The sequence below is a fragment of the Scyliorhinus torazame genome, chromosome 14 (genome assembly GCF_047496885.1).
Source record: "Scyliorhinus torazame isolate Kashiwa2021f chromosome 14, sScyTor2.1, whole genome shotgun sequence".
Classification (NCBI taxonomy): Eukaryota; Metazoa; Chordata; class Chondrichthyes; order Carcharhiniformes; family Scyliorhinidae; genus Scyliorhinus; species Scyliorhinus torazame.
Window position 1 is genome coordinate 190,579,741 of NC_092720.1, and position 144,179 is coordinate 190,723,919.

Consider the following 144,179-nt stretch of genomic DNA (forward strand, 5'->3'; position numbering starts at 1 on the left):
GATGGTCGATGGGGGAGGTGTAGGGTTGCGGGCGTGATCGCGATGAGGATGAGGTAAATCCGGCGGTGCCTGGCTGTGACGCCGCTTCCTTCCCATTCCCAGCTTCGCCCAGCGGCTGCCATTGACCGCTGGATCCTCAGCCGGCTCCTCCGCACCATCGCGGCCTGTGATCGGGGCTTCCAGGAATACAACCTCCAAGCTGCAACCTCTGCCATCCACCAATTCTGGCTCCACGACCTGTGTGACGTTTACCTGGTGAGTGAGAAGCAGACACGGAGTCTCACTGTGCTCACAGAGACCTGCATCTGGGTCACACGCACATCCCCTTACCATCAGTCTCTCTGTGACCCTATAACACAGTGCATTCCTCTGTGTCAGGGTGTGTCTCTCACTGTGTCAGGGTGTGTCTCTCTGTGTCAGGGTGTGTCTCTCATTGTGTCTCTGTCAGGGTGCGTGTCTCACTGTGTCTCTGCGTCAGGTTGTGTGTCTCACTGTGTCTCTGCGTCAGGGTGTGTGTCTCACTGTGTCTGTTTCAGGGTGTGTCTCTCACTGTGTCTCTGTCAGGGGGTGTGTCTCACTGTGTCTCTGTCAGGGTGTGTCTCTCACTGTGTCTCTGTGTCAGGGTGTGTGTCTCTGTTAGGGTGTGTGTCTCTGTCAGGGTGTGTCTCTCACTGTGTCTCTGTCAGGGTGTGTGTCTCACTGTGTCTCTGTCAGGGTGTGTCTCTCACTGTCTCTGTGTCAGGGTGTGTGTCTCACTGTGTCTCTGTTTCAGGTTGTGTGTCTCACTGTGTCTCTGTGTCAGGGTGTGTGTCTCACTGTGTCTCTGAAATGAAAAATGAAAATGAAATGAAAATCGCTTATTGTCACAAGTAGACTTCAATGAAGTTGAAAAGCCCCTAGTCGCCACATTCCGGCGCCTGTTCGGGGAGGCTGGTACGGGAATCGAACCGTGCTGCTGGCCAGCCTCGGTCTGCTTTCAAAGCCAGCGCTTTAGCCCTGTCCTAAACAGCCCCGGTGTGTAGGGTGTGTGTCTCACTGTGTCTCTCTGTCAGGGTGTGTGTCTCACTGTGTCTCTGTCAGGGTGTGTGTCTCACTGTGTCCCTGTGTCAGGGTGTGTGTCTCTGTGTCAGGGTGTGTCTCACTGTGTCTCTCTGTCAGGGTGTGTGTCTCACTGTGTCTCTGTCAGGGTGTGTGTCTCACTGTGTCCCTGTGTCAGGGTGTGTGTCTCTGTGTCAGGGTGTGTCTCTCACTGTGTCTCTGTGTCAGGGTGTGTGTCTCTCTGTGTCAGTGGGTGTGTCTCACTGTGTCCCTGTGTCAGGGGGTGTGTCTCACTGTGTCCCTGTGTCAGGGTGTGTGTCTCTGTGTCAGGGTGTGTCTCTCACTGTGTCCCTGTGTCAGGGTGTGTCTCTCACTGTGTCTCTGTGTTAGGGTGTGAGTCTCACTGTCTGTGTTAGGGTGTTTGTCTCACTGTCTGTGTTAGGGGGTGTGTCTCACTGTCTCTGTCAGGGTGTGCGTCTCACTGTTTCTCTGTTTCAGGGTGTGCGTCTCACTGTGTCTCTGTGTTAGGGTGTGTATCTCACTGTGTCCCAAGTCAGGGTGTGTGTCTCACTGTGTCCCTGTGTCAGGGTGTGTGTCTGACTGTGTCCCTATGTAAGGGTGCGTGTTTCACTGTGTCCCTGTGTTAGGGTGTGTCTCTCACTGTGTCTCTGTGTAAGGGTGTGTGTCTCACTGTGTCTCTGTGTCAGGGTGTGTGTCTCACTGTGTCTCTGTCAGGGTGTGTGTCTCACTGTGTCCCTGTGTTAGACTGTGAGTCTCACTGTCTGTGTTAGGGTGTGTGTCTCATGGTCTCTGTCAGGGTGTGTGTCTCACTGCGTCCCAGGTCAGGGTGTGTGTCTCACTGTGTCCCTATATTAGGGTGCGTGTCTCACTGTGTCTCTTTGTTAGGGTGCGTGTCTCACTGAGTCTCTGTCAGGGTGTGTGTCTCACTGTCTCTGTCAGGGTGTGTCTCTCACTGTGTCTCTGTGTTAAGGTGTGTCTCTCACTGTGTCTCTGTGTAAGGGCGTGTGTCTCACTGTGTCCCTGTGTTAGGGTGTGTGTCTCACTGAGTCTCTGTCAGGGTGTGTGTCTCACTGTGTCTCTGTGTCAGGGTGTGTGCCTCACTGTCTCTGTGTCAGGGTGTGTGTCTCACTGTCTGTTTCAGGGTGTGTCTCTCACTGTGTCTGTTTCAGGGTGTGTCTCTCACTGTGTCTGTTTCAGGGTGTGTGTCTCACTGTCTCTGTGTCAGGGTGTGTCTCTCACTGTGTCTCTGTATCAGGGTGTGTGTCTCACTGTCTGTTTCAGGGTGTGTCTCTCACTGTCTGTTTCAGGGTGTGTCTCACTGTCTCTGTTTCAGGGTGTGTCTCTCACTGTGTCTCTGTGTCAGGGTGTGTGTCTCACTGTCTCTGTCAGGGTGTGTGTCTCACTCTGTCTCTGTGTCAGGGTGTGTGCCTCACTGTCTCTGTGTCAGGGTGTGTCTCTCACTGTGTCTCTGTATCAGGGTGTGTGTCTCACTGTCTGTTTCAGGGTGTGTGTCTCACTGTCTCTGTCAGGGTGTGTCTCTCACTGTCTGTTTCAGGGTGTGTCTCACTGTGTCTCTGTGTCAGGGTGTGTGTCTCACTGTCTGTTTCAGGGTGTGTCTCTCACTGTGTCTGTTTCAGGGTGTGTGTCTCACTGTCTCTGTTTCAGGGTGTGTCTCTCACTGTGTCTCTGTGTCAGGGTGTGTGTCTCACTGTGTCTGTTTCAGGGTGTGTCTCACTGTCTCTGTTTCAGGGTGTGTCTCTCACTGTCTCTGTGTCAGGGTGTGTCTCACTGTCTCTGTTTCAGGGTGTGTCTCTCACTGTGTCTCTGTGTCAGGGTGTGTCTCACTGTGTCTGTTTCAGGGTGTGTCTCACTGTCTCTGTTTCAGGGTGTGTCTCACTGTGTCTCTGTGTCAGGGTGTGTGCCTCACTGTCTCTGTTTCAGGGTGTGTGTCTCACTGTCTGTTTCAGGGTGTGTCTCTCACTGTGTCTGTTTCAGGGTGTGTGTCTCACTGTCTCTGTTTCAGGGTGTGTCTCTCACTGTCTCTGTGTCAGGGTGTGTGTCTCACTGTCTCTGTTTCAGGGTGTGTCTCTCACTGTGTCTCTGTGTCAGGGTGTGTGTCTCACTGTGTCTGTTTCAGGGTGTGTCTCACTGTGTCTGTTTCAGGGTGTGTCTCTCACTGTGTCTCTGTTTCAGGGTGTGTCTCACTGTCTCTGTGTCAGGGTGTGTGTCTCACTGTCTCTGTGTCAGGGTGTGTGTCTCACTGTGTCTGTTTCAGGGTGTGTGTCTCACTGTCTCTGTTTCAGGGTGTCTCTCACTGTCTCTGTTTCAGGGTGTGTCTCACTGTGTCTCTGTCAGGGTGTGTCTCTCACTGTCTGTTTCAGGGTGTGTCTCTCACTGTGTCTCTGTTTCAGGGTGTGTGTCTCACTGTGTCTCTGTTTCAGGGTGTGTCTCTCACTGTCTGTTTCAGGGTGTGTCTCTCACTGTCTCTGTTTCAGGGTGTGTCTCTCACTGTGTCTCTCTCTGTGTCTGTTTCAGGGTGTGTCTCACTGTCTCTGTTTCAGGGTGTGTCTCACTGTGTCTCTGTTTCAGGGTGTGTGTCTCACTGTCTGTTTCAGGGTATGTCTCTCACTGTGTCTCTGTTTCAGGGTGTGTGTCTCACTATGTCTGTTTCAGGGTGTGTCTCTCACTGTGTCTGTTTCAGGGTGTGTGTCTCACTATGTCTCTCACTGTGTCTCTGTTTCAGGGTGTGTCTCTCACTGTGTCTCTGTTTCAGGGTGTGTGTCTCACTATGTCTGTTTCAGGGTGTGTCTCTCACTGTGTCTGTTTCAGGGTGTGTGTCTCACTGTGTCTCTGTTTCAGAGTGTGTCTCTCACTGTCTGTTTCAGGGTGTGTCTCTCACTGTCTGTTTCAGGGTGTGTCTCTCACTGTCTCTGTTTCAGGGTGTGTCTCTCACTGTGTCTCTCTCTGTGTCTGTTTCAGGGTGTGTCTCACTGTCTCTGTTTCAGGGTGTGTCTCACTGTGTCTCTGTTTCAGGGTGTGTGTCTCACTGTCTGTTTCAGGGTATGTCTCTCACTATGTCTCTGTGTCTCTGTTTCAGGGTGTGTGTCTCACTGTCTGTTTCAGGGTATGTCTCTCACTGTGTCTCTGTTTCAGGGTGTGTGTCTCACTATGTCTGTTTCAGGGTGTGTGTCTCACTGTCTCTGTGTCAGGGTGTGTCTCACTGTGTCTCTGTTTCAGGGTGTGTGTCTCACTGTCTGTTTCAGGGTGTGTGTCTCACTGTGTCTCTGTTTCAGGGTGTGTGTCTCACTGTGTCTGTTTCAGGGTGTGTCTCTCACTGTGTCTCTGCGTCTCAGTTTCAGGGTGTGTGTCTCACTGTGTCTGTTTCAGGGTGTGTCTCTCACTGTGTCTCTGTGTCTCTGTTTCAGGGTGTGTGTCTCACTGTGTCTCTGTTTCAGGGTGTGTCTCTCACTGTCTGTTTCAGGGTGTGTCTCTCACTGTGTCTCTGTGTCTCTGTTTCAGGGTGTGTGTCTCACTGTCTGTTTCAGGGTGTGTCTCTCACTGTGTCTCTGTGTCTCTGTTTCAGGGTGTGTGTCTCACTGTCTCTGTTTCTGGGTGTGTGTCTCACTGTCTGTTTCAGGGTGTGTCTCTCACTGTCTGTTTCAGGGTGTGTCTCTCACTGTCTCTGTTTTAGGGTGTGTCTCTCACTGTGTCTCTCACTGTCTCTGTTTCTGGGTGTGTGTCTCACTGTCTCTGTTTCAGGGTGTGTCTCTCTCTGTGTCTGTTTCAGGGTGTGTCTCACTGTGTGTCTGTTTCAGGGTGTGTGTCTCACTGTGTCTGTTTCTGGGTGTGTGTCTCACTGTCTCTGTTTCAGGGTGTGTCTCTCACTGTCTCTGTTTCTGGGTGTGTGTCTCACTGTCTGTTTCAGGGTGTGTCTCTCACTGTCTGTTTCAGGGTGTGTGTCTCACTGTCTCTGTTTCTGGGTGTGTGTCTCACTGTCTGTTTCAGGGTGTGTCTCTCACTGTCTCTGTTTCAGGGTGTGTCTCTCACTGTCTCTGTTTCAGGGTGTGTCTCTCTCTGTGTCTGTTTCAGGGTGTGTCTCACTGTGTGGCTGTTTCAGGGTGTGTCTCTCACTGTGTCTGTATCAGGGTGTGTCTCTCACTGTGTCTGTTTCAGGGTGTGTGTCTCACTGTCTCTGTTTCAGGGTGTGTGTCTCACTGTGTCTGTTTCAGGGTGTGTGTCTCACTGTCTCTGTTTCAGGGTGTGTGTCTCACTGTGTCTCTGTTTCAGGGTGTGTGTCTCACTGTCTGTTTCAGGGTGTGTGTCTCACTGTCTCTGTTTCTGGGTGTGTGTCTCACTGTCTGTTTCAGGGTGTGTGTCTCACTGTCTCTGTTTCAGGGTGTGTGTCTCAGTGTGTCTCTGTTTCAGGGTGTGTGTCTCACTGTGTCTGTTTCAGGGTGTGTGTCTCACTGTGTCTCTGTTTCAGGGTGTGTCTCAGTGTCTCTGTTTCAGGGTGTGTGTCTCACTCTGTGTCAGGGTGTGTCTCTCGCTTTCTGTGTCAGGGTGTGTCTCTCACTGTGTCTCTGTTTCAGGGTGTGTATCTCACTGTGTCTCTGTTTCAGGGTGTGTCTCATTGTGTCTGTTTCTGGGTGTGTCTCTCACTGTCTGTTTCAGGGTGTGTGTCTCACTGTCTCTGTTTCAGGGTGTCTCTCACTGTCTGTGTCAGGGTGTGTCTCTCACTGTGTCTCTGTTTCAGGGTGTGTCTCTCACTGTGTCTGTTTCAGGGTGTGTCTCTCACTGTCTCTGTTTCAGGGTGTCTCTCACTGTCTGTGTCAGGGTGTGTCTCTCACTGTGTCTCTGTTTCAGGGTGTGTCTCACTCTGTGTCAGGGTGTGTCTCTCGCTTTCTGTGTCAGGGTGTGTCTCTCACTGTGTCTCTGTTTCAGGGTGTGTCTCTCACTGTGACTGTTTCAGGGTGTGTCTCTCACTGTCTCTGTTTCAGGGTGTGTGTCTCACTGTGTCTGTTTCAGGGTGTGTGTCTCACTGTCTCTGTTTCAGGGTGTGTCTCTCACTGTCTCTGTTTCAGGGTGTTTGTCTCACTGTCTCTGTTTCAGGGTGTGTGTCTCACTGCCTCTGTTTCAGGGTGTGTGTCTCACTGTGTCTGTTTCAGGGTGTGTCTCACTGTGTCTGTTTCAGGGTGTGTCTCTCACTGTCTCTGTTTCAGGGTGTGTCTCACTGTGTCTCTGTTTCAGGGTGTGTCTCACTGTGTCTGTTTCAGGGTGTGTCTCTCACTGTCTCTGTTTCTGGGTGTGTCTCTCACTGTGTCTGTTTCAGGGTGTGTGTCTCACTGTCTCTGTTTCAGGGTGTGTCTCACTGTCTGTTTCAGGGTGTGTCTCTCACTGTGTCTCTGTTTCAGGGTGTGTCTCTCACTGTGTCTCTGTTTCAGGGTGTGTGTCTCACTGTCTGTTTCAGGGTGTGTCTCTCACTGTCTGTTTCAGGGTGTGTCTCTCACTGTGTCTCTGTTTCAGGGTGTGTGTCTCACTGTGTCTCTGTTTCAGGGTGTGTGTCTCACTGTCTGTTTCAGGGTGTGTCTCACTGTCTGTTTCAGGGTGTGTCTCTCACTGTGTCTCTGTTTCAGGGTGTGTCTCTCACTGTGTCTCTGTTTCAGGGTGTGTGTCTCTCACTGTGTCTCTGTTTCAGGGTGTGTGTCTCACTGTCTGTTTCAGGGTGTGTCTCACTGTCTGTTTCAGGGTGTGTCTCACTGTGTCTCTGTTTCAGGGTGTGTGTCTCACTGTCTCTGTTTCTGGGTGTGTGTCTCACTGTCTGTTTCAGGGTGTGTGTGTCTCACAGTGTCTCTCTTTCAGGGTGTGTCTCTCACTGTCTGTTTCAGGGTGTGTCTCACTGTGTCTGTTTCAGGGTGTGTCACACTGTGTCTCTGTTTCAGGGTGTGTGTCTCACTGTCTGTTTCAGGGTGTGTCTCTCACTGTGTCTCTGTTTCAGGGTGTGTCTCTCACTGTCTCTGTTTCAGGGTGTGTCTCACTGTCTGTTTCAGGGTGTGTCTCACTGTGTCTCTGTTTCAGGGTGTGTGTCTCACTGTCTGTTTCAGGGTGTGTGTGTCTCACAGTGTCTCTCTTTCAGGGTGTGTCTCTCACTGTCTCTGTTTCAGGGTGTGTCTCACTGTCTGTTTCAGGGTGTGTCTCACTGTGTCTCTGTTTCAGGGTGTGTGTCTCACTGTCTCTGTTTCTGGGTGTGTGTCTCACTGTCTGTTTCAGGGTGTGTCTCTCACTGTGTCTCTGTTTCAGGGTGTGTGTCTCACTGTCTCTGTTTCTGGGTGTGTGTCTCACTGTCTGTTTCAGTGTGTGTCTCTCTGTGTCTGTTTCAGGGTGTGTCTCTCACTGTCTCTGTTTCAGGGTGTGTCTCACTGTCTGTTTCAGGGTGTGTCTCACTGTGTCTCTCTTTCAGGGTGTGTCTCTCACTGTGTCTCTGTTTCAGGGTGTGTGTCTCACTGTCTGTTTCAGGGTGTCTCTCACTGTCTCTGTTTCAGGGTGTGTGTCTCACTGTCTGTTTCAGGGTGTGTGTCTCACTGTGTCTGTTTCAGGGTGTGTGTCTCACTGTGTCTGTTTCAGGGTGTGTCTCACGGTGTCTGTTTCAGGGTGTGTCTCTCACTGTGTCTCTGTTTCAGGGTGTGTCTCTCACTGTGTCTCTGTTTCAGGGTGTGTCTCTCACTGTGTCTCTGTTTCAGGGTGTGTGTCTCACTGTCTCTGTTTCAGGGTGTGTCTCTCACTGTCTGTTTCAGGGTGTGTCTCACTGTGTCTCTGTTTCAGGGTGTGTGTCTCTCACTGTCTCTGTTTCAGGGTGTGTCTCTCACTGTCTCTGTTTCAGGGTGTGTCTCTCACTGTCTGTTTCAGGGTGTGTCTCTCACTGTCTCTGTTTCAGGGTGTGTCTCTCACTGTGTCTCTGTTTCAGGGTGTGTGTCTCACTGTCTGTTTCAGGGTGTGTGTCTCACTGTGTCTGTTTCAGGGTGTGTCTCACTGTCTGTTTCAGGGTGTGTCTCTCACTGTGTCTCTGTTTCAGGGTGTGTCTCTCACTGTGTCTCTGTTTCAGGGCGTGTCTCTCTGTGTCTCTGTTTCAGGGTGTGTCTCTCACTGTGTCTTTGTTTCAGGGTGTGTCTCTCACTGTGTCTCTGTTTCAGGGTGTGTGTCTCACTGTCTCTGTTTCAGGGTGTGTCTCTCACTGTCTCTGTTTCAGGGTGTGTCTCTCACTGTCTCTGTTTCAGGGTGTGTCTCACTGTGTCTGTTTCAGGGTGTGTCTCTCACTGTCTGTTTCAGGGTGTGTCTCACTGTCTCTGTTTCAGGGTGTGTCTCTCACTGTCTCTGTTTCAGGGTATGTCTCACTGTCTCTGTTTCAGGGTGTGTCTCACTGTCTCTGTTTCTGGGTGTGTGTCTCACTGTCTCTGTTTCTGGGTGTGTGTCTCACTGTCTGTTTCAGGGTGTGTCTCTCACTGTCTCTGTTTCAGGGTGTGTGTCTCACTGTCTGTTTCAGGGTGTGTGTCTCACTGTGTCTCTGTTTCAGGGTGTGTCTCTCGCTGTGTCTCTGTTTCAGGGTGTGTCTCTCACTGTGTCTCTGTTTCAGGGTGTGTGTCTCACTGTGTCTGTTTCAGGGTGTGTCTCACTGTGTCTGTTTCAGGGTGTGTCTCTCACTGTCTCTGTTTCAGGGTGTGTGTCTCACTGTCTCTGTTTCAGGGTGTGTCTCACTGTCTGTTTCAGGGTGTGTGTCTCACTGTGTCTCTGTTTCAGGGTGTGTCACTCACTGTGTCTCTGTTTCAGGGTGTGTCTCTCACTGTCTCTGTTTCAGGGTGTGTCTCACTGTGTCTGTTTCAGGGTGTGTCTCTCACTGTCTGTTTCAGGGTGTGTCTCTCACTGTGTCTCTGTTTCAGGGTGTGTCTCTCACTGTCTCTGTTTCTGGGTGTGTGTCTCACTGTCTGTTTCAGGGTATGTCTCTCACTGTGTCTCTGTGTCTCTGTTTCAGGGTGTGTGTCTCACTATGTCTGTTTCAGGGTGTGTGTCTCACTGTCTCTGTGTCAGGGTGTGTGTCTCACTGTCTCTGTTTCAGGCTGTGTCTCACTGTGTCTCTGTTTCAGGGTGTGTGTCTCACTGTGTCTGTTTCAGGGTGTGTCTCTCACTGTGTCTCTGTGTCTCTGTTTCAGGGTGTGTGTCTCACTGTCTGTTTCAGGGTGTGTCTCTCACTGTGTCTCTGTGTCTCTGTTTCAGGGTGTGTGTCTCACTGTCTGTTTCAGGGTGTGTCTCTCACTGTGTCTCTGTGTCTCTGTTTCAGGGTGTGTGTCTCACTGTGTCTGTTTCAGGGTGTGTCTCTCACTGTGTCTCTGTTTCAGGGTGTGTGTCTCACTGTCTCTGTTTCTGGTTGTGTGTCTCACTGTCTGTTTCAGGGTGTGTCTCTCACTGTCTGTTTCAGGGTGTGTCTCTCACTGTCTCTGTTTCAGGGTGTGTCTCTCACTGTGTCCCTCACTGTGTCTCTGTTTCAGGGTGTGTCTCTCACTGTGTCTCTGTTTCAGGGTGTGTGTCTCACTGTCTCTGTTTCAGGGTGTGTCTCTCTCTGTGTCTGTTTCAGGGTGTGTGTCTCACTGTCTCTGTTTCAGGGTGTGTGTCTCACTGTCTCTGTTTCAGGGTGTGTGTCTCACTGTGTCTCTGTTTCAGGGTGTGTGTCTCACTGTCTGTTTCAGGGTGTGTCTCTCACTGTCTGTTTCAGGGTGTGTCTCTCACTGTGTCTCTCACTGTGTCTCTGTTTCAGGGTGTGTGTCTCACTGTGTCTCTGTTTCAGGGTGTGTGTCTCACTGTGTCTGTATCAGGGTGTGTCTCTCACTGTGTCTCTGTTTCAGGGTGTGTGTCTCACTGTGTCTCTGTTTCAGGGTGTGTGTCTCACTGTCTGTTTCAGGGTGTGTGACTCACTGTCTCTGTTTCAGGGTGTGTGTCTCACTGTGTCTCTGTTTCAGGGTGTGTCTCAGTGTCTCTGTTTCAGGGTGTGTCACACTGTGTCTCTGTTTCAGGGTGTGTCTCTCACTGTGTCTGTTTCAGGGTGTGTCTCTCACTGTGTCTCTGTTTCAGGGTGTGTGTCTCACTGTGTCTCTGTTTCAGGGTGTGTCTCACTCTGTGTCAGGGTGTGTCTCTCGCTTTCTGTGTCAGGGTGTGTCTCTCACTGTGTCTCTGTTTCAGGGTGTGTCTCATTGTGTCTGTTTCTGGGTGTGTCTCTCACTGTTTCAGGGTGTGTGTCTCTCACTGTGTCTCTGTTTCAGGGTGGGTCTCTCACTGTGTCTGTTTCAGGGTGTGTCTCTCACTGTCTCTGTTTCAGGGTGTCTCTCACTGTCTGTGTCAGGGTGTGTCTCTCACTGTGTCTCTGTTTCAGGGTGTGTCTCTCACTGTCTGTTTCAGGGTGTGTCTCTCACTGTCTCTGTTTCAGGGTGTCTCTCACTGTGTCTCTGTTTCAGGGTGTGTCTCATTCTGTGTCAGGGTGTGTCTCTCGCTTTCTGTGTCAGGGTGTGTCTCTCACTGTGTCTCTGTTTCAGGGTGTGTCTCTCACTGTGTCTGTTTCAGGGTGTGTGTCTCACTGTGTCTCTGTTTCAGGGTGTGTCTCACTGTGTCTGTTTCAGGGTGTGTCTCACTGTGTCTGTTTCAGGGTGTGTCTCTCACTGTCTGTTTCAGGGTGTGTCTCACTGTCTCTGTTTCAGGGTGTGTCTCTCACTGTCTCTGTTTCAGGGTATGTCTCACTGTCTCTGTTTCTGGGTGTGTGTCTCACTGTCTCTGTTTCTGGGTGTGTGTCTCACTGTCTGTTTCAGGGTGTGTCTCTCACTGTCTCTGTTTCAGGGTGTGTGTCTCACTGTCTGTTTCAGGGTGTGTGTCTCACTGTGTCTCTGTTTCAGGGTGTGTCTCTCACTGTGTCTCTGTTTCAGGGTGTGTCTCTCACTGTGTCTCTGTTTCAGGGTGTGTGTCTCACTGTGTCTGTTTCAGGGTGTGTCTCACTGTGTCTGTTTCAGGGTGTGTCTCTCACTGTCTCTGTTTCAGGGTGTGTGTCTCACTGTCTCTGTTTCAGGGTGTGTCTCACTGTCTGTTTCAGGGTGTGTGTCTCACTGTGTCTCTGTTTCAGGGTGTGTCACTCACTGTGTCTCTGTTTCAGGGTGTGTCTCTCACTGTCTCTGTTTCAGGGTGTGTCTCACTGTGTCTGTTTCAGGGTGTGTCTCTCACTGTCTGTTTCAGGGTGTGTCTCTCACTGTGTCTCTGTTTCAGGGTGTGTCTCTCACTGTCTCTGTTTCTGGGTGTGTGTCTCACTGTCTGTTTCAGGGTATGTCTCTCACTGTGTCTCTGTGTCTCTGTTTCAGGGTGTGTGTCTCACTATGTCTGTTTCAGGGTGTGTGTCTCACTGTCTCTGTGTCAGGGTGTGTGTCTCACTGTCTCTGTTTCAGGCTGTGTCTCACTGTGTCTCTGTTTCAGGGTGTGTGTCTCACTGTGTCTGTTTCAGGGTGTGTCTCTCACTGTGTCTCTGTGTCTCTGTTTCAGGGTGTGTGTCTCACTGTCTGTTTCAGGGTGTGTCTCTCACTGTGTCTCTGTGTCTCTGTTTCAGGGTGTGTGTCTCACTGTGTCTGTTTCAGGGTGTGTCTCTCACTGTGTCTCTGTTTCAGGGTGTGTGTCTCACTGTCTCTGTTTCTGGTTGTGTGTCTCACTGTCTGTTTCAGGGTGTGTCTCTCACTGTCTGTTTCAGGGTGTGTCTCTCACTGTCTCTGTTTCAGGGTGTGTCTCTCACTGTGTCCCTCACTGTGTCTCTGTTTCAGGGTGTGTCTCTCACTGTGTCTCTGTTTCAGGGTGTGTGTCTCACTGTCTCTGTTTCAGGGTGTGTCTCTCTCTGTCTCTGTTTCAGGGTGTGTGTCTCACTGTCTCTGTTTCAGGGTGTGTGTCTCACTGTCTCTGTTTCAGGGTGTGTGTCTCACTGTGTCTCTGTTTCAGGGTGTGTGTCTCACTGTCTGTTTCAGGGTGTGTCTCTCACTGTGTCTCTCACTGTGTCTCTGTTTCAGGGTGTGTGTCTCACTGTGTCTCTGTTTCAGGGTGTGTGTCTCACTGTGTCTGTATCAGGGTGTGTCTCTCACTGTGTCTCTGTTTCAGGGTGTGTGTCTCACTGTGTCTCTGTTTCAGGGTGTGTGTCTCACTGTCTGTTTCAGGGTGTGTGACTCACTGTCTCTGTTTCAGGGTGTGTGTCTCACTGTGTCTCTGTTTCAGGGTGTGTCTCAGTGTCTCTGTTTCAGGGTGTGTCACACTGTGTCTCTGTTTCAGGGTATGTCTCTCACTGTGTCTGTTTCAGGGTGTGTCTCTCACTGTGTCTCTGTTTCAGGGTGTGTGTCTCACTGTGTCTCTGTTTCAGGGTGTGTCTCACTCTGTGTCAGGGTGTGTCTCTCGCTTTCTGTGTCAGGGTGTGTCTCTCACTGTGTCTCTGTTTCAGGGTGTGTCTCATTGTGTCTGTTTCTGGGTGTGTCTCTCACTGTTTCAGGGTGTGTGTCTCTCACTGTGTCTCTGTTTCAGGGTGGGTCTCTCACTGTGTCTGTTTCAGGGTGTGTCTCTCACTGTCTCTGTTTCAGGGTGTCTCTCACTGTCTGTGTCAGGGTGTGTCTCTCACTGTGTCTCTGTTTCAGGGTGTGTCTCTCACTGTCTCTGTTTCAGGGTGTGTCTCTCACTGTCTCTGTTTCAGGGTGTCTCTCACTGTGTCTCTGTTTCAGGGTGTGTCTCATTCTGTGTCAGGGTGTGTCTCTCGCTTTCTGTGTCAGGGTGTGTCTCTCACTGTGTCTCTGTTTCAGGGTGTGTCTCTCACTGTCTCTGTTTCAGGGTGTGTCTCACTGTGTCTCTGTTTCAGGGTGTGTCTCACTGTGTCTGTTTCAGGGTGTGTCTCTCACTGTCTCTGTTTCTGGGTGTGTCTCTCACTGTGTCTGTTTCAGGGTGTGTGTCTCACTGTCTCTGTTTCAGGGTGTGTCTCACTGTCTGTTTCAGGGTGTGTCTCACTGTCTGTTTCAGGGTGTGTCTCTCACTGTGTCTCTGTTTCAGGGTGTGTCTCACTGTCTGTTTCAGGGTGTGTGTCTCACTGTGTCTCTGTTTCAGGGTGTGTGTCTCACTGTCTGTTTCAGGGTGTGTGTCTCACTGTCTGTTTCAGGGTGTGTGTCTCACTGTGTCTCTGTTTCAGGGTGTGTCTCTCACTGTGTCTCTGTTTCAGGGTGTGTGTCTCACTGTGTCTGTTTCAGGGTGTGTGTCTCACTGTGTCTCTGTTTCAGGGTGTCTCTCTCACTGTGTCTCTGTTTCAGGGTGTGTCTCTCACTGTGTCTCTGTTTCAGGGTGTGTGTCTCACTGTCTGTTTCAGGGTGTGTGTCTCACTGTCTGTTTCAGGGTGTGTGTCTCACTGTCTGTTTCAGGGTGTGTGTCTCACTGTGTCTGTTTCAGGGTGTGTCTCTCACTGTGTCTCTGTTTCAGGGTGTGTGTCTCACTGTCTGTTTCAGGGTGTGTGTCTCACTGTCTGTTTCAGGGTGTGTCTCTCACTGTGTCTCTGTTTCAGGGTGTGTGTCTCACTGTCTCTGTTTCTGGGTGTGTGTCTCACTGTCTGTTTCAGGGTGTGTGTGTCTCACTGTGTCTCTCTTTCAGGGTGTGTCTCTTACTGTCTGTTTCAGGGTGTGTGTCTCACTGTCTGTTTCAGGGTGTGTCTCTCACTGTGTCTCTGTTTCAGGGTGTGTGTCTCACTGTCTGTTTCAGGGTGTGTGTCTCACTGTCTGTTTCAGGGTGTGTGTCTCACTGTGTCTGTTTAAGGGTGTGTGTCTCACTGTGTCTGTTTCAGGGTGTGTCTCACTGTGTCTCTGTTCAGGGTGTGTGTCTCACTGTCTGTTTCAGGGTGTGTCTCTCACTGTGTCTCTGTTTCAGGGTGTGTGTCTCACTGTCTCTGTTTCTGGGTGTGTGTCTCACTGTGTCTGTTTCAGGGTGTGTCTCACTGTGTCTCTCTTTCAGGGTGTGTGTCTCACTGTCTGTTTCAGGGTGTGTGTCTCACTGTCTGTTTCAGGGTGTGTCTCTCACTGTGTCTCTGTTTCAGGGTGTGTGTCTCACTGTCTCTGTTTCTGGGTGTGTGTCTCACTGTGTCTGTTTCAGGGTGTGTCTCACTGTGTCTCTGTTTCAGGGTGTGTGTCTCACTGTCTGTTTCAGGGTGTGTGTCTCACTGTCTGTTTCAGGGTGTGTCTCTCACTGTGTCTCTGTTTCAGGGTGTGTGTCTCACTGTCTCTGTTTCTGGGTGTGTGTCTCACTGTCTGTTTCAGGGTGTGTGTCTCACTGTCTGTTTCAGGGTGTCTCTCACTGTCTCTGTTTCAGGGTGTGTGTCTCACTGTCTGTTTCAGGGTGTCTCTCACTGTCTCTGTTTCAGGGTGTGTGTCTCACTGTGTCTCTGTTTCAGGGTGTGTCTCTCACTGTCTCTCTGTTTCAGGGTGTGTCTCTCACTGTGTCTCTGTTTCAGGGTGTGTGTCTCACTGTCTGTTTCAGGGTGTGTCTCTCACTGTCTCTGTTTCAGGGTGCGTCTCACTGTGTCTGTTTCAGGGTGTGTCTCTCACTGTCTCTGTTTCAGGGTGTGTCTCTCACTGTCTCTGTTTCAGGGTGTGTCTCTCACTGTGTCTGTTTCAGGGTGTGTCTCACTGTGTCTGTTTCAGGGTGTGTCTCTCACTGTCTCTGTTTCAGGGTGTGGCTCACTGTGTCTGTTTCAGGGTGTTTCTCACTGTGTCTGTTTCAGGGTGTGTGTCTCTCACTGTGTCTCTGTTTCAGGGTGTGTCTCTCACTGTCTCTGTTTCAGGGTGTGTCTCACTGTGTCTGTTTCAGGGTGTGTGTCTCTCACTGTGTCTGTTTCAGGGTGTGTGTCTCTCACTGTGTCTCTGTTTCAGGGTGTGTCTCTCACTGTCTCTGTTTCAGGGTGTGTCTCACTGTGTCTGTTTCAGGGTGTGTGTCTCTCACTGTGTCTGTTTCAGGGTGTGTCTCTCACTGTCTGTTTGAGGGTGTGTCTCTCACTGTGTCTCTGTTTCAGGGTGTGTCTCACTGTGTCTCTGTTTCAGGGTGTGTCTCTCACTGTCTCTGTTTCAGGGTGTGTGTCTCACTGTGTCTGTTTCTGGGTGTGTGTCTCACTGTGTCTGTTTCAGGGTGTGTGCCTCACTGTCTGTGTCAGGGTGTGTGTCTCACTGTGTGCGTTCTCCCGGTCTGCCGACTGCGCAGCTGCCTCTCATCCTTCCCCTTTCTCCGGATGTTTGCACTTCCTGTTGTCCCCCCACTTCAGCCCATTCTCTCTGCCTCCCATTCCGCACAACCCCCCCTCCTCCATTGTCCCTCCCCATTGTCCCACCCCCTCCCCATTGTCCCACCCCCTCCCCATTGTCCCACCCCCTCCCCATTGTCCCACCCCCTCCCCCATTGTCCCACCCCCTTCCCCCATTGACCCAACCCTCCTCCACCTCAGCTCCCAGCTCTCTGCCCCCCCTCCCCCAGCTCTCTGGCCCCCCCTCCCCCAGCTCTCTGCCCCCCCCTCCCCCGGCTCTCTGGCCCCCCCTCCCCCGGCTCTCTTGCCCCCCCTCCCCCAGCTCTCTGGCCCCCCCTGCCCCAGCTCTCCGGCCCCCTGCCCCAGCTCTCTGGCCCCCTCCCCCAGCTCTCCGGCCCCCTCCCCCAGCTCTCCGGCCCCCTCCCCCAGCTCTCCGGCCCCCTCCCCCAGCTCTCCGGCCCCCTCCCCCAGCTCTCCGGCCCCCTCCCCCAGCTCTCCGGCCCCCTCCCCCAGCTCTCCGGCCCCCTCCCCCAGCTCTCTGGCCCCCTCCCCCAGCTCTCCGGCCCCCTCCCCCAGCTCTCCGGCCCCCTCCCCCAGCTCTCCGGCCCCCTCCCCCAGCTCTCCGGCCCCCTCCCCCAGCTCTCCGGCCCCCTCCCCCAGCTCTCCGGCCCCCTCCCCCAGCTCTCCGGCCCCCTCCCCCAGCTCTCCGGCCCCCTCCCCCAGCTCTCCGGCCCCCTCCCCCAGCTCTCCGGCCCCCTCCCCCAGCTCTCCGGCCCCCTCCCCCAGCTCTCCGGCCCCCTCCCCCAGCTCTCCGGCCCCCTCCCCCAGCTCTCCGGCCCCCTCCCCCAGCTCTCCGGCCCCCTCCCCCAGCTCTCCGGCCCCCTCCCCCAGCTCTCCGGCCCCCTCCCCCAGCTCTCCGGCCCCCTCCCCCAGCTCTCCGGCCCCCTCCCCCAGCTCTCCGGCCCCCTCCCCCAGCTCTCCGGCCCCCTCCCCCAGCTCTCCGGCCCCCTCCCCCAGCTCTCCGGCCCCCTCCCCCAGCTCTCCGGCCCCCTCCCCCTCCCCCCCCCCCCCCCCCCGGTCTCTGCCCGCCTCCCCTCCTCCCAGCTCCCTGCCCCCCCCCCCCCCCACTCCCTGTATCCCCCCTTCCCCCAGCTCTCTGTCCCGCTCCCTTCCTCCCCTCCCGCCCAGCTCTTCTCCTCCTCCCCCCCACTCCTCTATCACGCACTATGTCTTACCTTGCTGCCCCGCTCTGTCTCCCCCCGCCCCCCCCCCCAGCTCGCTGACTATCTGACTGCCCCACGCTGTCTCTCTGGGATTCTGGCTGATCGCTGCTCTCTGTTCTCCCTCCCCGTGTGTTTAGGAGTGTGTGAAGCCAGTGCTGCGGAACGGGGAGTATTCACTGCGGGAGACAGTGCAGCAGATTCTGTACCTGAGCACGGAGCAGGCGCTGTGTCTGCTCTCGCCGTTCATGCCCTATCTAACCGAGGAACTGTGGCAGCGGTTACCAAGTCGTCACCAGCACGGCCAGCCCAGTATCTGCATCGCCCGCTATCCATCTGTCAGTGAGCTGGTACGCTGGGCAGACAGGGGGGCGGGGGGACAGAGAGCTCGGGGGGCAAACAGTGGATGGGGGGGGACAGAGAGGGGGACGGGGGGGGGCAGAGAGGGGGACGGGGGGGGGGGGGACACAGAGAGGGGGACGGGGGGGGACGGGACAGAGGGGGGGACGGGGGGATGGGGGGGGACAGAGAGGGGGACGGGGGGGGGACAGAGAGGGGGACGGGGGGGGGACAGAGAGGGGGAGGGGGGGGACAGAGAGGGGGACGGGGGGGGGACAGTGAGGTGGACGGGAAGGGGGGACAGAGATGGAGGGGGGCGGACAGAGAGGTGGAGGGGGAGAGACAGAGAGCTGGGGGGAACAGAGAGGGGGATGGGGGGGACACAGAGATGGAGGGGGGACAGAGAGGGGGACGGGGGGACAGAGCTGGGGGGGGGTACAGAGAGGGGGATGGGGAGGGACAGAGAGGGAGACAGGGGGGACAGTGAGGTGGACGGGGGGGGGTGGGGGACAATGAGGTGGGGGGGACAGAGAGACGGAGGGGGGGGACAGAGACGGAGGGGGGGGGGACAGAGACGGAGGGGGGGGACAGAGACGGAGGGGGGGGGAGACAGAGACGGAGGGGGGGGGAGACAGAGACGGAGGGGGGGGGGGACAGAGACGGAGGGGGGGGGGGACAGAGACGGAGGGGGGGGGGGAGACAGAGACGGAGGGGGGGGGGACAGAGAGCTGGAGGGGGTGGGGGACAGAGAGCTGGAGGGGGTGGGAGACAGAGAGCTGGAGGGGGTGGGAGACAGAGAGCTGGAGGGGGTGGGAGACAGAGAGCTGGAGGGGGTGGGAGACAGAGAGCTGGAGGGGGGGGGGGAACAGAGAGCTGGAGGGGGGGGGGGAACAGAGAGCTGGAGGGGGGGGGGGGGACAGAGAGCTGGAGGGGGGGGGGGGGACCGAGAGCTGGAGGGGGGGGGGGGAAAACAGAGAGGTGGAGGGGATGCTGGGTCGGAGATGTGGAGGGGGACTGGGGTGAGTTTGGGCTTGATGGGACACCGGCCTTTGTGTCTCAGTAACACGCCTGGTGCTGCCGATTGGGAGCCAGCAGAGATTGAGTGCCGGGGGAGAGTGTTTGTGGTTACACCAGTGAGTGGCTGATGGAAAGCCCGTCCCTTGCGGACGGGTGGCGTTTAGCAGCCCCGGGTGTGAAGTCCCTGCCGATATTGTCCTCTCTCTCTTCCAGCCGGACTGGAATTGTCCCCAGGAAGAGTCGGACTTCCTGTTGGTGCAGGAAGTGGTCCGTGTGGTGCGAGCAATGCGTGCCGATTATCAGCTGACCAAAGTGCGACCGGAACGTGAGTTTCCTGCTGGGAAAATTGATCCGTCAGTTGTGTACACAAGACCGGTAAACGCCGGGGGACTGGGTGTAATATCAGGAGAAACCCCCAAGCAATGGGGTACAGTGCGCGGATAAAACGCATGAGGTTTGTTTCATTTGTAATGGGGATGTGGGCGTCGCTGGGCTCTGTCCGCATTTATTGCCCAACAACTGAGTGTTTGTTTGGCCATTTCAGAGGGCATTTCAGAATTGACCACATTGCTGTAGGTAGAGTCACAGGTTGGCCAGACCAGGCAAGGACGGCAGATTTCCTTCAGTAAAGGGGACGACAGTGAACCAGATGGGTTTTTACCACAATCGGCAATGGTTTCACGGTCATTCCAATTCAGATTTCACTATCTGCCCTGGAGGGATTCGAACGCGGGTCCCCAGAGCATCACCCTGGGGTCTCTGGTTTATTAGCCCAGTGACAATACCACTCTGCCGCTGCCTCTCCTTGGGGAGAGAAACACTGAGCCCTATTGTCACTGGCCCGGATGTAGCTACTTGCCCCCCCTCCCCCCGGAGACCCTTCACAAGCAGCAGTGATGGGCTTAAAGAGGACGAGCTGGAACTGAGCACGGGGAATGGGAGGGGCCCCGTGGAATGGTGGTTAGAATAGTGTATCCGGGAGATGGGAAACCGGGCTAGGATTTGGACTGGAGGTTGGAATGGGAGACGTGTCTCTGTGGAGGGGCGGGCGGGCGGGGTTGGGGGTTGGAGGGATGCTACTGTCTGGCGGGGGGGGGGGTCTCCCTTTGATTCCTGATCCCTTTCCCCTCCCTCCCCACACCTCGGTTAACTGGCTGGTCTGCGTTTCTCTGCAGTGTACGTCTCCTGCGATGAGGACGCGGCAGGCAGGCTGAGGTCCTTCCTCGGCCCCCTCCAGACGCTGTCTCGCTCCGGCTCGGTGCAGCTGCTGACCCCCGGGGAACGGGCGCCTGTGGGCTGCGCCATCGCCATCATCAACCAGCACTGTCAGGCCCACCTGCTGCTGAAGGTGGGCACAAACATCACTGCCAGTTTATGGCTCTTTTCGTGAATTGTGCATTAATTAGAGACACTAATTGTATTTAGTTGGGAGGTATTAGTTGGTGACTCGCCTGTGCTGATGTGGGAAGGTTATGGTACAAAAGGCGAGCCCGTATTTGTCCTTGTCCTGTGCAGCAGCAGCTCACCTGGTCCCACTCCCCCACCCTCTCCCTGCCACCTTGCAGACTTTGTCTCCTCTGCTCGTGCTCCAATTCTCCTTTGCAAGTTAGGGTTAACCCTGCCTCCACCATCTCGGGCACTGCTTTCCAGATCCTCTCCACTCACTGACAAACGGGAAGATGTTTTAAACCAGGTCGGCTCTGCCTCCTTTCTCAATCGCCTTGAACCGATGTCCTTTGGATTTCGACCCCTCCACCAATGGGAACAGTTTCTACTCCGTCCAGAGACAGCTTGTGGTAGAGGTGCTGAAAATTTCCCCTCTACCTTCTGCAAAGAGAAGGTTCATTGGCCAATTCCAGGTTAATTTTCCTATTGGGTTAGTGAATGGAGTAACGTTGAAGGAAGCCATTCTACCAAGTGTGTCAGCGCCAGTACCCTCGCAGACAGGCTGTGAACCAGGGGAGGGTGAGGTGTCTCCCTCCGTCCCCCGCTCCCTCCGCCTCCCCCCCCGTCCCCCGCCTCCCCCCCCGTCCCCCGCCTCCCCCCCCGTCCCCCGCCTCCCCCCCCCGTCCCCCGCCTCTCCCCCCGTCCCCCGCCTCTCCCCCCGTCCCCCGCCTCTCCCCCCGTCCCCCGCCTCTCCCCCGTCCCCCGCCTCTCCCCCCGTCCCCCGCCTCTCCCCCCGTCCCCCGCCTCCCTCCCGTCCCCCGCCTCCCTCCCGTCCCCCGCCTCCCTCCCGTCCCCCGCCTCCCTCCCGTCCCCCGCCTCCCTCCCGTCCCCCGCCTCCCTCCCGTCCCCCGCCTCCCTCCCGTCCCCCGCCTCCCTCCCGTCCCCCGCCTCCCTCCCGTCCCCCGCCTCCCTCCCGTCCCCCGCCTCCCTCCCGTCCCCCGCCTCCCTCCCGTCCCCCGCCTCCCTCCCGTCCCCCGCCTCCTCCCGTCCCCCGCCTCCCTCCCGTCCCCCGCCTCCCTCCCGTCCCCCTCTGCCCGCTTTCCCTCCCTCTCTCTCTCTGCCCGCTTTCCCCTCCCTCTCTCTCTCTGCCCGCTTTCCCCCCCCTCTCTCTCTCTGCCCGCTTTCCCCCCCCTCTCTCTCTCTGCCCGCTTTCCCCCCCCTCTCTCTCTCTGCCCGCTTTCCCCCCTCTCTCTCTCTGCCCGCTTTCCCCCCTCTCTCTCTCTGCCCGCTTTCCCCCCCTCTCTCTCTCTGCCCGCTTTCCCTAATTTCTGCACTGTCCTCCCTCCTGGTCCCGATTCTGTGGGGTTATTGGTGCCATTTTATGTTTTTTGAAACTCTCTCCGTGTGTGATTAGAGGCAAGTGTGAGCCAGGAAGTTGGGTGGAAGGAAAGGTAAGCACGGGGGGGGGGGGAGCTGGGGATGGAAGCGAGCGAGTGGTGGATGAATCATAGAATCTACAGTGCCGAGGAGGCCATTTGGCCCATCGAGTCTGCACCGGCCCCTGGAAAAAGCACCCTAACTAAGCCCACACCTCTTTCCCACCCCCCCCCCCCAAAACCCCCTCCCTTTATCCCAGTACCCCCACCTAACCTTTTTGGGGATTCTAAGGGGCAATTTATCATGGCCAATCCACCTAACCTGCACAGCTTTGGACTGTGGGAGGAAACCGGAGCACCCGGAGGGAACCCACGCACACACGGGGAGAACGTGCAAACTCCGCACAGTGACCCAAGCCGGGAATCGAACCTGGGATCCTGGAGCTGAGAAACAACTGTGCCCCCCCCCCCCCCCCCCCATAGGTAGGGTTAAACCTCGGAGGCTGTGTGAACCAGTGGAAAGGGCAAACCTAGGTTGGGGAGGTGAGTAGTGGGGAAGGGGTGAGGAGGAGGGGATGGGTGAGGTGGGGTAAGGGGATGAGTTGAATTGGGATAAGGGGGTGGAATGAGATGGGGAGAGGTGATTTGGGGTAGGGGCTGGGTCGGTTGGGGGAGGGGTTGGTGGGTGGTTAAGGATGATGGCGGGGACGAGGCCGACCCCGCACACACACTGAAACCTGAGTGAGCTGGGTAACCTTGCTTCCCTCCCCGGCAGGGCCTCATCGATCCGCAGAAGGAGTTGGAGAAACTATCAGTGAGGCAGCAACGGATTGGGACACAGCTCTCCACAGCCATCAGCCGGACCCAGATAGCTGGCTATGAGGAGAAGGTTCCGGAAAGGATCCGAGAGGAGGACGCCCAGAAGGTGAGACCTGGATCGGACCCGGGTAGGGGAGATGGGGATTGGGATCGGTGGATGTTCCTGAGCGGCTTACCCTTAACCACCTCTCCCCGTGTGACTTGTTCTGTGTGAGCTGGTTCTGCCACAGGCCCTGGCTGAAGCCTGTTGGAATACCTCCCTTCTGGCTTCAGGAGAAACTTGTTTTGTCAGTGGGGGGGTGATGGTGGTTAGCGATGGGCAGAGCTGAGGATAATGCGCCACCTGATTTCAACGCCAGTCATGTGACCTCGCTTGAGTACGCGAGGGACCTCGGTTGTGTCCATCGTCGCCACACAGCAAGGTTGACACTGATTATTTCCATTCAGCCCTTTTTTAAAAATAAATTTAGAGTACCCAATTCATTTTTTCCAATTAAGGGGCAATTTGATGTGACCAATCCACCTACCCTGCATAGCTTTGGGTTTGGGGGGGGTGAGACCCATGCCGACACGGGGAGAATGTGCAAACTCCACAGGGACAGTTACCCGGGGCCGGGATCGAACCTGGGTCCTCGGCGCCGTGAGGCGGCAGTGCTAATCACTGGGCCGCCACTTTCCCCATTCAGCCCTTTACCAGACCATGCCACCTCTCCAAACCACAACCCCACACTGGCACCCACTCTCCCAATCCACCATCCCGATGAATGGGTGGACAGTACCTCTGACCAAATGGCTTCTTTCCTGGGCCTTTGGCGCACGGGGCATTGGACAGTGGGTGGGGCATCGGGGCTTGCTGTGAGCAGAACCTGGAGAACAATGACCAGTGTGGTAGAGCGCACAGTGTTTCTACCGTGGGTAGATTTGATGGGCAGACGCACTTGTTGTTTATTAGTTAGAAGATAATGGTGGTTTGGCAGCCAATGTTATCCAATTGAATCTCAGAGGCTATCTGCTCTCCAATTGGCTCGGATCAGCGATGGTGGACGTGTCAGGTGGCCAATGGCAGGAGTGCTGGGGAGGGGGGTGGTGAGTGAGTGTTGGGAGAGGCATAGAACATAGAGTGCAGAAGGAGGCCATTCGGCCCATCGAATCTGCACCGACCCTCTTAAGCCCTCACTTCCACCCTATCCCCGTAACCCAATAACCCCATCTAACCTTTTTGGACACTAAGGGCAATTTATCATGGCCAATCCACCTAACCTGCACATCCTTGGACTGTGGGAGGAAACCGGAGCACCCGAAGGAAACCCACGGGGAGAAGGTGCAGACGACAGTGACCCAGCAGGGAAACAAACCTGGGACCCTGGTGCTGTGAAGCCACTGTGCTAACCACTGTGCTGCCCCGGTGGCCATCTGATGGCATCTCCAGGATGTGCGCAAGCAGATTGGGAACTTGACGCAGGGAGAGGAGGCGTGTACTGACCTGTGTATTTTGAGGAGGCGTGTACTGACCTGTGTATTTTGAGGAGGCGTGTACTGACCTGTGTATTTTGAGGAGGCGTGTACTGACCTGTGTATTTTGAGGAGGCGTGTACTGACCTGTGTATTTTGAGGAGGCGTGTACTGACCTGTGTATTTTGAGGAGTGTACTGACCTGTGTATTTTGAGGAGGCATGTACTGACCTGTGTGTTTTGAGGAGATGTGTACTGGCCTGTGTATTTTGAGGAGGCATGTACTGTCTTATGCATTTTGAGGAGGCGTGTACTGACCTGTGTATTTTGAGGAGTGTACTGACCTGTGTATTTTGAGGATGCATGTACTGACCTGTGTATTTTGAGGAGGAGTGTACTGACCTGTGTATTTTGAGGAGATGTGTACTGGCCTGTGTATTTTGAGGAGGCATGTACTGTCTTATGCATTTTGAGGAGGTGTTTACTGACCTGTGTATTTTGAGGAGGCGTGTACTGGCCTGTGTATTTTGAGGAGGCGTGTACTGGCCTGTGTATTTTGAGGAGGCGTGTACTGGCCTGTGTATTTTGAGGAGGCGTGTACTGACCTGTGTATTTTGAGGAGGCGTGTACTGACCTGTGTATTTTGAGGAGGCGTGTACTGACCTGTGTATTTTGAGGAGGCGTGTACTGACCTGTATTTTGAGGAGGCGTGTACTGACCTGTGTATTTTGAGGAGGCGTGTACTGACCTGTGTATTTTGAGGAGGTGTACTGACCTGTGTGTACTGTCCTGTGTATTTTGAGGTGTGTACTGTCCTGTGTATTTTGAGGTGTGTACTGACCTGTGTATTTTGAGGTGTGTACTGTCCTGTGTATTTTGAGGTGTGTACTGACCTGTGTATTTTGAGGTGTATACTGTCCTGTGTATTTTGAGGAGGCGTGTACTGACCTGTGTATTTTGAAGTGTGTACTGTCCTGTGTATTTTGAGGTGTGTACTGACCTGTGTATTTTGAGGTGTGTACTGACCTGTGTATTTTGAGGAGGTGTGTACTGACCTGTGTATTTTGAGGTGTGTACTGTCCTGTGTATTTTGAGGAGGTGTGTACTGACCTGTGTATTTTGAGGTGTGTACTGACCTGTGTATTTTGAGGAGGTGTGTACTGTCCTGTGTATTTTGAGGAGGTGTGTACTGACCTGTGTATTTTGAGGTGTGTACTGACCTGTGTATTTTGAGGAGGTGTGTACTGTCCTGTGTATTTTGAGGAGGTGTGTACTGACCTGTGTATTTTTTGTTCGATCTCACTCCCGAATCCAGGTCTGTGCTCTGAAGGCAGAGCTGGAGCGAGTGACCCTGGCCATCCGCAGCTTGGGGCAGCTCCCAGGCAAGCCGCGGTGACATTACCCGAGGGGGACCCAGGCCGGTGCGAGGCAGAGGACCGGGGTCTCGAACTCCAGAAGTACAACCAAATCGCCCTTGTCTGCTGGAGGACCCAGTCATTGAGGACAGTTGCTTTGGCGGGTAACCCCCCCCCCCCCCCCCCCAGCAATTAAACTACAGGCCGAGGGATTGAGCAGCTCCAAAGCCAGGCTGCTGCCTACATCTCTGGTCCCGGGCTGTTACATTAAAGTCTGGGGCTGCAATACTTATGATGCAGGATTTGGTGTCAGCGCTCTGGGAAGGGAGATACTCCACAATCCCAGGACTAGATTGATGTGGAGATGCTGGCATTGGACTGGGGTGAGCACAGTAAGAAGTCTTACAACACCAGGTTAAAGTCCAACAGGTTTGTTTTAAATCACTAGCTTTCGGAGCGCAGCTCATTAAGGAGCAGTGCTCCGAAAGCTAGTGACATCGAAACAAACCTGTTGGACTTTAACCTGGTGTTGTAAGACTTCTTACTGGACTAGATAGTTGCAATGATCGATTTCCAGGAGCAATTAGGAGAACTGGTCTGACTGCAAATAAAGCACCTCTGTGTACAGAGCCTGGAGTGATTCTGCTCCTAAACAGATTATTCAGATTGGGAGTGATGTTGAGTCATTCCCGCGGGGGGGGGGAGGCGGCGTTTACATAAAGCTACTTTAGCTGCACTCGAAATACACCGAGGGACAATATCTGACCCACTGTCCAAGAGGGGGAAAGGACAGTGTCTGACCCACTGTCCCAGAGGGGGAAAGGACAGTGCCTGACCCACTGTCACACCCAGTCCCAGAGGGGGAAAGGACAGTGTCTGACCCACTGTCCCACCCAGTCCCAGAGGGGGAAAGGACAGTGTCTGACCCACTGTCCCATCCAGTCCCAAACGGGGAAAGGACAGTGTCTGACCCACTGACCCGCCCAGTCCCAGAGGGGGAAAGGACAGTGTCTGACCCACTGTCCCATCCAGTCCCAAACGGGGAAAGGACAGTGTCTGACCCACTGACCCGCCCAGTCCCAGAGGGGGAAAGGACAGTGTCTGACCCACTGCCCCACCCAGTCCCAGAGGGGGAAAGGACAGTGTCTGACCCACTGCCCCACCCAATCCCAGAGGGGGATAGGACATTGTCTGACCCACTGTCCCACCCAGTCCCAGAGGGGGAAAGGACAGTGTCTGACCCACTGTCCCACCCAGTCCTGGAAGGGGCTGGAAGGACATTGCCTTATCAAAATAGTTTTGGGTGGCTGTGTCAGTGCAGGATTTAGATCCAGGGTGAAAAGTCAGTATTGTCTCCCCTCCTTCTGTATTTCATGTGACCGGTATGATGAAGGTAGTGAAACTGCTGCCCAGAATTCCTGGCCGGCTCGGGCCTTGATGCAATTTATTCAGTGTAAGGCTGACCCTGTGTGATTTACACGTCTGAAATTAATGTGTCAGTCCCACTTCCTTTCCGGACTCTGCATGGCTCCTCCGAGTCTGAAACTTTATCTCTCTAATGCCTCAGGCTGTCAACAATTTAATGCTGACTAATTGAGCATTTCCTTCAGTTCTGGTCACTGCACAATGGGAAAGTTGCAATTGCGTTTTGTGTACGTGGAGCTTGTGCATTCTGGAGAATTTTTGTTACGAGAGATTGGATGGGCTTGGAGTGATTTCTTTAAAACTGGGGCAATCAGGGAGATCCTAATTGTAAAACTGTCCGAGCTCCAGAGTGGATAAGAAGACCCTTTTATCTTTGGTTGAGGGGTGGGGGTGGGGGGGGTGTCCGTAACATACGAGTTAGCAGCAGGAGTAGGCCACTCGGCCCCTCACACCAGCCCTGCCATTCAGTAAGATCATGACTCATCTGACTCTGTCCTCTTCGTCTTAAATGGGAGACCCCTTACTTTTAAACCGTGTTTCCCACGACTGTTAAACCCCCTCCCTCAGGATCCTGTTTCAGTTAAGATCACCTCTCGACCTCCTGTCTCACTTTTCCTCGTACGATAACCCCACCCTGGTATTATTCCAGGTATCAATCGAGTGAAGATTCCCTGAACTGCTAATGCATTTGTATTCTTTCTTGAGTAAGGAGACCAAACCGTACACAGTACCCTGGATTTGGTCTCGCCAACATCCCTGTAGCAAAGCATCCATTCCCCTGGAAATAATTGACAACGTTCTACTCTTGGTCTGCAGCCTTGTATGTTCAGATTTGGATTCACCGGACATGATATCAATAAACGGCTGAAGGTACTGGATACTACAGGGGCTGGTTTAGCACAGTGGAGTGGGCTAAACAGCTGGCCTCTCATGCACAACGAGGCAGCAGCACGGGTTCAATTCCCGTACAGGCCTCCCCGAACAGGCGCCGCAATGTGGCAACTGGGGGCTTTTCATTGAAGCCTATTTGTGACAATAAGCGATTATTGTTTATTACTCCAAAGGCTAAGGGGCCCTGACAACATCCCGGCAATAGTACAGAAGAGAAAGAGAAAATGCTGGACAATCTCAGCAGGTCTGGCAGCATCTGTCGGGAGAGAGAGGAGCTAACGTTTCGAGTCCAATGACTGTTAGCTTTGACAAAGGGTCATCTGGACTCGAAACGTTAGCTCTTTTCTCTCCCCAGATGCTGCCAGACCTGCTGAGATTTTCCAGCATTTTCTCTTTCATTTCGGATTCCAGCATCCGCAGTAATTTGCTTTTATTTTAATAGTACTTGTGCTGCAGAACTTGCTGCGCCTTTAGCCAAGCTGTTCCAGTAGAGCTTCAGTACTGGCATTTACCCGACAATGTGGAAAGATACCCAGGTGTGCCCTGTCCACAAAAGGCAGGACAAATTCAACCCAGCTAATTGCCAGTCTACTCTCTGTTATCAGCGAAGTGATGAAAGGTATCGCCAAGAGTGGCTCGCAAGCAGCAGTTGCACGCCGTTAAACTGTACACTGATGCGGAGTTTGGATTCTGTCAGGGCCACTCGGCTCCTGACCTCATTATAGCCTTGACAGAGGAGCTGAAGTATAGGGGTTGAGATGAGTGACTGCCCATGACATCAAGGGAGCCCAAGAAAAACTAGTCAATGGGAATTGGGGAACCTTTCCACTCGGTGTCATACCTGGCGCAAAGGAAGATGGTTGCTGGAGGTAAATCATGTCAGTTTTGTTTCATTCGGGGGTGGCTCGCGCACACTGGATAGCACTGGGACTGCGGCGCTGAGGACCCGAGTTTGAATCCTGGCCCTGGCTCACTGTCCGTGTGGAGTTTGCGCATTCTCCCCGTGTCTATGGGTTTCACCCCCCACAACCCAAAAGATGTGCAGGTTAGGTGGATTGGCCACGCTAAATTGCCCCTTAATTGGGAAAAAATAAAAATTGGGTACTCTAAATTTAAAAAAAAAAAAGTTTTGTTTAATTTGTTCATGGGATGTGGGGGTCGCTGGCCATGCCAGCATTTGTTGTCCATCCCTGAGGGCATGTAAGAGTCGACCACGTTGCTGTGGGTTAGGAGTCACATGTAGGCCAGACCAGTTAAGGATGACAGATTTCCTTCCATTAAAGGACATTAGTGAACCAGATGACAATGCGTTCATGGTCATTATTAGACTTTTTAAATTCCAGATTTTTATTAAATTCAAATTCCACTATCTGTCCTGGTGGAATTGAACCCATGTCCCCAGAGCATCACCCTGGGTCTCTGGATTACTGGTCCAGTGACAATACCACTACGCCACTGCCTCCCCGGGACATCACTGGAGGAGTTCCTCAGGGTCGTGTCCTAGGCCCAACCATCTTCAGCTGTTTCATCAATGGCTTTCTCTCCATCCTGAGATCAGAAGTGGGATGCTCACTAATGACTGCACAATGTTCATCACCACTCCTCAGATACCGATGCAGTCCATGTCTATAAACAGCATTACTGTTACAGCAATAATTTTTGAGCCAATAGTGGCAAGGGAAGGGCAAACATTGGGCTGTGCAAGTGCCAGGAAAGGGCAATCTCCATCAAGAGAATCTAACCATCGGCCCCTGAGGTTCAATGGCATTACCATGGCCGAGTCCCCCACTATAAAGATCCTGGGGCTTACCGTTGATCAGAATCTGAACCACATAAATACCCTGGCTGCAAGAGCAGGTCAGAGGCTGGGAATTCTGCGGCGAGTAACTCACCTACTGAATCCCCAAAGCCTGTCCACCATCTGCAAGGCACAAGTCAGGAGTGTGACAGAATATGGGCCTGGATGAATGCAACTCCCAACAACATGCGAGAAACCTGACCCCATCCAGGACAAAGCCGCCTACTTGCTCAGGACCCCAAATAGCCACTCCCTCCACCACTGACCGAGGTGGCAGCATTTACAAGATGCATTGCAACTTGCCAACAACTTGAACAGCATCTTCCAAACCCACAACCTCTACCACCGAGAAGGACAAGGGAAGCAGATGCATAGGAACATCACCATCTGCACGTTCACCTCCGAAGGACAGGCCATCTCGCCATTTCTTCACTTGCTGGATCATAATCCCGGAACTTCCTTCCTGATAGCTCTGTGGGTGTACCTACACCAGCAGTGATTCATGAAGGTGCTCACCGCCACCTCGAGGGGAATCTGGGATGGGTAATAAATTCTGGCAGTAATGCCAACACCCCAGGAAAGAACATTGAAAAAAAACAAAGAGCTGAAAACACAGAACCAGCATCCCTGGGGAATAAGTACCTGGAGGAGGAGGCGGGGGAATCGGAGGTCAAATGTTGCAGTATCCTTAGCTGCTGCTTTTAATCTCCCGGTCGGTCCCATTGAAGCCACTTCACCCGCGGGTGGGAATGCACTGCTGGCGGGAACTGCTGGCCATTGTGTTTGGGTAAATACTTGCACGCACCAGACTGGGATTTGCACGCACCAGACTGGGATTCACCCCACCCCCAGCTAAAGTTCTGTCCCCATATCCTTGACATTTGCATCCCTGATTTCCTGCACATTCCTGATCTGCACCACACCGTTCTTGGTTGTGGGTCCAGGGAAGTGGGGTTAGGGGTTATCAAATCCCATACGCTCTCATTGAATGGTGGAGCAGACGTACGATGGGCTGAATGGCCTACTTCTGCTCCTAGGTCTTGGTTCGTTCTTGTCGGAGATGGCTCAGTGCCAAGTATTGATCAATAAAAGGCAAGCTTGAATTGTTGGCTGTGCGTGTCTGTTCCGATGATGTTTATGTGTGTATGTGTATCTCAGGATGCACGGTGATTACTTACGACTTGTTCCAAAAACTGCAAGCAGAACAAAGCAAAGAACATTTTTTTAAATTTTATTTTCAAAAAAAGTCACACAGGTAATAAAATAGAGAGGGGGAGAGAGAGAGAAAAAAAAATCAACAGCCAACCAGCCTCTCCTACAGAATTAACTCCCCATATAAAGATTTGGGACAGTGTCAGGGACACGTATAGTTTGTGTCTCCCCAGGACCGGAGACCTCGCTTCAAGTCATTTTCCTTTTCACAGATTTGAAAGAACGAGAAAGGGCGACAACCTGATCCTCTCCGAGCGAAGATGGGTTGACTGCCAGCCCGGCAACTCCCCCTCCCCAACCCAAGAGAAAGTGTGATACTGCACCCCCCCCCCCCCACACCCAGACCAGACATCATTCACAACAGGCCTGTATCCTGCCCTACCCTCTTCCATCCTTTAAAGGACCATGTTTTTGTTTAAAAAAAATCTCCTACAAAGGCAGCGTGTTTCTTTTTTATAAATTAAGTGTACCCAATTCATTTTCTCCAATTAAGGGGCAATTTAGCGTGGCCAATCCATCTACCCTGCACATCTTTGGGTTGTGGGGCGAAACCCACGCAAACACGGGGAGAATGTGCAAACTCCACATGGACAGTGACCCAGAGCCGGGATCGAACCTGGGACCTCGGCACCGTGAGGCAGCAGTGCTAACCCACTGCTCCACCGTGCTGCCCGGCAGTGTGTTATCTTAATCGTGAAATAAAAAAATCCGTGAGGGAACTTTGGAAGCAGGCAGCAAGAGTGATGAGGAAGATCGAGGCAGCCTTGGCAAGTTGGTCTCCCGCCCTCGCCACTAGAACTGGCGGACTTTCCGACGGAAGAATCATCAAGGTCACTTCATTCCGCGCTCCACCCCCCCTCCACCCGTGCTCACTCCCACCTCCTCCCCTGCACCATCAAACCTAGATGGCACCGGGCTACAGGCCAATCAAACTTGGGGTGGCCTCCACTGATGCACATCTTCCAGCAGTGAGCAGCACTGCAGACGTGCTGGAGGATTGGGGGGTGGGCGGTGATGTCGACGCTGACGTTTTTAAACCCACCCCCCCCCACCACCAAACATTGAACCTCCACTTGGGGCTTACCAACACTGGAGTCGCCATGAATTAAAGATTCATCTCTGGAGCCAGTTCGATTTTCCAGAGAATGCTGCAAGTGCTCAAGGAGGCAAACGGCCTCCAGTGGCCCTCAACGTCCACTCGCTTTGCACTGGTCCTGCTGCCGGACCTGATGGCAGAAGTGGACGTTGGAGGGAAGAACCTTTTAATTCCTGGAGACGGGCCAAGAGAAATCCTGGAGGATGTCTGGCAACCCTCCACTTTTTTTTTTGTTGGGGGGGGGGGGGGGGGAGAGAAACTTGCCAGTGTCTTAAAAAAAATAAGTTAGCTCAATACCTGCGATCTGCAAATCCCTGCAAGAATTTTCTTAACCCGTTCCCTACCCAGGCACCCCCCCCCTTCACACACACACACACACAAAGCCCCTCTCTTCACCTGAGCTCAATCGCCTTGGTATGTTCTCAGGAATACCTCATGGGAAAATATATATTGTGATTCTCCCCACCCCTTCCCTTATTCGTTGCATGCTGCCTCTCAGCAGAACAGTCAGAAAAAATAGTTCCATTTAAATCCAGAGGGATGGATGTAAAATGTACAAATATGTGTGTGAAATGAGATCAGAGCAAGTCAATCACAGCTTTGTCCAGAGAGACAGACAACATAAAAACAGAGTCACATGTTACAAACACCCCCGGTTTAGAAATAGATGCTGTATAAGATATAGATGTATATTTAAATTTATTTACAGCCTGTTGGCATTCCCCTCTGCCCCCCGCCCCTCCACCCCCACCCTCCAAACCCACACTCTCTCGGGTGGACTAAAGTAAAGTCCTTTATTTTAGAAAAGTTATAGAAATCGCTGGAAATACGCACAGAAGGTGGAGATGCTCGGCTCATTTACAAAGTTAAAAAACGTAGCGAGCAGTTAATCGTTGATACCCCCCCCACCACCTGCCAGCCAGAGGTGGGGAGGGGGTGCAATTGGGGTCCTTGGTTTGGACACCCACTGGTGGTGGGGTGAATTCCTCCCAGGACCCTGTTGGCCCTTCACAGGTGGGGGGGGGGGGGGGGGTGGCTGGATGAGTCACGGTGCAAAAAACCATCCTAAATTCTGCCTTTCATTCACATTTTAACGGGCATCACATTATGTGTTGGTGTCGCCCCCCCCCCCCCCCCCTACCACCCACAGCTTTCCAGTCACCTGCCCACCCATCTGAGGCACCTCGATTGGGCAGACACTACCACTTGCAATATCCTCTGTGTGCTTCTTTCATTGCACCTTGCTGGAAGACCGTTTCACATTTGGAAGCGGGGTGAGGTGGGGGGGGGCAAAGTGTAACTGACAGATACTTCCACAAATTCATGGCCACTTGAGGCGAGATTACTGGTGTCAGTCACAAGGACAATCGTGCTGTGATTGAACTGGGATTTGGGGGTTAAATTGTTGCCTGCCTCAGCCTTAAGAGTAGGAAGATGTTTGCATTTAATAATAATAATCTTCATTATTCTCACAAGTACGCTTACATTAACAGGGCAATTAAAAGCCCCTAGTCGCCACATTCCGGCGCCTGTTCGGGTACACAGAGGGAGAATTCAGAATGTCCAATTCACCTAACAGTCCGTCTTTCGGGACTTGAGAGAAGAAACGGGAGCACCCAGAGGAAACCCACGCAGACACAGGGAGAACGTGCAGACCCTGCACAGGCAGTGACCCAAGCCGGGAATTGAACCTGGGTCCCTGGCGCTGTGAAGCAACAGTGCTACCCACTGTGCTGCCGTGCCTCTCTCTGGGCGTTGAATATTATCCGAGTTAAGTATCAGAGGTGAAAGCGCAGAACGGAAAACTAACCAAGGAAAGATTGGGTGGAGCCCCCCCTCCCCCAGTGGGCCGCCCCAAGGCCTGGCTGTAGTCAAACAGTCCGTCTGATTGTGGGCTTGCCGGTACAGAGGAATTCTGGCTTCCTCTTCAGTCCAGGGCTCTCGTGGTTAAGGAATGTCACAGTCGAGGTGGCCAGTGACTGCACCATCACCCCCTCCCCCCACCCCAACAGCATCCCGCACCTACCCCAACCCATCACCGTCCCGCACCCACCCCAACCCCAACCCATCACCGTCCCGCACCTACCCTATCACCGTCCCGCACCCACCCCAACCCATCACCGTCCCGCACCCACCCCTCCTAACCAAAACCATCAGGTCAACACTGAACCTCCAACCCCCCCCCCCCCCCCCTCCTCTCCCCCATTTTGGACAAATAAGGTTCTCACTTAGTTATTGGTCGCTGGGACACCCTGCCCTCTCCCTCTCCCTCCCCTGCCAGCTTGGTCAGTCCCAAATCGACTTAAGTCAGATTCCTTTTCCTGGGCAACGAGTCTCTGAAATCAAAAGTGGCGTGGTGGGGGCAGAGCACACTGGTTCTAACGGCCAGCCAGCAATCTCGCTGCCAGGCATTCCCCCTTCTGTGCCAGCTCGCTGGCTTAGAGAGATGGAGGGCTTGGGGGAGGGGTCTTATTGAAAAAATATGTCTTAAAGGGCACAAGAGGCAGAAGGGAGGTTGGCGCGGGGCTAACTCCAGGAGGGGTCGTAGCCAGTCCAGTCTTTGGGGGGTGCCAAGTAGACCCTGCGGCCACGGTACATGAAGGTGACAATGCCACGGTAGCCAGCACGGGGCACACCGGACTTGAGGTCGTCCATGACGCCCAGGGCTTTGGAGAAGGCTTTGAAAGTATCCCGGGTAGAGTATTGGACCCGTACCTGGCGCAGCCCAGCCTGCTCGTTGCGCTGCAGCTCCTCCACTCGCACAGCCGGCACGCCGTACACCTGCTGGGGGAAGGCCAGGTCGTAGCGCTCCTTTTTGAGGTAGGACAGGTCCAGTTGGGTGAAAGGCACAAAGCGGTCATTCAGCTTGATGAACTTGAGGTGCTGGTCGAAGAACTGCCCGTTGCTGACTCCCTTGCGGCCGAAGGTCATGGTGCGCGAGACCTCGGGCCGGATGCAGGAGCGGTCGCGGCGTTGGGCTGGGCTGCGCATCCAGTCGTCCCAAAAGGCACCGGGCCACTTGGGCTCCAGCTCCTCCCAGGTGGCTTTAAGCAGCATCCAGCCCAGGCCCGGGAAGAAGTCGGTGCGGTACAGGGCCTCGGGCTGCTGGGTGTCCACCATCTGCTCCTTTCCGTTGTCATTCCAGGCCGAGGCGCACCAGAGGCTGGGGTCCTCCAGCAGCAGGGGGAAGAGAGCCCGGAAGTACTCAAAGAAGTCGGGCGCCACCTCCAGGTCGTCCTCCACGATGACGGCCGCCTGGTACTTGAAGGTGTGGAAGACCTGGTTGAGCGCCCAGCGGTAGTGCCGGGCGATCTTGTAGTAGCCCTGGAACTTGCGGTGCTCAGGCGGCACCCGCAGGTCGGATAGGTCCGGCTGCCGGATGTGCATCACCTGGTCGCCGTACGAGGCAATCACCCTGGCTGTCTCCTCATGGCCGCAGTCCTGGCTCACTAGGATGGGGTAGAGCTCCTTGGAGGGCCGGTAGTGGAGCAGCTTGTCCAGGCACCGCCGGATGGTGGGACGGTCACAGCCGATCACCAGCACTGGGAGCACCACGTCGCTGGCCTGGCGGTCGCCAGCTGGGGCTCTGCTCCCCCCAGCCAGAGCCGCAGGCGCCTTTCCCCGCCGCCATAGGCCCCGGTGTTCCTGAATTTCCTGGAGGAGCATCTTCTGGTTCTCCAGCTCCGTCTCCACCTCCTCGGCCACCTTGACCACCTCGCGGGACAGCTGCTCGTGGTCGGGGTTGCCACCGGCTGGTGGGCGGCCCAGCAGGAAGAAGAGCAGGAGCAGGTTCCAGCCGATGAAGAGCAGCACCCCCCAGACTATCACATTGATCCGCCGCAGCATTCTCTCTCCACGTCCACGTGCTGCTCACCTCCCCCCACCGTCACTCCAACTCCATCAACCTGCAGGAAGGGTAAGGGGGGAAAATAATGGGAATACAAAAGAATGGGATCAGTCAAGGAATTGATACACCAATTGAACCAGGCTTCAAGCACATTTGGGATTGAGAGAGGGAATGCGAATTAGAGAGAGAAAGATAGTTAGATACCGGCAGACTGAAGCTCAAGAGAGACACCGACAGACTGGAAATCGAGAGAGAGGTTCAAACAGACTGGAGATCGAGAGAGACACCGACAGACTGGAGATCGAGAGAGACACCGACAGACTGGAGATCGAGAGAGACACTGACAGACTGGAGATCGAGAGAGACACCGACAGACTGGAGATCGAGAGAGACACCGACAGACTGGAGATCGAGAGAGACACTGACAGGACAGACTGGAGATCGAGAGAGAGATGCTGACAGACGGGAGATCGAGAGAGACACCGACAGACTGGAGATCGAGAGAGAGACAGTGACAGACGGGAGATCGAGAGAGACACCGACAGACTGGAGATCGAGAGAGAGACACTGACAGACTGGAGATCGAGAGAGAGATGCTGACAGACTAGAGATCGAGAGAGAGAGACACCGACAGACTGGAGATCGAGAGAGAGACACTGACAGACTGGAGATCGAGAGAGAGACACTGACAGACTGGAGATCGAGAGAGAGACACTGACAGACTGGAGATCGAGAGAGAGACACCGACAGACGGGAGATCGAGAGAGAGAGACACCGACAGACTGGAGATCGAGAGAGAGATGCTGACAGACGGGAGATCGAGAGAGACACCGACAGACTGGAGATCGAGAGAGAGACACCGACAGACTGGAGTTCGAGAGAGACACCGACATACTGGAGATCGAGAGAGTGACACTGACAGACTGGAGATCGAGAGAGAGACGCTGACAGACTGGAGATCGAGAGAGAGACACCGACAGACTGGAGATCGAGAGAGAGACACCGACAGACTGGAGATCGAGAGAGAGACACCGACAGACTGGAGATCGAGAGAGAGACACCGACAGACTGGAGATCGAGAGAGAGACACCGACAGACTGGAGATCGAGAGAGAGAGACACCGACAGACTGGAGATCGAGAGAGAGAGACACCGACAGACTGGAGATCGAGAGAGACACCGACAGACTGGAGATCGAGAGAGAGACACCGACAGACTGGATATCGAGAGAGACACCGACAGACTGGAGATCGAGAGAGACACCGACAGACTGGAGATCGAGAGAGACACCGACAGACTGGAGATCGAGAGAGACACCGACAGACTGGAGATCGAGAGAGACACCGACAGACTGGAGATCGAGAGAGACACCGACAGACTAGAGATCGAGAGAGACACCGACAGACTGGAGATCGAGAGAGAGACACCGACAGACTGGAGATCGAGAGAGAGAGACACCGACAGACTGGAGATCGAGAGAGACACCGACAGACTGGAGATCGAGAGAGACACCGACAGACTAGAGATCGAGAGAGACACCGACAGACTAGAGATCGAGAGAGACACCGACAGACTGGAGATCGAGAGAGACACCGACAGACTGGAGATCGAGAGAGACACCGACAGACTGGAGATCGAGAGAGACACCGACAGACTGGAGATCGAGAGAGAGAGACACCGACAGACTGGAGATCAAGAGAGAAACACTGACAGACTGGAGATCGAGAGAGACACTGACAGACTGGAGATCGAGAGAGAGACACCGACAGACTGGAGATTGAGAGAGAAACACAGACAGACTGGAGATCGAGTGAGAGAGACACCGACAGACTGGAGATCGAGAGAGACACCGACAGACTGGAGATCGAGTGAGAGAGACACCGACAGACTGGAGATCGAGAGAGACACCGACAGACTGGAGATCGAGAGAGACACTGACAGACTGGAGATCGAGAGAGACACCGCCAGACTGGAGATCGAGAGAGACACTGACAGACTGGAGATCGAGAGAGAGAGACACCGACAGACTGGAGATCGAGAGAGACACTGACAGACTGGAGATCGAGAGAGACACCGCCAGACTGGAGATCGAGAGAGAGAGACACCGACAGACTGGAGATCGAGAGAGACACTGACAGACTGGAGATCGAGAGAGACACCGACAGACTGGAGATCGAGAGAGACACTGACAGACTGGAGATCGAGAGAGACACCGCCAGACTGGAGATCGAGAGAGACACTGACAGACTGGAGATCGAGAGAGAGAGACACCGACAGACTGGAGATCGAGAGAGACACTGACAGACTGGAGATCGAGAGAGACACCGCCAGACTGGAGATCGAGAGAGAGAGACACCGACAGACTGGAGATCGAGAGAGACACTGACAGACTGGAGATCGAGAGAGAGACACCGACAGACTGGAGATCGAGAGAGAGACACCGACAGACTGGAGATCGAGAGAGACACTGACAGACTGGAGATCGAGAGAGAGACACCGACAGACTGGAGATCGAGAGAGACACTGACAGACTGGAGATCGAGAGAGACACTGACAGACTGGAGATCGAGAGAGAGACACCGACAGACTGGAGATCGAGAGAGAGACACCGACAGACTGGAGATCGAGAGAGAGACACTGACAGACTGGAGATCGAGAGAGACACCGACAGACTGGAGATCGAGGGAGACACTGACAGACTGGAGATCGAGAGAGAGATACTGACAGACTGGAGATCGAAAGAGAGAGACACCGACAGACTGGAGATCGAGAGAGACACTGACAGACTGGAGATCGAGAGAGAGACACCGACAGACTGGAGATCGAGAGAGACACCGACAGACTGGAGATCGACAGAGACACTGACAGACTGGAGATCGAGAGAGACACCGACAGACTGGATATCGAGTGAGAGAGACACCGACAGACTGGAGATCGAGAGAGAGAGACACCGACAGACTGGATATCGAGTGAGAGAGACACTGACAGACTGGAGATCGAGAGAGAGAGACACCGACAGACTGGAGATCGAGAGAGAGACACTGACAGACTGGAGATCGAGAGAGAGACACCGACAGACTGGAGATCGAGAGAGACACTGACAAACTGGAGATCGAGAGAGAGATACTGACAGACTGGAGATCGCGAGAGACACCGACAGACTGGAGATCGAGAGAGAGACACCGACAGACTGGAGATCGAGAGAGACACTGACAGACTGGAGATCGAGAGAGACACCGACAGACTGGAGATCGAGAGAGAGACACCGACAGACTGGAGATCGAGAGAGAGAGACACTGACAGACTGGAGATCGACAGACACCGACAGACTGGAGATCGAGAGAGAGACACCGACAGACTGTGGATCGAGAGAGAGACACCGACAGACTGGAGATCGAGAGAGAGAGACACCGACAGACTGGAGATCGAGAGAGAGACACCGACAGACTGGATATCGAGAGAGACACCGACAGACTGGAGATCGAGAGAGACACCGACAGACTGGAGATCGAGAGAGACACCGACAGACTAGAGATCGAGAGAGACACCGACAGGCTAGAGATCGAGAGAGACACCGACAGACTGGAGATCGAGAGAGACACCGACAGAATGGAGATTGAGAGAGACACCGACAGACTGGAGATCGAGAGAGACACCGACAGACTGGAGATTGAGAGAGACACCGACAGACTGGAGATCGAGAGAGACACCGACAGACTGGAGATCGAGAGAGACACCGACAGACTGGAGATCGAGAGAGAGAGACACCGACAGACTGGAGATCAAGAGAGAAACACTGACAGACTGGAGATCGAGAGAGACACTGACAGACTGGAGATCGAGAGAGAGACACCGACAGACTGGAGATCGAGAGAGAAACACTGACAGACTGGAGATCGAGTGAGAGAGACACCGACAGACTGGAGATCGAGAGAGACACCGACAGACTGGAGATCGAGTGAGAGAGACACCGACAGACTGGAGGTCGAGAGAGACACTGACAGACTGGAGATCGAGAGAGAGACACCGACAGACTGGAGATCGAGAGAGACACTGACAGACTGGAGATCGAGAGAGACACTGACAGACTGGAGATCGAGAGAGAGACACCGACAGACTGGAGATCGAGAGAGACACTGACAGACTGGAGATCGAGAGAGACACCGCCAGACTGGAGATCGAGAGAGACACTGACAGACTGGAGATCGAGAGAGAGAGACACCGACAGACTGGAGATCGAGAGAGACACTGACAGACTGGAGATCGAGAGACACACCGAAAGACTGTAGATCGAGAGAGAGAGACACCGACAGACTGGAGATCGAGAGAGACACTGACAGACTGGAGATCGAGAGAGAGACACCGACAGACTGGAGATCGAGAGAGAGACACCGACAGACTGGAGATCGAGAGAGACACTGACAGACTGGAGATCGAGAGAGAGACACCGACAGACTGGAGATCGAGAGAGACACTGACAGACTGGAGATCGAGAGAGACACTGACAGACTGGAGATCGAGAGAGAGACACCGACAGACTGGAGATCGAGAGAGAGACACCGACAGACTGGAGATCGAGAGAGAGACACTGACAGACTGGAGATCGAGAGAGACACCGACAGACTGGAGATCGAGGGAGACACTGACAGACTGGAGATCGAGAGAGAGATACTGACAGACTGGAGATCGAAAGAGAGAGACACCGACAGACTGGAGATCGAGAGAGACACTGACAGACTGGAGATCGAGAGAGAGACACCGACAGACTGGAGATCGAGAGAGACACCGACAGACTGGAGATCGAGTGAGAGAGACACCGACAGACTGGAGATCGAGAGAGACACTGGCAGACGGGAGATCGAGGGAGACACTGACAGACTGGAGATCGAGAGAGACACCGACAGACCGGAGATCGAGAGAGACACCGACAGACTGGAGATCGAGGGAGACACTGACAGACTGGAGATCGAGAGAGAGATACTGACAGACGGGAGATCGAAAGAGAGAGACACCGACAGACTGGAGATCGAGAGAGACACTGACAGACTGGAGATCGAGAGAGAGACACCGACAGACTGGAGATCGAGAGAGACACCGACAGACTGGAGATCGAGTGAGAGAGACACCGACAGACTGGAGATCGAGAGAGACACCGACAGACTGGAGATCGAGAGAGACACTGACAGACTGGAGATCGAGAGAGACACCGCCAGACTGGAGATCGAGAGAGACACTGACAGACTGGAGATCGAGAGAGAGAGACACCGACAGACTGGAGATCGAGAGAGACACTGACAGACTGGAGATCGAGAGAGACACCGACAGACTGTAGATCGAGAGAAAGAGACACCGACAGACTGGAGATCGAGAGAGACACTGACAGACTGGAGATCGAGAGAGAGACACCGACAGACTGGAGATCGAGAGAGAGACACCGACAGACTGGAGATCGAGAGAGACACTGACAGACTGGAGATCGAGAGAGAGACACCGACAGACTGGAGATCGAGAGAGACACCGACAGACTGGAGATCGAGAGAGAGAGACACCGACAGACTGGAGATCGAGAGAGACACTGACAGACTGGAGATCGAGAGAGAGACACCGACAGACTGGAGATCGAGAGAGAGACACCGACAGACTGGAGATCGAGAGAGACACTGACAGACTGGAGATCGAGAGAGAGACACCGACAGACTGGAGATCGAGAGAGACACTGACAGACTGGAGATCGAGAGAGACACTGACAGACTGGAGATCGAGAGAGAGACACCGACAGACTGGAGATCGAGAGAGAGACACCGACAGACTGGAGATCGAGAGAGAGACACTGACAGACTGGAGATCGAGAGAGACACCGACAGACTGGAGATCGAGGGAGACACTGACAGACTGGAGATCGAGAGAGAGATACTGACAGACTGGAGATCGAAAGAGAGAGACACCGACAGACTGGAGATCGAGAGAGACACTGACAGACTGGAGATCGAGAGAGAGACACCGACAGACTGGAGATCGAGAGAGACACCGACAGACTGGAGATCGACAGAGACACTGACAGACTGGAGATCGAGAGAGACACCGACAGACTGGATATCGAGTGAGAGAGACACCGACAGACTGGAGATCGAGAGAGAGAGACACCGACAGACTGGAGATCGAGAGAGAGACACTGACAGACTGGAGATCGAGAGAGAGACACCGACAGACTGGAGATCGAGAGAGACACTGACAAACTGGAGATCGAGAGAGAGATACTGACAGACTGGAGATCGCGAGAGACACCGACAGACTGGAGATCGAGAGAGAGACACCGACAGACTGGAGATCGAGAGAGACACCGACAGACTGGAGATCGAGAGAGAGACACCGACAGACTGGAGATCGAGAGAGAGAGACACTGACAGACTGGAGATCGACAGACACCGACAGACTGGAGATCGAGAGAGAGACACCGACAGACTGTGGATCGAGAGAGAGACACCGACAGACTGGAGATCGAGAGAGAGAGACACCGACAGACTGGAGATCGAGAGAGAGACACCGACAGACTGGATATCGAGAGAGACACCGACAGACTGGAGATCGAGAGAGACACCGACAGACTGGAGATCGAGAGAGACACCGACAGACTAGAGATCGAGAGAGACACCGACAGGCTAGAGATCGAGAGAGACACCGACAGACTGGAGATCGAGAGAGACACCGACAGAATGGAGATCGAGAGAGACACCGACAGACTGGAGATCGAGAGAGACACCGACAGACTGGAGATTGAGAGAGACACCGACAGACTGGAGATCGAGAGAGACACCGACAGACTGGAGATCAAGAGAGAAACACTGACAGACTGGAGATCGAGAGAGACACTGACAGACTGGAGATCGAGAGAGAGACACCGACAGACTGGAGATCGAGAGAGAAACACTGACAGACTGGAGATCGAGTGAGAGAGACACCGACAGACTGGAGATCGAGAGAGACACCGACAGACTGGAGATCGAGTGAGAGAGACACCGACAGACTGGAGATCGAGAGAGACACTGACAGACTGGAGATCGAGAGAGAGACACCGACAGACTGGAGATCGAGAGAGACACTGACAGACTGGAGATCGAGAGAGACACTGACAGACTGGAGATCGAGAGAGAGACACCGACAGACTGGAGATCGAGAGAGACACTGACAGACTGGAGATCGAGAGAGACACCGCCAGACTGGAGATCGAGAGAGACACTGACAGACTGGAGATCGAGAGAGAGAGACACCGACAGACTGGAGATCGAGAGAGACACTGACAGACTGGAGATCGAGAGACACACCGAAAGACTGTAGATCGAGAGAGAGAGACACCGACAGACTGGAGATCGAGAGAGACACTGACAGACTGGAGATCGAGAGAGAGACACCGACAGACTGGAGATCGAGAGAGAGACACCGACAGACTGGAGATCGAGAGAGACACTGACAGACTGGAGATCGAGAGAGAGACACCGACAGACTGGAGATCGAGAGAGACACTGACAGACTGGAGATCGAGAGAGACACTGACAGACTGGAGATCGAGAGAGAGACACCGACAGACTAGAGATCGAGAGAGAGACACCGACAGACTGGAGATCGAGAGAGAGACACTGACAGACTGGAGATCGAGAGAGACACCGACAGACTGGAGATCGAGGGAGACACTGACAGACTGGAGATCGAGAGAGAGATACTGACAGACTGGAGATCGAAAGAGAGAGACACCGACAGACTGGAGATCGAGAGAGACACTGACAGACTGGAGATCGAGAGAGAGACACCGACAGACTGGAGATCGAGAGAGACACCGACAGACTGGAGATCGAGTGAGAGAGACACCGACAGACTGGAGATCGAGAGAGACACTGGCAGACGGGAGATCGAGGGAGACACTGACAGACTGGAGATCGAGAGAGACACCGACAGACCGGAGATCGAGAGAGACACCGACAGACTGGAGATCGAGGGAGACACTGACAGACTGGAGATCGAGAGAGAGATACTGACAGACGGGAGATCGAAAGAGAGAGACACCGACAGACTGGAGATCGAGAGAGACACTGACAGACTGGAGATCGAGAGAGAGACACCGACAGACTGGAGATCGAGAGAGACACCGACAGACTGGAGATCGAGTGAGAGAGACACCGACAGACTGGAGATCGAGAGAGACACCGACAGACTGGAGATCGAGAGAGACACTGACAGACTGGAGATCGAGAGAGACACCGCCAGACTGGAGATCGAGAGAGACACTGACAGACTGGAGATCGAGAGAGAGAGACACCGACAGACTGGAGATCGAGAGAGACACTGACAGACTGGAGATCGAGAGAGACACCGACAGACTGTAGATCGAGAGAAAGAGACACCGACAGACTGGAGATCGAGAGAGACACTGACAGACTGGAGATCGAGAGAGAGACACCGACAGACTGGAGATCGAGAGAGAGACACCGACAGACTGGAGATCGAGAGAGACACTGACAGACTGGAGATCGAGAGAGAGACACCGACAGACTGGAGATCGAGAGAGACACCGACAGACTGGAGATCGAGAGAGACACTGACAGACTGGAGATCGAGAGAGACACCGCCAGACTGGAGATCGAGAGAGACACTGACAGACTGGAGATCGAGAGAGAGAGACACCGACAGACTGGAGATCGAGAGAGACACTGACAGACTGGAGATCGAGAGAGACACCGACAGACTGTAGATCGAGAGAAAGAGACACCGACAGACTGGAGATCGAGAGAGACACTGACAGACTGGAGATCGAGAGAGAGACACCGACAGACTGGAGATCGAGAGAGAGACACCGACAGACTGGAGATCGAGAGAGACACTGACAGACTGGAGATCGAGAGAGAGACACCGACAGACTGGAGATCGAGAGAGACACCGACAGACTGGAGATCGAGAGAGACACTGACAGACTGGAGATCGAGAGAGAGACACCGACAGACTGGAGATCGAGAGAGACACCGACAGACGGGAGATCGAGAGAGAGAGACACCGACAGACTGGAGATCGAGAGAGAGATGCTGACAGACGGGAGATCGAGAGAGACACCGACAGACTGGAGATCGAGAGAGAGACACCGACAGACTGGAGTTCGAGAGAGACACCGACATACTGGAGATCGAGAGAGTGACACTGACAGACTGGAGATCGAGAGAGAGACGCTGACAGACTGGAGATCGAGAGAGAGACACCGACAGACTGGAGATCGAGAGAGAGACACCGACAGACTGGAGATCGAGAGAGAGACACCGACAGACTGGAGATCGAGAGAGAGAGACACCGACAGACTGGAGATCGAGAGAGACACCGACAGACTGGAGATCGAGAGAGAGACACCGACAGACTGGATATCGAGAGAGACACCGACAGACTGGAGATCGAGAGAGACACCGACAGACTGGAGATCGAGAGAGACACCGACAGACTGGAGATCGAGAGAGACACCGACAGACTAGAGATCGAGAGAGACACCGACAGACTGGAGATCGAGAGAGAGACACCGACAGACTGGAGATCGAGAGAGAGAGACACCGACAGACTGGAGATCGAGAGAGACACCGACAGACTGGAGATCGAGAGAGAGACACCGACAGACTGGAGATCGAGAGAGACACCGACAGACTGGAGATCGAGAGAGACACCGACAGACTGGAGATCGATAGAGACACCGACAGACTGGAGATCGAGAGAGACACCGACAGACTAGAGATCGAGAGAGACACCGACAGACTAGAGATCGAGAGAGACACCGACAGACTGGAGATCGAGAGAGACACCGACAGACTGGAGATCGAGAGAGACACCGACAGACTGGAGATCGAGAGAGACACCGACAGACTGGAGATCGAGAGAGAGAGACACCGACAGACTGGAGATCAAGAGAGAAACACTGACAGACTGGAGATCGAGAGAGACACTGACAGACTGGAGATCGAGTGAGAGAGACACCGACAGACTGGAGATCGAGAGAGACACCGACAGACTGGAGATCGAGTGAGAGAGACACCGACAGACTGGAGATCGAGAGAGACACCGACAGACTGGAGATCGAGAGAGACACTGACAGACTGGAGATCGAGAGAGACACCGCCAGACTGGAGATCGAGAGAGACACTGACAGACTGGAGATCGAGAGAGAGAGACACCGACAGACTGGAGATCGAGAGAGACACTGACAGACTGGAGATCGAGAGAGACACCGCCAGACTGGAGATCGAGAGAGAGAGACACCGACAGACTGGAGATCGAGAGAGACACTGACAGACTGGAGATCGAGAGAGAGACACCGACAGACTGGAGATCGAGAGAGAGACACCGACAGACTGGAGATCGAGAGAGACACTGACAGACTGGAGATCGAGAGAGAGACACCGACAGACTGGAGATCGAGAGAGACACTGACAGACTGGAGATCGAGAGAGACACTGACAGACTGGAGATCGAGAGAGAGACACCGACAGACTGGAGATCGAGAGAGAGACACCGACAGACTGGAGATCGAGAGAGAGACACTGACAGACTGGAGATCGAGAGAGACACCGACAGACTGGAGATCGAGGGAGACACTGACAGACTGGAGATCGAGAGAGAGATACTGACAGACTGGAGATCGAAAGAGAGAGACACCGACAGACTGGAGATCGAGAGAGACACTGACAGACTGGAGATCGAGAGAGAGACACCGACAGACTGGAGATCGAGAGAGACACCGACAGACTGGAGATCGACAGAGACACTGACAGACTGGAGATCGAGAGAGACACCGACAGACTGGATATCGAGTGAGAGAGACACCGACAGACTGGAGATCGAGAGAGAGAGACACCGACAGACTGGAGATCGAGAGAGAGACACTGACAGACTGGAGATCGAGAGAGAGACACCGACAGACTGGAGATCGAGAGAGACACAGACAAACTGGAGATCGAGAGAGAGATACTGACAGACTGGAGATCGCGAGAGACACCGACAGACTGGAGATCGAGAGAGAGACACCGACAGACTGGAGATCGAGAGAGACACTGACAGACTGGAGATCGAGAGAGACACCGACAGACTGGAGATCGAGAGAGAGACACCGACAGACTGGAGATCGAGAGAGAGAGACACTGACAGACTGGAGATCGACAGACACCGACAGACTGGAGATCGAGAGAGAGACACCGACAGACTGTGGATCGAGAGAGAGACACCGACAGACTGGAGATCGAGAGAGAGAGACACCGACAGACTGGAGATCGAGAGAGAGACACCGACAGACTGGATATCGAGAGAGACACCGACAGACTGGAGATCGAGAGAGACACCGACAGACTGGAGATCGAGAGAGACACCGACAGACTAGAGATCGAGAGAGACACCGACAGGCTAGAGATCGAGAGAGACACCGACAGACTGGAGATCGAGAGAGACACCGACAGAATGGAGATTGAGAGAGACACCGACAGACTGGAGATCGAGAGAGACACCGACAGACTGGAGATCGAGAGAGACACCGACAGACTGGAGATCGAGAGAGAGAGACACCGACAGACTGGAGATCAAGAGAGAAACACTGACAGACTGGAGATCGAGAGAGACACTGACAGACTGGAGATCGAGAGAGAGACACCGACAGACTGGAGATCGAGAGAGAAACACTGAAAGACTGGAGATCGAGTGAGAGAGACACCGACAGACTGGAGATCGAGAGAGACACCGACAGACTGGAGATCGAGTGAGAGAGACACCGACAGACTGGAGATCGAGAGAGACACTGACAGACTGGAGATCGAGAGAGAGACACCGACAGACTGGAGATCGAGAGAGACACTGACAGACTGGAGATCGAGAGAGACACTGACAGACTGGAGATCGAGAGAGAGACACCGACAGACTGGAGATCGAGAGAGACACTGACAGACTGGAGATCGAGAGAGACACCGCCAGACTGGAGATCGAGAGAGACACTGACAGACTGGAGATCGAGAGAGAGAGACACCGACAGACTGGAGATCGAGAGAGACACTGACAGACTGGAGATCGAGAGAGACACCGACAGACTGTAGATCGAGAGAGAGAGACACCGACAGACTGGAGATCGAGAGAGACACTGACAGACTGGAGATCGAGAGAGAGACACCGACAGACTGGAGATCGAGAGAGAGACACCGACAGACTGGAGATCGAGAGAGACACTGACAGACTGGAGATCGAGAGAGAGACACCGACAGACTGGAGATCGAGAGAGACACTGACAGACTGGAGATCGAGAGAGACACTGACAGACTGGAGATCGAGAGAGAGACACCGACAGACTGGAGATCGAGAGAGAGACACCGACAGACTGTAGATCGAGAGAGAGACACCGACAGACTGGAGATCGAGAGAGACACTGACAGACTGGAGATCGAGAGAGAGACACCGACAGACTGGAGATCGAGAGAGACACCGACAGACTGGAGATCGAGTGAGAGAGACACCGACAGACTGGAGATCGAGAGAGACACTGACAGACTGGAGATCGAGGGAGACACTGACAGACTGGAGATCGAGAGAGACACCGACAGACCGGAGATCGAGAGAGACACCGACAGACTGGAGATCGAGGGAGACACTGACAGACTGGAGATCGAGAGAGAGATACTGACAGACGGGAGATCGAAAGAGAGAGACACCGACAGACTGGAGATCGAGAGAGACACTGACAGACTGGAGATCGAGAGAGAGACACCGACAGACTGGAGATCGAGAGAGACACCGACAGACTGGAGATCGAGTGAGAGAGACACCGACAGACTGGAGATCGAGAGAGACACCGACAGACTGGAGATCGAGAGAGACACTGACAGACTGGAGATCGAGAGAGACACCGCCAGACTGGAGATCGAGAGAGACACTGACAGACTGGAGATCGAGAGAGAGAGACACCGACAGACTGGAGATCGAGAGAGACACTGACAGACTGGAGATCGAGAGAGACACCGACAGACTGTAGATCGAGAGAAAGAGACACCGACAGACTGGAGATCGAGAGAGACACTGACAGACTGGAGATCGAGAGAGAGACACCGACAGACTGGAGATCGAGAGAGACACTGACAGACTGGAGATCGAGAGAGAGACACCGACAGACTGGAGATCGAGAGAGACACCGACAGACTGGAGATCGAGAGAGACACTGACAGACTGGAGATCGAGAGAGAGACACCGACAGACTGGAGATCGAGAGAGACACTGACAGACTGGAGATCGAGAGAGAGATACTGACAGACTGGAGATCGCGAGAGACACCGACAGACTGGAGATCGAGAGAGAGACACCGACAGACTGGAGATCGAGAGAGACACTGACAGACTGGAGATCGAGAGAGACACCGACAGACTGGAGATCGAGAGAGAGACACCGACAGACTGGAGTTCGAGAGAGAGAGACACTGACAGACTGGAGATCGACAGACACCGACAGACTGGAGATCGAGAGAGAGACACCGACAGACTGTGGATCGAGAGAGAGACACCGACAGACTGGAGATCGAGAGAGAGAGACACCGACAGACTGGAGATCGAGAGAGACACCGACAGACTGGAGATCGAGAGAGAGACACCGACAGACTGGATATCGAGAGACACACCGACAGACTGGAGATCGAGAGAGACACCGACAGACTGGAGATCGAGAGAGACACCGACAGACTAGAGATCGAGAGAGACACCGACAGACTAGAGATCGAGAGAGACACCGACAGACTGGAGATCGAGAGAGACACCGACAGACTGGAGATCGAGAGAGACACCGACAGACTGGAGATCGAGAGAGACACCGACAGACTGGAGATCGAGAGAGACACCGACAGACTGGAGATCGAGAGAGACACCGACAGACTGGAGATCGAGAGAGAGAGACACCGACAGACTGGAGATCAAGAGAGAAACACTGACAGACTGGAGATCGAGAGAGACACTGACAGACTGGAGATCGAGAGAGAGACACCGACAGACTGGAGATCGAGAGAGAAACACTGACAGACTGGAGATCGAGTGAGAGAGACACCGACAGACTGGAGATCGAGAGAGACACCGACAGACTGGAGATCGAGTGAGAGAGACACCGACAGACTGGAGATCGAGAGAGACACCGACAGACTGGAGATCGAGAGAGACACTGACAGACTGGAGATCGAGAGAGACACCGCCAGACTGGAGATCGAGAGAGACACTGACAGACTGGAGATCGAGAGAGAGAGACACCGACAGACTGGAGATCGAGAGAGACACTGACAGACTGGAGATCGAGAGAGACACCGACAGACTGTAGATCGAGAGAGAGAGACACCGACAGACTGGAGATCGAGAGAGACACTGACAGACTGGAGATCGAGAGAGACACTGACAGACTGGAGATCGAGAGAGAGACACCGACAGACTGGAGATCGAGAGAGACACTGACAGACTGGAGATCGAGAGAGACACTGACAGACTGGAGATCGAGAGAGAGACACCGACAGACTGGAGATCGAGAGAGAGACACCGACAGACTGGAGATCGAGAGAGAGACACCGACAGACTGGAGATCGAGAGAGAGACACTGACAGACTGGAGATCGAGAGAGACACCGACAGACTGGAGATCGAGGGAGACACTGACAGACTGGAGATCGAGAGAGAGATACTGACAGACTGGAGATCGAAAGAGAGAGACACCGACAGACTGGAGATCGAGAGAGACACTGACAGACTGGAGATCGAGAGAGAGACACCGACAGACTGGAGATCGAGAGAGACACCGACAGACTGGAGATCGAGTGAGAGAGACACCGACAGACTGGAGATCGAGAGAGACACCGACAGACTGGAGATCGAGAGAGACACCGCCAGACTGGAGATCGAGAGAGACACTGACAGACTGGAGATCGAAAGAGAGAGACACCGACAGACTGGAGATCGAGAGAGACACTGACAGACTGGAGATCGAGAGAGAGACACCGACAGACTGGAGATCGAGAGAGACACTGACAGACTGGAGATCGAGAGAGACACTGACAGACTGGAGATCGAGAGAGAGACACCGACAGACTGGAGATCGAGAGAGAGACACTGACAGACTGGAGATCGAGAGAGACACCGACAGACTGGAGATCGAGGGAGACACTGACAGACTGGAGATCGAGAGAGAGATACTGACAGACTGGAGATCGAAAGAGAGAGACACCGACAGACTGGAGATCGAGAGAGACACTGACAGACTGGAGATCGAGGGAGAGACACCGACAGACTGGAGATCGAGAGAGACACCGACAGACTGGAGATCGACAGAGACACTGACAGACTGGAGATCGAGAGAGACACCGACAGACTGGATATCGAGTGAGAGAGACACCGACAGACTGGAGATCGAGAGAGAGACACCGACAGACTGGAGATCGAGAGAGACACCGACAGACTGGAGATCGAGAGAGACACCGCCAGACTGGAGATCGAGAGAGACACTGACAGACTGGAGATCGAAAGAGAGAGACACCGACAGACTGGAGATCGAGAGAGACACTGACAGACTGGAGATCGAGAGAGAGACACCGACAGACTGGAGATCGAGAGAGACACTGACAGACTGGAGATCGAGAGAGACACTGACAGACTGGAGATCGAGAGAGAGACACCGACAGACTGGAGATCGAGAGAGAGACACTGACAGACTGGAGATCGAGAGAGACACCGACAGACTGGAGATCGAGGGAGACACTGACAGACTGGAGATCGAGAGAGAGATACTGACAGACTGGAGATCGAAAGAGAGAGACACCGACAGACTGGAGATCGAGAGAGACACTGACAGACTGGAGATCGAGGGAGAGACACCGACAGACTGGAGATCGAGAGAGACACCGACAGACTGGAGATCGACAGAGACACTGACAGACTGGAGATCGAGAGAGACACCGACAGACTGGATATCGAGTGAGAGAGACACCGACAGACTGGAGATCGAGAGAGAGACACCGACAGACTGGAGATCGAGAGAGACACTGACAAACTGGAGATCGAGAGAGAGATACTGACAGACTGGAGATCGCGAGAGACACCGACAGACTGGAGATCGAGAGAGAGAGACACCGACAGACTGGAGATCGAGAGAGAGACACCGACAGACTGGAGATCGAGAGAGAGAGACACCGACAGACTGGAGATCGAGAGAGAGAGACACTGACAGACTGGAGATCGAGAGAGAAACACCGACAGAGTGGATATCGAGAGAGAGAGACACCGACAGACTGGAGATCGAGACAGACACCGACAGACTGGAGATCGAGAGAGACACTGACAGACTGGAGATCGAGAGAGAGACACCGACAGACTGGAGATCGAGAGAGAGAGACACCGACAGACTGGAGATCGAGTGAGAGACACCGACAGACTGGAGATCGAGAGAGAGACACCGACAGACTGGAGATTGAGAGAGAGAGACACCGACAGACTGGAGATCGAGAGAGAGACACCGACAGACTGGAGATCGACAGAGACACTGACAGACTGGAGATCGAGAGAGACACTGACAGACTGGAGATTGAGAGAGAGACGCTGACAGACTGGAGATTGAGAGAGAGACACCTACAGAATGGAGATCGAGAGAGAGACACTGACAGACTGGAGATCGAGAGAGACACTGACAGACTGGAGATCGAGAGAGAGACACCGACAGGACAGACTGGAGATCGACAGACACCGACAGACTGGAGATCGACAGAGACACTGACAGACTGGAGATTGAGAGAGAGACACCTACAGAATGGAGATCGAGAGAGAGACACTGACAGACTGGAGATCGAGAGAGACACTGACAGACTGCAGATCGAGAGAGAGACACCGACAGGACAAACTGGAGATCGACAGAGACACTGACAGACTGGAGATTGAGAGAGAGACACCTACAGAATGGAGATCGAGAGAGAGACACTGACAGACTGGAGATCGAGAGAGACACCGACATACTGGAGATCGAGAGAGACACCGACAGAGTGGAGATCGAGAGAGACACCGACAGACTGGATATCGAGTGAGAGACACCGACAGACTGGAGATCGAATGAGGGACACCAACAGACTGGAGATCGAGAGAGAGAGACACTGACAGACTGGAGATCGAGAGAGAGACGCTGACAGACTGGAGGTCGAGAGAGACACCGACAGACTGGAGATCGAGAGAGAGACACCGACAGACTGGAGATCGACAGAGACACTGACAGACTGGAGATCGAGAGAGAGACACTGACAGACTGGAGATCGAGAGAGAGACACCGACAGACTGGAGATCGAGAGAGAGACACCGACAGACTCGAGAGAGAGACACCGACAGACTGGATATCGAGAGAGAGACACTGACAGACTGGAGATCGAGAGAGAGACACCGACAGACTGGAGTCGAGTGAGAGACACCGACAGACTGGAGATCGAGAGAGACACCGACAGACTGGAGATCGAGAGAGACACCGACAGACTGGAGATCGAGTGAGAGACACCGACAGACTGGAGATCGAGAGAGACACCGACAGACTGGAGGTCGAGAGAGACACCGACAGACTGGAGATCGAGAGAGACACCGACAGACTGTAGATCGAGAGGGACACCGACAGACTGGAGATCGAGAGAGACACCGACAGACTGGAGATCGAGAGAGAGACACTGACAGACTGGAGATTGAAAGAGAGACACCAACAGACTGGAGATCGAGAGAGAGACACTGACAGACTGGAGATCGAGAGAGAGACACTGACAGACTGGAGATTGAAAGAGACACTGACAGACTGGAGATCGAGAGAGAGACACCGACAGACTGGAGATCGAGAGAGAGACGCTGACAGACTGCAGGTCGAGAGAGACACCGACAGACTGGAGATCGAGAGAGAGACGCTGACAGACTGCAGGTCGAGAGAGACACCGACAGACTGGAGATCGAGAGAGACACCGACATACTGGAGATCGAGAGAGAGAGACACCGACAGACTGGTGATCGAGAGACACCGACAGACTGGAGATCGAGAGAGAGACACCGACAGACTGGAGATCGAGAGAGACACCGACAGACTGGAGATCGAGAGAGACACCGACAGACTAGAGATCGAGAGAGACACTGACAGACTGGAGATCGAGAGAGACACCGACAGACTGGTGATCGAGAGAGAGAGACACTGACAGACTAGAGATCGAGAGAGACACTGACAGACTGGAGATCGAGAGAGACACCGACAGACTGGTGATCGAGAGAGAGAGACACTGACAGACTGGAGATCGAGAGAGACACCGACAGACTGGAGATCGAGAGAGACACCGACAGACTAGAGATCGAGAGAGACACTGACAGACTGGAGATCGAGAGAGACACCGACAGACTGGAGATCGAGAGAGAGAGACACTGACAGACTGGAGATCGAGAGAGAGACCGACAGACTGGAGATCGAGAGAGAGACCGACAGACTGGAGATCGAGAGAGACACTGACAGACTGGAGATCGAGAGAGACACCGACAGACTGGAGATCGAGATGGAGACACCGACAGACTGGAGATCGAGAGAGACACCGACAGACTGGAGATCGAGAGAGACACCGACAGACTGGAGATCGAGAGAGACACCGACAGACTGGAGATTGAGAGAGACACCGACAGACTGGTGATCGAGAGAGAGAGACACTGACAGACTGGAGATCGAGTGAGACACCGACAGACTGGAGATCGAGAGAGACACTGACAGACTGGAGATCGAGAGAGACAACGACAGACTGGAGATCGAGAGAGACAGACTGGAGATCGAGAGAGAGACACCGACAGACTGGAGATCGAGAGAGACACCGACAGGCTGGAGATCGAGAGAGAGACACCGACAGACTGGAGATCGAGAGAGAGACACCGACAGACTGGAGATCGAGAGAGAGACACCGACAGACTGGAGATCGAGAGAGAGACACCGATAGACTGGAGATTGAGCGAGAGAGACAGTGACAGACTGGAGATCGAGAGAGACACCGACAGACTGGAGATCGCGAGAGACACTGACAGACTGGAGATCGAGAGAGAGACACCGACAGACTGGAGATCGAGAGAGACACCGACAGACTGGAGATCGAAAGAGACACCGACAGACTGGAGATCGAGAGAGAGACACCGACAGACTGGAGATCGAGAGAGAGAGACACTGACAGACTGGAGATCGACAGACACCGACAGACTGGAGATCGAGAGAGAGACACCGACAGACTGGGGATCGAGAGAGAGACGCCGACAGACTGGGGATCGAGTGAGAGAGACACTGACAGACTGGAGATCGAGAGAGACGCTGACAGACTGGAGATTGAGAGAGAGACACTGACAGACTGGAGATCGAGAGAGACGCTGACAGACTGGAGATTGAGAGAGAGACGCCGACAGACTGGAGATCGAGAGAGACACCGACAGACTGGAGATCGAGAGAGAGACACCCACAGACTGGAGATCGAGAGAGACGCTGACAGACTGGAGATCGAGAGAGACACCGACAGACTGGATATCGAGTGAGAGAGACACCGACAGACTGGAGATCGAGAGAGAGAGACACCGACAGACTGGATATCGAGAAAGAGACACTGACAGACTGGAGATCGAGAGAGAGAGACACCGACAGACTGGAGATCGAGAGAGACACCGACAGACTGGAGATCGAGAGAGAGAGACACTGACAGACTGGATATCGAGAAAGAGACACTGACAGACTGGAGATCGAGAAAGAGACACCGACAGACTGGATATCGAGTGAGAGAGACACCGACAGACTGGAGATCGAGAGAGTGACACCGACAGACTGGAGATCGAGGGAGACACTGACGGCCTGGAGATCGAGAGAGACACCGACAGACTGGAGATCGAGAGAGAGACACCGACAGACTGGAGATCGAGTGAGAGAGACACCGACAGACTGGAGATCGAGGGAGACACTGACGGCCTGGAGATCGAGAGAGACACTGACAGACTGGAGATTGAGAGAGAGACGCTGACAGACTGGAGATCGAGGGAGAGACACCGACAGACTGGAGATCGAGAAGGAGACACTGATCGACTGAGTTCAAGAGGGAGACACACAGACAGAGTTGACTTCAAGAGGGAGAGACACCGCAGACTGGAGTTCGAGCGAGGAGAGACATACCGATATTTCCTAATTCAAGTCACACTAACAGTTTGGAGTGTTGTGTGCAGCTGGGCCACATTTCCTACATTACAACACTAAAAATCTACTTTACGGGCTGTAACGTGATTAAGGAATTTCTGAGGTTGTGAAGGGTGCGAACCAACCCACGTTCTTTCTTTTGACAACGCAAGAAGATAAAAAGTTATTAACTGTGCTACTTTTCGGGACTTCCAGCAAGCCGCACATTTCGGCGGCTGCTGCTAGAACGGACTTTTGGGCTCTTCAGAGGAGCCCCAACGGAAATTTTTCGACGACTTCCCGTGTGGGAAGGTGAGAGCATGGTCCCCCTTCCATAGTATATGGAGTGGACCAGAAGTGGAGCGGTCAAAAAAGCGGTTTTGGAGCAGCGAAAGAAGCGAGGGAGAAAAAACAAAATGGAGCGGAGATCGAGCGGCATGGGGGCCGGAGCAGGAGGAGTTTCTCAGGCGCTGCGTGGAGGAGCTTAAGAAAGAGGTGCCGGCGCCACTGCTGACGACGATCGAGGGGCTAAAGGAGACCCAGAAGGCCCATGGGGTAGAGATCCGAGAGGTGTGGGAAAAAGCCACCGAGAACGAGGATGAGATCTTGGGCCTGGCGGTGAAGATGGAGGCACACGAGGCGCTGCACAAGAAGTGGGCCGAAAGATTCGAGAACCTGGAGAACAGGTCGAGGAGGAAGAATCTTCGGATTCTGGGTCTCCCTGAAGGGGTGGAGGGGGCCGATGCCGGGGCATGTGTGAGCATGATGCTCCATTCGCTGATGGGTGCGGGGGCCTCTCCGAGTCCCCTGGAGCTAAATGGGGCTCAGGCGAGGAGACCCAAGGCCAACGAGCCGCCAAGGGCTGTAGTGGTGAGGTTTCATTGTTTCGTGGACAGAGAGTGTGTCCTGAGATGGGCCAAGAAAAAGCGGAGCAGCAGGTGGGAGAGTGCGGTGATCCGAATCTATCAGGACTGGAGTACGGAGGTGGCAAAGAAGAGAGCTGGTTTTAATCGGGCCAAGGCGGTGCTGCATAGGAAGGGGGTGAGGTTCGGAATGCTGCAGCCAGCACGATTGTGGGTCACATTTCAGGATCGACACCACTACTTCGAAACACCTGAGGAGGCTTGGACCTTTATCCAAACTGAAAAGTTGGACTCAAACTGAGGGTCTGTGGTTGTGGGGGGATGTCGGTTGGACACAGGGTTTTAACTATGTGCAAGGAATGTTCCACAGGTTGGGCGATGGATGGGGATGGGGGAAGAGATCTGATGGGGAGGCTGTGAGGGAATGTGGGCGCCGGTGCTGTAGGGAGGGGAGGCCCGGGGATGGGGGAATTGGGATAAGGCCGCAACAGGAGCTGCACCAGAGGGGGCGGGGCTGGCTTAGGAAAGCGCGGGTTTTTTCCCGCGTCAGGGAAGGACGGAGGGGGGGGGGGGGGGGAATGGAGGAGCGCACACCGATTGCTGGGGAGGAGGGGGGGGGGGGGGGATTTCCACATGGGCGGGGTCAACGGGAAGGCAGGGGAAGCCGTGGTCAGCAGGTGTCAGCTGACTTACGGGAGTGTTATTGGGGGAGCAAAAGAGCTAGATACGGATCTAGCGGGGGGGAGGGGGAAGGGGAAATAGGGTTGCTGCTGCATTGGCCGAGGAGGAACTGAAAACAGAAGAGGTGGTCGGGGCGGGGTTCCCCCGTCTGGGGGACTGGAGGGTGCAGGAGGCGCGGGCACGGGACTGGCCTAGAAAAGGAGATGGCTAGTTGGCAGTGGGGGGGGGGGGGCGGGGAAGTCCCCCAATCCGGCTGATAACGTGGAATGTGAGGGGCCTGAATGGGCCGGTTAAGAGGGCCCGAGTGTTCGCGCACTTAAAGGGACTGAAGGCAGACGTGGTCATGCTTCAGGAGACACATTTGAAGGTGGCAGACCAGGTCAGGTTAAGAAAGGGATGGGTAGGGCAGGTATTCCATTCGGGGCTGGATGCGAAGAATAGAGGGGTGGCAATACTGGTGGGGAAGCGGGTGTCGTTTGAGGCCAAGAATACAGTAGTGGACAATGGAGGTCGATACGTGATGGTGAGCGGTAGGCTGCAGGGGGCGGGGTGGTATTGGTAAACGTATACACCCTGAACTGGGACGAAGCTGGATTTATGAAGCGTATGTTGGGGCGCATTCCGGACCTGGAGGTAGGAAGCTTAATAATGGGGTGGGATTTCAACACGGTGTTGGACCCAGCATTAGATCGTTCCAGATCTAGGTCGGGGAAGAGGCCGACTGCGGCCAAGGTGCTTAGGGGGTTTATGGACCAGATGGGGGGAGTGGATCCGTGGAGATTTGCCAGACCCCTGGCCAGGGAATTTTCTTTTTTTCCCCACGTACACAAAGCCTACTCCCGGGTAGATTCTTTTGTTCTGAGCAGGGCGCTGATCCCGAAAGTGGAGGGAACGGAGTATTCGGCCATAGCCATCTCAGACCACGCCCCGCACTGGGTGGAACTGGAGTTGGGAGAGGAGAGGGACCAACGCCCGCTGTGGCGTTTGGATGTGGGATTACTGACAGATGAGGAGGTGTGCGGGAGTGTACGGGGATGCATTGAAAGGTATTTGGAGGCCAACGACAACGGGGAGGTGCAGGTGGGGGTAGTATGGGAGGCGCTGAAGGCGGTGGTCAGGGGAGAGTTCATCTCCATCAGGGCTCACAGGGAGAAGAGAGAGGGCAGGTAAAGGGAGGGGTTAGTGGGGGAGATCTTAAGGGTGGACAGGAGATATGCAGAGGCCCCTGAAGAGGGACTACTTAGGGAGAGACGAAGTCTCCAGACGGAATTCGACCTGTTGACCACAGGGAAGGCAGATGCACAGTGGAGGAAAGCACAGGGGGCGACGTACGAGTATGGGGAGAAGGCGAGCGGATGCTGGCACATCAGCTCCGTAAGAGGATGGCAGCGAGGGAGATAGGTGGAGTCAAGGATGGCAGGGGAACTACGGTGCGGAGTGCGGTGAAAGTAAATAAGGCATTTAAGGCTTTTATGAGGAGCTGTACAGATCTCAGACCCCAGCGGCGGAAGAGGGGATGCGACAATTTCTGGATCAACTGAGGTTCCCGAGGGTGGAGGAGCAGGAGGTGGCTGGTTTGGGGGCGCCAATTGGGTTGGAGGAGCTGATTAAAGGACTGGGGAGCATGCAGGCGGGGAAGGCCCCGGGACCAGATGGGTTCCCGGTTGAGTTTTACAGGAAGTATGCGGACCTGTTAGCCCCATTGCTGGTGAGGACTTTCAATGAGGCAAGGGAGGGGGGGACCCTGCCCCTGACAATGTCCGGGGCGATGATTTCTTTGATCCTGAAGCGGGACAAGGACCCACTGCAATGTGGGTCGTACAGGCCGATTTCGCTCCTTAATGTGGACGCTAAGTTGCTGGCAAAAGTGCTGGCTACGAGGATTGAGGACTGTTCCCGGGGGTGATTCACGAGGACCAGACGGGATTTGTAAAGGGCAGGCAGCTAAACACCAATGTGCAGAGGCTCCTAAACGTGATTATGATGCCATCGGTGGAGGTAGAGGCGGAGATAGTGGCAGCTATGGACGCGGAGAGGGCCTTTGACCGGGTGGAATGGGAGTATCTCTGGGAAGTGTTGCGGAGGTTTGGGTTTGGGGAGGGGTTTATCAGTTGGGTTAAGCTCCCATAAAGAGCCCCGGTGGGTGAGTGTGGTTACGAATCGGCGGAGGTCGGAGTATTTTCGGCTGTATCGAGGGACGAGGCAGGGGTGCCCCCTGTCCCCCCTGTTGTTTGCATTAGCAATTGAGCCTTTGGCCATGGCATTAAGGGAGTCCAGGAAATGGAGGGGGGGTCCGAGTGGGAGAGGAGCATCGGGTGACACTGTATGCGGACGACCTGTTGCTGTACGTGGCAGATCCAGTGGAGGGGATGGTGGAGGTCATGCAGATCCTAAGGGAGTTTGGGGACTTCTCGGGCTATAAGCTCAATGTCGGGAAAAGTGAGCTCTTTGTGGTGCATCCGGGGGACCAGGGAAGAGGGATAGATGACCTACCGTTGAGGAGGGCGGAAAGGAGCTTTCGGTACTTGGGGATCTAGGTAGCTAGGAGTTGGGGGGCCCTGCACAAACTTAATTTGGCGCGGCTGGTGGAGCAGATGGAGGAGGACTTCAAACGATGGGATATGTTGCCACTCTCGCTAGTGGGCATGGTACAGTCGATTAAAATGATGGTCCTCCCGAGGTTTCCTTTTGTGTTCCAGTGCCTTCCTATTATGATCACCAAGGCCTTTTTTTTTTTAGAGGGTAGGCAGGAGCATCGTGGGTTTTGTGTGGGCAAACACGACCCCGAGGGTAAGGAGGGGGTTTCTGGAGCGTAGTAGGGACAGAGGAAGGCTGGCGTTGCCGAATCTGGGTGGATACTATTGGGCAACGTGGCAATGATCCGTAAGTGGGTAATAGAGGTAGAGGGGGCGGCATGGAAGAGGCTGGAGATGGCGTCCTGCAAAGGGACGAGCCTGAGGGCGGTGGTGACGGCACCGCTGCCGCGCTCGAGGACAAAGTACACCACGAGTCCGGTGGTGGCGGCAACGCTAAAGATCTGGGGGCAGTGGAGACGACACAGGGGTGCAATGGGAGCCTCGGTGTGGTCCCCGATCAGAGATAACCATCGGTTTGTCCCAGGAAGGATGGACGGGGGGTTTCAACGCTGGCATCGGGCAGGGATCAGGAGGATGGGGGACCTGTTTATAGATGGGACGTTTGCGAGCCTAGGGGCGCTGGAGGCGAAGTTTGGGATACCCCCGGGAAATGCGTTCAGGTACATGCAGGTGAGGGCGTTTGTGAGGCGGCAGGTGAGGGAATTCCCGTTGCTCCCGGCACAGGGGATTCAGGACAGGGTGATTTCGGGTGTATGGGTTGGAGAGGGCAAGGTTTCGGCGATATATCAGGAGATGAAAGAAGAGGAGGAGGCTTTGGTAGAGGAGCTGAAGGGCAAATGGGAGGAGAAGTTCGGGGAGGAGTTTGAAGAGGGTCTGTGGGCTGATGCCCTGAGTAAGGTTAATTCCTCTTCCTCGTGTGCCAGACTTAGCCTGATACAGTTTAAGGTTATTCACAGAGCACAGACAGGGGCAAGGCTGAGTAGGTTCTTTGGGGTGGAGGACAGATGTGGGAGGTGCTCAGGAAGCCCGGCAAATCACGCCCATATGTTCTGGTCGTGCCCGGCACTGGATGGGTTGTGGAGGGGTGTCGCGAGGACTATGTCTAAGGTGGTGAAAGTCCGGGTCAAGCCAAGTTGGGGGCTGGCACTATTTGGGGTGGCGGACGAGCCGGGAGTGCAGGAGGCGAAAGAGGCCGGTATCCTGGCCTTTGCGTCCCTGGTAGCCCGGCGGAGGATCTTGCTATTATGGAAAGACGCGAAGCCCCCCAGTGTGGAAGCCTGGATAAATGACATGGCTGGGTTCATCAAGCTGGAAAGGATAAAGTTTGCCTTGAGAGGGTCTGCGCAGGGGTTCTTCAGGCGGTGGCAACCGTTCCTAGACTATCTCGCGGAGCGTTAGATGGAGGTCGGTCAGCAGCAGCAGCAACCCGGGGGGGGGGGGGGGTCTCTTTCGGGGGGTGGGGGGGTATATGGGTGGGCGGGGAAGGGGGTTTTCCTCGGGGCACTTGAAAAAGGAAAAACATAAACATATGGGAAAGTCAATATGTGCGGGAGGAACCCATTGTACAAGTTCTGTATTATGTTGGATTGATATGTTTATGTTTTGTTCTGTTACTTCTCTTTTCTTTTTTGTTCCGGGGGGGGGGGGTTTAAATGTTTGAAAATTTTTATTGAAAAATTTTGAATAAACATATATATTTTTTTAAACTGTGCTACTTTTTTGTACAACAATCAGGGCAGAAGAACATTGAGCACTGGACAAGACCATTGGTAACTGGCTATCCTTCAGCAGATCACACTGATTGGGGAACATGTCTTTGTTCATAGAAAAGACTGCGCAGGAGGAGGCCATTCAGCCCATCAGGCCTGCCTGTGATAGCTCTTGGAATGAGCTATCCAATGAGTTACACTTCTCTGCTCTTTCCTGATACCCTGCAATTTTTCTTCCCCTTCAAGTACTCATTTGATTCCAAGGGCGGCTCGGTGGCACAGTGGTAAGCGCTGCTGCCTTACGGCACAAGGACCCGGGTTCAATCCCAGCCCTGGGTCACTGTCCGTGTGGAGTTTGCACACTCTCCCTGAGTCTGCGCGGGTCTCATCCCCACAAACCCAAAGATGTGCAGGATTGGTAGATTGGCCACGCTAAATTGCCCCTTAATTGGAAAAAAATAATTGGGTATTCTAAATTTAATTTTAAAAGTATTGATGTGATTCCATATCGCATGTTATCTATTAATCAATGAAGCTGCTTCATTTAACCTTTCATGCAGTGCATTCCGGATCAAAGGCCATTCAACCCCCCAGGCCTGTGCCTATCATGATGCCTGTCTAAACTAAAACCTTCTGCACTTCCGGGGTCCATATCCCTCTATTCCCACTTCCTTCATATATTTGTCAAGATGCCTCTTAAACGTTGCTATCGTATCTGCTTCCACCACCTTGCCCGGCAGAGCGGTCCAGGCATTCACCAGCCTTTGTGTAAAAAACATGCCTTGCACATCTCTTCTAAACTTTCCCCCTCGCACCATTAGACCTACGTCCCCATGTAATTGACTTTTCCACCCTGGAAAAAAGTGTCTGACTATCCATTCCGTCCCTACCACTCTTAATTTTGTAAACCTCAGTCATTCCAGTGAAAACAATCCCAATTTATCCAACCTCTCCTCATAGCTAATACCCTACAGATTAGGCAACATCCTCGTAAATCGTAGGCGGTACGGTAGCACAGTGGTTAGACTGCTGCCACGGGGCAGCATGGTGGCACAGTGGTTAGCACTGCTGCCTCACTGCACCGAGGTCGCAGGTTCGATCCCGGCTCTGGATCACTGTCCATGTGGAGTTTGCACATTCTCCCCGTGCTTGCGTGGGTTTCGTCCCCACAACCCAAAGATGTGGAGGGTAGGTGGATTGGCCACACTAAATTGTCCCTTAATTGGAAAAAATGAATTGGGTAGTCTAAAATTATATTTTAAAAAAGCACTACTGCCAGTGGCTCGGGTTCAATTCTGGCCTTTTGGTGACCGTGTGGAGTTTGCACTTCCTCCCCGTGTCCCCCAGTGCTCCGGTTTTCTCCCACAGTCCAAAGATTTGCAGGTTAGGTGGATTGGCCACGATAAATTGCCCCTTCGTGTCCAAAAGGTTAGGTAGGGTTTCTGGGATAGGGGGGAAGTTGCTCTTTCCAAGGGCCAGTCAGACTCAATGGGCCATGTGGCCTCCTTCTGCACTGTAGGGATTCTATGATAAACCCCTTCTGTATCCTCTCCTTCTGGTAGTGTGGCACCCAGAATTGTGCGCAATATTTCAAATGTGGCCTACCTAAGGTTCTGTGCAGCTGCAGCGTGACTTACCAATTTTTATACTCAATGCCCAGACTGATGAAGGCAAGCATGCTGTATGCCTCTTGACTACCTTATCCGCCTGCGTTGCCACTTTGTGATCTCTGGACCTGTACGCCCAGATCTCTCTGCCTGTCAACCTCAAAGGGTTCTCCATTTACAGTATATTTCCCAGTTGTATGAGATCTTCGAAAATGCATTACCTCACATTTGTCTGGATTAAACTCCATTTGCCATTTCTTTGCCCAAGTCTCCAACTAATCTATGTCCTGCTATATTCCCTGACAATCCTCTTCACTATCTGCAACTCCACCAACCTTTGTGTCGTCTGCAAACTTACTAATCAGACCAGCTACATTTTCCTCCAAATCATTTCTATAAACTACAAATAGCAACAGTCCTAGCACTGATCCCTGTGGAACACCACTAGTCACAGCCTTCCATTCAGAAAAGCATCCTTCCACTGCTACCCTCTGTCTTCTATGACCTAGCCAGTTCTGTATCCATCTTGCCTGCTCACCTCTGATCCCGTGTGACTTCACCTTTTATAACAGTCTGCCATGAGGCACCTTGTCAAAGGCTTTACTGAAGTCCATGTAGACAACATCCACCGCCCTCCCCTCATCAACCATCTTCGTCACTTCCTCAAAAAACTCTATCAGGTTAGTGAGACACGCCCACCCCTTCACAAAACCATGCTACCTCTCGCTAATAAATCCATTTGTTTCCAAATATGAGTAAATCCTGGCCCTAAGAATATTCTCGTAACAAACCTGTGCAAAAAACTATTCCTCATCTCCTCACTCGTACTTTCAAAAAAAAATTTTAGAGTACCCAATTCATTTTTTTTCCCAATTAAGGAGCAATTTAGCGTGGCCAATCTACCTTTCCTGCACATCTTTGGGCTGTGGGGGCGAAACCCACACAAACACAGGGAGAATGTCCTCACGGACAGTGACCAGGGGCCGGGATCGAACCTGGGACCTCGGCGCCGTGAGGCAGCAGTGCTAATCACTGCGCCACCGTGCTGCCCCTTCACTCGTACTTTTGACAATTGTCTTAGCTCTGTGTCCTCTGGTGATGTTTCGTTTGGTCACAATAACCACTTGTAGTTCCACAAAGCCTTTAACATAATGAAAGGGCGGCACATGGCACAGTGGTTAGCACTGGGACTATGGCGCTGAGGACCCGGGTCACTGTCCGTGTGGAGTGTGCACATTCTCCCCGTGTCTGCACGGGCTTCATCCCCACAACCTAAAGATGTGCGGGGTAGGTGGATTGGCCATGCTAAATTGCCCCTTAATTGGAAATAATAAATAATTGGGCACTCTAAATTAAAAAAAAACAGACCCCCCCCCCCCCCCCCCCCCCCACAAAAAAAACATAATGACAGCGGAGCGTGATAAAACAAAGCATGATGCTGAGACCAATAAGTTGATATCAGGCCGAAAGCTTGGTCGAAAAGGTAGCTTGTTAAGGGAGGAAAGTGAGGCAGAGAGGTGCCGGATGGCTATTCCACTGCGAGAGGCCGAGGCTTTCACCTATGGTTCAGCAATTCTAACCGGGCACCCAGTTAAAGGAGGGCAGGTATCTCAGAGATATGGATTTGAAACACCCCTTTCGGAACTCCTCTCTGAGCCTCTCTAAAGGAGAGCCCTGCAAATCCCAAACTCATGGCTTGCTCTGTCTCAAACTCACGCGGCAGCTGACCTGGGACCACCCATGTCAGTTCGAAGCGGGAGGTGTGCGTGGCCACCCAGTTTTGGAATTTGGAAGAATTCTTCCAACAGCCGAGATGGTGTGGAGGGGCAAAAGGAATCTGGGCAACTACGCACGCGTAAAAGCTAGTACATGGGCAAAGCAGGTCGTCTGGCGCAGTGGGTAGTGCTCCAATCTCTGGACCGGAAGCTCCGGGTTCGGATCCTGCTTCAGGACCTAATGGCCATGAAAATTAATTGCTAAAGGGCAGCCAGCTAAGTTCCAAAACTCAAACCCAGGAGATTTTGCCTTCACTGAAACGGAAGATGGCCAAATAACCCGTGAGTGGTAATTGTCTGCTGGATTTAGCTCAGAGTTATACAATATTGGATGTTGTTTGGGAACAAAGGGGCATCTCAGAATTCAGGAAATATAGGTAGTTGGGAATCAAACGGGTAATTTCATGTAATACCGTGCGTATGTAGCCATCATTACGTCTTACAGTGCATTGTAGTCCTTGTGTGTATCTTCTTTTAAGTTAATAAATATTCTTTATTAATTGATCACACAATGACTGGACTATTCTTCCCTGTGTCGCCTATCTTTCCAACAATGTATCAAGTTGAAAATATACACCACTAAGACCCGGGCTTCATAGGAACATAGGAATTAGAAGTCGGCAACTCAGCGCTTCGAGCCTGCTCCGCCATTCAATCACATCCTGGCTGATCTCTTCCTGGTCTCAAATCCACCTCCCTACCTGTTCCCCATTTCCCTTCAACCCGTTTTTAAAATCGGAAATATATCCATCTCCCTCTTGAAACCATTTAATGATTCGGACCCCACCGCACTATGGGGCAGCGAGTTCCACAAATTCACCACCCTCTGCGAGAAGTAGTGCCTCCGCATCTCAGTTTTAAATCTACCGCCTCTCAGCATATATCTGTGACCGCTTATTCTAGATTTCCCCACAAGGGGGAACATTTGGTCTACATTTACTTTTAGCATTTTATACACCTCGATCAGATCCCCTGTCATCCTTCTAAACTCCAGCGAGTAGAAGCCCAAACTGTTTTATTTCTCCTCCTACATCAATCCTTTCATCCCCGGAATCAGTCTGGTGAACCTCCTCTGAACTGCCTCCAATGCCACCACATCCTTCCTCAAATAAGGAGACCAAAACTGGACACAATTCTCCAGGTGTGGTCTCACAAACACCCTATACAATTGCAACTATACTTCTCAACTTTAATACTCCAGTCCTTTTGCAATACATACTAACATTCCATTTGCCTTTCTTATTACATTTTGTCCCTGCGTACAGGCGTTCTGCGATTCATGAACAAAGACACCCAGAACCCTCTCCCCAGATATATTTTGAATCTGCTTTCCATTCAGATAATAATTTGCCTGACTTTGTTCGGCCAAAATGGGTAACCTCACGCTCATGCACATTAAACTCCATCTGCCAAATTTTGGCCCAATCTAGCCTTTCTATCCAAGTTACCCTTCTGGCTGCTGGGATACCCTCGCATTTAACATCAGCGGCGTTTATAACACATGGTACCTGGGGGAGAAGGACATAGAGATAAAGTAATCCAAAAAATGAATCTCCCTTTCAAGAGGGACTGCAATACAAGGGAAGGAAGCTGTATACTTCGGTTGTATGCAGTCTGGGCCAGAGCCCATCTGGAGCACTGAGATTATTTTTGGGCACTGCAACTCCCAAAGAATGTGCTGGCCTTGAGGGAGGGGCAGTATTTTTTACAATTTAGAACAGAACTGTTTTGTAAGGCAATGAGGTAGATCTTTTTCCCGACATAGTCGTGCAAATCTGTCACACTCTCTACCTGCTCCCCCCCGCCCCCCCGCCCCCCCCCCCCCCCCCCACTCCCAACCCCCAAAAGCTATGGATTCTGGTTCACTGAAACTTTCAAGGCTGCGATTGTTTCCTAACCCCAGATACCCTTCCCAAATAACAATCCATCAAAGGCGGGTAAACAGAGCTGGGGCACAGTCGAGCTGTGACCTAGCTGAAGGGCCGGACAGGCCAGAGGAGCTGAATGGCCTCCTGTTCCCATGGCCCACATGAATACCTAGGAAGCTTTGCTCTGTGTTTAACCCCACGCTATGCCCAACCTGGGAGAGTTTGATGGGTCTGTTCAGAGGGAACTTCTACTCTGTATCTAACCTGGGGTGCCGACAGAGGAGGCATCAACATTAAGGAGGAACTTGCGCGCGCACATGCAAGTGACAGGGATTAATAGGAATAAGTATAGAGACAGGAGCAAGGAGGGGGGACACCAGACTCAGCACACATGTGGTGATGGGATTAATAGATCCGAGAGCGGAGAGCACTGCAGTATGCCAATATCCGACCCAGTCATTTCACAGCAATCCTTCTCCTATCTGTAATTCATTTGACGAGTTCCTTTCTTGAACCACAATAACCAGTCCTCAACTGATGGTGCTCCTGATAACTGGTTTCACAAGGCAGGCAGATTTCAATCAACGACATTGCACAATCCAGGAACAGCTTGTACAGAAAGATAGGGGAAGTACAGGAAGGAGGGGGAGAAAACTGTAGCCTTCAAAGCTAGTAAATTTACGGGAATGTCTTCAGCAAACCCCACTTACAGAGCCTCACGTTTGGTGGTCGTGCCTTTGGCTCTCTCGACCCTAAGGTCCATAATTGTTCCGCTAAGCCTCTCCGCCCCTCACTTTCCTTCTCCCCTTACCTCTGGTAGCTCACAATAGACTGCCCATATATGCGTGGAGGTGGGGACAGAGAGAACTGTTCCAGGTTGATGGTTCGATCAGATACAGAAGCAGCTGCGGCAAGAAGAACGTGAGTCAGGAAGCTGGCGGAGGATGTCCCCAGGATCTTGAGCAGCAGCAATTACCGGCCTTCACTACGCGCCTTTCTGTTGACCTGGATCCCTCCCTCCGGCCTCTCCACCTGTTTGTCCGCATCTCCCACATGACAGCCCCAGGGCTTACCCATTGGGACTCACAAGCCCGTCTGACCCTCACCAATAATACTCACATCAGCCTAATGTTTCCACCTATCCGGGATTGGCCCTGGAGTCTCCAGGAATTATAGATTGATCCTCCAAGCCACTCCTGGGAGTACAAATACCGGGAGAAAAATCATAGGGCATTGAAATAAAATTAATTTTTATTCTCCATTAACTTTGAACACTTTTGTTTATTGGTTGCTGGAAATGGTGGAAAATTGCTACCTAACTGAGCTGGGTCATGGAAGGTTAGATGATCAAACGCACAACGAATATGTCCAACTAGTTTTGGAACCCCATGTCCATTCGACCATGACTGTCAGTACTCATGTCTGTCTGACCCTGCTCGTCAATATTCAAGCCTGTCTAACGTTGTTCACCAATACTCACATCTGTCTGACCCTCTTCACCAATAACTCTGTCTGACCCTGCTCACCATTACTCACGTCTGTCTGACCCTGCTATTCAATATTCACGTCTGTCTGACCCTGCTCACCAATACTCACGTCTGTCTGATCCCGCACACCAATACTCATGTCTGTCTGACCTTGCTATTCAATATTCACGTCTGTCTGGTGCTGCTCACCAATACTCACGTCTGTCTGACTCCTCACCAATAGTCACAGCTGTCTGGTGCTGCTCAATACTCATGTCTGTCTGACCCTGCTCACCAATACTCACGTCTGTCTGATCCCGCATGCCAATACTCACGTCTGTCTGATCCCGCACACCAATACTCACATCTGTCTGACCCTGCTCACCAATACTCACGTCTGTCTGATCCCGTACACCAATACTCACGTCTGTCTGACCCTGCGCACCAATATCCACGCCTGTCTGATCCCGCATACCAATACTCACGTCTGTCTGATCCCGCACACCAATACTCACATCTGTCTGACCCTGCTCACCAATACTCACGTCTGTCTAACCCTGCTCACCATTAGGCACATCTGTCTAACCCTGCTCACCATTAGGCACGCCTGTCTGACCCTGCTCTTCAATACGAACGTCTGTCTGACCCTGCCCACCCATTCTCACATCTGTCTGATCCTTCCCAATACTCATGGCTGACAGGCTCAGTGTCGCAGCACTCACCTGCCCATCCAGAGCTGGCCCAAACTTTACACAGACCGTAACTGCCCAGAACATCCCCTATTCAGCCGACAGGGCGTTGGCAATCACACAACCTCTGCTGGAGGTTGGGAGGGGGTGGGGGGAGAAGACTGATCCGCTGGTCTCTTTTAGTGTCATTCCAGTGAATCTTCTCATGGAAATGCAGTTGAAGAGCGAGTGCTGCCCTCGAATGGGGCCTCCAAGAGTGACTGGCCTCTCTGGCTGATCACAGCTGTTCTGCATCATTTCCCAACCCTTTCCCACTTCACCCAGGGACTAGCCAGCTGCTTCCCTTACGTTCATTCCAAAAACTCTGACTCATACAACTCCCAGTGTAGGCTCAGTACACCTCCCACAAGTCACTTGCAAACGTAGAGGTTCACAACACATGGAAACTTCTTGCAGGATATGTCACATTCGCCTCTCTGACAGGAAATGCACCCTGTAACAACAACATGTACTGACAGTCACTCCTTTCACACCCACCATTTCCTGCTGCAGCTTTGCATGCAATCGCAAGAGATGCAACTCCCACCCTTTCAATTTGGTACTCATTGCTCATGATGTGGTCTCCTCTACATCGGGGAGGCCAAACTGAAGACTATGTGGCTGCTTTGCAGGACGTTCAGTCCACAAACGGGACCGCCGACATGCAGTCACCTGTAAGTTTAGTTCTCCACCTGGTTCCTAACTATGCCCTAGCGGCCGAGGTTCTGCTGCAGTGTTCCAATGAAGCTCGGTGCAAGCAGCACCTCATCTTTCAACAGGGCACTTTTAAAATAATTCATTCATTTTTACAGGATGTGGCCTTCTCTGATTAGGCCAGCATTTATTGCCCATCCCTAATTGCCCTTAAGAAGGTGGTGGTGAGCTGCCTTCTTGAGCCGCTGCAGTCCATGAGATGTAGGTACACCCACCGCGCTGTTAGGGAGGGAATTCCAGGATTTTGACCCAGTGACAGTAAAGGATCGACGATATATTTCCAAGTCAGGATGGTGAGTAACTTGGAGGGGAACGTCCTGGTGGTGGTGCTCCCAGATAGCTGCTGCCCTCGTCCTTCTAGATGCTAGTGGGTTTGAAAGGTGCTCCCTAAGGAGCCTTCCTGCAGTGCATCTTGTAGGTGGCACGCACTGTTGCCACTGCGTGCCGGCAGTGAAGGGAGTGAATGTTTGTGGAAGGGATGCCAATCAAGCGGGCTGCTTTGACCTTGATGGTGTTAAGCTTGTTGAGTGCTGTTGGAGCTGCACTCATCCAGGCAGTGGAGAGTATTCCATCACACTCCTGACTTGTGCCTTGCAGGTGGTGGACAGGTTTTGGGGGCCAGGAGGTCAGTTACTCACAACAGGACCCCTAGCCTCTGACCTGCTCTTGCAGCCACAGTATTTTTATGGCTAGTCCAGTTCAGTTTCTGCCCAATGGTACGCCCAGGATGTTGATAGTGGGGTGCCTGGAACCAACACTGAATTCACCAATTTTAGATTGTAACCCATTGCTCCCATTTTGTGTTTTGTGTTTCTTCACTGGTTCATACTTTTGTTTTTATTCTCTCATTTCTCACTTATTTCCCAGACTTGCTTTTGGATGCCAGCGGTTCAGGGTCCTGCTATTCACACCTCTTCCAGACACATCTTTTGTTTCTGTTGGCCTTGATTCCTACCCCCTCCGCTCTAACTTTTCACAGTTCCGGTGATGGAAGATCACAGAGCTGAAACTTTAATGCTTGTTTCTCCCGAATCTGCTGAGCACTTCCAACACTTTCCTTTGTGATTTCAGCTTGCCAGCGCCCATAATACACTGCTTCAGTATCTACTAAACACCTCAGACACAATAAGACATCCCAAGCTGCTTCAGAGACACGCTAAAACAAAATATCAGGGCAATCTCATAACATGGAAACACCCAAGAGCAGGAGTAGGCCATTCGGCCCTGCTCTGCCATTCTATATGATCACGGCTGAGTCTCTATGCCGTATTCCTGCTTTCTCCCCATACTCCTTGATGCCATTAAAATATTTTAAAAATCTATCTCTTTCCTGAATGTATTCAGTGACTTCTGTGGCAGAGAATTCTATAGGTTCACCACCCTCTAAGTGAAGGCATTTTCCCTCATCTCAGCCCTCAATGGTCTATCCTGTAGGGAGAGTCCAGGACCAGGGGGGCACAGTCGAAGGATACTGGGTAAACCATTTAGGACTGAGATGAGGAGAAATTTCTTTACCCAGAGAATGGTGACTTTCAGGACTCAATCCTCGTTCAGCCGACAGCCATGTCTCCGTAATAGTGTCAGATCATATTTATTTACTTCAATGTGCACTAATAATTAATTTACGTTGTTATGAATGCTGCCTGCATTTACATACGGAGCTTTTAGTTTGTCTTTGTAACATTCAGTCTTGCCTATTGGTGTACTCTTAGATTATCTCTGTCCCTCCCTGCTATTCTATGACCCTAATTTCCCATATTGTTATTATGGTCTCCTGCCATGAATCCTGTCCTTGCTACATTGGCCTAAGTTAGAATAACCCCGCCCCCCCAGGCTCTCCTCGTCCCGTGTTATGCAACTCACAAAGACAGTCGCCCCAATATGGTTCAGGTGTAGGCCATCTCAACGGTACAGCCTCTGCTTTCTCCATTACGGATGCCAGGGCCCCACAAACCAGAACTCACTTTTCCCGCACCACTCTTTGAGCCATGCGTTCATTTCTCTTATCTTATTTGCCCTGTGAATCATTCAGCTCTTTTGACCACATTTGGACCAAGGCTGTGATGAGGTCAGGAGTAGAGTGGGCCTGGCGGAACCCAAGCTGAGCACAGTGAGAAGGTTATTGCTGTGTAAGTGCCGCTTCATAGCACTGTCGATAACATCTTCCGTCACCTTACTGGTGGAGCTGTAATTGACTGGATCATACTTGTCCTGCTTTTCATCCACAGGACATATCGAAGTAAGTTTCCACACTGTTGGATAAATGCAGTGTTGTAGCTATACTGGAACAGTCTGGCTAGGGGCACGGCTAGTTCAGGAAGTCTTCAGCATTATTGCCTGAATATTGTCAGGACTCATAGCCTTTTCAGTATCCAGTGCCTTCAGCTGTTTCTTGATATCACGTGGAGTGAATCAAATTGTCCTAAGACTGGCATCTGTGATGTCAGTGACTTCAAGAGGAAGCTGAGATGGATCCTCCACTTGTCACACATGCCTGAAGATGGTTGCAAATACCAGTGCCTTGTGTTTTGCAGTGAAGCACTGGCATCATTGAGGATGGGATATTGGTGGAGCTTCCTCCAACTGCTACTTGCTTAACTGTTCACCACCTTTCACAGGAGGATGTGGCAGGACTGTAGAGCTTTAATGTGATATGTTGATTGTGGGGTCATTTAGCTCCATCTATTATACATGCAAATAATCTTGTAGCTACACCAGATTTAAAAAAAAAAAATTTTACAGTACCCAATTCATTTTTTCCAATTAAGGGACAATTTAGCGTGGCCAATCCACCTACCCTGCACATCTTTTGGGTTGTGGGGGCGAAACCCCACACAGACACGGGGAGAATGTGCAAACTCCAGTAGCTTCACCAGATTGACACTTCATTTTTTGATATGCCTGGTGCTGCTCCTGGCATGTCCTCCTGCACTCTTCATCGAACCAGGGTTGATCCCCTAGTTTGGCGGTAATGGTGAAGTCGAGGATATGCTGGGCCATGAGGTTACACATTGTGGTGGAGTGCAATTCCGCTGCTGCTGCTGATGGCCAACAGCGCCTCATAGATGCCCAGTCTTGAGTTGCTAGATGTGTTCTAAAACTACCCTATATAGTACAGTGGCAGTGAAACATAACATGATGGAGGGTATGCTCAACGTGAAGAGGGACTTTGTCTCCACAAGGACTGTGCGGTGGTTACTCCCACCCATACCTTCATGGACAGATGCATTTGCGACATGTAGATTGTTGAGGATCAGGTCTCCTAGGTTTCCTCCCCCCTCTCCAGCAGCAATCGCTCCCAACTATATAACACTGAGCCCCTGCCTCTGCTGGGACAGGGTGTACATGAATGGTGCTGGTAGTGGCTGCCACGTTTCCTGTAAAGTAAGATTCTGACTACATCAGGCTGTTGCTTGACTAGTTTGTGGGACTACTTTCCTAATTTTGGCACAAGCCCCCACAGATGCTAGTAAGGAGAGCTTTACAGGGCAGGCAGGGCTGGGTGTGTCGCTGTCATTTCTGGTGCCTAAATCTATGCCAGGTGCCAGTCTGCTTTATTTCTTGTTTTTTTCATAAATTTAGAGTACCCAATTCATTTTTTCCAATTAAGGGGCAATTTCAAGTCGCCAATCCACCTACCCTGCACATCTTTGGGATGTGGGGACGAAAACCACCCAAACACGGGGAGGGCTTTATTTCTTTTTGACCTTTCTGTAGCGATTCCGTTCAATTGCATGCTTGCCAGACCACTTCAGTGGGCAGTTGCTAATCAACCACACTGACGGAGATAGGGGGGAGAGGGGGACAAGGCCATGGAAGGCTATGGAATTAGGATGGCAATTTTTAAAATGAGGCATTGCTGAACCGGGAGCTAGTGTATGTCAGCGAGTACAGGGTTGAAGGACTAACAGGATGTTGCGCGCATTAGAACATCTGCAGCGAGGACTGAACTCTAAGGATTCAGTCTTCCCAATATCTAGTTGGAGGACATTTTTGCTCGTCCAGTACTGGATGTTGGATAAAGAAGTCTGATAATATAGTGACATGAACTGAGCATTGAGTCTCACCATTAGCGCACCATGTGTTCTGAGCCTAGTGCGGGACTTGCATTTCGTTAGTGCCTTTCACAACTTCAGGACTTGCAATACCCGTGTTATGCTCCTCTTGCTCAATGTGGGAGCTCAGGGACATGGCTGATGTCCCTGACTCCTTCACATGCGGGAAGTGTGTCCAGCTGCAGCTCTTGTTAGACTGCATGACGGCTCTGGAGCTGCGGATGGACTCACTTTGGAGCATCTGCGATGCTGAGGAGGTCATGGATAGCACGCTTAGCGAATTGGTCACACCACAGATTAGGATTTCTGAGGGCGAAAGGGAATGGGTGACCAAAAGCAGAAAAAAAAGCACAAAGGCAGTGCAGGTGTCCCCTGCGGTCATCTCCCTCCAAAACAAGTATACCGTTTTGGATACTGTTGGGGGAGATGGCTCACCAGGGGAAGGCAGCAGTAGCCAGGTTCATGGCACCGTGGCTGGCTCTGCTGTACAGAAGGGCGGGAAAAAGAGTGGAACGGCTATAGTCATAGGGGATTCAATTGTAAGGGGAGTAGATAGGCGGTTCTGTGGTCGAAAACGGGACTCCCGAATGGTATGTTGCCTCCCAGGTGCACGGGTCAGGGATGTCTCAGATCGGCTGCAGAACATTCTGAAGGGGGAGGGTGAACAGCCAGTTGTCGTGGTGCTTATAGGCACCAGTGATATAGGTAAAAAAGGGAATGAGGTGCTACAAGCAGAATTTAGGGAGTTAGGAGCCAAGTTAAAAAAGTCGAACCTCAGAGGTAGTAATCTCAGGATTGCTACCAGTGCCACGTGGTAGTCAGAGTAGAAATGAAAAAATAGGCAGGATGAATGCGTGGCTTGAGAGATGATGCAGGAGGGAGGGGTTCAGATTTTTGGGACATTGGGACCAGTTCTGGGGGAGGTGGGACTACTACAAATTGGACGGTCTACACCTAGGCCGGACTGGAACCAATGTCCTTGGGGGTGCTTTTGCTAACGCTGTTGGGGAGGGTTTAAACTAATGTGGCAGGGGGATGGGAACCAAATGAGGAGGTTAGTGGACAGTGAGGAGGTAGTAACTAAAGCCTGTAAGGAACTAGATCATGAAGCGTGACTAAGGGGAAGAGTAGGCAGGGAGCAGATGATGAACGCAAAGGGACTGGTGGTCTGAGGTGCATTTGTTTTAATGCAAGAAGTGTAGTAGGTAAGGCAGATGAACTTAGGGCTTGGATTAGTACCTGGGAGTATGATGTTCTTGCTATTACGGAGACTTGGTTGAGGGAAGGGCATGATTAGCAACTAAATATCCCAGGATATTGATGCTTCAGGCGGGATAGAGAGGGAAGTAAAAGGGGTGGAGGAGTTGCATTACTGGTCAGAGAGGATATCACAGCTGTGCTGAAGGAGGGCACTATGGAGGACTCAAGCAGTGAGGCGATATGGGCAGAGCTCAGAAATAGGAAGGGTGCAGTAACAATGTTGGGGCTGTACGTACTACAGACCTGCCAACAGCGAGAGTGAGATAGAGGGAGAAATATGTAAACAGATTATGGAAAGATGTAGGAGCAACAAGGTGCTGGTGATAGGAGATTTAAATTTTCCCAACATTGACTGGGATACACTTACTGTTAGAGGTCTAGATGGAGCAGAATTTGTCAGGAGCATCCAGGAGGGTTTTCTAGAGCAGTATGTAAATAGTCCACCTCGCGAAGGGGCCATACTGGACCTGGTGTTGGGGAATGAGCCCGGCCAGGTGGTTGAAGTTTCAGTCGGGGATTACTTTGGGAATAGTGATCACAATTCCGTAAGTTTTAGAATACTCATGGACAAAGACGAGAGTGGTCCTAAAGGAAGAGTGCTAAATTGGGGGAAGGCCAACTGTACCAAAATTCGGCAGGAGCTGGGGAATGTGAATTGGGAGCAGCTGTTTGAAGGTAAATCCACATTTGATATGTGGGAGGCTTTTAAAGAGAGGTTGATTAGAGTGCAGGACAGACATGTCCCTGTGAAAATGAGGGATGGAAATGGCAAGATTAGGGAACAATGGATGATAGGTGAAATTGTGAGACGAGCTAAGAGGAAAAAGGAAGCTTACATAAGGTCTAGGCGACTGAAGACAGAAGAAGCTTTGGAAGAATATCAGGAATATAGGACCAATCTGAAACGAGGAATCAAGAGGACTAAAAGGGGTCATGAAATATCTTTAGCAAACAGGGTTAAGGAAAATACCAAAGCCTTTTATTCATATATGAGGAGCAAGAGGGTAACTAGAGAAAGGGATGGCCCATTCAAGGACAAAGAAGGAAAGTTATGCGTGGAGTCAGAGAAAATGGGTGAGATTCTTACGCGTACTTTGCATCGGTATTGACCGAGGAGAGGGACATGATGGATGTTGAGGTTAGGGATAGATGTTTGATTACTCTAGGTCAAGTCGGCATAAGGAGGGAGGATGTGTTGGGTATTCTAAAAGGCATTAAGGTAGACAAGTCCCCAGGTCCGGATGGGATCTATCCCAGGTTACTGAGGGAAGTGAGAGAGGAAATAGCTGGGGCCTTAACAGATATCTTTTGCAGCATCCTTGAACACGGGTGAGGTACCGGAGGACTGGAGAATTGCTGATGTTGTCTTGTTTAAGAAGGGTAGCAGGGATAATCCAGGTAATTATAGACCGGTGAGCCTGACGTCAGTGGTAGGGAAGCTGCTGGAGAAGATACTGAGGGATAGGATCTATTCCCATTTGGAAGAAAATGGGCTTATCCGTAATAGGCAACATGGTTTTGTGCAGGGAAGGTCATGTCTTACCAACTTAATAGAATTCTTTGAGGAAGTGACAAAGTTGATTGATGAGGGAAGGGCTGGAGATGTCATATACATGGACTTCAGTAAGGCATTTGATAATGTTGCCCATGGTAGGCTGATGGAGAAAGTGAAGTCTCATGGGGTCCAGGGTGTACTAGCTAGATGGATAAAGAACTGGCTGGGCAACAGGAAACAGTCTGTTAAATTGTAATCTACTTGGGTGCAGATCGCGCACTGCAGGAGAACAGTTCTGCATTGCCGGTTAGCGTTTCGATACGGGGAAGATTTGTTTTTTTAAAAATAAATTTAGAGTACCCAATTATTTTTTTTCCAATTAAGGGGCAATTTAACATGGCCAATCCACCTACCCTGCACATCTTTGGGTTGTGGGGTGAAACCCACGCAGACATCGAGAGAATGTGCAAACTCCACACGGACAGTGACCCAGGGCCGGGATTCGAACCCGGGTCCTCAGTGCCGTAGTCTCAGTGCTAACCACTGCACCATGTGCCGCCCCACAGGGAAGATTTGTGACAGTTTGCCAGCAGCACAAATGCACAGTCGGGACTGAATGGGACTCATTTATCAATTTGCTCGTTCAGAAGGTCTCGACCTGAAGACAGGTCCTGCTGATGCTTCACCCTGAACTGGTTTTGTGGCTGTTTTGTTTGGTCAGCGGTGGTTTACCATTGCCTCGCGCTCTCAGGAGCAGGACAACGAGGCAGGGACCACGTCCCCCTAAACCGGAAGGGGGATTGAATCCACGTTGTTGGCATTATTCTGAGCCACATGCTCGGCATTCAGCCAACTGGGCTAATAAGGCCTCCATTTTATCCTTCAATGACCAATATGTTTGTCTGTTGGTTCATCATCTGATCTGTTGTGATTATTTTACTTTCCATCTACCGAAGGAGAGGAGATTGGGCAACAAGTGAGTTAAGAGCTCTCTATTCCACCCTCATCGCCTCCGCTGTGACTCATTGGTAGCATTACTACCTCGGAGTCACAACAATGTGGGTTCGAGTCCAGCGCTGTGCACTTGAACCTATAATCTAAACCGCCACTCCAGTGCAGTACCGAGAGAGCACAATGCCGCCTGTCTCGACAGATGGTGTTGAGCTTCTTGAGTATTGTCGGAGCTGCACACACCCAGGCAAAGTGGAGTGTATTCCATCACACCCGCGACTTGTGCCTTGCAGATTGTTGAGGGACTTTGGGGAGTCAGGAGGTGAGTTACTCACCAAGAATTTCAAGCCTCTGACCTGTTCTGGTCACCACAATAGCTCTATGGCTAGTCCAGTTCGGTTTTTGGTCAATGGTAAATCCCAGGATGTTGATAGTGAAGGATTCAGCGATGGCAATGCCATTTAATGTCAAAGGAGAGATGATTAATTTCCCACTTATTGAAGATGGTCATTGCCTTGCACTTATGTGAATGTTACTTCTTACTTGTTAACACAAGTTGCCTGGATATTGTCCAGGTCTTGCTGCATATAGGAACAGAGTGCTTCAGTAAATGAGGAGTCGCGAATGGTGCTGAACATCCCCACTTCTGATCTTATGATGGGAGGAAGGTCATTGATGAAGCAGCTGAAAATGGTTGGGCATGGGACTCAGCCCTGAGGAGCTCCTGCAGTGATGTCCTGGGACTGAATGATTGACCTCCAACCATTACAACCATCTTCCTTTGTGGGGGTATCACTCCAGCCAGCGGAGAGTTTTCCTGACTCCCACTGATTCCAGTTTTGCTGGGACTCCTTGATGCCATACTAGGTCCAATGTGCCTTGTATTCAAGGGCAGTCACCCTCACCTCACTGGAGTTCAGCTCTTTTGTCCATTTTGAACATAGGCTGTGATGACGTTAGAAGCTGAGTGGTCCCAGTGGAACCCAAACCAAGCAGGTTATTGCTGAGTAAGTGCCTTTTTGACAGCGCTGTTGATGACCCCTTCCATCACTTTACTGATGATCAAGAGTAGACTGAAAGGATTGTAATTGCCCGGGGTTGATTTACTTGCTTTTAGTGGACCTGGGTAATTTTCCACATTGCTGGGTAGATGCCAGAGTTATAGCTGTTCTGGGACAGCTTTGCCCAGGGCACAGCTTGTTCAGGAGCACACGTTTTCACTTCTATTGCTGAAATGAGTCAACGCTCCTTAGCCTTTGCAGTATCCCGTGCCTTCAGCCATTTTTCAATATCATGCGGATGAATCCAATTGTCCGAAGACTGACATCAGTGATGCTGCGGACCTCTGGAGGTGACCGAGATGGATCATCAACCCGGCCCTTCTGGCTTTAGATTGTCGCAAATGCTTCAACCTTATCTTTTGTACTGATGGGCTGGGCTGTTCTACCATTGCGGATGGGGATATCTGTGGAATCTCCTCCTTGAGTTACCAAGATTGGTAGTTGTAGGATCGTTTAGCTTTGTCGATTGCATGCTACTTTTACTGTTTGGCACATAAGTAGTCCTGTGTGTTTGACCAGGACTACTTGACCAGGTTCACACTTCATTGTTACGTTTGTCTGATGTGACCTGAGCCCCCCTCCTGCACTTTTCATTGAACCAGGGTTGATCCCCTGGCTTGATGGCAATGGCAGAGTGGCCGAGCCATGAAGTTACTGATTGTAGGCGAGTACAAATATGCTGCTGCTCATGACACAAGGCACGTCATGAATGCCCAGATTTGAGTTGCTAGATTCCGTTCAAAAGTGGTATACAGTCAGGACGGAGTTGCTCTGGGAGTCCTCAACATCGACTCATGACGTTTCATAGCTTCAGGTTAAACATGGGCAAGGAAACCTTCTGCTGATTACTACGTACCGGCCGCCATCAACTGATGAAGCATTACTCCTCCATGATTATCACCACTTGCAGGAAGCACTGAGGGCGCAGAATAAACTCTAGGTGGGGACTTCAACGTCCATCACCAAGAGTGGCTCGGTAGCATCACCACAGGCCGGCTGGCCGGGTCCTAAAGGATATAGCTGCTAGACTGGGACTGTAGCAGGTGGTGAGGGAACCAACAAGAGGGAACAACATACTTGACTTCATCCTGACCAACCTGCCTGCTGCAGATGTATCTTTCCATGAAAGTATCGGTAGAAGTGAACCACCGCACAGTCCTTATGGAGACAAAGTCCCCTCTTCACATTGAGGGTACCCTCCATCGTGTTGTGCTAATCGGGATAGACTTCAAACAGATCTAGCAACTCAAAACTGGGCATCCATGAGGTGCTGTGGGCCATCAGCAGCAGAATTGTATTCAACCACAATCTGCAATCTGATGGCCCGACATATCCCCCACTCTACCATTACCCCCAAGTCAGGGGATCGCCTTGGTTGAATGAAGAGTGCAGGAGAGCATGCCAAGAGCAACACCATACATACTGAAATAGAGGTGTCAACCTGGTGAAGCTACAACATAGGACTACTTGTGTGATAAACAGCAAGCAATAGACAGAGCTGAGCGATTCCACAATGAACGCTTCAGATCTAAGCTCTGTAGTCCTGTCACACCCAGCCGTGAATGGTGGTGGACAATTAAACAACTCACTGGTGGAGGAGGCTCCACAAATATCCCCAGCCTCAATGATGGAGGAGCCCAGCACATATATGCAAAAGATAAGGCTGAGGCATTCGCAACAATCTTCAGCCAGATGTGCCGAGTGGATGATCCTTCTCGGTCTCCTCCGGAGGTCCCCAGCATCACAGATGTCAGTCTTCAGCCAATACGATTCAATCCACGTGATATCAAGAATTGGCTGAAGGCGGGATGGCCTGTGGAGCAATGGTTATCACTGGGACGACGGCATGAGGACCAAGGTTCGAATCCCGGCTCTGGGTCACTGTCCGTGTGGAGTGTGCACATTCTCCCCGTGTTTGCGTGGGTTTCACCCCCACATCCCAAAGATGTGCAGGGTAGGTGGATTGGCCACGCTAAATTGCCCCATAATTGGAAAAAATGAATTGGGTACTCTAAATTTATTTTAAAAAAGAATTGGCTGAAGACACTGGATACTGTAAAGGCTATGGGCCCTGACAATATTCTGGCAATAATACGGAAGACTTGTGCTCCAAAACTTGCCGCACCCCTAGCCAAGCTGTCCCAGTACAGCTACAACACTGGCATCTGCCCGGCAATGTGGAAAGTTGCCCAGGTGTGTCCTTGTCATGGGAGTGTATCTTTAAGAAATGCGTATTTATCAAATAGCTGCAGTGATGTCATTGTGTGGGTGGAGCTGTAATGTGATTCTGTCTTTTACTTTCGTTTTGAGCTGGGAGCTGCAGTGTGTCTCAGTTTTGGTTTCAGTTGAAAGCTGTATTCAGACTACAAGTATGTTGGAGTCTCTCTCTCTCCAGATCACTGAATAATTTAAAAGTGATATCTGGGGCACGATTCTCTGCTCCCGCGCAGTTTCAGAGAATCGCCTGGGTCGCCAAATTTTCCTGCGACGCCGGTCCGACCCCCTCCCGCGATTCACGGAAGCGGCCAGATCGGCATAATCGCGTTTTGCGCGGCGCGGTCCAGTGAATCGCCCGAGACAGCCAAAATGGCGATTCACCGGTACCCCCGCGATTCTCAGTGCCGGATGGGCCGAGCGGCCTGCCCAAAAAGGCGGGTTCCTCCCGGCGCTGTCCACACCTGGTCGCTGCCGGCGGGAACAGCGTGGGAACGCTGGGGGGGCGGCCTGCTGGGGTGGGGGGGGGGGGGGAGATCCTGCACCGGGGGGGGGCTCAAATGGGGTCTGGCCCGTGATCAGTGCCCACCGATCGTCGGGCCGGCCTCTCTGAAGGAGGACCTCCTTTCTAGATCCGTCGGACATCCTCTTGCGGGGCGGACTCGGGGAGGACGGCAACCACGCATGCTCGGGTTGGCGCCAGTTATGCGGTGCTGGCCGCGTCATGTATGCGCCGCTGCCTTTACGCGGCGCCAAGGCCATGGCGCGCGTAAATGACGTGGCGCCGCTCTTAGACCATTTTCGGACCCTGAATCGGTCGGGATAGGGGCCGTTTCGCGCCGTCGTGAACCTAGACGGCATTCACGACGGCGCGAACACTCTGTCTCCATTTCAGAGAATCACGCCCCTGCTTTCTGGAGAGATTTCAAACCTGCTGTCTTTGTTAAAAAGGTGTTTCAACTTATAGATGTTGTTAGGAAAGTTATTAAGGGTTACCTGTAGAGTATTGTATCTGTGGGGATTATCGGAGTTGGTAGTTGATAAACTGTTTACTGTGTGTTTATAAAGTGTTAACTGAATTCATAGAATAAACATTGTTTTGTTTTAAAAATACTTTTAGATCTCTGTTGCATCACACCTGTAAAGTGGGCCCTTGTGCTCCCCATAACCAAAATCTATTAAACATTGTGGGTCAGGTGAACTCCATGATATACTTTGGTGTTCTCTAAACCCTGGCCCATAATAGTCCTGTACACAAGAAAAAGGACAAATCCAGCTCAGCCTATTACCGCCCTATCAGTCTACTCTCCATCATCAGCAAAGTGATGGAAGGAGTCATTAACAGTGCTATCAAGTGGCACTTACTCGGCAATAACCTGTTCACGGACGCTCAGTTTGGTTCCTCCAGGGTAACCCAGCTCCTGACGTCATTAGAGCCTTGATTCAAACATGGACAAAACAGCTGAATGTCAGAGGTGACGTGAGAGTGACTGGCCTTGACATCAAGGCAGCATTTGACCGAGTATGGCATCAAGGAGCCCCAGCTAAACTGGACTCAATGGGAATCAGGGGAAAACTCTCCGCTGGCTGGAGTCACACCTGATAAAAAGGAAGATGGTTGTGTGGTTGGAGGTCATCATCTCAGTTTCGGGCAGCACGGTGGCGCAGTGGGTTAGCCCTGTTGCCTCACGCCGCCGAGGATCCCGGCTCTGGGTCACTGTCCCGTGTGGAGTTTGCACATTCTTCCCGTGTCTGTGTGGGTTTCACCCCCACAACCCAAAGATGTGCAGGGTCGGTGGATTGGCCACCCTAAATTCCCCCTTAATTGGAAAAAATGAATTGGGTACTCTAAATTTTAAAAAAAAGAAATCATCTCAGCTTCAGGACATCACTGCAGCAGTTCCTCAGGGCAGTATGGTAGCACAGTGGTTAGCACTATGGCTTCACAGCGCCAGGGTCCCAGGTTCGATTCCCGGCTTGGGTCACTATCTGTACGGAGTCTGCACGTTATCCCCATGACTGCGTGGGTTTCCTCCGGGTGTTCAGATTTCCTCCCACAAGTCCTGAAAGACGTGCTATTAGGTAATTTGGACATTCTGAATCCTCCCTCTGTGTATCTGAACAGGCGCCGGAATGTGGCGACTAGGGGCTTTTCACAGTAACTTCACTGCAGCGTTAATGTAAGCCTACTTGTGACAATAAAGATTATTATTATTATTATAGTGCCCTAGGCCCAACCATCTTCAGCTGCTTCATAAATGACTTCCCTTCCATCATATGTTCAGAAGTGGGGATGTTAGGGGCAGTACGGTGACACAGTGGTTAGCACTGGGACTATGGCACTGAGGACCCGGGTTTGAATCCCGACCCTGGGTCACTGTCCGTATGATTTCACCTCCACAACCCAAAAAGATGTGCAGGTTAGGTGGATTGGCCATGCTAAATTGCCCCTTAATTGGTTAAAAAAATAATTGAGTACTCTAAATTTTTTTTTTTTTTTAAAAAGCACCATTCTCGACTCCTCAGATAATGAAGCAGTCTGTGTCCAAATGCAGCAAGACCTGGACAATATCCAGGCTTGGGCTGACAAGTGGCAAGTACTATTCACGCTGAACATTGCCAGGCAATGACCATTGCCGACAAGAGTGGATCTATCCACAACCCCTTGACATTCAATGGCATTACCATTGCTGAATCCCCAACAATCATCATCCTGGGGGTTACTATTGATCAGAAACTGAACTGGACCAGCCTTATTAATACGGCGGCTACCACAGCAGGTCAAAGGCTAGGAATCCTGCAACAAGTAACTCACCTCCTAGGGTAGCACGTGGCACAGTGGGTTAGCACTGCTGCCTCCCAGCGCCGAGGTCCCAGGTTCGATCCCGGGTCACTGTCCATGTGGAGTTTGCACATTCTCCGTGTTTGCGTGGGTTTCGCCCCCACAACCCAAAGATGTGCAGGGCAGGCGGATTGGCCACACTAAATTGCCCCTTAATTGGAAAAAATGAATTGGGTAACTCTAAATTTATTTTTAAAAAGTAACTCACCTCCTGACCTCTCCAAAGCCTGTCCACTATCTACACCGACGAACAGTGGCAGCCTTGTGTACCATCTACAAGGTGCACTGCAGTAACTTGCCGAGTGTCGTTAGACAGCACTTTCCAAACCCACGACCAGGACCACCTAGAAGGACAAGAGCAGCAGGTACCTGGGAACCCCACCACCACTCCCTCCAAGTCACTCACCAGCCTGACTTGGAAATATTGTCACTGGGACAAAATCCTGGAACTCCCTCCCTAACAGCACAGTGGGTGTAGCCACATCACACAGACTGCAGCGGTTCAAGAAGACAGCTTCCACCGCCTTCTGATGGGCATTTAGAATGGGTAATAAATGCTGGCCTAACTAGCAATGCCAACATCTGTAAAACATGATTATTTTTTAAAAATTCATCAAATTTAACATGGTGAATAGTCGCATATAACACAAGGGGTGGTTTCCTCAATGTGAAGACCGAAGTTTGACTCCTCAAGGTTTGTACAGTGGTCACTCTTACAAATACACTCATGGACAGATGCAGTTGCAACATGTAGATTGGTAAGGACGAGTTAAAATAGGTGTTTCTCTCATGTTTCCTCACCACCTGCCAGTACCCAGTTTGGCAGCTATATCCTTTTGAACCCGGTCAGGTTAGTAGTGGTGTTATCAAGGTCCCCTTGGTGACAGACATTGAAGTCCCCCACCCAGAGTATATTCTGTGCCCTTGACACCCGCAGTGCTTCTTCCAAAAGGTGTTCAACATGGAGGAGTATTGACTCACCTGAGTACTGACTGAGCTAGGAGTGCGGTTTGGGTGGGGTGTGGCAGTACGTGGTCCTCAGCAGACGTTCCTTGCCCATGTTTGATCTGCTACCATGAGATGTCCTTCTTTATCTTAATTTCTGTTTTGTCATGAGATGTCAGGGATGAGTATAGGGTTGATGTTCGGAACTCGCACGGGAACTTACCATCGCCTGTGGTGTGTCTGTCCTGTTGGTGAGACAGGACATGCCCAGGAATGCTGACAGTGGCGTCTGGAGCGTTATCGAGAAGGTATGATTCTGAGTATAACGATGTCAGGCTGCGACTTGACTAGTTTGTGAGACAGCTCTAGCCCCCAGATGTTTGCAAGAAGGACTTTGCAGAGTCAACAGGGATGGGTCTGCCGTCTCCTGCGCCTTGGTCGCTGGCAGATGTTCTGTCCAGTTTAATTTCTTTCTGTAGACTTTGTAGAGCTTTGATACAGCTGAGTGGCTCGCCAGGTCATTTCAGAGGGCATTGAGGAGTCACTCACGCTGCTGTGGGTCTACAGTCCCATATAGACCAAGCCAGGTAAAGGGCATTAGTGAACCACATGGGTTTTGACAATAATCGACAATGGTTTCATGGTCACGTGTAAATCCCCTTTTTTTGTCCCTAATCAGCTCTACATATTAACACTTTTTTTTAACCATTTATATGCCGAGAGAACACTTTGGAATTCCCTTTCATGTTGGCTGCCAGTCTCTTTCATTTAAAAATTTAGAGTACCCAATTCTTTTTCTCCCAAGGGGCAATTTAGCGTGGCCAATCCACCTACCGTACACATCTTTGGGTTGTGGGGGTGAGACCCACGCAGACACAGGGATCAAACCCGGGTCCTCAGCTACGTGAGGCAGCAGTGCTAACCACTGAGCCACCGTGTCATCCAGCCAGTCTCTTTTCATACTGCTTGTTTGCTTCTCTTAGCTGCTTTTTCACCCCCCCCCCCCCCTCCTCTGAACCTGGTTCTGAAAAGTATTCTCTGCCTGACCATTGGTCACTGGCACACTTTTTCTTCTTTATCTTAATTTTTGTTTTGTCACCCAGGAATCACAGAACAATACAGCGCAGAAGAGGCCCTTCAGCCCATCGAGTCTGCACCAAGCTCTGGCTTGGTTTTTCTTACCTTTCCCTGTCGAGAGAGTTTACCTCGACTGTCCCCGAACTTCTTTCAAGGCAGCCCATTGTTCAGCTCGCATTTGTGCTGCCAGTCATTAGCTCCACTCTATTTGGCCCAGATCTGTTCTTACCCTTACAGGAGTTGGCCTTTCCCCCAGTTAACTATTCTTGCTCAGGATTGCTCTTTGTCCTTTTTCATCTCCAGCCTAACCCTTACGGTATCATTATCATCGACCCCAAAAATGTTCTCCTACTGACACTGAGCCCACATAGCACTATTTTGAAGCGCACCCCCCCCCCAGTTGCGTCTCCGATAGCTATACCATAACCAACATCAGTGAAAGAGATTAACGTCCGTTACTGCTGTCAGAGGGAGTGTGCTCTCCTTCCTGACACATTTCCCACATGGCAAGTCTGACTATGGATAAAAAGAAGATCATTGGCCATAAAAGGCTTTGGAGGATTAGGAGGTCGAGCAACGTGATATGAAATGTGAATTTCCTCGTTATTCATCACGTTGAATAATGCAAAACCTAAGGCATATACCCAACACAAGAGCCTAACACTTAAACAAAGCTCTGAGCAGAGTGTTTCACTGCAGAGAAACACTGGTTCCATCAGCCATATTCCCAGTTGCAGTGTCTGTGACAGTCTATGCCAAAGGTGACAAACAGTGGAAGAACACGAGTGGTTTCGAAACAAGTGTGCAGACACAGGGCCAATACCATACCCAGTCACACACACCAACACAGAACAAATACATGCCCAGTGTCACACACACCAACACAGAACCAAAAACATACCAATGTCACATACACCAACACAGGACCATAGATACATATAAGATAGGAGCTGGAAGAGGCCTTTTGGCCCTTGGAGCCTGCTCCGCCATTCATCACGATCATGGCTGATCATCCAACTCAACAGCTTAATCCTGCTTTCTCCCCATAGCCTTTGATCCCATTCTCCCCAAGCGCTATATCTAGCTGCCTCTTGAATATATTCAAAGTTTTAGCATCAACTACTTCCTGTGGTAATGAATTCCACAGGCTCACCACTCTGTGTGTGAAGAAATGTCTCCTTAGCTCTGTCTGAAATGGTTTACCCTGAATCCTCAGGCTGTGATCCCTGGTTCTGGACACACCTATCATTGGTAACATCTTCCCTGCATCTACCCTGTCCAGTCCTGTTAGAATTTTATAAGTCTCTATGAGATCCCCCCTCGTTCTTCAGAACTCCTGCGAGAACAATCCCAACCTAGTCAATCTCTCCTCATATGACAGTCCTGTCATCCCTGGAATCAGTCTGGTAAACCTTCGCTGCAGCCCCTCGAGAGCAAAAACATCCTTCCTCAGAGAAGGAGACCAAAACTGCACACAATACTCCAAGTGTGGCCTCACCAAGGCCCTGTACAATTGCAGCAACACATCCCTGCTTCTATACTCGAAACCTTTTGCAATGAAGGCCAACATACCATTCGCCTTCTTTACCGCCTGCTGCACCTGCATGCTTACCTTCAGTGAATGGTGCACAAGGACACCCAGGTCCCGCTGCACACTCCCCTCTACCAAGGCAGGCCAGCAGCACGGTTTGATTCCCGTAACAGCCTCCCCGAACAGGCGCCGGAATGTGGCGAATAGGGGCTTTTCACAGTAACTTCATTTGAAGCCTACTTGTGACAATAAGCGATTTTCATTTCATTTCATTTCATTTACAACCATTGAGATAGTAATCTGCCTTCCTGTTTTTGCTTCCAAAATGAATAACCTCACACTTATCCAAATTATACTGCATCTGCCATTGGTTTGCCCAATCGCCCAACCTGCCCAGATCTTACTGTTGGAACCCTGCATTCTCGTCACAATTCACCCTCCCACCTAATTTGGTACCATCTGCAAACATGAGATGTTGCATTTTGTTCCATTGTCCAAATCAATGATATATATTGTGAAAAGCTGGGGTCTCAGCACTGATCCTTGTGGTACCCCACTGGTTACTGCCTACCAATTTGAAAAGGACCCATTAATCCCTACTCTTTGCTTCCTCCCTGCCAGCAAGTTTTCTATCCATCTCAATACATTTCCCCCAATCCCATGCGCTTTAATTTTGCACAATTAGCTCTTACGCGGGACTTTGTCAAACGCCTTCTGAAAGTCCATAGATACAACGAAATGACCAAAAACATACCCACAGTCACACACACCAACACAGGGACAGAAAGATACCAAGAGTCACACGCATCAACACAGAACCAAAAACATACCCAGTGTCGCACAGACTAACACAGAACGAAAACATACCCAGTGTCTCACACACCAACACTGGACCAGAAACATACCCAGTATCCCACACACCAACACAGAACCAAAATCACACCCACTGTCGCACACACCAACACAGAACCAAAATCACACCCACTGTCTCACACACCAACACTGGACCAGAAACATACCCAGTGTCCCACACATCAACACAGAACCAAAATCACACCCACTGTCGCACACACCAACACTGGACTAAAAACATACCCAGTGTCTCACACACCAACACAGAACCAAAAACATACCCAGTATCTCACACACACACACACCAACACAGGACCAAAACATACCCAGTGTCACACACGCACACCAACACAAGGACAAAACATACCAAAAACATACCCAGTGTCTCACACACCAACACAGGACCAAAAACATACCAAGTGTCACACACACCAACATAGAACCAAAACATACCCAGTGTCACACACACCAACACAGGATGAAAAACATACCCAGTGTCTCACACACCAACACAGAACCAAAAACATACCCAGTGTCACACACACCAACACAGGACCAAAAACATACCCACTGTCTCACACAAAACAGGACCAAAAACACACCCAGTGTCTCACACACCAACACAGAAACAAAAACATACCCAATGTCTCACACAACACACAGAACTAAAACATACCCAGGGTCACGCGCAACACACAGAACCAAAAACATACCCAGTGTCTCACATACAGCAACACAGGACCAAAACACACCCAGTGTCACCCACACCAACACAGGAACAAAAACATACCCAGTGTCTCTCACACACCAACACAGAACCAATAACATACCCAGTGTCACAAACACCAACACGGGACCAAAGGGTACCCAGTGTCTCACACACACACACAAACACAAGACCAAAACATACCCAGTGTCACACACAACACAGAACCAAAAACATACCCAGTGTCACACACACACAGAACCAAAAACATACCCAGTGTCACACACCCACCAACACAGAACCAAAAACATACCCAGTGTCACTCACAACACACAGAACCAAAAACATACCCAGTTTCTCACACACACCAACACAGGACCAAAACATACCCAGTGTCACACACACACAAAGGACTAAAAACATACCCAGTTACACAGACCAACACAGGACCAAAAACATATGCAGAGTCACACACAGCAACACAGAACCAAAATCATACCCAGTGTCTCACACACACCAACACAGGACCAAAACATACCCAGTGTCACACACACACACCAACACAGGACCAAAAACGTACCCAGTGTCATACACACACCAACACAGGACCAAAACATACCCAGTGTCACACACACACACACACACACACAGAACCAAAAACATACCCAGTGTCACACACACACCAACACAGAACCAAAAACATACCCAGTGTCACACACAACACACAGAACCAAAAACATACCCAGTTTCTCACACACACCAACACAGGACCAAAACATACCCAGTGTCACACACACACAAAGGACTAAAAACATACCCAGTTACACAGACCAACACAGGACCAAAAACATACGCAGTGTCACACACAGCAACACAGAACCAAAAACATACCCAGTGTCACACACACCAACACAGGACCAAAATCATATCCAGTGTCTCACACACACCAACACAGAACCAAAACATACCCAGTGTCACACAGAACCAAAAACATACCCAGCATCATGCACACACAGAACCAAAAACATACCCAGTGTCACACACACATAACTAAAACCATACCCAGTGTCACACACACCAACACAGAACCAAATACATACCCAGTGTCACACACACACACACACCAACACAAGAGCAAAAACATACCCAGTGTCACACACACACCAACACAGAACAAAAATCATACCCAGTGTCACACACACACACCAACACAGGACCAAAACATACCCAGTGTCACACACAACAACCAACACAGGACCAAAAACGTACCCAGTGTCACACACACACCAACACAGGACCAAAACATACCCAGTGTCTCACACACCGACACAGAACCAAAAACATACCCAGTGTCACACACACACACCAACACAGGACCAAAACATACCCAGTGTCACACAGAACCAAAAACATACCCAGCATCATGCACACACAGAACCAAAAACATACCCAGTGTCACACACACATAACTAAAACCATACCCAGTGTCACACACACCAACACAGAACCAAATACATACCCAGTGTCACACACACACACACACCAACACAAGAGCAAAAACATACCCAGTGTCACACACACACCAACACAGAACCAAAATCATACCCAGTGTCACACACACACACCAACACAGGACCAAAACATAACCAGTGTCACACACACCAACACAGAACCAAATACATACCCAGTGTCACACACACACCAACACAGAACCAAATACATACCCAGTGTCACACACACCAACACAGAACCAAAAACATACCCACAGTCACACACACCAACACAGAACCAAAAACATACCCAGTGTCACACACCCACCAACACAGAACCAAAAACATACCCAGTGTCACTCACAACACACAGAACCAAAAACATACCCAGTTTCTCACACACACCAACACAGGACCAAAACATACCCAGTGTCTCACACACACACAAAGGACTAAAAACATACCCAGTTACACAGACCAACACAGGACCAAAAACATATGCAGTGTCACACACAGCAACACAGAACCAAAATCATACCCAGTGTCTCACACACACCAACACAGAACCAAAAACATACCCACAGTCACACACACCAACACAGGACCAAAACATACCCAGTGTCACACACACACACCAACACAGGACCAAAAACGTACCCAGTGTCATACACACACCAACACAGGACCAAAACATACCCAGTGTCACACACACACACAGAACCAAAAACATACCCAGTGTCACACACACACCAACACAGAACCAAAAACATACCCAGTGTCACACACAACACACAGAACCAAAAACATACCCAGTTTCTCACACACACCAACACAGGACCAAAACATACCCAGTGTCACACACACACAAAGGACTAAAAACATACCCAGTTACACAGACCAACACAGGACCAAAAACATACGCAGTGTCACACACAGCAACACAGAACCAAAAACATACCCAGTGTCACACACACCAACACAGGACCAAAATCATATCCAGTGTCTCACACACACCAACACAGAACCAAAAACATACCCAGTGTCACACACACCAGCACAGAACCAAAAACATACCCAGTGTCACACACACACACCAACACAGGACCAAAACATACCCAGTGTCACACACACACACCAACACAGGACCAAAAACGTACCCAGTGTCACACACACACCAACACAGGACCAAAACATACCCAGTGTCTCACACACCGACACAGAACCAAAAACATACCCAGTGTCACACACACACACCAACACAGGACCAAAACATACCCAGTGTCACACAGAACCAAAAACATACCCAGCATCATGCACACACAGAACCAAAAACATACCCAGTGTCACACACACATAACTAAAACCATACCCAGTGTCACACACACCAACACAGAACCAAACACATACCCAGTGTCACACACACACACACACCAACACAAGAGCAAAAACATACCCAGTGTCACACACACACCAACACAGAACCAAAATCATACCCAGTGTCACACACACACACCAACACAGGACCAAAACATAACCAGTGTCACACACACACCAACACAGAACCAAATACATACCCAGTGTCTCACACACACCAACACAGAACCAAATACATACCCAGTGTCACACACACACCAACACAGAACCAAATACATACCCAGTGTCACACACACCAACACAGAACCAAAAACATACCCACAGTCACACACACCAACACAGAACCAAAAACATACCCAGTGTCACACACACATAACTAAAACCATACCCAGTGTCACACACACCAACACAGAACCAAATACATACCCAGTGTCACACACACACACACCAACACAGGACCAAAAACATACCCAGTGTCACACACACACCAACACAGAACCAAAATCATACCCAGTGTCACACACACACACCAACACAGGACCAAAACATAACCAGTGTCACACACACACCAACACAGAACCAAATACATACCCAGTGTCTCACACACACCAACACAGAACCAAATACATACCCAGTGTCACACAGACACCAACACAGAACCAAATACATACCCAGTGTCACACACACCAACACAGAACCAAAAACATACCCAGTGTCACACACACCAACACAGAACCAAAAACATACCCAGTGTCTCACACACACCAACACAGAACCAAATACATACCCAGTGTCACACACACACCAACACAGAACCAAATACATACCCAGTGTCACACACACCAACACAGAACCAAAAACATACCCAGTGTCACACACACCAACACAGAACCAAAAACATACCCAGTGTCACACACACCAACACAGAACCAAATACATACCCAGTGTCACACACACACCAACACAGAACCAAATACATACCCAGTGTCACACACACCAACACAGAACCAAAAACATACCCAGTGTCACACACACCAACACAGAACCAAAAACATACCCAGTGTCACACACACCAACACTGAACCAAAAACATACCCAGTGTCTCACACACCAACACTGGACCAAAAACATACCAAGTGTCACACACACCGACACAGAACCAAAAACATACCCAGTGTCACACACACCAACACAGAACCAAATACATACCCAGTGTCACACACACCACCACAGAACCAAAAACATACCCAGTGTCACACACACCAGCACAGAACCAAAAACATACACACACACACCACAAGGACCAAAACCATACCCAGTGTCACACACACACACACCAACACAGGACAAAAAATATACCTCGTGTCACACACAGCAACACAGAATCAAAAACATACTCAGTGTAACACATACCAACACAGGTACTAAAACATACCCAGCGTCATACACTCCAACACAGGACCTAAAACATATCCAGTGTTTCACACACCAACACCGAACCAAAAACGTACCCAGTGTGGCACACACCAACAGTGAATAAGAAAAGTACACAAATACGTATGTACACACACCCTCACACATGTATGTTCACCCTGACGTATCGAAGCAATACACAGAAAGTATGACACCCTCCAACAAACAGAAGCAAAACATACCCACATCCAGGTGTAGACACACAAACACACAGGAACACACACACCAATACACAGAACTAAAATATACCTCGGGGTGTACAGTCACTCATAGCTGAAAACTCAGCGACACACACCTGCACACCCACAACCAAAAATAGACTCAGCGAGATTCACATACACTGCCACAAACAGAATAACAGCAAGTGATCACATGAGAAAATAGAGAATTGGATATGGAAAACCATGTACAAACGCACACTCAAGACTATTTACGTTTGATTTGGACTGGTTTCGAGGGAAATGTAAACAGTTTAAGATCTAATTACATCGAGGGCAAAGGAGAGATATGCGAGAAAGGAGGAAATGAAACTGATGCTGGAGTTTGAGAGAGATTATTTTACCATCTGGAAACTACTAACCCACAGACCCTGCTTCTGTTCAATAAACAGCTTTGGCTCACAGGTATTAGATTACCTCCAATGGCCTGATAAAAGATAGACAGACGCCTCCTTTAGTAGGGCAACCATCTAAGTCAGGCTGCAGAAGGAAGGCTTCTGAATCCAGGACCAGGATATATCTAAGCAGTCAGTACAGAGCGGGCACAAATGTCTTACTTCCTGGGCACTTGTATAAGAGCATGAGCAAAATGTTGCTGAACAAACAATCGGCAAATGAGATTCACATGGAGACCTGCAATTTTGATCTGCTCTCAGTGTGTGCATTTCACCATCGACCCACCCACGTGGCCCGTTCGGTGAATAAAGAGCCAGGGCTGGACTGGCAACACACTACAGGAGAGTCCAAATGATGGACGAGATAGTCTCGAGCTCTCACGCCGTGCCCGGTGAGCTGGTCAGGTTAAAGAGTGCATTTCCGAGACTCAGTGAGGGGAGCACCCACGTCTCCGAGCCAGCAGAAGGTCCTGGGTTCAAGCCCCAACTTCAGAGGCGAGAGCACAAAGACCCAGGTTGAGACTGCCCAGTGCCAGTCGTGCCGGATTTCAGACGACACATTAGACTCAGGCACCCCTTGTCTGCATTCACAAGCAAATGCAAAAGGAGGGGAAGTGGCCCAGTGTCCAGCCCAATATTTATTTCCAGACTAAGATCGCTGTAAAAAAAATCCCCCACAGATTGCTGCCCTATTCCTCAATTACAACTATCACTACACATACTCTATTGGCTGTAAAACGCTTTGCGTGTCTGTCTCTCCCTCCCCCCACCCCCACGCTCACCACCCCGGGTAGTGTAATGTGGTACATGAAAGGGTGCTGTCCGTTTAGACATTGGCCAGGATCTCTGCCAGACTACTACGAAAGTCCAGTCTATTGCGGAAACACATGTGCAGCGTTATCTGTGCAGGATCGCTCATGTACATTATCCGTTTGGCGGAATGCTCCCTTACACTGAAGTGGGTGCTGTGACCATTACAAACTGCAGACTGACGGACGGTCTGTGCCATCTCATCCCTATTCCCGCCCAACCCCCACCACCCCATAACTCCAGGTGCAGCCCAACTGTTGCTTCAAAAGCGTCGGAAAGGGCAACAGCGACAGGCTCGCCATCCCAGACACCCCGGCGCGATCCATCGTATCACTGGCAGGAGAGCGGGTCAGCGGCAGGACTTGATGGGAGACAAGATCATGCCTGGAGGCTATTCAACTGTGGGTGGCATCACAGAAGAGGACAATCCCTGTTCGCACCGGGTGCTGGTTAGTTTCCCGCTGATCTTGGCACATGGCAACCAGAGGGCAGAGCCCTGCCCTTCCCCAGCCCAGCAGCACTAACACCAATTGCACTGCGTGGCTACCGACAGCAACGGTGGTCGGGGCGTCTCTGGTTTCTTTTCCCAGCACCCCCCCCCCACTCCAGCCCCACCTTGCTTTATAAAAGTGATGTATTTAAGGGCAGTAGCCACCAGTAAAATAATTTGGTTTCAAAAGGATCTGCTCCATTTGCAACGCAAATGAAATAAATTTGGAACACATCTCATAGAATATGGAGGGCAGGGTGATTAAGCTGTTAAAAGCTGAGGGCAGCACGGTGGCGCAGTGAGTTAGCCCTGCTGCCTCACGGCGCCGAGGTCCCAGGTTCGATCCCGGCTCTGGGTCACTGTCCGTGTGGAGTTTGCACATTCTCCCCGTGTCTGCGTGGGTTTCGCCCCCACAACCCAAAGATGTGCAGGGTGGGTGAATTGGCCACGCTAAAAAAATGTATTGGATACTCTAAATTTACTTTTTTTTTTTTAAAAAGCTGTTAAAAGCTGACATGCATTCATGTTTCTGCATCACTCTCTTCTTTGAGAGGAAGCACAATTTTACATACTGGCTGCCAACTCGGTCACAATCCAACGTTCATGGCTCCCTCCTCATTCCCTGCTCCCGGCTGATCTGAAAGCTTGCCCAGCTAGCAGAGGACTGAAACATTTGAAAAGCAAGCAGGAGGATTCAGGGAGGGTGTTGTGGAGGAAGTAGATCCGGACTCGGTGCTTTAACTTCTCTGACGTCAGGCTTTACACTGTGAACCAACTTTCTGTGTGAGCACAATCTGCCACTCCCTGTCTGGTGTCTGGTGGGGGGGGGGACAATCTGCCACTCCCTGTCTGTGTGTGTGTGTGTGTGTGTGTGTGTGTGGGGGGGGGGAGGGGGGGGGGGGGAAAGAGAGCTGTCACAAACACTTTAGACAGGTGAGCTCATATAAAGAGACATATTTGCCCCACCAGAGGCTGTCACCCCCTCTCATTTGCTTAATTTATCAAAAGAGTAAAGGGGACACATTTTAAAGCAGTTCAGAGAAGGTAGACTCAACTAATCATAGAGTCACTCCAGTGCCGACGGAGCACATCGAGTCTGCACTGACCCTCGGAATGGGGGAGGGTTGTCTTCTGAGGAACGGTAGAACAGGCTAGGCTTCTACCCACTGAATCGCAGAAGAGTGAGGGGACTCGATTGAAACAAGTGAGTTCCTGAGGGGTCTTGGCAGGGTGGATGTTTCTTCTTAGGGGAGAATCTAGAACTATGGTGTCACTGTTTCACAATTAGGGGTCACCCATTAAAGACAGAGATGAGGAGAAATTGTTTCACTCAGAGGGCCGTGAGTCTCTGGAGCTCTTTCTCGAAAGCCAGCGGGAGCAGACTCAATATTTTTAAGGCAGATTACTGATAAACTGGGGGAGTGACGGGTTATCAGGGTAGGCGGGAATGTGGAGTTGAAGCTACAATCTGGTCAGCTATGATTTCACCGAATGGCCAAGCAGGCCCGAGGAGCTGCATGATCTACTCCTGAATAGGATTTTTGCATGTATCTATGACACTTACTGACGCTGCATTTTTTTTGAGAGTTAGAGTTAGGGCCTATACGCAAGTAATGTTTCACTTGGTGAATAAATCTAAATCTGAGGTAAAGACTGATGTCTGCTCCCCTTGTTCACCGACTGCCCCCACTCCATGAGGACAGGACACTGAAAGTTTGGTCAGAGGGGCAGGCTTTAAGGGGAGATGAGGGAGGCGGGGGTTTTCACAGATGTACTTCCAGGGCCCGAGCGCTAGACTGCTGAAGGCAGGGAAGAAAGTAGGGGATGTATTAAGAAGCCGGGACTGGAGTAGCGCAATGTTTTTGGAGGGTTATAGAGGCTGCAGGCCGCAGAGGTGGGGACGGGTGAGGCAACGGCGGGATTTGAACACAAGGATCTCTCTCTCGCTCTCTCTTCCCCCCCCTCCCAGCCTTAGACCACCCTCGTGTCACTAACCGCACAGTCATAGAAGGAACTGCATAAACCAGCCATCCTGGGGCAGGGCTGCGAGAACACGTGGGACATGCAAAACTGTGGTTGTAACGTTCAATAGTTACATGAGTAAATCCGTAGTGGGTGCAAGTCAAGAGATCGCAGATTTGAATTTTTTTTAAAAAACAATTCATTCATGGGTAGGCCAGCATTTATTACCCATCCCAAACTGCCCTCGAGAAGGTGGTGGTGAACTGCCTTCTTGGACCACTGCTGTCCCTGTGGTGCAGGCACAACCACAGGGCTGTTAGGGAGGGAGTTCCAGGATTTTGACCCAGCGACAGTGAAGGGATGGTGATATAGTTCTAAGTCAGAACGGTGAGTGACTTGAAGGGGAACTTCACAGGTGGTGATGTTCCTAGGTATCTGCTGCTCTTGTCCTTCTCGATGGTAGTGGTCGCGGGTTTGGAAGTTGCTGCCTAAAGAGGCTTGGCCTGACCCGCAGTCCAGTAGCCCTCTTTGGGAGGTGGGTGGCATTGGGCCAGGGCAGGATCGGGCTTGTACAACTGTCCCCTACCTACAATTTTTTTTTAAATATAAATTTTAGAGTGCCTAATTCATTTTTTCCAATTAAAGGGCAATTTAGCGTGGCCAATCCACCTAGCCTGCACATCTTTGGGTTGTGGGGGCGAAACCCACGCAAACATGGGGAGGGCTTTATTTCTTTTTGACCTTTCTGTAGCGATTCGGTTCAATTGCGTGGCTTGCCAGACCACTTCAGTGGTCAGTCGCTAGTCAAGCACATTGACGGAAATAGGGGGGAGAGGGGACAAGGCCATGGAAGGCTATGGAATTAGGATGGGATTAGGTTGTGGGGGCGAAACCCACGCAAACACGGGGAGAATGTGCAAACTCCACATGGACAGTGACACAGAGGCGGGATCGAACCTGGGACCACGGCGCCGTGAGGCAGCAATGCTAACCACTGCGCCGCTATGTTGCCCCTCCTACCCACGATTTAAAGCCCACATATGAAGGTGGGGACAGCGGGTGAGGCAGTAGAGGCTGACTGGCATCTATTCGTGCTTTGGGGAAATCAGCAACAAGGTATAAGATAGAAAGAGGGGAAAGAAGGTCGGAGGAACTGGAAAGGGTTAAATGGGTGTGGAATACATTACAAGTGACTGTCGAGCTCAAAAGTCGGTCATTGCATTTGAAAAAAAGTATTCCTCTTTAAATGGCACAATTGTCTCGGAGATAATCATTCTGAGAGCGGTAAAAAAAAAGAGCTATTAATTGCTCCAGTGGATGAGCTGCCAACAACATAAGGGCAACCATATGTGCTTAATTTCTAATAGTTTGTGGTCATTGTACAAATCCTTTGTAATAAAACAGAGGAGGGCCAGTATGTGACCAGATGTTTCTGAGGAGTTCCTTGGAGTAGCAGGAGGCCATTCAGCCTCTCGAGCCTTTTCCGTCATTCGTGTCTAATCCACACCGTAACTCAATTCACCCAACTTGGACCTGGAATTCTTTCTAATGACAGAACCGTTACAGCGCACGAGGACGACGTTCAGTCCATCCTGTCTGCACTGGCTCTCCCAATGTGCAATTCACTTACGGTCATTTCCCCGCTTTCTCCCCATACAGCCTTCCTTTTCAGATTCCCTTTTGAATGCTTCGATTGAACCGTCCTCCTCCACATTCTCAGGCAATGCATTCCAGACCCAAACCACTTACTGTGTTTCTAAAAAAAAAATGTTTCCTCCGATCACCTCTGCTCCTTTTACCAAATACTTTCAACCTGTGCCCTCACGTTCTAGGTGCACGGGAACAACTTCTCCCGATCTATGCTGTCCAGGCCTGATGTGGGCTGCCCAGGCCCATCATGATATTGAATACTTCGGTCAAGTCTCCTGCCTCCTCTTAACTTCTCTTCTCCCTCTTCGTCCTGGACTACCTCAGGAAAGAATAGTTTCTCTCTATCCGCCCTATCAAACGCTTTAATTATCTTAAACAGCTTAATTACATCACCCATAATTTACCACATCGAAGAGAATATAATCACAGAGTATGCAACCCGGCCTTGTGATTTAACCCTTTGAGCCCTGGTGGCATTCCAGTGAAACATGCTGGGACGAGGTGGGAGGGGGTGGTCAACCCAAGCCTGAGGATTCGGAAGTCTTGCCTCCCTCCTGCCATGCTCTCCCCTGCGCCTGCCCATGCACAGCGAGGGAGTGAGGAAAGCAGCCACTCCTTCTCCAGACTGCCCCCACGCCACAGCTGGCAGAAAGGCCTGGGGAACATATATCTTGCTTATCAAAACACAGTACCAGGGTGCGGCTGGGACAGGAGGATGACCCCAAGGGGCTGAATGATTCATTTCCTACATGCAAACAACACAAGGAGGTAGTTACCTTGGTTCCCTGCCGCAGATTCCTGCGACTGATGGGCACAGTGAAAGGGTGGCGAAACCCACGTAAACACGGGGAGAATGTGCAAACTCCACACAGACAGTGACCCAGAGCTGGGATCGAACCTGGGACCTCGACACCGTGAGGCGGCAATGCTAACCACTGCGCCACCGTGCTGCCCTCATGCTAAAATTGCCCCTTAATTGGAAAAAATGAATTGGGTACTCTAAATGTTTTTTTAAAACAGAAAAACAACCTTCAACCATCACCCTCTACTTCCTATCACAAAGCCAGTTTTGGATCCAATTTGCTAAATTGCCCTGGATCCAATGGGCTCTCATCAGCCTCCCATGTGGAACCTTGTCAAAAACCTTACTAAAGTCCATGTAAACTACATCAACCGCACTACCCTCATCTAAACACCTAGTCACCTCCTCAAAAAATTCAATCAAATTTGTAAGACAAGCCCCCTCTAAGCCTTTCACACTTTGACTATCCCAGTTAATATTTGGGGAACTTGAAATTCCCTACTATTATTATCCAAATGTTCTTATAATTCTCAAGAGGTTTGCCTATATATCTGCCCTTCTATTGGGGACCTATAGTACACACCCATCAATGTGATCGCCCCCTTTTTGTTCCTAATGTGGCTCAATTTAAGGAACCTACTGAGATATCATCCGTAAGTACTGCCGTGATGTTCTCTCTAATCAATAATTCAATTCCTCCTCCTCTTTTGCCTCCCCCTCCAACATGCGTGAAACTTCTATACCCTGGGACGTTCAGCTTCCAGTCCTTCCCTTCTTTTCTACGATTGCAATAATGTCATAATTCCATTTGCTGGTCAACACTCTGAGTCCATCAGTCTTACCCGTCAGGCTCCTTGCATTGAAATAAATGCAGTTTAGCTACCAGTCCTCCCATTTGCCTTCTCATACCGCTGTCTGCTCTGCCCACTTGACTTTCCTACTTTATCCTCTATATTTGACTCCATTTTCTCACCCACTGCACTGTACATTAGATCCCACCCCCCTTTCAGATTAGTTTAAACCATGCCTAGTAGCATGAACAAACCTCCCTGCAAGGATATTTGTCCCCCTCCAATTTAGGTGCAACCCATCCCGTTTGTACAGGTCCCGTCAGCCCCAGAAGTAATCCCAATGATCCAAGTATCTAAAGCCCTCCCTCCTGCGCCCTCCCTCCTGCACCATCCCTCGAGCCACACGTTTATCTGACCTATCCTCCTATTTCTATACTCACTCGCCCGTGGCACAGGAAGTAATCCTGATATCACAACATTAGAAGTCGTATTTTTAACCTTCGGCCTAACTCCCTAAATTCACTTTGCAGGACCTCATCCCCCTTTCTACCTACGTCATGTGTACCAACATGTACTATGACCTCTGGCTGCTCACCCTCCCCTTTCAGAATGCCATGTAGCCGCTCTGTGACATCCTTGACCCTGGCACCATGGAGTCAACATCCAATCTGAAGTTGTGCTCGCAGCCACAGAATCGCCTGTCAGTTCTCCTCACTGTTGAATCACCCACCACTGCAGATCACTTTGTCCTTTTCCTCCCTGCTGCCCAGCAAAGCCAACTGTAGTGGCACAGACTTGATTGCTGCTGCTATCCCCCCGAGTGGCCAGTATCCAAAAAGGTATATTTGTTTTGCAGGGGAATAGCGCAGGAGATTCCTGCACTGTCTGCCTAACCTTCTTGCTCTGTCTGGTGGTCCTTCCCTTCCTGCCTGTGGAGTCTGAGCCTACAGTGTGACCACCTCTCTTTACGTGCCACCCACGATATTCTCCGCCTGGCGGATGCTCCACAGTGTCCCCAGGCGCTGCTGCAGCTCCGAAACTTGGACTTCCAGGAGCTGCAGCTGGAGACACTTCCCACACAGATGCTGGTCCTGGGAACTGGAAAAGTTCCTGGTCTCCCACATGGAGCAAGAAGAGCAGATCACAGCTTCATAGAATTTACAGTGCAGAAGGAGGCCATTCGGCCCATCAAGTCTGCACCTGCCCTTGGAAAGATCACCCGACCTAAGCGCGTACCTCCACCCTATCCCCATACTTCCACCCTATCCCCGTAACCCGACCTAATCATTTGCGGACACTAAGGGTAATTTAGCATTGCCAATACACCTAACCTGCACATCTTTGGACTGTGGGAGGAAACCGGAGCACCCGGAGGAAACCCACGCACACACGGGGAGAACGTGCAGACTGCGCACAGACAGTGATCCAAGCCGGAATCGAACCTGGGACCCTGGAGCTGTGAAGCAATTGTGGTATCCACAATGCTACCGTGCTGCCCCTCATGTCATACCACTTTAACTTAAATTAATCCCTTCATATAAAATAATATTAACTGTCATCAACCAGTATTAACTAATATTAACTAGGGCCCTTCTTTTCTGATCCTTATTATAGAATATATAATAGAAAAATAACTGCACTCACCCAGCTGTTCTACTTTTCTTTGGAGATATAAACTTGCAGTAGGCTTTCGTACAGTCTTTTTTAGGTGCAGTCTGACTCATCCAAGCAAAGATGACTGATCAGTTTGCAATTGGTAGACCTTTGTGTCCTGGTCAGCAGGTGCAGGACTGAAAGTCCAACTCCTTTACACATTAACTCAGAGGAGGAGTTGAGCACAATGGCCCCTGTACCGTGACTGCTGTGGGAACTACGACTGAACCTTTCTGCTATTACACACAGCCCAGAGGTGATCGTCCCAGCACTACAAACAACATTAACAGCTGCTGCATCTACAGGCAATGAAGTACCTTTTTCTAAAAGTCACTGTTGTAATTTAGCAATGGGGAGATGGTGGCGTGGTGGTAATGTTGCTAGACTGGTCATCCGTAAAAGGGGGCTGGTTTAGCTCAGTTGGCTAGACAGCTGGTTCGTGATGCAGAGTGAGGCCAGCAGCGCAGGTTCAATTCCCGTACCGGCTGAGGTTATTCATGAAAGTCCTGCCTTCTCAACCTTGCCCCCTCGCTTGAGGTGTGGCGATCCTCAGGTTAAATCCCCACCAGGCAGCACGGTGGCAGAGAGGATAGCCTCACGGCGCTGAGGTCCCAGGTTCGATCCCGGCTCTGGGTCACTGTCCGTGTGGAGTTTGCACATTCTCCCCGTGTTTGCGTGGGTTTCCTCCCCACAACCCAAAGATGTGCAGGCGAGGTGGATTGGCCATATAATTGCCCCTTAATTGGAAAAAATGAATTGGGTACTCTAAATTTTTTTTAAAAGGTTAAATTCCCACCAATTAGCTCGCCCCTCAAAGGGGAAAGCAACCGATGATCACCTGGGACAATAGTGACCTAGACCTTTACCTAGACGAGTAAACCAGAGGCCCAGGCTCTGGGTTCACGGGTGGAATTTAAATCCTGTGAATAAATTTGGAAGCTGAAAGCTAGTTTCAGTAATTTCAATGATCATTGATTGTTGTTATAAAAACATCTGGTTCACTGATGTTCTTTTGGGAAGGAAATCTGCCACCCCTTATCCGGTCTGGCCTACATGTGATTTCAGGCCTGCAGCAACGCTGCTCAACAAGCCACTCACAGTTCAAGGGCAATTAGGGGTGGGCAACAAATTCTGGCCATGCCAATGACGCCCACATCCCTTGAATAAATTTTTAAAAACACAGCAGCCAATTTGCGCACAGAAAGATTCCACAAAACAGCATTTTAAAAAAAGTAAAGGATGTTGGTGGAGGGATAAATATTGTTCAAGGAGAACCCCCACCCCTTCTGTTCGGCTACGAAATATGGCTATGGAAGCTTTTCCATTCACCCTCGGGGGCAGAAGCGGCCTCGGTTTAATATGTTATCTGAAAGTGCCGCCCTCCGTCATTACTGCATTGAAGTGTCAGTCTAGGTAGGGAGTCTCCTTTTGGCTCTGGTGGTTGGAGTCATATCTAGCACAAAGGAAGATGGTTGGGCTAGTTGGAGGTCAGTCACCTCAATCACGGGACATCACTTCATGAGTTCCATAGGGTAGTGTCCCAGGCCCAACCATCTTCAGCTGCGGGAGTGGTCGGGGTCAGCAGGAGTCAGCTGACTTGCGGGAGTGCAATGGGGGGAGCAAAGCAGCTAGGAGGGGTCCTAGCTGGAGGGGGCTGGGGAGTGGGGGGGTCGGGGGGTACCGGGTTGCTGCTGGTATGGTCAAGGGGGAGCTGGAGCGAGTAGAGGGGGTTGGGACGGAGGTCTGCCGCCGTGGGGAACGGGCCGGGCGTGGGGTGCGGGCGCGTGGCTGGCCGAGAAGGGGTTATGGCTAGTCGACAGGGGAGGGGGGCGGGTAGCCCCCTTATCCGGCTGATAACCTGGAACGTAAGGGGACTGAACGGGCCTTTAAGCGGGCCCACACTTGAAGGGGCTGAAGGCGGATGTGGTCATGCTCCAGGAGACACACCTGAAGGTGGCAGACCAGGTAAGATTGAGGAAGGGGTGGGTAGGTCAGGTGTTTCATTCGGGGCTGGATGCCAAAAACCGGGGGGTGGCAAACTTGGTGGGAAAGAGGGTGTCATTCGAGGCGTCGAGCATTGTGACAGACAATGGCGGCAGATACATAATGGTAAGTGGTAAGCTGCTAGGGGCTGCTGGTCAACGTGTACGCCCCGAATTGGGACGATGTGGGTTTTATGCGGCACATGTTGGGTCGAATCCCGGACTTGGAAGTGGGGGAGCCTGATAATGGGGGGGGGGACTTTAACACGGTGTTGGATCTGGCACTGGACTGCTCCAGGTCTAGGACGGGTAGGAGGCCGGCGGCGGCTAAAGTGCTGAGAGGGTTTATGGACCAGATGGGAGGGGTGGACCCTTGGAGATTTGCACGGCCGGGGGCTAGGGAATTTTCATTCTTCTCGCACGTTCATAAGGCCTATTCCCGGATCGACTTTTTTTGTTATGAGCAGGGCGCTGATAGCGAGAGTAGAGGATACCGAGTACTCGGCGATAGCCATTTCGGATCACGCCCCGCATTGGGTAGACCTAGAGCTGGGGCAGGAGAGGGACCAGCGCCCGTTGTGGCGCTTGGAAGTGTGGCTGTTGGCGGACAAGGAGGTGAGGAAGCGGGTCCGGGGAAGCATAGAGAGGTAATGAGGATCCTCAGGGAGTTCGGGGATTTCTCAGGGTACAAGCTCAACATGGGGAAAAGCGAGTTGTTCGTGGTTCACCCAGGGGACCAGGAGAGGGGGATTGGCGAGCTCCCACTAAGAAGGGCGGAGAGGACCTTCAGGTATTTGGGGGTCCAGGTGGCCAGGAGCTGGGGGACCCTGCATAGACTTAATTTAATGAGGCTGGTGGAGCAAATGGAGGAGGAGTTTCAGAGGTGGGACGCGTTGCCGCTGTCCCTGGCGGGTAGGGTGCAGTCAGTCAAGATGACGGTGCTCCCAAGGATTTTGTTCCTGTTCCAGTGCCTCCCCATTCTTATCCCAAAAGCCTTCTTTAGGCGGGTCAACAGGAGCATAACGGCTTTGTGTGGGCGCGAGGGACTCCGAGGGTGAGAAGAGTGTTCCTGGAGCGGAGTAGGGATGGGGGGGGCTGGCGCTGCCCAACTTCTGTGGGTACCACTGGGCCGCCAATGCGGCGATGGTGCGCAAGTTGGTGATGGAGGGGGAGGGGGCAGCATGGAAGAGGCTGGAGACGGCGTCCTGTGAGGGTACGAGTCTGGAGGCGCTGGCAATGGCAACGCTGCCGCTCCCTCCAATGAGGTATACCACCAGCCCGGTGGTGGCGGCTACCCTCAAAATCTGGGGGCAGTGGAGGCAGCACAGGGGGGGCAAGTGGGGGCCTCGGTGTGGACCCCAAAGCGTTTCGGGGTGGCACAGGGCAGGGATAAGAAGGTTAGGGGACCTGTTTGTGGATGGGAAGTTTGCGAGCCTGCGTGAGCTGGAGGAGAAGTATGGGCTCCCCCCGGAGAACACCTTTCGGTATCTACAGGTAAGGGTGTTTACCAGGCGGCAAGTGGTGGAATTCCCGCTGCTGCTGCCATGCACGGTACAGGACAGGGTGCTCTCTGGGGTGTGGGTTGGAGAGGGAAGATCTCGGCAACATACCAGATGATGCAGGAGGAGGAGGCCTCGGTGGAGGAGCTGAAAGGTAAGTGGGAGGAGGAGTTGGGGGAGGAGATCGAGGAGGGGATGTGGGCAGTTGCCCTAGGGAGGGTGAACTCTTCCTCTTCGTGCGCGAGGCTCGGCCTCATACAGTTTAAGGTGCTGTACAGGGCACACATGACCTGGACAAGGATGAGCCGGTTCTTTGGGGGTGAGGACAGGTGTGTTAGATGCTCAGGGAGCCCAGCAAATCACACCCATATGTTCTGGGCATGCCCAGCGCTGGAAGAAATTTTGGAAGGGCGTAGCGAGGACGGTGTCCAGGGTGGTAGGATCCAGGGTCAAACCGGGCTGGGGGCTCGCAATATTTGGGGTTGCAGGGGAGCCGGGAGTGCAGGAGGCGAAAGAAGCCGGAATTCTGGCATTTGTTAGCCCAGCGAAGGATTCTTCTTCAGTGGAAGGACGCGAGGCCTCCAAGCGTGGAATCCTGGATCAACAATATGGCGGGGTTTATTAAATTGGAGATGGTGAAATTTGCCTTAAGGGGATCGGTGCATGTTTTTTCGGCGGTGGCAAGCGTTCTTTGTTTGTCTATACTGGGGGATCTGAGGGGTGTATATATTTGCTATGTGTTAATTCGGGGTGTTAATTTATTATTTATGTATGGGGGGTATGGGGTTGTTTTGTTTTGTTTTGTACTTAATTCTACTGGGTTCCTTTTACAATTTGTTGTTGATATTTTGTGAAAACTTTAATAAAAATTATTTTCAAAAATAAATAAATAAATAATAATTCTCTGTAACTCGTACTGCTCTACAGCCCCCGTCATCTCCCTTTTACCCAAATCCTTACAGCCAATCTACGTACTTTATGTATTTCTTTGAATGAATAAACTGTCTTTCTCTTGCCTCATTGTTATCAGCTAAGCTTCCTGTTATGCTATGAAGCAGTCCGCAGATCGTTCAACCCTGGTGATAAGACCGGCAGCTGCGTTTGTTCCCTCTCCGACTCTTCCCCACCATCTCTGATGAACTGCTTCCTTGCTCGTCAGTTCCCTGGAATGTTTCCTCTCCTGAAATCCTCACCTGTCTTTGCAGGTCATAGGTGACAACGGAGCCGTTATGCATTTCCTGTTTACGGTTCAAATCCCAAGCATTGGCCATGTGTTTCCTGCTTATCAGCGAAAAACAATGAGCCAAAGGACAGTTGCCAATTGTTGCAACAAATGGCAGCAATCAACAACAACACGGAGGAGGGCGGCACACAAGCAGACAGCAACCAGAAAGAAGGACAAGGCTGCAGAATGTGGTCCAACAAAATCATCGAGCGACAGTTCAAATCTACGTTGGGGTTCATCAAATTGCGAACCCCTCGATTAGATTCAAGTCTGTAACTCACTTCCGGGTGTCCATTATTCTATATATAAACCATCTGAACCCCTCGATTAGATTCCAGTCTGTAACTCACTCCCATGTATCCATTATTCTATATATAAACCCTCTAAATCCTCAATTAGATTACAGTCTGTAACTCATTCCCAATTATCCATTACTCTATATATAAACCATCTGAACCCCTCGATTAGATTCCAGTCTGTAACTCATTCCCGGGTATCCATTATTCTCTATATAAACCATCTGAACCCCTCAATTAGATTCCAGTCTGTAACTCACTCCCAGGTATCCATTATTCTATATATAAACCATCTGAACCCCTCGATTAGATTCCAGTCTGTAACTCACTCCCAGGTATCCATTATTCTATATATAAACCATCTGAACCCCTCGATTAGATTCCAGTCTGTAACTCACTCCCAGGTATCCATTATTCTATATATAAACCATCTGAACCCCTCGATTAGATTCCAGTCTGTAACTCACTCCCAGGTGAGGCAGAGGTTGAAGATGCCCGCGAACACATCTAACAGCTGGTCAGCGCAGGATCTGAGTGCACGACCAGGGACCCCATCTGGGCCCGTCGCCTTCCGCCGCTTCAAGAAGACCACCATCATACAGATGCCAAAGAAGAACCAGGCAATGTGCCTCAATGACTACCGTCCGGTGGCCCTGACGTTGATCGTAATGAAGTGCTTTGAGAGGTTGGTCATGAGGCACATCAACTCCATACTCCACAGGGATCAGTGCTGGGACCTTTGCTCTTTGTAGTATATATAAATGATTTGGAGGAAAATGTAACTGGTCTGATTAGTAAGTTTGCAGACGACACAAAGGTTGGTGGAATTGCGGATAGCGATGAGGACTGTCAGAGGATACAGCAGGATTTAGATTGTTTGGAGACTTGGGCGGAGAGATGGCAGATGGAGTTTAATCCGGACAAATGTGAGGTAATGCATTTTGGAAGGTCTAATGCAGGTAGGGAATATACAGTGAATGGTAGAACCCTCAAGAGTATTGAAAGTCAAAGAGATCTAGGGGTACAGGTCCACAGGTCATTGAAATGGGCAACACAGGTGGAGAAGGTAGTCAAGAAGGCATACGGCATGCTTGCCTTCATTGGCCGGGGCATTGAGTATAAGAATTGGCAAGTCATGTTGCAGCTGTATAGAACCTTAATTAGGCCACACTTGGAGTATAGTGTTCAATTCTGGTCGCCACACTACCAGAAGGATGTGGAGGCTTTAGAGAGGGTGCAGAAGAGATTTACCAGAATGTTGCCTGGTATGGAGGGCATTAGCTATGAGGAGCGGTTAAATAAACTCGGTTTGTTCTCACTGGAACGAAGGAGGTTGAGGGGAGACCTGATAGAGGTCTACAAAATTATGAGGGGCATAGACAGAGTGGATAGTCAGAGGCTTTTCCCCAGGGTAGAGGGGTCAATTACTAGGGGACATAGGTTTAAGGTGAGAGGGGCAAGGTTTAGAGCAGATGTACGAGACAAGTTTTTTACGCAGGGGGTAGTGGGTGCCTGGAACTCGCTGCCGGAGGAGGTGGTGGAAGCAGGGACGATAGTGACATTTAAGGGGCATCTTGACAAATACATGGATAGGATGGGAATAGAGGGATACGGACCCAGGAAGTGTAGAAGATTGTAGTTTAGTCAGGCAGCATGGTCGGCACGGGCTTGGAGGGCCGAAGGGCCTGTTCCTGTGCTGTACATTTCTTTGTTCTTTGTACCCATTATTCTATATATAAACCATCTGAACCCCTCGATTAGATTCCAGTCTGTAACTCACTCCCAGGTATCCATTATTCTATATATAAACGATCTGAACCCCTCGATTAGATTCCAGTCTGTAACTCACTCCCAGGTATCCATTATTCAGAATTAGTACAGCTGCTGGGCGTAAAGGTTCCTACAACCCTGTTTCGAAATGCAGCTGTCCTCGGGGTTCTGGCATATTATTAATGAAAGGGCAGAAAGGTGGCGCAGGGCAGCACGGTGGAGCAGTGGGTTAGCCCTGCAGCCTCATGGCGCCTAGGTCCCAGGTTCGATCCCGGCTCTGGGTCACTGTCCGTGCGGAGTTTGCACATTCTACCCGTGTTTGCGTGGGTTTCACCCCCACAACCCAAAGATGTGCAGGCTAGATGGATTGGCCATGCTAAATTGCCTCTTAATTGGAAAAGAAAATGAATTGGGTGCTCTAAATTTATATTAAAATATATATATATATTAGTAATGAAATAGATTACCTAGAATCATAGAATTTACAGTGCAGATGGAGGCCATTTGGCCCATTGGGTCTGCACCAGTCCTTGGAAACAGTACCTTACTTAAGCCCACGCTTCCAACCTATCCCCGTAACTCAGTAACCCCACCTCTGGACACTAAGGGGCAATTTAGCGTGGCCAATCCACCTAACCTGCAAATCTTTGGTCTGTGGGAGGAAACTGGAGCACCCAGAGGAAACCCACGCAGACACGGGGAGAAAGCGCAAACTCCACACAGTCACCCGAGGCTAGAAATGAACCCTGGAGCTGTGGGGTAGTAGTGCTAACCACTGTGCCACCGTGCCTCCCTGATCATTACTTGGTCATTAATACATTGCCGTTTCTGGGAGCTTTCTGTGCCCAAATTAGATGCTGCAATTTTCTACATAACATCAGTGACTACACTTCAAAGAGATGTGAATAGCTGTAAAGCGCTTCAGGGATACCTTGAGAGATCAACGCACAAGAGAAATGCAGGTGTTTCTTTGAAACATACTAATTATTTTGACTTCGATTTCAGCCTGTGTGTATTTCTTACTTGCCATGACCCTCCCAAACATTTTCTACTCTTGAACCCCCAGGTACTGAAAGGAATATTCCTCAGAAGACCCAAGCTCCAAACCCCTCGGCTGGAATCTAACAAATGCCTCACAGTGGGAGGCACAAGATGCTGAATCACCGTTATCAAGGCTGTGCTGTGACCACGTGTCTGCTGTGCTGCAAGACTGCCCAGCTCTTCCACACGGTCTGCACCATTCGAGAAGGCAGCTAAACTGATATGTAGTTCCTGTGGGTGAAAGAATGGCAAAAGCGGGCACACATACACAAACACTCACACAGATGTGCATATACGCAACAATATGCACACGTGTGCACACACATACATTTGCACTCGCACAGCGTGGAGAAAGGAGTATGGGGTGGGAAGCAGGTCTGGACTGGGACAGAGGGAAGACGGGACAGGAAGCACAGCGGCAAATCGGAGCAGCTCAGCCGAGCAGATAGGACACCCTACAAGTTACCTGCTGTAGATAGGAAGACCTAGAACCCTCACCCAATCCTGCCAGGCCAGCCCCAGCTGGAAACGGCAAAACAACCAACATGTTACCTTTTTAGGAAACAGACTGCAAACTTGAGAGGGAACTTGGGTTTAACAAAGAAAAGGCCAGAAACTTGGAACAGTAATACTTTGGCTAGCCCTCCCAGGGCTGTAGACTGTAATAAAGAGCAAATGGTACAAAATGGCACCTTTCCAAGAGCATAGGGAAAAGAAAACCCAGGAGGTTACGAGGTCTCCCACTGTAGCAGCCTTGAATCTGCCACGGACACACAAATATGAAAAAAAAGGACAATTGAGGACATTCTGGACTCAGAAAAAAACCTGTTGAAACTAGAAGCTAAAAAAGGTGAATTTTTGACAAAAAATAAAATAAATAATGACAGATTGGTTTCGTTATGAATACTCTTCCTGAACACAGACACTCTCCACCCACATTCCACGCGGCCATGTCTAAGGGGGCACTCCTTCGCACTGTAACAAGTATAGTTTTGTATACCGGAAAACTTTCTAACAAGCATTATGTTGATGAAATAAAAGCACAGCCCTACCAGGAGCAGCGGGGGTTTCGATCCTATCTGCCCATTTCGTCCTCGGAGGGGGCCGCCAGGGTGGGGGGTATGGCACCAAGTGTGAAGCAGAGGAGGGCCGCTCGAACCCTCAGGTCTGCACTGCGTTATTCCAGAAGAATTATCAGAGATCTTGCCTGGATTCCTAGTTATTCCCAATTTTTCCTCCTCCTCCTCCTCGGTCTCCTTTGTGTGCACGTTCAGAGAGCTGACTTTGCTTTCTGTACTTTGGCAGCCTTTTGAGTGTTAGCTACTCACCCTCGGCTAAAAGGAAATGTGTCACTTTCGGGTAGACTCCCCGGTCAGGAAATGTCTTGCGCTGATTGTTTGGAGCATGAGCCAGCCTCCGTCACACTGCTTTATTTATTTTCCTTAAATTGCAATCCGTCTGCAGAGTCAGGCTCTCCTGCTCTAATGGCTTCCTGCTTTGCTTGCGGGGTCAAATTCAGTTTGGACGGAGAGTCCCAGATTTGCCGTGCTCCGATTCTACAGTGGTGGACTTGCACGAAGAGGGGTAGGGTGAGGGGGGAGGAAAGCAGAGTGATTGAGCAGGTTGGGGGGTGCAGGGAGGGGGTGGGTAGCCGAATTGTTCGGCTGGCAACTCGCTCGGCATCAATGTTGATCCTCTCCGGGGTGGGTGGGGTTGCATGGGTGATCCTCGCTGGGGTGGGGTGGGGGGGGCCAACCACCTCGGAGATTCTTCGTTCGTCCTCGGCCACCAGCCTGTTGTCGCCGCTTTGCGTTGCCGTTTGCTGTGTCTCGCAGGCGAGGAAGAACGGAGTCGGTCTGGTGATCAGAAGCTGATGGGTTTCATCATGCCCACCTCAGGGTTGGGTGCTACTCGATTTATAACATCATGCTTACAGCAAAACAGGAGATCCAGCATTACCTATACAATAGGGTGGTGTACCACACCAGTTCACACGCCCGGGGACTCACTGTGGGATTTAAAAAAAAACAAACCAGGAATAAATCTGCTGCTCCCATCCAATCAATGTCAAAGATGACGGTGTGATATTTCCAGACCCCTCCCCCCACTCCGCCTCAGCATGTTATCCAGGGGTACAGGTATCTTTCCATTGGTCCTAATGTCTATGACATCTTGTGTGACATGCCCGCCCTGCTGCCGGGGAATCCGCACTTGGGTGGGACTGGAAAGTCCCACCGGTGGGATGGACCGGATAATCCCATCCGGGGTTTATCATTTCCATCCTCATATGCAGACCCCTCCATGGCTTTGCTCCCTTCTTATTTCTTTCAATACCTCCAGCCCACCCCCAACAGCCCCCCCATATCTCTGCGCTCCCTCCTCCACAATTCCGGCCTCTTGACAATCCCAGATTTTGTTCGCCCCACCATTCTCGACCGTTCCTTCAGCTGCCTCAACCCGAAGCTTTGGAATTTCCTCCTCAGACCTCTCCCCCACTCTCTCTATCCTTTAGGAAGCTCCTTCAAAACCCTGAAATCTTTAAAAAAAAGAGGGTCCAGAGGAGGCAAAGGCCTGCGAAACATGCAACAACTCAGCCCACCGACCCAGAGATATTCAAACGGTGGGCTGAGATTGGAGGTCCAGGAAAGACGGGAATACTCAAGGATCTCTCAAATGGGCAGTCAGCTACAAATGTGGGTGATAATCGGAAAGGTTGAATGGATTCTGGTCTGTGGGGTGTCCTTGAGGAAAGGGGGTGGCGACTGCGGCTTTTAAAGGGGGGGTGGTAACTCAGCAACTTCACCCCCCCCCAATCCCCGGACTTTTAAAAAATAAATTCAGAGTACCCAATTATTTCTTTTCCAATTATGGGGCACTTTTAGCGTGGCCAATCCACCTATTCTGCACATCTTTGGGTTGTGGGGGTGAGACCCACGCAGACACAGGGAGAAAGTGCAAACTCCACACAAACAGTGACCGAACCCGGGTCCTTAGCGCCATAGGCAGCAATGCTAACCACTGGGCCACTGTGCTGCCCTCCATCCCCGGACTTACCCAATTGTGTACAACACAAGTTCTGAAGCATTGCATCCGTGGGGCCGGTCGAATTTCTGTCAGGGAACCAGGCGAACTCTGGATACACTGACTTTATAATTCAATAATCCATAACTTGTGTGCGTGTGTTTGATCATGGAAATGTCAATTCTGTTGCTATAAACAAAAGAAAATGTGTCTCCAGCAATTCAAGCGCAGCAAGGAATTAGGAAGGCAAATGGAATGTTGACCTTTATTGCAAAGGCGGGGGATGGAGTATAAAAAGTCAGGAGTTCTTGCTACAACAGCACAGAGTATTGGCGAACTGCACCTGGAGTAGTGTCCTTACTGAAGGACGGATACACATGCATCAGAGAAGGTTAACGAGGCTGATTCCTGGGATGTAGGGGGTTGCCTAATGAGGAAAGGTTGAGCAGGTTGGGCTTATACTTATTGGAGTTTAGAAGAATGAGAGGCGAGCGTTTCAGATCATATTTGATTCTGAGGGGGCTCGACATGGCGGATGCTGAGGGAACGTGTCGGCTCAAGGGAGAATCTAGAACTAGGACGCACACTTTCAAAATAAGAGGTCTCCCATTTCAGACAGAGGCGAGGAATAATTTCTCTCCTCAGAGGGTGCGTCTTTCGACATATTCAAAGTTGAATTAGACAAACGTATGGGCAATGTGGGAGGTATGGAGGACAGGCAGGAAAGGTCAACTTACAAATGGCATGGGAAAAGCAGATTTAAGGGGCCTATTCCCGCGACGACTTATAATGTTCTTAAGATCTTATGTTGTTCTTTAGGTAGCTGACACATTTCGAAGTTAAGATAGGGTGACTGACAGACAGCAAACTGTAAATCAAGACGAGATACAATCAGCAACTTTTTCCCTCCTTATCTATGAAACTAAGAACAATCACCAATATTTTCCCTTCATGTATATGCAATCTGGCGAGCCATGCTATTGCTGCATGGATACTTCCAGTTCTGTATCCTCTTCTCCACCCTCGAATACGACAAACACCTCAATCATTGTAGCTTCCTTGGCCGATACAACAGCTGTCACTAAACTCCCCATTCCAACTTGTGACTCCCCACAACTCTGCCAGTTTTCCCACACATTCAGACATATCCATCAATCTATCCTCACAGCTCTCTTTAAACAGCATCTTCATCCCGTCACATAATTTTCCATTAATTATAGAGTCATTCTCCCACACTTTCGGTGGGATATTTATTTATTTATATTTTTATAAATTTAGAGTAACCAATTCATTTTTTCAAATTAAGGGACAATTTAGGGTGGCCAATCTACTTGCCTGCACATCTTTGGGTTGTGGGGGCGAAACCCAGGCAGACACGGGGAGAATGTGCAAACTCCACACGGACAGTGACCAAGAGCCGGGATCGAACCTGGGACCTCGGCGCTGTGAGGCAGCAGGGCTAACCCACTGCATCACCGTGCTGCCCTTGGGATATTTATTTATCAATGATAGATTCCCCCTCTCTCTGAGATACTTAGATATTGATTATAAAGTCTCATTCTGTGGGTATTGATTCCAAAGTTTATCACCTGTCAGTTGTATATTTATATATTGATCTGGAGTTTATCACATGTCAGTTGTATATTTATATATTGATCTGGAGTTTATCACCTGTCAGTTGTATATTTATATATTGATCTGGAGTTTATCACCTGTCAGTTGTATATTTATATATTGATCTGGAGTTTATCACCTGTCAGTTGTATATTTGTATATTGATCTGGAGTTTATCACCTGTCAGTTGTATATTTATATATTGATCTGGAGTTTATCACCTGTCAGTAGTATATTTGTATATTGATCTGGAGTTTATCACCTGTCAGTTGTATATTTGTATATTGACCTGGAGTTTATCACCTGTCAGTTGTATGTTTATATATTGATCTGGAGTTTATCCCCTGTCAGTTGTATATTTATATATTGATCTGGAGTTTATCACCCGTCAGTTGTATATTTGTATATTGATTGTGGAGTTTATCACCTGTCAGTTGTATGTTTATATATTGATCTGGAGTTTATCACCTGTCAGTTGTATATTTCTATATTGACCTGGAGTTTATCACCTGTCAGTTGTATATTTATATATTGATCTGGAGTTTATCACCTGTCAGTTGTATATTTATATATTGATTGTGGAGTTTATCACCTGTCAGTTGTATATTTATATATTGATCTGGAGTTTATCACCTGTCAGTTGTATATTTATATATTGATCTGAGGTTTATCACCTGTCAGTTGTATATTTATATATTGATCTGGAGTTTATCACCTGTCAGTTGTATATTTATATATTGATCTGAGGTTTATCACCTGTCAGTTGTATATTTATATATTGATTGTGGAGTTTATCCCCTGTCAGTTGTATATTTGTATATTGACCTGGAGTTTATCACCTGTCAGTTGTATATTTGTATATTGATCTGGAGTTTATCACCTGTCAGTTGTATATTTGTATATTGACCTGGAGTTTATCACCTGTCAGTTGTATATTTATATATTGATCTGGAGTTTATCACCTGTCAGTTGTATGTTTATATATTGATCTGGAGTTTATCCCCTGTCAGTTGTATATTTATATATTGACCTGGAGTTTATCACCTGTCAGTTGTATATTTATATATTGATCTGGAGTTTATCACCTGTCAGTTGTATGTTTATATATTGATCTGGAGTTTATCCCCTGTCAGTTGTATATTTATATATTGATCTGGAGTTTATCACCTGTCAGTTGTATATTTGTATATTGATTGTGGAGTTTATCACCTGTCAGTTGTATGTTTATATATTGATCTGGAGTTTATCACCTGTCAGTTGTATATTTATATATTGATCTGAGGTTTATCACCTGTCAGTTGTATATTTATATATTGATCTGGAGTTTATCACCTGTCAGTTGTATATTTATATATTGATCTGAGGTTTATCACCTGTCAGTTGTATATTTATATATTGATCTGGAGTTTATCACCTGTCAGTTGTATATTTATATATTGATCTGGAGTTTATCACCTGTCAGTTGTATATTTATATATTGATCTGAGGTTTATCCCCTGTCAGTTGTATATTTATATATTGATCTGAGGTTTATCACCTGTCAGTTGTATATTTATATATTGATCTGGAGTTTATCACCTGTCAGTTGTATATTTATATATTGATCTGAGGTTTATCACCTGTCAGTTGTATATTTATATATTGATCTGGAGTTTATCACCTGTCAGTTGTATATTTATATATTGATCTGAGGTTTATCACCTGTCAGTTGTATATTTATATATTGATCTGGAGTTTATCACCTGTCAGTTGTATATTTATATATTGATCTGGAGTTTATCACCTGTCAGTTGTATATTTATATATTGATCTGGAGTTTATCACCTGTCAGTTGTATATTTATATATTGATCTGAGGTTTATCCCCTGTCAGTTGTATATTTATATATTGATCTGAGGTTTATCACCTGTCAGTTGTATATTTATATATTGATCTGGAGTTTATCACCTGTCAGTTGTATATTTATATATTGATCTGAGGTTTATCACCTGTCAGTTGTATATTTATATATTGATTGTGGAGTTTATCCCCTGTCAGTTGTATATTTGTATATTGACCTGGAGTTTATCACCTGTCAGTTGTATATTTATATATTGATCTGAGGTTTATCACCTGTCAGTTGTATATTTATATATTGATTGTGGAGTTTATCACCTGTCAGTTGTATATTTATATATTGATCTGGAGTTTATCACCTGTCAGTTGTATATTTATATATTGATCTGGAGTTTATCACCTGTCAGTTGTATATTTATATATTGATCTGGAGTTTATCACCTGTCAGTTGTATATTTATATATTGATCTGGAGTTTATCCCCTGTCAGTTGTATATTTATATATTGATCTGGAGTTTATCACCTGTCAGTTGTATATTTATATATTGATCTGGAGTTTATCACCTGTCAGTTGTATATTTATATATTGATCTGAGGTTTATCACCTGTCAGTTGTATATTTATATATTGATTGTGGAGTTTATCACCTGTCAGTTGTATATTTATATATTGATCTGGAGTTTATCACCTGTCAGTTGTATATTTATATATTGATCTGGAGTTTATCACCTGCCAGTTGTATGTTTATATATTGATCTGGAGTTTAACACCTGTCAGTTGTATGTTTATATATTGATCTGGAGTTTATCACCTGTCAGTTGTATATTTGTATATTGATTGTGGAGTTTATCACCTGTCAGTTGTATATTTATATATTGATCTGAGGTTTATCACCTGTCAGTTGTATATTTATATATTGATCTGGAGTTTATCACCTGTCAGTTGTATATTTATATATTGATCTGGAGTTTAACACCTGTCAGTTGTATATTTGTATATTGATCTGGAGTTTATCACCTGTCAGTTGTATATTTATATATTGATCTGGAGTTTATCACCTGTCAGTTGTATGTTTATATATTGATCTGGAGTTTATCACCTGTCAGTTACATATTTATATATTGATCTGAGGTTTATCACCTGTCAGTTGTATATTTATATATTGATCTGGAGTTTATCACCTGTCAGTTGTATATTTATATATTGATCTGAGGTTTATCACCTGTCAGTTGTATATTTATATATTGATCTGGAGTTTATCACCTGTCAGTTGTATATTTATATATTGATCTGAGGTTTATCACCTGTCAGTTGTATGTTTATATATTGACCTGGAGTTTATCACCTGTCAGTTGTATATTTATATATTGACCTGGAGTTTATCACCTGTCAGTTGTATATTTATATATTGACCTGGAGTTTATCACCTGTCAGTTGTATATTTATATATTGATCTGGAGTTTATCACCTGTCAGTTGTATGTTTATATATTGATCTGGAGTTTATCACCTGTCAGTTGTATATTTATATATTGATCTGGAGTTTATCACCTGTCAGTTGTATATTTGTATATTGATCTGGAGTTTATCACCTGTCAGTTGTATATTTATATATTGATCTGGAGTTTATCACCTGTCAGTTGTATGTTTATATATTGACCTGGAGTTTATCACCTGTCAGTTGTATATTTATATATTGACCTGGAGTTTATCACCTGTCAGTTGTATATTTATATATTGATCTGGAGTTTATCACCTGTCAGTTGTATGTTTATATATTGATCTGGAGTTTATCACCTGTCAGTTGTATATTTATATATTGATCTGGAGTTTATCACCTGTCAGTTGTATATTTGTATATTGATCTGGAGTTTATCACCTGTCAGTTGTAGATTTGTATATTGACCTGGAGTTTATCACCTGTCAGTTGTATATTTGTATATTGACCTGGAGTTTATCACCTGTCAGTTGTATATTTATATATTGACCTGGAGTTTATCACCTGTCAGTTGTATATTTATATATTGATCTGGAGTTTATCACCTGCCAGTTGTACATTTACATATTGATCTGGAGTTTATCACCTGTCAGTTGTATATTTATATATTGATCTGGAGTTTATCACCTGTCAGTTGTATATTTATATATTGATCTGGAGTTTATCACCTGCCAGTTGTACATTTATATATTAATCTGGAGTTTAACACCTGTCAGTTGTATGTTTATATATTGATCTGGAGTTTATCACCTGTCAGTTGTATGTTTATATATTGATCTGGAGTTCATCACCTGTCAGTTGTGTGTTTATATATTGATCTGGAGTTTATCACCTGTCAGTTGTATGTTTATATATTGATCTGGAGTTTATCACCTGTCAGTTGTATATTTGTATATTGACCTGGAGTTTATCACCTGTCAGTTGATGTTTATATATTGATCTGGAGTTCATCACCTGTCAGTTGTATGTTTATATATTGATCTGGAGTTTATCACCTGTCAGTTGTATGTTTATATATTGATCTGGAGTTTATCACCTGTCAGTTGTATGTTTATATATTGATCTGGAGTTTATCACCTGTCAGTTGTATATTTGTATATTGATCTGGAGTTTATCCCCTGTCAGTTGTATATTTATATATTGATCTGGAGTTTATCGCCTGTCAGTTGTATGTTTATATATTGATCTGGAGTTTATCCCCTGTCAGTTGTATGTTTATATATTGATCTGGAGTTTATCCCCTGTCAGTTGTATGTTTATATATTGATCTGGAGTTTAACACCTGTCAGTTGTATGTTTATATATTGATCTGGAGTTTATCACCTGTCAGTTGTATATTTATATATTGATCTGGAGTTTATCACCTGTCAGTTGTATATTTATATATTGATCTGGAGTTTATCACCTGTCAGTTGTATGTTTATATATTGATCTGAGGTTTATCACCTGTCAGTTGTATATTTATATATTGATTGTGGAGTTTATCACCTGTCAGTTGTATGTTTATATATTGATCTGGAGTTTATCACCTGTCAGTTGTATGTTTATATATTGATCTGGAGTTTATCACATGTCAGTTGTATGTTTATATATTGATCTGGAGTTTATCCCCTGTCAGTTGTATGTTTATATATTGATCTGGAGTTTATCACCTGTCAGTTGTATCTTTATATATTGATCTGGAGTTTATCCCCTGTCAGTTGTATGTTTATATATTGATCTGGAGTTTATCACCTGTCAGTTGTATATTAAATTATTGATCTGCAGTTTCTCACCTCTCGCTTGTAATATATTCCCTGATGCCCTTTCTCTGCCTGGTGAAGCTGCTGCCGGGGAGACTTACTCTGTCCTGTCACAACGCTCACTGAGAGCGCGGCACCCGGCCTGGTCTCCAAGGTGACGAGTCCCTTGGGGTCTCCATGGTGACGGTCCCGGCCTGCCCGCTCCCTCCCTACTCTGCCCCCTCGCCCTCACCCCCGTTTCCATGGTTACTCACCCTCTTCCCCATGGTTCCACAGCTCTCGTGCTCTTCCTCTCTTCCTGCTCCCAGCCCAGCCCGGCGGGGCGCCTGCGCGCACAAAATAGACGTCAGCGCGCCTCTGCCTTTCTGGTGCGCGCGCGTTCAAACCGCCGCGTGGTCAGGGCGGGGCCGCTGGGCCTGACCCACCCTGATTGGCCGGGGCACCTCATGTGACAGAGAGCAGACCTGTGTGAACATCGGTCGACTGTAACTGGCTGACCCAAAGCACGTGACGCCGCCTTATTTTGTGAATGAATCGCAGGGACGTGAAATTGATCCGGACTCTAGCGCGCATGTTGCCAACTCTCCCGGATCACACTGGAGTCTCCTGGAATTATAGGTTCCATTCTGAATTAAATCAGAGCGGCGCCACAACATCCTTCCCAATACGTTTTTGTTAACTGTTAAAATAACGTGATGGAGAGAAAAAAGTCTCACTGTTTTGAGAATTTTCATGCTGACTCGCCATAGTCCAACAGGACCACATCCTCTGTCCATTAGGAGACAATGGTCATGTGTGACTTGAAGGGTACCACTCTGCCACCTTGGGCAGAGCGTGGAGGCTGCCTTCCGTGAACTACCACAGCATCCACGTTTTAAATGTGGGGTACTGTACAAAGGGGGGGGGGGGGTAGGGGGTGCATGGCTGGCGAATCTGCTTTTGGGCAGCTGGGAATCATTGCGCAAAATCTGAATGCAGTGAAAGACTTTGAACGCAGCATCCAGGCATGATGCGAACCAGGGCACGGGGCGACCACCTCCTCTACGGAACAAATCTGTGCAAGGGTTGGGAGCTCTGGCACTAAGTGACATCCTGCACCGCACGCTAGGCAGCACACGTGGCTTCACAGCTCCAGGGTCCCAGGTTCGATTCCCGGCTGGGTCACTGTCTGTGCGGAGTCTGCACGTTCTCCCCGTGTCTGCCTGCGTTTCCTCCGGGTGCTCCGGTTTCCTCCCACAGTCCAAAGATGTGCAGGTTAGATGGATTGGCTATGCTAAATTGTCCTTAGTATCCAAAAAAGGTTTGGAGGGGTATTGGGTAGGGTGTAAGTGAGGGCTTAAATGGGTTGGTGCAGACTTGATGGGCCGAATGGCCTCCTTCCTGTATGTGCTAGGTTCTAGCCATCTGAACCACAATTCACCACTGCTCATCGTTTCCCAACACTCAGCCAACCTGGTATTCATGCTGCCACCACTCATGGGCTTCAACTTGTGCCACTTTATCAAACACCTTTTAAAAGTTCATACATGCCTGTCACTTTTCTTTGCAGGCTCCGCTGTGGCCTCGCTTCAGGAATCTCGCGTGGCCACCGCTCCCCGCCATAACTGGTTCACCTTGGTTTGCACGCTTTGCAATTCTTAAATGCTTTTCTCAGCGCTTCCAGCTGCTTGAGCCAACTCAAGTCTTGTCCAAGGATATCTTGGTTTCTTCCAGCAACTATTTCTGAATATTTAAGTTGTCGATCCCACAGACTAACCAGAATTCACAATGTTCAGATAGTTGTCTAAATCTGGCTATGAAAACAGATGCTGTTTCACCCAGACCTCTGATGGCTGTAATAAAATTTGTGAGGCATCATAATAGTCCCTCACTCATCACCAATTGCAGACTCGATGGGTCAAGTGGCCTAATTCTGCTCCTATGTCTTATGATCAAAGGATTTGAAGTCCAGAACTAACGGAAATGTTAACCTTTGCATGAGGCTGTATGTTTGTGGGTCGCAAACATTATTACCTTTTGTTGCTCTTCTGCCGTTATTTAATTGGCAGTGAAAATGTATCTAAGCCTTTCGGCTCATTGGCCCCAACTTTCAACCTTGGGCTGAAATGGATAAAAGTTTTTCTAAACAGTGGCATCGCTATTTGACTGCAGATGATCTTTTTACCTTTTAGTATTCCGAGAGATTCCCCCCACCCCCACCCCCACCCCCACCCCCACCCCCCCACCCCTACAAACTATCAAAAGTGTCAACCAGTCTCTTGGGTGGTACAGTGGTTAGCACTACTACCTGACAGCACCAGGGAACCAGGTTCAATTCCGGCCTTGGTGATTCTCTGTGTGGAGTTTGCACTTTCTCCCCATGTCTGTGTGAGTTTTCTCCGGGTGCTCTGGTTTTCTCCACAGTCCAAAGATGTGAAGGGTAGGTGGATTGGTCATGATAAATTGCCCCTTAGTGTCCAAAAAGGTTAAGTGGAGTTACTGGGTTTTGGGGATGGGTGGAGGCATTGGCTTAATTGAGATGCTCGTTTCAAGTCCGGTGCAGACTCGATGGGCCGAATTGCCTCCTTCTGCACTGTAAATTCTATTCTAGGTCCGACTTCTTAACTTTCTTCCTAACTCCTGATATTCTGCTTCTCGGACCTCATCCCTTTTTTTAACTGATGTCGTTGGTACCTACGTGCACCACAACTACAGGCTGTTCACCCTCTCCCTCCAAAATATCTTGCGACCGCTTCATCCTTGACCCAAACACCAGGGGGGCAACATACCGTTCTGGAGTCTCGCTTGCGGCCACAGAAAAGCCTATCCCCTATAACTGTTGCATTCCCACATGTTTTACTCCTCCCCTCTGCAGCAGAACCAATTGTGGTGCAACAAATTTGGCTGTTGCTGCTTTCCCCTGAGAAAGCATTCCCCTCAACAGTATCCAAAGCGGTATATCTGTTTGGTAGGGGAATGGCTACAGGAGATTCCTGCACTGTCTGCCTAAATTTTGCTTCAAATTCCCAAGTTTAAAACTCACTCTAGCTGTGCCTCACTCCGGATGTGGCCTCTCCCACTGTTCGTGCGCTAAGCTCACTGTGAATGCGCTTTGAAGTCCTTTCTAGGTCGGAGATGGTCTGAGATGACACACATACCAGTTAAGCTTCAAATGTAGCTAACCAACACCTCTTGACTCCTAATCAGGCTTCAGGTGATGGGCAGGGAACTGCCACTTGGCTATCTGGGTGGGGAAGCACCTTATTAACCTTTTAACTGAACTACTAAACTTATAAAATAGGGAAGAGGGAAAGACTTACCACTCTGCTTCAAATTCCCAAGTTTAAAACTCACTGTGGATGTGCCTCACTCCAGATGTGGCCTCTCCCACTGCTCATGCGCAAAGCTTACTCTTGCTTCAAGGGCCGGTGCAGACTCGATGGACCGAATGGCCTCCTCTGCACTGTAAATTCTATTCTAGCACAGGGCTAAATCGCTGGCTTTGAAAGCAGACCAAGGCAGGCCAGCAGCACGGTTCAATTCCCGTAACAGCCTCCCCGAACAGGCGCCGGAATGTGGCGACTAGGGGCTTTTCACAGTAACTTCATTTGAAGCCTACTTGTGACAATAAGCGATTTTCATTTCATTTCATCTTTGGGTTGTGGGGGTGAGACCCACGCAGACACATGGAGAATGTGCAAATTCCACACGGACTGTGACCCAGGGCCCGGGTCTTCGGCATAATGAGGCAGCAGTGCTAACCACTGCATCACCCTGCTGCCTCCAGGATTTGGTATCCATGCAGAACTTTGACAGAAATGGCTGCCTGGAAGAGTTGTTAAAAGGGCTGGGCAGTATACTATGTCATAGATCAACATGGCCGCGAGCTTAGAAAGCAGGTTGACCATCTGAGGAGGAGAATCCGACATTCACGAAAAGGGACAGTTGTATCAAATCCCAGTTACCAGTATACCATTGGCCGATGTAGTGGTGTTAGAACTGAGTTCTTCGTAAGGGAATTTTTCAAGGGCCACCAAGGGAGCTGTCTACAGATCCGCCTGCGCTTGCTGGATGCTCCTAAATCTGGAAGAGCCAATGGCCAAGTTGAGATGTTCGGCAAGAGTTGGAAAGTCGTCTGATAAGATTTATCTTATGAGCTTTGTTTTAAGCTCCTTCACTGTAACTCTCTTTGTCTGTATATAACTTTCTGTATTACAGGGATCTGTAAGGGAATTTAAGGGGGGAGAAATGTGGTCACGTGGCCCCCTTTAAGCGGTGATACTTTGTGGACCTAGAATCATAGAATTTACAGTGCAGAAGGAGACCATTCGGCCCATCGAGTCTGCACCAGCTCTTGGAAAGTACACCATACCCAAGCCCACACCTCCACCCTATTCCCATACCCAACCCAACACGAAGGGCAATTTTGGACACTAAGGTCAATTTAGCATGGTCAATCCACCTAACCTGCACATCTTTGGACTGTGGGAGGAAACCGGAGCATCCGGAGGAAACCCACGCACACACGGGAAGAACGTGCAGACTCCGCACAGACAGTGACCCAAGCCGGGAATCGACCCTGGAGCTGTGAAGCAATTGTGCTAACCACTATGCTACCGAGCTGCCCATGTGACAGGCCTAGAGCCTATGGGGACACGCAAGTGCGCGAACCTAAGCCTATGAGGAGTTTAGGCGCTGTTTTAGCCGTTGGGCTTGGTCAGTTAGCCCGAGAGCCATGGGAACACGTATATTAGTTGTGTTGTCCAGTGTATATTATTGATCGCCTCGCAAGATAACAGGTGTTATTAACACTGTGGCCTCAAATCCACATTCCGCCTGCAACCCAATCCCTTGTCGATCAACCTCAGCCTTAAAAATACTCAATGGCTCAGCCTCCAGTGCTCTCTGGGGAACAGAATCCCAAAGACACTCAACTCGGAGAAAGATTTTCTCCTCACCGCCATCTGAAATGAGGCCCCTTATTTATAAGCTGCAGCCATTGTTCTGGTCTCTCCCACTAGGGGAAACATTCCTCAGCATCGCATCCTGGTGACTTACCAACTTTTCCTGCCAGTCTTTCTAATACCTCCCCGCCTTTATCAGTTCTTAAGCGCAGTCGGTATCCCAACCACTCCACCCTCTTTCACTGTGACGTTGCCAGCATCTTTTTCCTTGGTGCAAAGTACTCAACTCACGGCTGTCCCAGTTGTGGGGCTACCTGGATGTCTGCTCAGTCGCTCTTTCATAACATTCTTGCACTTTTCTGGAAACAGCAGAGAAGGTTTTCCACAACTGCATTTTAAGATTTTGCTCTGGCCTCAGGAATTGCATTTCGGGCACGCGATGCCATCTCAGACATCCCCTCAGGTGATTTTTAAATCTGATGCCTTTCATTGTGAAATTGTTACATCCTCCAGTGGCCATTTTGTCAGTGGGTATAACGTGGGTAGGTACGGCAGCACTCTGTAGGTCAGCTTAGGGGACACAAACCTTTATTTATTTTTCCCAGTGGATATGAAGAATCAAGTCAAAGGCTGGGCTGGGATATTGGCCCCTGGCACATCATTTTTCAGCAGAAAATTATCAAGAGGAAAAGTGACCTGAAGAAAAAGTCACGGTCGTTCAACATTAAACTGCAAACAATTCCCTCCCCCTCCCACCACAGTCCATGGCTTTGTGGACTGTGATTCAGGAAGCACCCAAGGTCAGAAAGCAAACGAGAGCTGACGATCACACTGGGAAGTGGTGGTCCGGTGGCTACTAAGACAAACCTTGTGGCAGAACTGTGCGAGCGTTTTAGGAGATCCACGGTTTAGAGTCCGAGCAGGAAATCCACGCAGGAATGGTCCCAGCAAGTGTTATGGCCCGGCAGGTGCTCCATTCCAGCTGGTGTGACCGGCCGGGTGTCACAGCTGGGTGTTATCCGGCTGGTTCAGTTTTCGCCGCAGCTCTGTCAAGTCTACACTGACGTGTCTCTGTTTTTGGGTCCATCAGCCCTGCCTCCGCAACCCTCTCCCCCTCTCCCAGCCACTCTCCTCCGCGTCCCAGCCCCCTTTGCGCTCTGCAATGCCTCCGACCTGCATGGGGCCCTCTTGTTTTGCAACAGCCGGACTTGTACCACCCCCACCCCCAACCAACACACACACACCGCCCCATTCCCCACCCAACCCCGATCTAAGCAAGGGTACTACTCGGTTTCTCAATGATGCTCTGCGGGATTTTGACCTCGGGCGTTTTGACTATGTTTTTTTTAATACATTTAGAGTACCTAATTATTATTTTTTCAATTAAGGGGCAATTTAGCGTGGCCAATCCACCTACCCTGCACATCTTTGGGTTGTGGGGGTGAAACCCACGCAGACACAGGGAGAATGTGCAAACTCCACACGGACAGTGACCCGGGGCCGGAAGTAAACCCTGGGTCCTTGGTGCCGTGAGGCAGCAGTGCTAACCACTGTGCCACCGAGCACCTAACTATTCCAATCCCATTTTCCAGCACTTGGTCCATAGCCTTGTGTGCTGTGGCATTTCAAGTCTTCATCTAAATGCTTCGTAAATGTTGAGGGTTCCCGCCTCTCCCACCCTTTCAGGCAGAGTTCCAGACTCCCACCACCCTCTGGGTGAAATCTTTTCCTCAACTCCCCTCTAAACCTGCCGTTTACTTTAAATCTGTGCCCCACTGGTTATTGACCTCTCTAACGAGGGGAAAAGATTCTTCCTATCTCCCCTATATATATCCCTCATAATTTTGTACACTTTTAAGCTATCATTAAGTGAATGTTCCAAAAACTCTTACGATGTGAATTTGGTTTCTTTAATTGCACAATCTGTAATGGAATATCATACAGGGATGGTTGGAGAGAGAGAGAGCGAGAAAGAGGGAGACAGAGAGAGACAGAGAGAGACACAGACAGAGACACAGACAGAGACACAGACAGAGACACAGACAGAGACACAGACAGAGACACAGACAGAGACACAGACAGAGACACAGACAGAGACACAGACAGAGACACAGACAGAGACACAGACAGAGACACAGACACACAGAGACAGAGAGACACAGAGAGAGGGAGACAGAGAAAGAGAGAGAGAGGGACAGAGAGAGAGACACACACACACAGAGACACAGAGAGAGAGAGAGAGACAGAGACAGAGAGAGAGAAAGACACAGAGAGAAATAAAAAGGGGGGAGAGACAGAGACATAGAGACAGAGACAGAGACAGAGAGACATAGAGACATAGAGACAGAGACAGAGACACAGAGACAGAGAAAGAGACAGAGATAGAGATAGAGACAGAGAGAGAGACAGAGAGAGAGACAGAGAGAGAGACAGAGAGAGAGACAGAGAGAGCGACAGAGAGAGACAGACAAAGACAGACAGAGAAAGACAGACAGACAGAGACAGAGAGAAACAGAGAGAGAGAGAGAGAGAGAGAGAGACAGAGAGAAAGAGAGACAGAGAGAGGGAGAGAAAGAGAGAGACAGAGACATATATATATATATAAATATATATATATATATATAGATAGATAGAGAGAGACAGAGAGACAGAGTGAGTGTTCCCTCACTCTGCAATCAGCGCATCACTTAATTTGAAGCCTACTTGTGACAATAAACGATTTTCAGTTCATATCATTAGCTGCATGAGGTTATGCAGTTTCCGACAGCACTCACAGATAGCTGCTGCGACCATGCCCCATCTAACAGTCAATTCAAGAGGCTGTGTGCTGGAGCGAGGCACATTCAAACCAGCACCCTTTAACCAGTCCAAGCTCTCACTTTGAATCATCCCACGATTAAGAGTCCTCCTTCTCTTGGAACCTGAAAAATGAGACAAAACACATCAAATGCCTCCCAAAGGCCAAGATTTTGGTTACAGGAGAGACAGTGGTGTGGTGATAATGTTACAGGACTAGCCGTTCAGCCAATGCTCTGGGGACAGGGGTTCAAATCCCACCATGGTAGAATTTAAAATCAATTAACGCGAAGCTAGTCTCAGTAATGGTGATCATGATAACTACCATCGATTGTGCTAAAAACCCATCCCGTTCATTAATGCCTTTTTAGGGAAGGAAATCTGCTGCTCTTCCCCGGTCTGGCCTAACTATGTCTCCAGAGCCACGTGGTTGACTGTGAACTGCCCTCAGAAATGGCCGAGCGAATCACTCAATTCAGGGGCCATCAGGGATGGGGAACAAAGGCTGGACCTTATCCCACAAACAACTTTGGTTGAGCAACTGTACCTCGCTTCCACCCTCCCTGGAACTCACTCTCTCTGTCTCTGTGTATATCTCTCTCCCTCTGCCTCTCTCTGTATGTCTCGGTCTCTGTGTGTGTGTGTCTCTGTCTCTCCCTCTCTGTGTGTCTCTCTCTGTCGCTCTATGTCCCAGCCTCTCTCTCTCACTCCTTTTTCTTTCTCTCTCTCTTTGTCTCTCTCGGTGTCTCGTCCCTGCCCCCTCTACCTTGGAGGCCATGTCTCTTACATCCTTAACATCACACCCTCCTCTCACACCGCCACACTAAACGGTCTGCACCTCTGTCCGCGATTTCTCTCTCTCTCTCTCTCTCTCTCTCTCTCTTCCCCCCCCCCCCCCCCCCCCCCCGGCACCTCCCCTGACCCCACCCAGCCCTGTATACCCACCTGCAATTAATGCACGTGTAGAATACGGTCTGCCCTTCGTCTGCTGAGCGGGTCTGTCGCGTATGATACACCATCCCATCGTGTCCGCAGCGCGAGCACTTCCGGTCCACCTGGAGGCAGAGTGAATCCTGGTTAACAACAGGAAATGCCTCCCCACCACCCCACCCATGTCCCCCTCAACGTTGGAGGCCAGAGTGGGGCTGCCAACGGGATAGTTTGCACCCTCAATGGCCTCGCGCCTCTTCCCACCCGGGGACTCGGGTGATTTCACAGCGCACCTTCTTCTCCAATGAAGGAGAAATGTAGTGTGGCCAATCATGCACATCTTTCAATTGTGGGGGCGGGAGCCACGCAGACACGGAGAGAATGTGCAAACTCCAGAGCCGGGATCGAACCCGGGTCCTCAGCACTGTGAGGCTGCAGTGCTAACCACTGTGAGGCTGCAGTGCTAACCACTGTGCCACCCCTCACCCAGCGCATCTTTGGGGTGCTCATTCCCCCCCATGCCCACAAATCTGACTCTGGGAACCAGAAGGTTATGGGGCCTGGAGTATTGTGTGCAGTTTTGGTCTCCTGATCAGAGGAAGAATGTTCTTACTATAGAGGGAGTGCAGCAAAGGTTTACCAGACTGATTCCGGGGATGGCAGGACTGACGTATGAGGAGAGATTGAGTTGATTAGATTACATTTGAAGAACGAGGGTGGATCTCATAGAAACCTATAAAATTCTAACAGGACTGGACAGGGCAGATGCAGGAAGGACGTTCCCAATGGTGGAGATGCCCGGAACCAAAATGATTCCTCATTTCGCTCCCGAAGGGTCTGGTGCTAAATTCGAGATAACCCCGCTAGTCTTAAGACCCCCCAGCCAGCGGAAACAGCTTTCAATCAACACGATTTGTTTCCCTTAATATCTTCAGTCAAAACACCTCTTAATCATTTAAATTCCGTGGAATACAATCCTCGCCTGTGCAGTCCCGACCCCGTAACCAAAACATTGGGAGTCTAGATATTGTTCTGATAAATCTACACTATTCTATATTTTCAAAGTTCAGTGAATGGCCTCACATTGGACGCTATATATTTTTATTTTCTTTAAAATATGTTTATTCAAATTTTTAAACACCATTTTTAACAAACCCCACCCCCAATTACAAAAAGAAACACAAACACAACAGTCAAGAATTATACAAAACTTTTACATTGGGTTTCCCCATATACAGTAACCCCCTCAATATGGCATTCAAAGGTACCCGTAGGGAAGCCCCCCCCCCCCCCACCAACCCCGGGGTTGCTGCTGCTGCTGACCGCCTCCTAACGCTCCGTGAGATAGTCTAGGAACGGTTGCCATCGCCTGAAGAACCCCTGCACAGACCCTCGTAAGGCAAACTTTATCCTCTCCAGCTTGACGAACCCTGCCATGTCATTTATCCAGGCTTCCACACTGGGGGGCTTTGCGTCCTTCCATAATAGCAAGATCCTCCGCCGGGCTACCAGGGACGCAAAGGCCTCTTTCGCCTCCTCACTCCCGGCTCGTCCGTTACCCCAAATAGTGCCAACATTGGACGCTATATTTGCCATTCTCCTGTCCGTTCATTTAATCAATCAATACATCCGTAATTTTATATTTCTTTTACACTGCTTTCAATACGACCCACCTTTGCGTCACACCTTCCCCCTCACCCTCACGGCAGCACAAGTGACTAGCACTGTGGCTTCACAGCGCCAGGGTCCCAGGTTCGATTCCCTGCTGGGTCACTGTCTGTGCGGAGTCTGCACGTTCTCCCCGTGTGTGCGTGGGTTTCCTCCGGGTGCTCCGGTTTCCTCCCACAGTCCAAAGGCGTGCAGGTTAGGTGGATTGGCCAGGACAAATTGCCCGTAGTGACCAAAAAGGTTAGGAGGGACTATTATGTTACAGGGACAGGGTGGAAGTGAGGACATAAGTGGGTCGGTGCAGACTCGATGGGCCAAATGGCCTCCTTCTGCACTGTATGTTCTATGTTCACCCCAAACATATTCAAAAAGTTTAATACACTTCTCTGTCAGAGTCTCTCCTGCTAACGAGCTTAAAGCTCTATCCTGTATTGCCTCATGATTCTTTCCCCCCCCCCCCAAGAAATTTAGAGTACCCATTCATTTTTTCCAATTAAGGGGATGTGGTGATATGCATCACTGTAAATACACAAGGGGTTAATATAAATACACTATGACTAAGTAAACACTAGATGGAGCACCAGAGACGTCATGACATGCAGACATACAGCTAATGAACACATCGAATAGGACACGACCAATGGGCAGTCAAGACACCCAGAGGTGACACTACCACAAGGGGGCATTACACAACCCATATACAAGGACAGGGTACACATGCTCTGTCTCTTTCCTCAGGCGACATTTAGAGAACAGGGTGGGGCAGATAAGAAGCATCACACCCACCATGTGGCTTAGAGCAGACTGGTTAGTTAGACTGAGTTACTATGGCAAGATTAGCAGGAGAGTCGACCTCACAGAGAACTATGCTAATGGTTCAATAAATCACATTGAACTTACTTCAAAGTCTGGAGTATCTTTTGGTCAAAGCTGCATCGGGTTGCAGCCTGTGTTATCCCAGAGTACATAACACAACAGGGGCAATGTAAGGTGGCCAATCCACCTATCCTGCACACCTTTGGGTTGTGGGGACGGAACCCACACAAACACGGGGAGAATGTGCAAACTCCACATGGGCAGTGACCCAGAGCCGTGGTCAAACCTGAGACCTCGGCGCTGTGAGGCAGCAGTGCTAACCCACTGTGCCACTATGCTGCCCTAATACCTCATGATTACCTCATGTCTCTCTGACAGGGTGGCACGTTGCACAATGGTTAGCACTGAGACTGCAGCGCTGAGGACCCGGGTTCGAATCCCAGCCATGGGTCACTGTCCGTGTGGAGTTTGCACATTCTCCCAGCGTCTGCGTGGGTTTCACCCCCACAACCCAAAGATGTTGAATAGCCTTAGAATGAAAGGGAGTCACTTTAGAATAGAGATGAGGAGAACTTTCTTCAGCCAGAGAGTGGTGGGTCTGTGGAATTCATTACCACAGAGGGCGGTGGAGGCCAGGACGTTGAGTGGCTTTAAGACAGAAGTTGATAAATTCTTGATTTCTCGAGGAATTAAGGGCTATGGAGAGAGAGCGGGTAAATGGAGTTGAAATCAGCCATGATTGAATAGTGGAGTGGACTCGATGGGCCGAATGGCCTTACTTCCGCTCCTATGTCTTATGTGCAGGTTAGGTGGATTGGCCACGCTAAATTGTCCCTTAATTGGGAAAAAAATAATTGGGTACTCTTAATTTTGTTCAGAAAAAGGTCTCTCTGACCAAGTCCTCCCATTCAAAAATGCTTCTAAAATGGTCTCCCGCACCAAAAGCGTCCCCTCACCAACCTCACTCGTGTCTCCCTTCTCACTGTCTCTGACTCACCAAAGCACGTGGCATCTGCAGTAACGCCCCCTCAAGGCCACTCACCTCAGGCCCCTTCAGCTCTCCTTCTTCAGCCTCAGCTGCCACGTTTAGCTGCATCATCTCAGGATTGTTGAACATCTTCTCCGAGCGGATCACGGTCCCTTCAAACTCTGGAAAAGAACAAAGTCAGCCACAGAGAGCCCACATTTCACATCAGGCCAGCCTGCGCCTGGGGCCCCGAGCCGCTTGCAGCCCAGTCAAAGGATTTAGGAATTCGACTGGCTTTCAGGATCTGTAATACCCGGCAGATTGTATGCTGTGAGCACCGGTTAAGATTAAGTGGTTCAGTTTTGACTTGCTGTTGGGCAATTCAGTCAAGCTATCTGGGGAAACAGGTGTCGGTGAAGAAAGCAAATTATTTTATTGTTTTATGACGGAGCTCATTTCAGTCTGGAGCTGAAGATGTCTTCATGGCCAAAATACCAGGACGTGTTTGTTTTTGAATGTTTAAAGGAATGGCAAAGAAGGAAAGGGCAGCACGGTAGCACAGTGGTTAGCACAATTGCTTCACAGCTCCAGGGTCCCAGGTTCGATTCCGGCTTGGGTCACTGTCTGTGTGGAGTCTGCACGTTCTCCCCGTGTCTTTCGTGGGATTCCTCCGGGCGCTCCGGTTTCCTCCCACTGTCCATAGGTGGATTAGCCATGCTAAATTGCCCTTAGCGTCCAGAATTGCCCTCAGTGTCGGGTGGGGTCACAGGGATAGATGGAGGTGTGGGCTTGGGTAGGGTGCTCTTTCCAAGAGCCGGTGCAGACTCGATGGGCCGAATGGCCTCCTTCTGCATTGTAAATTCTATGAAATCTATGAACATTGTGTCCAAAGATGTGAAGGTTAGGTGGATTGATATCATCATCGCAGAGTGATGGTAATAGGGCAGGGGAGTGGGCCACGATAGAGTGCGCCTTCGGAGGGTTGGTGCAGACTGAATGGGCCGAATGGCCTCCTTCTGCACTGTAGAGGTTCTTTGAAGATGACATTGTTTAAACAAGTCATGCACTGTTTTATTGGATCTGTATCAGAGATTATGATAAGAATTTGTCTTAACTGTTGATGCTGGATTAAAATATATAGACAAGAAAATGCGACTATTTATGGCAGCTCTATGGCAGATCTGGAAGGAAAGATGCATTTGTTTGTGATGGAATGTAAACTTCTGCAGTTTATGACCCATAAAGCAGGGGTTGTTGCAAAGGTGGGGTGACCCGGGATCAATTGCATCCTATAGTGAACTTGGACTATCACCAAAAAAGGAGCAATGGGAGACTGGGGATAAAAGTTAGGCAAATGTAATATTCATTGGAACAGTAATGACATGGCTTCTGGGCTACGACACGGCTACTCAAACCGACCCCGACCCAAACCCGGCTCCTCAAACCGAACCTGACCCAAACCCAGGTCAAACCAAACCCGGGTCCTCAAACCGAACCCGGCCCAAACCCGGGTCCTCAAACCGACCCCGGCCCAAACCCAGGTCAAGCCAAACCCGGGTCCTCAAACCGACCCCGGCCCAAACCCAGGTCAAACCAAACCCGGGTCCTCAAACCGACCCCGACCCAAACCCGGCTCCTCAAACCGAACCCCGGCCCAAACCCAGGTCAAACCAAACCCAGGTCCTCAAACTGACCCCGGCCCAAACCCGGGTCCTCAAACCGAGCCCGGCCCAAACCCAGGTCAAGCCAAACCCGGGTCCTCAAACCGACCCCGGCCCAAACCCAGGTCAAACCAAACCCGGGTCCTCAAACCGACCCCGACCCAAACCCGGCTCCTCAAACCGAACCCCGGCCCAAACCCAGGTCAAACCAAACCCAGGTCCTCAAACCGACCCCGGCCCAAACCCGGGTCCTCAAACCAAACCCGGGTCCTCAAACCGACCCCGACCCAAACCCGGGTCCTCAAACCGACCCAAACCCGGGTCCTCAAACCGACCCCGGCCCAAACCCAGGTCAAACCAAACGCGGCTCCTCAAACCGACCCCGACCCAAACCCGGGTCCTCAAACCGACCCCGACCCAAACCCGGCTCCTCAAACCGAACCTGACCCAAACCCAGGTCAAACCAAACGCGGCTCCTCAAACCGAACCCGGCCCAAACCCAGGTCGTCAAACCAAACCCGGCCCAAACCCGGGTCCTCAAACCCAACCCGGCCCAAACCCGGGTCCTCAAGCCGACCCCGACCCGGCTCCTCAAACCGACCCCGGCCCAAACCCAGGTCAAACCAAACCCGGGTCCTCAAACCCAACCCGGCCCAAACCCGGGTCCTCAAACCGACCCCGACCCGGCTCCTCAAACCGACCCCGGCCCAAACCCAGGTCAAACCAAACCCGGGTCCTCAAACCGACCCCGACCCAAACCCGGGTCCTCAAACCGACCCCGACCCAAACCCGGCTCCTCAAACCGAACCTGACCCAAACCCAGGTCAAACCAAACGCGGCTCCTCAAACCGAACCCGGCCCAAACCCGGGTCCTCAAACCGACCCCGGCCCAAACCCAGGTCGTCAAACCAAACACGGCCCAAACCCGGGTCCTCAAACCCAACCCGGCCCAAACCCGGGTCCTCAAACCGACCCCGACACGGCTCCTCAAACCGACCCCGGCCCAAACCCAGGTCAAACCAAACCCGGGTCCTCAAACCGAACCTCGCCCAAACCCAGGTCCTCAAACCGACCCCGACCCAAACCCGGGTCCTCAAACCCAACCCCGACCCAAACCCGGGTCCTCAAACCCAACCCCGACCCAAACCCGGGTCCTCAAACCCAACCCGGCCCAAACCCGGCTCCTCAAACCGATCCCGGCCCAAACCCGGGTCAAACCAAACCCGGGTCCTCAAACCGACCCCGACCCAAACCCGGCTCCTCACACCGAACCTGGCCCAAACCCGGGTCCTCAAACCGACCCCGACCCAAACCCGGGTCCTCAAACCGACCCCGGCCCAAACCCGGGTCCTCAAACCGACCCCGACCCGAACCCGGGTCCTCAAACCCAACCCGGCCCAAACCCGGGTCAAACCAAACCCGGGTCCTCAAACCGACCCCGACCCAAACCCGGCTCCTCAAACCGAACCTGGCCCAAACCCAGGTCCTCAAACCGACCCCGGCCCAAACCCGGGTCCTCAAACCAAACCCGGGTCCTCAAACCAAACCCTGGTCCTCAAACCGACCCCGGCCCAAACCCGGGTCCTCAAACCGAACCCAGCCCAAACCCGGGTCCTCAAACCCAACCCGGCTACTCAAACCGACCCCGGCCCAAACCCGGGTCAAACCAAACCCGGGTCCTCAAACCAAACCCGGGTCCTCAAACCGACTCCGACCCAAACCCGGGTCCTCAAACCGACCCCGGCCCAAACCCGGGTCAAACCAAACCCGGGTCCACAAACCAAACCCGGCCCAAACCCGGGTCCACAAACCAAACCCGGCCCAAACCCAGGTTCTCAAACCAAACTTGGCCCAAACGCGGGTCCTCAAACCGAACCCGGGTTCTAAAACCAAACCCGGCCCAAACCCGGGTCCTCAAACCGACCCCGACCCAAACCCAGGTCGTCAAACCAAACCCAGCACAAACCCGGGCCCCCAAACCGACCCCGGCCCAAACCCAGGTCCTCAAACCAACCCCGGACACTCAAACAGGCCCCGGCCCAAACCCAGGTCGTCAAACCAAAACCAGCCCAAACCCGGACCCTCAAACCGACCCCGGCCCAAACCCAGGTCCTCAAACCAAACCCGGACCCTCAAACCGACCCAGGCCCAAACCCAGGTCGCCAAACCAAACCCAGCCCAAACCCTCAAACTGAACACGGACCCGAACCGGGCCCTCAAACTGAACACATACCTGACCCAGGCCCTCAAACTGAACACGGACCAGACCCGGGTCCTCAAACTGAACACATACCCGACCCAGGCCCTCAAACTGAACACGGCCCAGACCCGGGTCCTCAAACCTGAACACATACCTGACCCAGGCCCTCAAACTGAACACAGACCCGACCCTGGCCCTCAACCTGAGCACGGACCCGACGCGGGGCGTCAAACTGAACATGGACCCGACCCAGGGTGTCAAATTGGACATGGACCTGACCCGGGCCCTCAAACGGAAGACGGACCCGACCCGGGTCCTCAAACTGAACACGGACCCGACCCGGGTCCTCAAACTGAACACGGACCCGACCCGGTTCCTCAAACTGAACACGGACCCGACCCGGGCAGGAGAGGGGGCGGGGAACGGGGGCAGGGCGGGACATGGCTGTCAGGCATCCACATGGTCACACGAGGCTAGCAGTGGTGACCCCAGGTTGGAGCAGCGCAGTATGTAACCTGTGGCCTCGTGGTCAAGCTGATCAACGTCTGCCTGCGCTCCCACAAAGTCAAGTAATGATCGGGATGTGGTCAGCAGTCTGTGCTGGAGTGGATGCAGCTACTGGACAGTGAGAGGGAAGCCAGGCCACGTTTGTCAGCGAGGAATACCGATTAACCAGCCAATACAGCTGACACACGTCAACATTGGAAGAACACTCTCTGGAAACCAGGAAGTCATGCTAACATTGCATTTGCCTTCTTAACTGCCGACTGAACCTGCACTTTAACCTGAAGAGAATCTTGAACTAGGACTCCTAAGTCCCTTTGTGCTTCTGATTTCCTAAGCATTCCCCCATTTAAAAAATAGCCTATGCCCCCATTCTTCCATTGAAGTTCATAACCTCACATAACCCTTGCTGGACCTGTCGTGGGAATGTTTGATAGGGACAGTGTAGAAAGTGTTTCACTGCATTTAGCTCCTGAAACCGCCCCCCTCCCCCCCTCTCCCACCCCCACCCACTCATTAATCCTGGGAACTCACTGCGAACGCTGATTTGGAAATCACACTTGCGACACACGACAAACTCCTCTTGGCCAGGCAATGGCAGAATCGTCCCACACTCCGGGCAGAACTCCGGGTCTGACTGGAAGCAAGAATCAGCCATTGCAGTTCTGTAGGGACGGAAAGAATGAGGTTTTAGTGCACAGTGGTCTGTTCCCTCACTTCCAGCAGTGCAGACTCTGCTCTCAGATTCTAAATACTCTCGTTATTCAAAAGCATCACAAACTGTCTCGTCCTTTCCTTCAACATCGCCAATAGCTCATTTGGATTTCATGGATTGCTTCGGGCTCCAGAGTTGAGGCTGCCATCCTCCAATGTCTCAGCCTCTGTGGCCCTGAGTGCACGGGTTCATAGCTGGTAAAAGATCCCTTTGATGGCATTTTAATATAGAGCACGGGAATTCTTCCTCGTGTCCAGGGCCAAGATTTATCTTTCAACCACAATCTCAGAAAACAAACTGTCCGATCATTGTTACATTGTTCTTCGCGGCACAGTGATTAGCACCGCTGCCTCACAGCGGCAGGGACCCAGGTTCGATTCCGGCATTGACCCAGGTTTGATTCCGACTGTGCGGAGTCTGCACGTTCTCCCCGTGTGTGCGTGGGTTTCCTCCGGATGCCCCAGTTTCCTCCCACAGTCCAAAGATGTGGTTAGGTGGATTGGCCATGATCAATGCAGGGGGTTATGGGGATGGGCCAGGCTGGGCAGGGTGCTCTTTCGGAGGGTCGGTACAGACTCGATGGGCCTAATGGCCTCTTTCTGCACTGCAGGGATTTGATGGGAGCTTGCGGTTCACAAATTGGCTCCCAATAAAAAAGTTCGGACAAGCCTTATTTCTCATTTTTTACTGTTTTTCTTTCTCCTTCTGGACTGTGCCATTTCCTACACGGCTGTACCTGGGAGATGCTTCAGTGGCTGCACAGCGCCTTGAGCTTGTGAAAGGCGCTATGCAAATGCAACATCTTCCCATCTCGGCTCAGGTCCATCCTGACCCTCCCTCCAATTGCTCGTCTTCAAGACACCGGGACCACCCACCTTTCCTGTCCCCTTGCCCTGAATTGAAACATCTGCAGCCCGGACGAACTCACCTTCGGCCTGCGACTCAGGCGCTGGGCCCAGCAATAGGAAACATCGATTCTCCCCCCCGTCCCGGCTCCACCGATAGCGCCACCCGGCGGAGAGGAGAAGTAGCCTCAGCCACAACGCCACCCAGTGGAAAGGAGGACCCTCCAGCCACAGCGCCACACAGTGGAGGGAAGGAATTGCCAGCCACAGCGTCCCCCAGCTGTGGGGAGAAACCGCCAGCGACAGCGCCACCCGGCGGAGGGGAGGAATCCCCAGCCATAGCGCCACACAGTGGAAGGGAGGACCCGTCAGCCACAGCACCACACTGACGAGGGAAGAAAGCGCCAGCCAGAGCACTACCAGCGGCGAGGAGAAACCGCCAGCCACAGCGCCACCCAGCGGCGGGGGGAGGAACCGCCAGCTCAGCGCCAGGGAGGAAGCGCCAGCCACAGCGCCTCACAGCGGCGGAGGATAACATAGCCAGAAAGTGAACAGGATTGTTGAGTCCAGGCATTGATGGAACTCATTAGCAATAAGTTGAGTAAGTTATGATCCTGCTGCTTCCAGAAGTGAGGTTCCAGATCCTAAGTTTTTTTTATTGCAGTAGAAAAATGAACTATATTACATCAGGATGGAAAGCTCTCCATACAAATACAAGACAATGATTCAAATATTCACGATTCCGGACCGCGGGCATGTCCAATCTGGCCCGCGGGATGATGGAAATAGAAAATATTAACTTTGCTATTATCTTGCAAACGGTTCGCTAGCATGGCAGCAATTGGAGAACTGCACACATTAAAAAAACACAGAATACCCTTTAAGGCTCGTGTAGTTCATTGTTCATCCTACAGGTGTCGCTATCGTCTCTGTCGCTGAGGCGCGACCAAATACTATGCCGGATTCCACCGGCGAGAACTGCATGGGACTTCTTTTTTTTTTTGAAGATACTTTATTCCAAACACATGTAACAACAGCAGAATACAAAATACACAGTCCAGAAAATCACAAGTCAACAGTTTGTACAATTTCCCCCCTTTTTTCTCCTCCTTTCCCCCCCCCATGAAGACCTCAAATAGCTTCAAGAACAAACCCCACCCGCAGCTGGAAGCCCTCCAACTAGAACTTAATCTTCTCCAAATGGAGAAAGTCATACAAATCCCCCAGTCAAGCTGCGTGTCTGATCTCCAAATAGACAGGATCCTCCGCCAGCCAATCACCAGCCAATTTGGGGGTCCTGGAAGTTCCAGAGCCTCTGGAGGGGCAGGGGGCCGGAATGTGTTGTGTGGCACTCGATCCTCCCACACCCTCTGGCAGACCCACAATCCGCAGGTTCTGCTGTCTGGAACCGTTCTGCTCCTCCACCTTCACTCGCAGTGACTTGCATTGATCCCCCCAGCATCCCCACCTCCGCCTCCAGAGACACCAATCGATCGCCCTGGTCTGACACTGCCTTCTGCAACTCACATATTGTCGCTCCTAGCGCTTCCAGGCACTTGCCAACTCGGTCCAACGAGCCTCACAGAGGTGCCACTGCTCCCTCGATGGCCTTCGACCAGTCGTCGGTCATCTCCTTCCTTTGCTGGCGAAATTCCTCCTTGATGAAGCTCATCAACTGCTCCATCTGAGGCCCTCCCCACTCCCTCTGCCATTCTCAAAATTGGTGCTGTGCCACAGGTCTCCTCAAACTCATTAGCCAGGTCCTAAATGGCCAGGGGCTGGTTTAGCACTGGGCTAAAGAGCTGGCTTGCAATGAAATGAAAATGAAATGAAAATCGCTTATTGTCACAAGTAGGCTTCAATGAAGTTACTGCGAAAAGCCCCTAGTCGCCACATTCCGGCGCCTGTTCGGGGAGGCTGTTACGGGAATTGAACCGTGCTGCTGGCCTGCCTCGGTCTGCTTTCAAAGCCAGCGATTTAGCCCTGTGCTAAACATATTATTATAAACTGTCTTCCACCGGGTCTGATAGCCAGTAGACATCCAATCTTGGGGTGAACCTCTTCTTCCACACCCTCTGCTCCTCTTTCGTGCCCAAACTACCCCAAATAACAGGTCAAATGTGCCAAAACCAATGCCTTTGAGCTGCTCTGTGTGCGACCACATGGCTGCCACCGGAAGACCCATTGCACGGGATTTCAATAACATAAATTGGACAGGGCAAACCGAACCAGCTAGCTTTCCAGCACTAGACGATTTTCCGTCCTCTCATCTAAATTGATAAGGACTAAAACAGTGAGATTATGGTGTTATCGAAGAGAAGAAACGTTTATGGAGAGTATCGCCTTTTTCAAGAAAAGTGGGAAAAATGTAATTTTGGAACTTGAATGATAAACCAACATGTCTGATATGCAACAGGTAGCTGTACCAAAGCAGTACAACACGGAGAGACAGTACGTATCTAACTATGGCGCTCAATATGACAAATACACAGGTGAACCACACAAAGACAAATTAGCTGAATTATTAGGGACTCTGAAAACATCACAGTCAATATTCACTCGTTCTTGTGAAGCAAATGAAGCAGCTCTCAAGTGTAGCTTCATTATCACTAAGGAAATTGCATTAGCATCAAAAATGTTTTGTGAGGGCGGGTTTCTAAAGAAACGCATGCTAAAGGCAGCCAAATTAATGTGGCCTGATAAGCAACAAGCCTCTGCAAATATTAGTTTGCTGAGAAACACCATTGCGGAGAGAATTTGCGAATTAGCTGATCATTTGCATAGCCAACGTATGGCCAAAGTGAAGTCTTTTCTTGCTTTTTCTATATTTTCAAATTTAAAGAGCCCAATTCTTTTTTTCCCCCTAATAAGGGACAATTTCAGCGTGGCTAATCCACCTACGCTGCACATTTTTGGTTTGTGGGGGCGAGACCCACACAGACACAGGGAGAATGTGCGAACTCTGTACAGACAGTGACCCAAGCCAGGAATCAAAAATGGGACAAAGAACAATACAGCACTTCGGCCCTCCAAGCCTGCACTGATCGCGTATCCTATCTAGACCAACCGCTTGTATCCTTCTATACCCTGTCTGTTCATGGGCCTATCCAGATACGTCTTAAAGGTCGTTCATGTATCTGCCTCAACCACCTCACTTGGCAGCATATTCCAAGCCACCACCACCCTCTGTAAAAAAACTTTCCCCGCCATTCTCCACTGAACCTATCCCCCCTCACCTTGAACTTGTGCCCTCTTAGAACATAAGAACTAGGAGCAGGAGTAGGCCATCTGGCCCCTCGAGCCTGCTCCGCCATTCAATGAGATCATGGCTGATCTTTTGTGGATTCAGCTCCACTTTCCGGCCCGAACACCATAACCCTTAATCCCTTTATTCTTCAAAAAACTATCTATCTTTATCTTTAAGTCTTTATCTTGTAATTGTCATTTCCACCCTGGAAAAAAGCCTCCAACTGTTCACCCTATCTATACCCCATATAATTTTATAAACTTCTATCAGGTCACCCCTCAGCCTCCGGCTCTCTGGGGAGAACAATCCCAGTTTATTCAATCTCTCCTCATAGCAAATACCCTCCATACCAGGCAACATCCTGGTAAATCTTTTCTGTACTGTCTCCAAAGCCTCCACGTCCTTCTGGTAGTGCGGTGACCAGAATTGGACACGATATTCCAAATGTGGCCTAACCAACGTTCTATATAACTAACATAATTTTTGAGCTTTTATACTCGATACCCCATCCTATGAAGGCAAGCATGCCATACGCTTTCTTTACCACCATTTCCACCTGTGCTGCCACTTTTAAGGCTCTGTGGACCTGCACGCCCAGATCTTTCTGAGTCACTGTGCCCCTGATGGTTCTGCCATTTATTTTATAGCTCACAGAGAGTCATGAACACAGCCTAGTCCATCACACAAACCATTGACTCCATCTACACCTCCCGCTGCCTGGGGAAAGCGGGCAGCATAATGAAAGATCCCTCCCACCCGGCTTACTCACTCTTCCTACTTCTTCCATTGGGCAGGAGATACAGAAGTCTGAGAACACGCACGAACAGACTCAAAAACAGCTTCTTCCCCACTGTTACCAGACTCCTAAATGACCCTCTTATAGACTGACCTCAATAACACTACACCCCTGTATGCTTCACCCAATGCCAGTGTTTTGTGTAGTTACATTGCGTATCTTGTGGTGCCCTATTATTTTCTTTTCTTTTCATGTACTTAATGATCTGTTGAGCAGCTCGCAGAAAAATACTTTTCAGTGTACCTCGGTACCTCGGACAAACAAAATCCAAATCCACCTGAATTGGATCTATCAAAATGCATCACCTCACATTTGTCCGGGTTAAATTCCATCTGCCATTTCTCTGCCCAATTTTGCAGCCTATCTATATCCTGTTGTATTCTCTGACAATCTTCATCACACTCCCGCAATCTTAGTGTCATCTGCAAACTTGCTAATCAGACCCGCTATTTTTTTTCCCCCCAAGTCATTTAGATATATTACAAATAGCAGAGGTCCCAGGACTGATCCCTGTGGAACACCACTAGTTATAGACCTCCATTTGGAAAATCACCCTTCCACTGCTACACTCTGTCTTCTAAAGCCAAGCCAATTCTGAATCCATCCAGCTAGTTCACCCCTGACCCCATGTTATTTAATCTTTTGCACCAGCCTACCATGAGGGACCTTATCAAATGCTTTACTAAAGTCCATGTAGACAACATCCACAGCCCTTCCCTCGTCAATCATTTTTGTCACCTCCATGCTGTCTGTCGCTAATAAGACCATTCACTTCCAAATGTGCATAGATCCCATCTCTGAGAATCTTTTCCAACAATTTCACTATCACTGACGTCAAGCTAACTGGTCTATAATTACCCGGATTATCCTTGCAACCCTTCTTAAATAATCCTGGAGCTGTGGAGCAACAGTGCTAACTCTGTGCTACCGTTGCCGCTTCTAGTAACACTAGAAGAGGAGGTTTGCATTTTCATTGTATTTTGCACCAAGGGGCATTGTGCGCCAAGTGGCTGAAAATGGACAATGTCATGAACGTAGTTATTCAAATTGTGAATTTTAAACGTGCAAGAGGGCTCAATCACTGGCAATTTGACAGCCTCCTAAATGACAGGTACATGAGACACAGGTTGCCCGAAATTCAGTGGCTCAGTTAAGGAGCCGTGCTTAAATGTTTCTTTAAATTGCATCAAGCGTCAGGAGAGTTCATGTATCGAAAGCAAAACAGGAGCCCGAATTACAGGATGAAGAGTGACTGAGCAATCAAGCCTTTACGGCACACACGACGGAGCATCTGAAGTGGCTGAACATAAAAATAAAAGGGTGCAGCAAGGCTGCAACAGACCTTGATTTTTTTTTTTTAAGTTAGTGTATCCAATATTTTTTTTTTTTCCAATTGAGGGGCAATTTGGTGTGGCCAATCCACCTACCCTGCACAGCTTTGGGTTGTGGGGGCGAAACCCACGCAAACACGGGGAGAATGTGCACACTCCACACGGACAGTGACCCAGAGCTGGGATTGAACCTGGAACCTCAGCGCCATGAGGCACCTGTGCTAACCACTGTGTCACCGTGCTGCCCTTTGACAGACCTTTAAGACAGTTATGGGCCAGGGTTTAGAGAACCCCAAAGTGTATCATGGAGTTCACCTGACCCACAACTTTTAATTGATTGTGGGATGGGGAGCACACGGCCCACTCTACAGGTGTGGTACAGCAGAAATGGAAAAGTATTTTTAAAGCAAAATGTTTATTCTATGAACTCAAGTTAACCTTTTTGAAACATAGAGTGAACATCTTAGCAACCATTAATTCAAATACAACCCCCAAAGAATACAACACTAAGTAATCCTTTAGCTTTCCTTTTAACATCCATAAGACTTAAAACACCTTTTGCCAGAAGCCCATCAGGTTAGTTTTAAATCACCAGGATCGATTTACAGTCTTTAGATCACAGAGAGATATTCATACACCTTCTGGCTGTGACTGCAGCTATCCAGCTCTGAAAACAAAACTAAAACACACCCTGCAGCAAACAGCCTAAAACAAAAGTAAAAAGCTGACAGACAGCCCAGCTCCACCCACTCTGACATCACTGCAGTAGTAAACACCCATTTCTTAAAGGTACTCTCACAACAGATATTTATATACACACCCATTTATAAACACCCATCTCTTAAAGGTACTCTCACATGACACAGTGTCCCTGTGCTTGAACTGAAACTTCAATTATGGCAGAAACAACTTTATGATGGTAATTATGCACACTCTCCCCACATTGAAATTGGTGACTGCAAATGTCAGGGTCTCCAGTACAGAACGTGAAGGGGGAGGGGGGATAAAATAGCTGGATTAAAAAGAATGATTGCTGTGACTTCAGGAAACTTGGCGACGATGTCACAATTTTTCACACACTTTTTTTCAGTCAGCGCATCTGACGTGGTAGATGAATTATAAATGATTGAGCTGCAGTGCGCCACACTGTTGAAAGAAAACTCTCCGACAGTGAGTATCGACAACTTTTATCAATACCTGAGCCAAACTACAGCAAATTGAAAGCATTTGCTTCAAGAATTTGGTCTGTGTTTGGATCAACTTGTTATACGTTTTAGTTACCGTTGTATGAAGAGTCAATAGTCCTGTTCCTTTTCACCAAACACCATTTATTTCACTTCCACAGCCTCTGCACAAAACTCTTAACACACCACCTGACACAAGGGCCACCTGAAGTCCCTTTACATATCAGTGTCAATCATTGGATACTTAAACTAAATGAGACAACTAATTGCAATGTCTCTTAATGCACTACTTAACTCTTAACCCATTACTTAACAAACTGACGTCTGCAAACAAGTGTTCTCAGTCGTGAACCTAAACAAGATTAAAATTACACTGGACACATTTCAGGCCTGTGTTAAGCCCGCCATATTAAATGGGTTTGACAACCCTGATGTGGACGGACATAGGGGGAGGAGATGGTGTAGTGGTATTGTCACTGGACTAGAAATCCAGAGACCCCGTCATGCTCTGTGGACCCGGGTTCGAATCCCACCATGGCCGATGGTGAGATTTGAATTCAATAAAAATCTGGAATTGAAAGTCTAATGACCGTGAAACCAATGTCGATTGTCGTGAAAACCCATCGTGTTCACTAATATCCCTCAGGGAAGGAAATCTACCGTCCTTCCCTGGTCTGCAGGTGACTCCAGACCCACCATAACATGGTTGACTCTGAGCTGCCCCCTCAAGGGAAATTAGAGATTGGCGATAAATGCTGGTAACAGCCTGTGATGACCACAATCACATGAACGAATATAAAAAACACCAAATTACAAATGCGAAAAAAGCAGATTCCAGGGATTTCGCAACAATCCACCCAGAGGCTCATCACATCGTGATCCAACCAAACCCGCTGAAACACTGCCTTTCTCATGAAGGTTTCCAAACTCCTCGTTTGAAGAACTCATCTGGGGACGCTCTCCCATTGTCGCTCCCACTCTGATGGCTTCAACAAGGACTCACCTCCAACTCTTCAATCTGGGCTTCCAAGATTCCTTCACACGAGACCTCAGAGTACACTCGCATTTCACCTTCCCAGCAGACTTTCAGATCTACGGCTGCGCCAAGCAGACACCACAGCTCGAAAAGGGCACCGGTGCCCTTACAAAGGAGAACAAAGAAACGTACAGCAAGGGCAGCACGGTGGTGCAGTGGGTTAGCA

At 50.5% G+C, this 144,179-nt stretch overlaps 3 protein-coding genes across 9 annotated transcripts in view; 1 reads left to right on the top strand and 2 right to left on the bottom strand.

The window, feature by feature from the left end:
* The window catches only part of vars2 (valyl-tRNA synthetase 2, mitochondrial), a 68,679-nt gene extending 39,117 nt beyond the window's left edge, over positions 1-29,562 (top strand). The window contains exons 17-22 of the mRNA XM_072473260.1: positions 67-255; positions 16,737-16,946; positions 18,166-18,277; positions 19,128-19,300; positions 21,490-21,639; positions 24,301-29,562. Coding sequence (XP_072329361.1) covers positions 67-255; positions 16,737-16,946; positions 18,166-18,277; positions 19,128-19,300; positions 21,490-21,639; positions 24,301-24,381 — 915 coding nt within the window. The 3' untranslated portion in view covers positions 24,382-29,562. The remainder of the gene's footprint in view (positions 1-66; positions 256-16,736; positions 16,947-18,165; positions 18,278-19,127; positions 19,301-21,489; positions 21,640-24,300) is intronic.
* Positions 29,563-32,958: 3,396 nt separating this feature from the next.
* On the bottom strand, positions 32,959-118,779 carry mgat1a (alpha-1,3-mannosyl-glycoprotein 2-beta-N-acetylglucosaminyltransferase a). 6 transcript variants are annotated; one of them, XM_072475351.1, is made up of 3 exons: positions 118,689-118,779; positions 109,777-110,732; positions 32,959-34,667 (listed from the first exon to the last, which is right to left on the bottom strand). In XM_072475351.1, exon 3 carries the CDS (start codon positions 34,606-34,608, stop codon positions 33,289-33,291), a length of 1,320 nt encoding a protein of 439 aa, XP_072331452.1. In that variant the 5' UTR covers positions 34,609-34,667; positions 109,777-110,732; positions 118,689-118,779; the 3' UTR covers positions 32,959-33,288. The 6 variants fall into 6 exon arrangements, with proteins under 6 accessions (XP_072331452.1, XP_072331453.1, XP_072331455.1 ...); XM_072475352.1 differs by lacking the exon at positions 118,689-118,779 and adding an exon at positions 111,779-111,882; XM_072475354.1 differs by lacking the exon at positions 109,777-110,732 and having other exon boundaries at positions 118,689-118,770.
* Positions 118,780-125,205: 6,426 nt separating this feature from the next.
* Positions 125,206-136,638, bottom strand: polr1h (RNA polymerase I subunit H). 2 transcript variants are annotated; one of them, XM_072475359.1, is made up of 5 exons: positions 136,503-136,638; positions 135,394-135,524; positions 130,570-130,676; positions 127,059-127,168; positions 125,206-126,238 (listed from the first exon to the last, which is right to left on the bottom strand). In XM_072475359.1, exons 2-5 carry the CDS (start codon positions 135,515-135,517, stop codon positions 126,214-126,216), a joined length of 366 nt encoding a protein of 121 aa, XP_072331460.1. In that variant the 5' UTR covers positions 135,518-135,524; positions 136,503-136,638; the 3' UTR covers positions 125,206-126,213. The 2 variants fall into 2 exon arrangements, with proteins under 2 accessions (XP_072331460.1, XP_072331459.1); XM_072475358.1 differs by lacking the exon at positions 136,503-136,638 and adding an exon at positions 136,450-136,496.
* Between the last annotated feature and the right edge of the window lie 7,541 nt (positions 136,639-144,179).

What these genes read in the sequence shown, in the direction of transcription:
- mgat1a (XM_072475351.1), bottom strand. Translation starts at nt 34,608, where the DNA reads ATGCTGCGGCGGATCAATGTGATAGTCTGGGGGGTGCTGCTCTTCATC.
- polr1h (XM_072475358.1), bottom strand. Translation starts at nt 136,481, where the DNA reads ATGTTTCAATTCAGGGCAAGGGGACAGGAAAG. An exon ending in AGGGCAAGGGGACAGGAAAG is followed by an intron (nt 135,525 to 136,449) that starts GTGGGTGGTCCC and finishes CCGTCCCTACAG; the next exon opens with AACTGCAATGGCTGATTCTT. An exon ending in GAGAGCTGAAGGGGCCTGAG is followed by an intron (nt 127,169 to 130,569) that starts GTGAGTGGCCTT and finishes CTCTGCCTCCAG; the next exon opens with GTGGACCGGAAGTGCTCGCG.